Here is a 144,179-nt window from a genome sequence, read left to right as displayed (position 1 = left end):
TGTAAATTGAGTTGCATTTTAATGAGTGAAATAAGTATTTGACCCCTTCGCAAAACATGACTTAGTACTTGGTGGCAAATCAGAGGTCAGACGTTTCTTGTAGTTGGCCACCAGGTTTATACACATCTGAGGAGGGATTTTGTCCCATTCCTCTTTGCAGATCCTCTCCAAGTCATTAAGGTTTCAAGGCTGACATTTGGCAGCTCGAACCTTCAGTTCCCTCTACAGATTTTCTATGGGATTAAAGTCTGGAGACTGGCTAGGCCACTCCAGGACCTTAATGTGCTTCTTGAGCCACTCCTTTGTTGCCTTGGCCATGTTTTGGGTCATTGTCATCCTGAAATACTCATCCATGACCCACTTTCAATGCCCTGGCTGAGGGAAGGAGGTTCTCACCCAAGATTCAACAGTACGTGGCCCTGTCCATCGTCCCTTTGATGCAGTGAAGTTGTCCTGTCCCCTTAGCAGAAAAACACCCCCAAAGCAAAATGTTTGACAGTGGGGATGGTGTTCTTGGGGTCACAGGCAGCATTCCTCCTCCTCCTCCTAACATGGCAAGTTGAGTTGATGCCAAAGAGCTCAATTTTGGTCTCATCTGACCACAACCCTTTCACCCAATTCTCTCCTGAATCATTCAGATGTTCATTGGCAAGCTTCAGACTGGCCTGGACATGTGCTTTCTTGAGCAGGGGGACCTTGTGGGTGCTGCAGGATTTCAGTCCTTCACGGCGTAGTGTGTTACCAATTGTTTTCTTGGTGACTATGGTCCCAGCTGCCTTGAGATCATTGATAAGTTCCTCCCGTGTAGTTCTGGGCTGATTCCTCACTGTTCTCATGATCACTGAAACTCCACAAGGTGAGATCTTGCATGGAGCCCCAGACCGAGGGAGATTGATAGTTATTCTGTGTTTCTTCCATTTGCGAGTAATCGCACCCTTGTTACCTTCTTACCAAGCTGCCTGGCGATAGTCTTGTAGCCCATTCCAGCCTTGTGTAGATCTACAATCGTGTCCCTGACATCCTTGGACAGCTCTTTGGTCTTGGCCGTGGTGCAGAGTTTGGAATCTGATTGATTGCTTCTGTGAACATGTGTCTTTTATACAGGTAGCAAGCTGAGATTAGCACTCCCTTTAAGAGGGTGCTCCTAATCTCAGCTCATTACCTGTATAAAAGACACCTAGGAGCCAGAAATCTTGCTGATTGATAGGGGATCAAATACTTATTTCATTCATTAAAATGCAAATCAATTTATAACTTTTTGAGATGCGTTCTGGATTTTTTTTTCTTTTTTGGTTATTCTGTCTCTCACTGTTAAAATAAGCCCACCATTAAAATTATAGGCCGATCATTTCTTTGTCAGTGGGCAAATTTACAAAACCAGCAGGAGATCAAACAATTTTTCTCTCACTGAAAGGATGTGTCCCAAATGTAAATCTTACAGCAGAAAAAGGGATCAACCTTTTTCTGCATATGAACAAGTATCAAGGATTATTGCTATTCCTGCAGGGGGCACTTTACAAACAGAAAAATATCTATCCTAGTCAGAGCAAAAGACACGAGGTTCAGAGCCTCTGCTGCAGCTCATTCTGTCCCATTCTCATCCCAGATGTTTTACCAATACATGGGAATATATAGCACATCGCCTGGGCCAACTACGGTTTCATAGCCAACTATGTTCTGGAAATTAGGAAACTTCTCATAGTCGGGTTTGTCGAAGTCAACCTAGCAGGAGAGAAGAAGGCACCACTGAAGTCACTGGAAACAACACAACGATTCTCCCTGTGCTTCCCACCCCGGCTACTTCAAAGAAAATGAACTTCGTTACTAACTTTAACTAGAGATCAAAACCACCACCTTCAAGAAACTGCGCTCTACTTCCCACCAGTTACTCTTTTTGTTGATTGTGAGTGACTACACTCAGCATTTTTGTTCACTAGTTTAAGATGCAATCAGCCAATGCTGCCAAGCAAAGAAAAACACGGAACACATATATGAAAATACCAGGTATTTATAGAGCGTTGATTGGCAGGATTGTGCTATATCGATAAAAATCAAGATCTAATCTGGCCTTATTTAAGTGATCTAATAACCAAGTAAAGCATTCTTGAGATGTCTGAAATAATTGCAAACATTAAGCTCATGACAGTAGCCTGGAAGGACTATAAATCAGCACGCCTGACAGCTACTATAACTTTCTAGTAAAGTGTAAATTTGCGGGAGTTTTTTAAGCTCCGCTGATTGGGGAACCAATTTAGAAAGACCAACAGAGGGATATAATGATGCAGAGCTAACTGGAGATTAACAATTATCTCACCAGCAGATTGTTGAAATGGAAGAGATGATCTACTTAGTTGCCCTCAAATATCCTCTCCTTTACTGCAGGGTACCCTGATTACTGAGGAACCCGGATGCTGAAACAAGCATGAGAATATCAAAGCACAGCATCCACATCCATTGCATAGACTTTCTGAATGACTGGTGGAATTCTTAGATGCAAAGCTGGTGCATCAATCTCACTTGGCATTTCAAAGAGAAGGCGGTCAACATTCTCATTATTGCAGTTCCAATAAAAGAGATGGAAACACTGGTGCATGCTTGGCATCACCCCTAATTTTATTAATTCATCTTTATATGCAATTTCAAGTGACCAAGACTACGGACAAATTGTATGGAGGCTGCAGCTACTTTTCTCAGTGCTTTATTCTTGCCTAACTTTTGACTTCCGTGAATACCAGTAGGTGACTTACTGGGTGAATCTAAAGATGCCTGACTCTTCTACGAAAGGAATTAGTATCATTAATATCCTGTTGAAGACCAAGTTCTTGAAGAGGGTGGAGACAATATATCTCCAAATATTTTTGGATGAAGCAAACTGTTGGGAACTAGACCAAATCCCATCAGCCAAAAGCAATATAGCTAACAGTGAAGGATGAAGAAATGTATAATTCAACATATGGTGTGGACAGATTTCTTACTTCTGATCTAGATCCACTCTGGCTTTAACTTGTATTCCAGAAGGGGGCTGGGACTCTATGGCCTAAACCAAGGGTATCAAATGAAGGCCCATAGCCCGGATGCGTCATGCCAAAACCGCGCCCACCCCATTGCCGGCAATGGAAAAAAAGTCGCGATACGTCATGACCTGTCACTTGACGTTGCGAGTTTGACACCCCTGGCTTAAACTGTCCCTTTCAAGCAAGGTGAATAAACCAGAGGTTGGTGTCCTCATTTAGCAAGTGACCAGTAATACTCTTCCAGAATTAATTCATTTACTTTTGGGCATTACATTAAAACTATACAGTAAGACTAGGTCCCATGGGAAGCAATAGTTGTTTTATTATTATTATTATTATTATTATTATTATTATTATTATTATTGATCATCGCATAGTCAGCCAGATGTTCAGACTGGATTTGGCATTTTTGTCTACCTATCGAGTCCTTACCAAGGACCTGGGATAGGCAGATGTGGATGTTTGATGGTATTACAGATATCGTCGCAGGATGGAAGCAGTTCCTAATAAGGCCGTCTTTTGCAACTGACTAATGGCAAATTTTTCGATGCCAATGTTGTTCAAGTGGTGCTCCAGTTGTTTTGGGATTGCACCCAAGGCGCCTATTACTATTAGTACTACTATTGGTAGTACTATTGTACTATATTGTACTATATTGTACTATAGTATTACTACTATATTATTATTGTTGTTTGTTGTTTTGTTTGTTGTTGTTGTTGTTGTTATTTTGGATCATTGCACAGTCAGCCAGATGTTCAGACTGGATTTGGCATTTTGTCTAACTATTGAGTCCTTACCCAGGACCTGGGATAGGCAGATGTGGATGTTTGATGGTATTACAGATATCGTCGCAGGATGGAAGCAGTTCCTAGTAAGGCCACCTTTTGCAATTGACTAATTGCAAATTTGTCAATGCCAATGGTGTTCAAGTGGTGCTCCAGTTGTTTTGGGATTGCCCTCAAGGAGCCTATTACTATTGCTTGCTTGTTTTTGCCACAGTCTTTCTATTTCTATTTGCAGGTCTTTGTATTTTGTTATCTTCTCCAGTTCTTTCTCGTCTATTCTGCTATCTCCAGGCACTGCCACGTCCACTATCCAGACTTTTTTGTCTTTCTTATCGACAATTGTTAAGTCTGGGGTGTTATGTTGCAGGTGCTTGTCTGTTTGAATTCTGAACTCCCAGAGCAGTTTAATTTTATCATTTTCTATGACTTTCTCTATTTTATGATCCCACCAGTTTTTGCTTACAGTCAAATGATATTTTTTGCAGATCTTCCAATGCACCATTGTTGCTACTTTGTCATGCCGCTGCTTGTAGTCAGTCTGTGCAATCTTCTTGCAACAGCTTACCAGGTGGTCCACTGTTTCTTCAGCTTTTTTGCATAGGCGGCACTTACTGTCTGTTGCTGTCTTCTCAATTTTGACTTTATATGCGTTTGTCCTTAAGACTTGGTCTTGTGCAGCCAGAATTAGTCCCTTGGTCTCTTTCTTCAATTTTCCTGCTCTTAGCCATTGCCAGGTCTTATTATTATCTGCTTTCCCAGCTATTTTTTTCACGTATTGGCCATGTAGTGCTTTGTCTTCCCATGCCTCTATTCTGTTCTTCATTTGGTCTTTCTTGTAGGCCAATTTGGTCTCTCCAGTAGTCAGTAAGCCTTCCTGATATACTAATTTCAGTGCATCTTCATCCTTGTTCTTCAGATATTCTTCCAAAGCCATTTTTTCTTCTTCAACCATTTGATGTACTTGTAGCATTCCACGCCCACCTATTTGCCTTGGTAGATAAAGTCTATCAATGTCACTGAGTGGATGAAGGGCATGATTCATTGTCATTATTTTTCTGGTCTGCCTATCCATTGCTTTTAGTTCTGCTTGAGTCCAGTCCACTATTCCAGCTGTGTACCTAATGACTGGGATTGCCCAGTGTTGATTGCCTTTATGGTATTTCCTCCATTGAGTTTGGATTTTAAGATCTTCTTCACTCTCTTGATGTATTCACCTCTAATCTTTTCCTTGACTTCAGTGTGCTTGATGTTGTCAGCTTGAAGGATACCCAAGTATTTGTAGTACTCTTCCTCATCCAGACTCTTAATGTTATTTTCGTGGGGCATTTTGATTCCTTCAGTTTTCATTATTTTTCCTTGTTTGATAGTAAGTGTGGCACATTTGTCCAAGCCAAACTCCATTACAATATCTTGGCTATATATATGGACAGTGTTGAGCAGCAATTCTATTTCAGATGATGTTTTTCCATACAGCTTCAGATCATCCATGTAAAGGAGGTGGGATAGTCTAGCAGATGTTTTTGATGTTTGATAACCATGTCCTGAGTTATTCAGTATTGTTGACATAGGAAACAGTGCAATAACAAATAGTAATGGTGATAATGAATCTCCTTGAAATATTCCTCTCTTGATATTAACCTCTCCCAGCCTCTCACCATTGATCTGCAACTGTGTCTTCCATTGTGCCATCGCTCTTTGCACAAATTTTCTGATGTTTCTACTGACTCCTGTTATTTCTAGGCACTTGATTATCCAGTCATGTGGCAGAGAGTCAAATGCATTTTTGTAGTCAATCCATGCCACATTCAGGTTGGTCTTCCTTCTCTTGCAGTTTTCCAAGATCATTTTGTCTATTAGGAGTTGATCTTTTGTTCCTCTGCTATTGGGGCGGTTTCCTTTCTGCTCAGGTGGAAATAGATTGTTTTCAACTAGATGCTGTTGTACTGCATCAGCTACCACACCAGTTAGTAATTTGAAAGTTGTTGGTAAGCAGGTAATTGGCCTGTAGCTGCCTGGTGTTGCCCCTTTTGCTGGATTTTTCATTATTAGGTAGGTTTTCCCAGTTGTTAGCCACTTTTCAATTTCTTCTCCTTGTAGTATATTGTTGAACTGCTTGGCAGTGAGTGGGTGTATAACAGTTAGATGTTTCAACCAAAACCCATGTAGTTCATCTTCACCTGGTGCTGACCAATTTTTGATTTTCTTTGCTCTTTTTTCTACCATTTTTGTTGTTATTACTAGTTCTTTCATTTCAACTTCTTTTTTATTTGCATCCACCTCTTTTAACCAAGCCGCATCCTTGTTGTATTTCTTTGGGTTATCCCATATCTGCTTCCAGAACTGCACTGTTTTTTTCTTGTCGGGTACTGACTGATTCCTTGCAGTTTCTCCATTGATGGATTGGTAGAAACGTTTCTGATTGGATTGAAATTGGAGGTTCTGCCTATAATTTGCAATTCGAGCTTCATATCTACTGATTTTCCTGGCTATAGCTGTTATTTGTTGCTTTATTATTTCCAGTGCTTCCGTGATCTTCCTTGTTTCTAAGTGGTATTTCTTGATTAGGTATTCTTTGGTCTTCTTGTTCTTCAGCTTCTTTTCTTTCATCTGTTCTAGCTTGCTTGCATGTGATCTTAACTTGCTGATCTTATTTTCTAGTCTAACCTTCCATTTTTGTGGTGCACTGTTTGTTTGTTTTTCTTCTTTTTTGATTTTGCATCCCAGGTATTCTGTTATAACTGCAGCTGTGCTGTACATTAGTTGGTTTGTTTCTTGCAGTGAATTGGTTCTTATACTTGATATTGCAGTATTTGCATCTTTTAATGCTTGTGCTAGCTGTTTCTTTGGAACAAGCTTCAATGCAGGTAGCCTTATTCTGTTGTTTTTGTGCTGTTCTAGATGCTCAGTTATTCTTTGTTTCAATTCTTTTATTTCTTTAGTTAGAGAGTTTTGTTCTTCCTGAGGTAGAGGTGCCTGGTTTCCAAATGAGAACAGTTGTATATCTCTATCGGATTCTTTCACTGCCAACTCCCCCTGGTTTGCCTCTACATTCTGAATTACTTCTGGTCTTTGATTTCTTTGCCCTGGGTAAACCTTTGCAGTTTGTCCTATTCTGTTTCTGTGAATACTTTATTTCGTATTATAAATCGGCGTTGATCTGCTAGTCTCTCTTCTGTTATTTCTGATTCTAGATGTTGTTCTTTCCAGAACTGGTGTATCCTCTTCTTGTTGTACTTGATCTGTAGTAACAGATCATTATTTCTTTGTTTTCAATCACTGTGTATCTGCGATGGATAAACACCTTTTCTTCCAGTAGTTCGGCAGCTGCTGGCCCTGGTTGCTCAGCCAACAGTCCTGAGTCCTGTAACCCATTTTTCAGCAGATATCCAGGAACTCCAATATCTAGCGCGGACCTTGTTAACCCGAGCGACATCCGAGCCGGTATGGCATTCTGTAATTACGTCTCACCATATTTTTTATGGGAGAGACACTCTTTGTCTGACTCCTCTGATGAGACCTATCCAGTATGGTTGAACCTCTGGCATAGCTCTCATCTTCCTCAGAGTACACAAGCCCCACAACCACGTCAAGGTAGTGCCTCACTGGGGGTATTATTATTATTATTATTATTATTATTATTATTATTATTATTATTATTATTATCATCATCATCATCATCATCATCATCATCATCACTATTAGCTGCTGGAAAAGAAATTGTCACTGTCAGCTCCTGGTCCTCCAACAAGCAAATTTACAAAGAAATCTCTGTTAGAAGATCCAATAGTAGAACCCTACAGACAGAATGAGGGGAGTTTATCCAGCCTCACTCTTTTTAGTACCCTCCCTGTGAGTCTGTAGGAGGACTCTACAGACAATTGCAACAGAAATGAAAAAAACTAAAGAGAACTCTTTTTTAAATTCTCTACAACGCTGTCTCATGATGATAATTAAATAAGTATTAATCTCTAGTAAACAGTTTAGATTACTCTTTTATTTTATCACCAAACAGCCAGCCCTGCAGTTGTATGAGGCTAACACTTCCCAGCCTACTTAGATAAAGATTTAGTTGACTGCTTTAGTTGTCTGGATAAGGATATTCTTATGATACATTAATTTTCCATGATTGAGTTAAGTGCATCATATGATCATTTGCTATATATCTAAGAACTTCTCAGGCAGATGGTTAGAGCAGGGGTCTCCAACCTTGGCAACTTTACAATTTGTGGACTTCAACTCCCAGAATTCTGGGAGTTGGAAGTCCACAAGCCCTAAAGTTGCCAAGGTTGGAGATCCCTGGGTTAGAGAAAATACAAAGGTACGTACGAATTTTGTAATAAACCAGCTTTAAAAATTATGCTTTGTGTCTTAGGCAAAAAATATGATTTGACCAAGATGTCATCTCACCTGGCTTTGCCGGTCACATGGATGGTGCACGGGATAAGGATAAAGGCATTCAAATTGATCAGGTGAAAACAGAATACATCGTTTGTATCCTTTAATCTGAGCGAAGAAATTCTGCTGTTCATCATAGTGAGCTGGTGTCACATTTCCTGCATAAAGCAAGACCGAGACAAATTTCTGGAATTATTTTACAAAATGTGAACTTTAATTTCCAGCAGGTCTTTGTTCTACAGGTTATTGGGAATGGCTGCACAAATTTCATCCCACAACTGCAGATGTCACCAAAATGGCACCACGTCCAGGATAGTGCCACACAGCCTCCCTTTTATAGGAAGACTGTGCAATGGAGCAGCTGCTTCCCAAAAATCGACCAAAAAGGTAAAGTGATTGATCCATGATTAAGGGGGTGGAGGGAGGGGGGAGGCAGCAGAGTGGAAAGCTACCCCAAGACATGCAGGGACCCAGTAGGATGGGAAGACAGACAGATGGGGCACTGCAATGGCCATAACTTCAGGCAGGGGTTTTAAGTCCCTTTGTTCAGAGCCCTAGTTTTGAATGGTTCTAAGTCAAAAGAATATGTCAGAACCCATTTCTATTTCATTTCTATCTATCTCCTCTGATCTAAAAACAAATCTCACCTTTCCCTGGATTCTGCCATACTCCCAAGGGGGAGGGAGGATATGCCTGTGGTGTTATTGCTTTCACTTCTATTTGCTACAATGTAACCTTTTGCTTTATTGCCTGTGTCTGCTGCCTGCTACAATGTAACAATTTGCTTCCTGCGCTATGTCTCTCTCTGAACTTTATCTTCCCAAACTGTTAGCTAGAACAAGGGAGGAAATAAGGAATGTAACCGACTGCCTGGTTTATTTCTACGCTCTCAGAGGAAGGTGTGAAGAAGCCGCTGACCATCGCTGCATGAACTGGAGATGGGCCATGTTATCCCCCCTTTTCCTACAATGGACTTAACACCTGGGGATTGGCCGTCCCATACTGGACGGGCAGACTATGGGGTGGGATCTAGTTTGGGGATACCTTAACCTATCACTCTGCGCAGGAAATCTCAGCTCCTGTCTATTATGCCTGCTATCAACTACTCTTAATAAAAGTTCCTGTTGAAAGAAATTGTTTCCAAGAGTTCTGCTTTCTTAAGATGTGGGGTTGAAGTGGGTCCCTACAGACTAACTGTATGAATATCCAAGCAGCCTGGGGTCATATCTGATTATCACCACATAATTTTCAACAAAATGTGGTTCTTGTTGTTTGTCAGCTCCCAGCTTAACTTAATCAAGTCTCTGGACTCTCCCTCTTAGTCTAACTGGAACATGTTGAGAATATTGTATTAGGTAAGATTATAACTGAGAAGAAAACAATGCATCCAAATTCAGTTACCTAACACTGACATAGGGTCCATAGAAATTTCTCAACAGGTAGCACTAAAGGACTACTAAAACCAAATTACTTGTCCAAAGAGGCAGGTTGGTTACCTTCCATGCCAATCAGTAGTAAGTTGGATGTCAGCTGACCCCAGCCTCGCTTCACCTGCTGTCTGTTAATCCAATTCCAATTAAAGCCCAGGAAATCTACCACAATTTTCCTTCCAACCGTGTCATTTAAGGTCTGCTGGAGATATAACCTGTATATACCAGAAAATAATGAAAAAAAAAAAGAAATGCAAACGTGTGTGCAAAGATATATCCAACTAGCTTTTTCATTATCGGTCAATCAACTGCATAGTTCTTTCAGAAATGATAACAAAACCTAGCTTACAGAGCTGGAAAAAGAATTGTCATGAGTATTATACTACCAACAAATGACTAGTGGTCCTTGAAAAAAAAGAATGAAATCTTACGTTTCTGGGGTCCTGTATAGGTGTTATGGGTCAGAAGTCCAGACAATTCAACACAGTAATTCTTCTGGACTTCTCAGAGCTTTCAGTATCACCAACCTATAATGTGGGCAATGCAGTGTCAGGAGATAGCATTTTTTTACTTGGGAAGCCCATCTCATAACTGAAAAAAAAAATGCTGATTTTTTTTTTTTTAAAAAAAACTAAACGATGTTTACCTTCAGCAGCAGGAAAGCAACAGAGTTCTGGGCCTACACAGCAGTGTCACTGCCTCCTCCTCCTCTGCCACCACATGAGTGCAGACTATTCCTCAGAAAGGACAGAGAGAGGACAGGAAGGAACAGCATACAGCCAGAGGTCTGCTGCCTTCCAATCTGTCAAAACTGAAACATAAGAAAGGAAACAAGTTTGCTTTAACGGCTGGGTAATTTTGCCGGATTTGGAATGGCAGTGCAGAAACACCTGACAGACGAAAAGGCAATAGAAAATGCATCTGTACCTAGAGCAGGGGGTCTTCAAACCTGGCCCTTTTATGACTTGTGGACTTCAACTCCCAGAATTCCTCAGCCAGGCACGCTGGCTGAGGAATTCTGGGAGTTGAAGTCCACGAGTCATAAAAGGGCCGAGTTTGAAGACCCCTGACCTAGAACAACAAGGATCAATACATGGTGAAAAGCAACTACCAAAATAGTAAACAACACTGGGAAAACACAGTTTGATTAGGAAGATGCTTTTATGTAAGTATAAATTTCACTGTGCTCATGCAACACAATCAGGTTAAAGATGCAGCAGGTGCATTAAATCTGGTGGTTTTTTTAATTAATTTTTTATTAATAATACAAAATTAAAAACACATTGGACATAGATATGACGTCATTGGTTCCATACATCTTCCAACATTTTACAATAGTATTAGTACTCATATAGACATATAGTTCTTGAACTTTGCTCACTATTTATAATGTACTATTAACACTTTTTCCCTTATTTCTATGTATCTATTTATCTTTTAAATATACATTTGTCTATAATCTATATTTTAGTCTAGCACTATACATTTATCTTGGCTACCCTCTTATTGTCTATCCAATCATAAAATTATTCCCAGATTTTATAGTACTTGGTTTCACTTTTGTCCTTGAGTTCCCATGTAAGTCTATACAAGGGGTAGACAACCTCGGCTCTTTTATGACTCATGGACTTCAACTCCCAGAATTTTGGATAGACCAGAGGTTGCCTACCCCTGGTCTATCCATTTCAGCGCAATTGAAAATTTTCAATAATATTTCCTCTTCGGTTGGAGTATCTTTTTCTTTCCATTCTTGAGCGAAGGCTATTTGTGCCGCTGTTACTATATGCAGTAGTAAATAATTTGTGTCTTTCTTATATTTTCTTTCTATAATTCCCAATAAGAAAAATTCCGGTTTGGTTTCTATATCTATTTGCAAAATTTCTTCCAACCACTTCTTTAATAAGTTCCAAAATTTGTGTGCCTTTGGGCATTGCCACCATATGTGGTAGTAATTCCCAACGGTCTCTTCACACTTCCAGCATATCGAGGATTTCCCCTTGTTCATTCGTGCTAATCTTGTGGGAGGGAGGTGCCACCTATAAAACATCTTATAGAGGTTTTCCTTATAGGAGGTTGCTAGAGTAATTTTTAGATTTTTTTCCCCATAAACTTCGCCAAATATCCAAATCAATATTGTGCCCAAAATATTTACAACAAATTATCATCATTTGTTTCACCTGTTCCTCAATCATATCTTCCTCTAATAAATATCGATATAATTTACTTATAGTCTTGCCTTCCCTGCTAAATAAGATTTTATCTAATTTTGAAGAGTCTTGCTTTATGCCCCGTTCCTTTTTGTCTTTATTAAATTTGGATTGAATTTGAAGATACACCCACCATTCCAGATCAATTCCTCCTTCCTTTAAGGCAGTGGTTCTCAACCTTTTAATGCCGCGGCCCCATAATACAGTTCCCCATGTTGTGGTGACCCCCAACCACTTATACATCACCGGGTGCCAGGGGTGTGGCCAAAGAAAAGGGGGAAAAAATGGCGGACAGCCTTGTTTGGCGACCCCCGTGAAATGGTCGTTCGACCCCAAATGGGGTCCCAACCCACAGGTTGAGAACCACTGCTTTAAGGTATTTCTCGCTTTTAATTCTCCTTTCTCATTCAAAATATCTTTAGAGGTGACAGCACCCCCACGTTTTATCAAATTTGGATGTGTATATATTTCTAATGTAGACACCCAGTTGGGGATTTTCCTATAATTATTACTTTTTATTTTTTCCAGATATCCAATAATGCTCTCCTAATATAATGCTTCCGGAAGTGTTGCTGGACTAAATGTCTGTCTTTCCACAAAGTAGCATGCCACCCTGTCTGTAGGTCATGACCTTCTAGTGCTAATAATCTTGTATTTTTGAGATGCATCCACTCGCTTAGCCAGACCAACACCGCTGCCTGATAATACTTTGTCCAGTCTGGTAGGCCAAATCCTCCTCTTTCTCTAGCATCTTGTAATAGTTTTAATCTGATTCTCTGTCGTTTCCCTTGCCATATGAATTTTGAAATAAGTCTATCCAAATTTGTAAAAAAAATCCTTTTTAAGCCAAACTGGTATGCACTGAAATAGAAACAATATTTTCGGAAGAACATTCATTTTAATGGTGGCTATCCTACCCATTAAAGATAACTGTAGTTTCCCCCAATTTCCCAAATCAGACCTAATTTGCACCATTAATTTATCATAATTGTCTTCTTTCAGAGTGATGCATCTCGCTGTCAACTGGATTCCCAAATATCTTTTTTTTTTCGTAATCTGCATATTTATCCTTCCCTCCTTTTTTTTGCTCTTCAGTCATATTTTTAATTATCATTTTTTTTTATCCTTATTTATTTTCAGGCCTTCTACTTCTCCATAGTCCTCCACCACTTCCATCAGCCTAAGAACAGATTGTACAGGCTCTTCAATAATAAATACAAGGTCGTCCGCAAATGCCTGTACTTTAAAACTTTCTTTTCTTACTTTTAAATCTTTAATTTGTTTGTCTTCTCAAATTGTTCTATGTAAAATCTCTAATGATAAAATAAAAAGCAGTGGAGATAGCAGACAGCCTTGTCTAGTGCCTTTTTGAATTAAAAAGTTCTTTGTCATTCCCCCATTTATCACCACTCTAGCTTCTTGTCTGAAATAAATTGTTTGGAACATCTTTATAAATTTTTCCCCCAAATCCATATATTTTAATTGTTCTAGTATAAAGTCTTTTTGCGCATCAATGAATATCAAGCCATCTGTTTTTTGTTATGAGCTTCATAATATTCTATCCTGTCCAAAATAATCCTAATGTTATTCCTTACAGTATATGCCGTCCAGGAAGGAAGCCGTTTTGGTCAGTATGAATGAAGTTCTCTAAAATTTTCTTTAGTCTATCTGCCATAATTGTCATGAATATTTTATAATCTGAATTTAGTAAGGATATCGGTCTATAGTTTTTAATATAAGTCAAATCAGAATTTTCTTTGGGAATCAATGTGATTGTTGCTTCTTTCCATGATTCAGGTATCTTGGCTTTATTCAGTACATCATTGTACACCTCTAACAGCAGTGGGCTTAATATTTCCTGATGATTTTTATAGATTTCTGAAGGTAGACCATCTGGACCTGGTCTTTTGTTACTTTTTTGTTTTTTAATTGCCTCAGATATCTCCCTTACTGTTATCTCATTATTTAATACATTTTTACCTTCCTCTGAGATTCTGGGCAGGTCTGCTTTTTGAAGGTGTTGCACCATCTTGCCTTCTTCTACCTTTTCCTTATCCTCATAAAGGTTTTTAAAGAACTCATACGCTACCTTCCTCTTTTCCTCATTTTGGTAAATTAACTCTCCTTCATTATATAATTGGCTAATCTGGTTCTTTTCTTTCCGTTTCCTTAGTCTATAAGACAGCCATTTTCCCGGCTTATTTGCATTTTCAAAAAAAAATTGTTTAATGTTTTTAATTTGTTTTGTGCCATATTTTCCTTTTCAATGATATTTAGTTTATGTTTAATTATATCTATTTGATGTTTCAGTGCCCGTTTTATGGGTTCTTCCTGCAACTCCCTTTCCAGTTTACTAAGTTCTTCCTCTAAGTTTTTTTGCCGTTGTCTTTTTTGTTTGTTGTCTTTGGCCATATATGACAGGGCTTTTCAACCTTTTCACCCATTGTACCACTTTTAGGATATGGCAATATCCGAGTACCACTAGTCGCCTAGCAAGGTGTCAAAAATTTGATGACCAAAAAAAAAAGGAAAAAAGTGATAAAGTACAGGTAGTCCTCGACTTACAACAGTTCGCTTAGTGACTGTTTGAAGTTACAATGGCACTGAAAAAAGTGCCCCCCAAGCCACAGCCGAGCAAGACACCTGCCTGCTTGCCTGGCCGCGCTCTTCCTCCTGTTCGAGGTTTTCATTGTTGTGAGCATTTCTGTTGGGGATTGGCAGCAAAGGTGAGGTGGGAGGTGTTTGGTTTTAATTCCACCCATCTGCTGGGTGGTTGCAGCAGGTTTTGGTCACTTCACATTATCCTGGGACACTGTGACCATCATAAATATGAATCAGTTGCCAAGCATCTGAATATAAATCACAAGACCCTGGAGATGTTGCAACATTCCAGCTGATCGGCGCTTCTTCTGGGCTCAGCAGAAGCACCAGGATCAGCTGGAGCCCGGTGCTGATCCTGGTGCTTCCACTGAACCCTGACAACCCTGAAGCAGCGCCAATCAGCTGGAAAGCAGCACTGATCTTGGTGCTTCCGCTAAGCCCTGACAGCCCTGCAGCTCCAGCCATCTTTCGCTCAGGCTGCCACCAGTTCAGCTTATTCCCCTCCCCCACTACTTTTCTAGGATGGTCACGTACCACCTGCCAGGTGCCAATGTACCACAGGTGGTACCCGTACCACTGGTTGAAAAGTCCTGATATGATATTGCAGTACCCCTCATAAAGGCTTTTGCCGTGTCCCACAGATTCTGGTTATTCTTATTACTTTAAAAAAACAAGCTCATATGATCATCCATCTTTAATTTAAATTCATCTTGGTTAAAAATTGCTCTTTTTAGGGTCCATCTCCTTATCTTTTTTTGCCCCTTCCATTTAATTTTAATGGGATTATGGTCTGCCCACAAATTTATGTCAATATTAACTTCAATTCCCAAATTCACCTGTGTCGATGCCCAAACCATATCAATTCAAGACCAAGATTGATGTCTACCTGAACAGTAAGTATATTGTTTCCTATCTCCATTTCTTTCCCTCCAACAATCCTTTATATTTAATTCTTCCACCATCTCAAAAAATGAATTAGGTAATATCCTTCTAACCTCTTTCTTTCGTCTGTTATTTCTATAATCTAGTTCTTTGTCTACAATCGCATTAAAATCCCCAACTATACACAGATTAACACATTCTAAGTCTCTAATCATGTTATACAGTTTCTTACAAAATAGTTTTTGACCCTTGTTAGGTGCATATATTCCAACATCAGTTTTTTCCCATCCACAGTTAGTTCTATTATCAATATTCTGCCCTCCTCATCTTTATACACCTGTTTGGCCAAGATACCCTCTTTTACATACATTACAATTCCCCCTTTCTTCTGTTGCGATGAAGAGGTAAACGTCTTTCCTAACTTGGAACATTTTAACAAATATTGATGCTGCTGTTTTATGTGCGTCTGTTGCAACACTACTATATCCACATTTGTCTTATACAATTTACTAAAAAAAATATTTCCTTTTCCCTGGAGAATTTAACCCATTAATATTTAATGATAGAATTGCTAATGCCTCTTGAAAACCTCTATTTATACTTAGGGTTTGTTGCCCTCGTTTGTCTAATTTCTTTGTACTCCTTGCGTCCACCATCATTGTCTTTTCCAGTGTCCACATTCGCTTTTTCCCCGTTTTCTTTTTCCTTGATTCGGGATTCCCCCCTATTTGGTGACTGTTCTCCTGGTTCTCCTTCTTCCCTTCTTTCTCTTTCCTCTGATTCAGCCTCACTATCAATTTTTTTTCTGTAAAACTCTTCTACTTTGTCCACCGTGTCCAATCTCAACTTTCTTTCTCCCCAAAATACCATAATCCCTTCTGGAGTCAACCACCGAAAATTTACATTTTTCCTTGTTAGTTTTGCTGTAAACATTTGATAGGGTCGCCTTAGGTCTCTTACACTTTTCAGGACTTGTTTAAGCACCACAAGCTGTCTTCCTCATAGCTCTAGTGGATCTTCTCTAGTCCTATGAAGAATCTCATTGCGTGTCGATTTTTTAGCAAATCTAATATGCACTTCTCTAGGTAAATTATATCTACGTGCGTAGTTCGTGTGAATTCTATAGATTCCATCCATGTCCTTAATCATTTCTTCCTTCCCAGTTCCAATAGCTCCGCCATCATCTCCAGAAGATCTTCATTCTTTCCTTCCCACATATTCTGAAATCGTAGAAAATGGGAAGCCTTGTCTATTTCCAATTGGATTATTGTCTGTTTGAGGTCTCTATTAGCCTGAATTAGTCTTTCTTCCATCTCCTCCACTTTCCTTTCTTCTCTTCCCATTCTATCTTCCATCTCCTGTAGTTTTTGTTCATTTTTTAAAATTTGTTGCTGAAAGCGTTCAAATTTATCATCCCTCGATCTCATCTTTTCTTTCATTTCTCCCATGTCATTCCTTACTTCTATCTCTCGTTTCAAATCCTCAGGGTTCTTTAACATAGCCTCCTGTATTGCTTGTAACATCTGTTGTAGATCCTTAAATGAATTTGACCTCTCTCTCTGTAAAAGTCCTTCCGTAGATCTTTTGCCCTGCTGGACTTGGTTCCATTGTTGTAGTTTGGATTCCTTGCCTCTTTCCTGTACCAATTTTTGTCAAATTTGGGATGCTTGTCATTTTTAATACTGCTTTAAATTAACTTTTCCACTACAGTTCCTCTACAACTGTTTTATTAAGTTTCCCGTATCCAAAATTACTCTTTGAGTTTCCTCAATTTATAAGTCAATTATTAGCAAGCCCTCCGAAATAGATCTTGTTTCTCTTCAAATTTCCTCTTCTTCCTTAAATTATCACCAGTTTTTTCCCTCAGCCACTAGATGTCTCTTACTCCTTCTTATCCAAGTTAACAGTCAATCTTACTTCAACATGTCTGCGTTCTCTGATTAGTCAGCACTTTCACCCTGAACTAAATTATCAGCAATAGTAGATTTCCTCTTCCTCTTTTCCCTCACGCCACCGGTGAAAATTTACTGCGCTCAAATAGTCTGGTGTTTATTGGTGTTAGAATTGGGAAGAAAAGGTTTTTATGTGTGTGCATGAATGACTTAGCACATTGCATGAACTTATACTATATGGCCTACACTACATCACTGTTGTGTAAACACACTGAAGGAAATAAAAGTTATTCTTTTATAAAATTGTAGGAAAATAATTGTAGAAATGTAATGCCAATATACGAGACTGTCTATTTAACACAAATGTAACACTTTACGCAAATGTAGCAATGCACTGCCAAATGTGTGAGGAGGTTTGTTCAATGTTCACTGCCTAAAAATCCTTCCAGAAACAGGAACTTACACTTTGCTGGCTCAGGAATTCTGGGAGTTGAAGTCCACGAGTCATAAAAGAGCCAAGGTTGCCTATATGCAAAAAACCCATCGCACTCTGCCAAGCTGGAACCTAGCAGATGAAGCCAGAAGCAAATCCCACATTAGCCCCTTATTCCCCCCCTCTGATTATTCAGGTAACCATCAGGTGTTTATTACCTTTTTCTACCTCCCTGCTGCTTGCTTTCTTGGAGCTGTGCCACAAAATCCCCGAACTTCATCTCCTCTCTGCTGGATTTCGGTTTGAAGTTTTTCACGTTTGCCATCTTCTTCTCGTCGTAGTACAGAAACTTGTGGGTACTGGCTCGGTACACCGAGAAGTCCCCGTTCCCAATATTCTCCTGGAGGTAATCCAGGTCCCACTTCAGGGCGGGATAAACCAGATCGGTGTCGGTGAGCACCACCGGCTCCTGGAAGCAAAGACAGAGCGGAGGTCAGGCAAAGGAAGAGCCCGCCGAAGCGACGCGGCACCCCCAACACCACCCCACCCCCGGCACCAGCCTCGCGCGGCGGCTCGAGTCCCCCATCCCCGGGGCAGCGTCCTCCCGCCACCTCGTTCTCCAGCAGCTCCTCGGCGCGCGGGTCTCCGTGGCGCAGCCGGGCGATGGGCCGCGTGGCGAAGCTGTAGTGCCGGAACTGCGCCTCGCTCCACCCGCGCCGCTCCTCCGTCTCCGCCGCCGTCGAAGCCTCCGCAGTTACGGAGCGAGACGCGGATGCCTCCTCCATCGCTACCGGATATAGCGCCGCCTCCGACGCTGCCGCGCCCGGAAGCCGACGAGGCACGCATCCGGGAGTAGGCTTGGCGGGCCGGAACTTCCGGCGCGGAGTTGCCCGCTCTAGGAAATAGGACCCGGGGAATGTTCAGCGCCCCCAATCTGTAATGAGCCAACATTATTTTAAGAGAGAGAAAATACATCGAATTAAAATACGAAATAACTGTGTTAGTTAAATGACAAAAGTCAGGGCTGGCCCCTGTCAGCCGGATTCAGCAACTCAATAAGTAAATTTCTCGGTTGCTTCTGTGTGAAGCAACTTTGCAAAACTTTTATTAAAGAAAAGTCTGGGAAACTGATTAGGTATTTGCCCACATGAAAATGAAAATGTAAATACCCTCTAGGGGCCAATATCAAATGGCAGATTTCCAAGAAAAAGGAGCTGAAAGAGACCTTTCTTGAAGTCAAAAGTCTCTTCTTTGAGGAAGGCTGGCTAGGGAATCCTGGGAGCTGAACTCTACACATCTGAAAGCTGCCAAAGAACCATTTAATTCAGTGTTTCTCAACCTTGACAATTTTAAGGCATGTGGACTTCAACTCCCAGAATTCCACAGCCAGCAATGCTGACTGTGGAATTCTGGGAGTTGAAGTCCATATGCCTTAAAATTGTCAAGGTTGAGAAACACTGATTTAATTAGATTATACAGACTCCTTTTTCACAGTGGTCTCGTCTGGACATGGGATCATCAGGGGTAGGCAACTTTGGCTTTTCTAAGGACTCGTGGACTTCAACTCCCAGAATTCCTGAGCCAGCCATGCTGAGGGAAAAGGGAGAGGTTTCCAAGCTGAGCCATGCCGGCTCAGGAATTCTGGGAGTTGAAGTCCACGAGTCATAAAAGAGCCAAGGTTGTCCACCCCTGTAGTGGATTAACTTTGCCAGGATCTACATGGGGATACTACCCCTCTCCTGGTCTTAATAGCTCGGACAGCTGCTTTTAATACCATTTAATACTTTTAATCAATGTTTTTCGTGCATGTACTGTTTGTATTTAAATTGTGAGCAGCCGAGTAGGTTGCAGTGCCCTCACATACACTGGCTGAGATACATAAAATACATAAAATAAATATGCGGGGCTCCTGGGCTCTCCAGGTGGCTACGGAGGAATAAAGAGGTTCCCCAGAGCACCCGGGGAGGCGAAGAGACATGAACCCTCGGCAAAGAAGATACCCGTAAGATTCGCATCCTTCCGGCTTGAGAAGCGCAGTGGGGTCAGACCTGGCGTCTGGCGCCTCCTCACGGCGCAAACTGTTTCCGGGTGAGCCATGAAGACAGCGGCTCTCTTTCAGGGAAACTCTATGGCCGACTAGAACTCCTCCAGCCTTCAGCTTCGACCCGGCGCCCGCCCTTGACAGACGCGATGGCCGCTGTCGTTGCGCTGGGCCGCCTCCGCGCCGTCCTCCGCCCGCTCGCCTGCCCATTGACACCGGGATATGGCAGCAGCAGCCGCCTCGGTCCGTGAGTGCCTCTGCGTCCCGGGCGGGGAAAGGAGGAGACCTTGCAGGTTGGGCTCTGGGAGGGACAGACGACCCCACCACACACACATTGCGGAGGCCGCTCTGGGCAGCCCGCCTCGTAGGGCTCCGTCTGCTTCCCAAGCGTCTCGTGTGACGGGAGCATCAGGCCGCTCCTTTGCCGTAGGACGGGTAGACAACTTTGGCTCTTTTATGACTCGTGGACTTCAACTCCCAGAATTCCTGAGCCAGCAGGGCTCAGGATGGAAACCTCTCTCTTTCCCCTCAGCATGGCTGGCTCAGGAATTCTGGGAGTTGAAGTCCATGAGTCATAAAAGAGCCAAGGTGGCCTACCCCTGGGCTAAGCCTGTATTTCTCAACCTTGGCCACTCGGAGATGGGTGGACTTCAACTCCCAGAATTCATGAGCCAGCATGGGTCAGCATGGAAACCTCCTTTTCCCCTCAGCATGGCTGGCTCAGGAATTCTGGGAGTTGAAGTCCACGAGTCATAAAAGAGCCAAGGTCGCCTGCCCCTGCCCTAGGAAAGGCATCAATCTCAGCTCAAAATGTGTGTAAATAGTTCGTATTTATGACGGTTGCAGTACCCCGGGTCAGGTGACCGTTCTTTGCGACCTTCTGACAAGCAAAGTCAATGGGGAAGCCAGATTCATTTTAACAACCACGTTACTAATTTAACACCTGCAGTGATTCACTTAACACATGTGGCAAGGAAAGTCATACATTGGGACAACATTCACTTTAACAAATTTCTTAATTAGCAACATAAATTTTGAGCTTAATTGTGGTTGTAAGTTGAAGACTACCTGTACCTTGTTGGTCAGTAAAAATAAAGAGAGCCACTTTGGGGGGGGGGGGGGTTGTAAAATTTTTATTATTTTTTTCCATATAATTCAATAGTGCTTAATCAACAGCGTGTTGTCTGAGTTTATCATTCACTAATACAAATTTAATTCCTAAGTGTTTATTCTTTTCTCCAACTATTGATAAAACAAGTCCCAAGTCTGATAGTATTCTGTTTCTTCTTTTTCTTTCAACCTCATAGTCAGCCTGTCCATTTCTGCACATTCTAATATTTTTTAATTATTTGTTCTAATGGTAATTCTTCCCTTTTCCAATATTGTGCAAATATGATTCTTACCGCTGTTATCACATGTAAAATCAAATATATACTTTGTTTAGCAATCTTTTCTGGCATAATACCTAATAAAAAAAGTTCCGGTTTAAAATCTACATGTTTTCCCAACATCTTTTCTAGCCAAGTATGTATTTTTTCCAGTACCTCTTTGCTTCAACTCATGTCCACCATACATGATAATAAGTACCTGCCTTATATTTACATTTCCAACATCTATCTGACATATTTTTAAACATTTTTGCCAATCTTGCTGAATGGCAAGTGCCATCTATCAAACATTTTATATAAATTTTCTTTATAAGAAGCTGCTATTGTCAGTTTATAATTTCTTTCCCACAGATTTTGCCATTTTTCTAATTCTACATTATATCCAAAGTTCTTCACCCACATTATCTTTGTTTCTTTAACTTGTTCATCTTCCATTTTCAAATTCAATAAAAATTTATAAATTTTCTTAATTAATTTCTCATCAGAGCTTAATAATGCCTGATCAAACAAGGTCTGCTCTTTATAAAATCCATTCAGTTTGACATCTTTATCATATCTAACTTGCATTAATAAGAATGGATAACTCTCAGAAACTAAAGGTTGTTATATTTGGAGGGATATGATTTACAACTTGGTTGGCACATGGTATGGGAAAAATAAAATGCATATTTTCAGAACCGCTATATAAGAAACACATTACTATTAACATGGGGAAAGATAAAATGTAAAATATATTTGAAAATACGAGGATGGCTTTCAACAATGGAAGCATTTATACATCCAAATTTAGTTAACTGTGAGAAAATATGGACATATAGAGATATAAAGAGAGCCACTTTGGTCTAGTGCAGTGTTTCCCAAACTTGACAATTTTAAGGCATGTGGACTTCAACTCCCAGAATTCCACAGCCAGCGTTGCTGGCTGTGGAATTCTGGGAGTTGAAGTTCTCATGCCTTAAAATTGTCAAGTTTGGGAAACACTGGTTTAGTGGTTAAGGCACCACACTAGAAAGCTATTCTATTCCATTCCGTTCCATCATGAGTTCTAGTCCTGCCTTAGCCATTGAAAGCCAGTTGGCTACTTTGGGTCAATCCCACTCACCTCACAGGGTGGTTGTTGTGGGGAAAATAAGGGAAGGAAGATGTGTTGAATATATTCACCGACTTGACTTATTTGTAAAATACAGGTTATATATAAATAAGTAATCCAGACTTTATCATCTGCTCTGCACATCTTTTCTCTACACTATCTTTGAGCTATTGCTCTTTCTGCTTTTAGCTTCGGATCTGCCCAAACATCTGCTTCCAGGGGCATACCCCAAGACTCCAGAAGAGCAGGCAGCTGCTTCAAAGAAATACAACCTGACACTGGAGGACTATAAGCCATATGCAGATGATGGTTTGGGGTAGGTTGCATTTGTATATCCAAGAAACCAAATATTGTACAAAGTTAGGAACAAATGTTGTGATTTCAGGATTGTGGAGCGTTTGTCTCTATATGCCTATCATAGCCTCATAATAATAAGTGACTTCCATAGTTGGCATTCATTGGGAAATGAGTACAATCTTTAAAAATATTAATCTAGGTTAAAGGGGGATTTACATTTGGAAGGAATAGTGGAATCACCTCTGCCACGTTATTTAAATCAGAAATGTAAATGTTCACTTAGCAGTTTGTGTATTATTTCCAATGGTACATATGCCCAGTATGCTGATCTAAATCATGGAAGGTCCTGTTCCCCTCACCAAGCATTTGTAACAACAGTGTGTTAATCAGTGTGGCTTGCTTTAGAATTAAACTATTAATCAGTTCATTGAATTGTTAGTATGGCTTCCCTTAGAATTAAATTGGAGCCCGTTCTAGCCTTGTAATTTCAAAAATCAAAACGTTAAATTTTCTTGTTTCATCAAGTGATAAATATCCTGCATTTCTTTGATGAACAATTGTTTTTCTTAAAATGTTGGAACAAGATTGTATCATGCTGAATTTGCAACAAAGGGTGAAAAAATGTACTAGTTTGATAGAGGAGACATTCCTAGCAGGAATGCTTGTTTAAGTTAAATGTGTAAGATAGTCAAATGTTTGTTGGTTGTATTAATTATTTTCTCCTCCGTTTTAGAAGACTGAATTCATCCGGCAGTTACTTTGTCTAAAATAGGAATAGGCAATATGTTTGTGATCAGATCCCCATACTTAAAAATGCACAATTCAACCTGCAAGAGACAAAGGAACATGATAGTGTGATACTCTTGTCATTGCAAGGCTTAGCGATCATTTTCAGCCCTCTTGTCAAGTTTTTTACGTTTGGCAGACAGAACATTATCTTTTTGCTTATTTTAAATCACTAGTAAATTGTATTGTTATTTGTTGATTTAAGCACTGAAAAGATTTAGGAGCAACTTGGGTCCATAAAAAGCTTGCTCCTGGTCTAAAGCTTTGTTCTCATATTTTCACAGTTATGGTGACTATCCCAAACTCCCAGATCAATCCACAGAAGAAAAAAATCCTTGGTATGAATGGGATTACCCTGACATGAGGCGCAATTTTGGAGAACCAGTAAGAAGAAGAATTAATTTGGGATCTACCTATCTTTCAATTCAGTTTGTAATCCAGAATTCCATATTAAAATTAATGAATAAGGGAATATCTAAGTGCAATAATATATTTGGTAGAAAGTTTAATCCTTCCATGAGTCCAATATTGAAGCATATTTTCCATCCCTGTTTCCCCAGTATACTTTAGATCAGCATTGAAATCCCCACTTTGATTCTGGTATTGACATTATTTTTGTGTCCTGAAAAGGAATAAAATAGTTGAATAGAATAGAGCTGGAAGGGACCTTGGAGGTCTTCTAGTCCAGCCCCCCGCTCAAGCAGGAGAACCTATACCATTTCGACATGTGACTGTCTAGCCTCTTCTTAAAAATTTCCAGTGAAGGAGCACCTACGATTTCTGGAGGCAAGCTGTTCCACTGGTTACTTGTCCTCAGTGTCAGGAAATTTCTCCTTAATTCTAGGTTGCTTCTCTCTTTGTTCAGTTTCCAACCATTGTTTCTTGTCCTGCCCTCTGGTGCTTTGGTGAATAACATGAGGTTTATCTGGGTAAGGAGCATAGAATCGTTTGAGAAGTCAGGAGGCTCTAACGTGTTTCTTGTGAACCCACTTGTTTTGGGATGTGGGGAGGTCTTTCCATGCTACAAGGTATTGTGTTGTTCACCTTCTACCATGATGGGTTACGGCCTTGGGAGGGCCGCCTAGCCGTAAAGGCGAGGTTACTTCAGGTTTTAGAAGGCTGCAATGAAACACAAGGTGGACCTATCTTACGGTTTTTGGTAGCTTCAGTTCTACCCTGACAGGGTTTATAATTCGTGTGATGGGGAAAGGTCCTACAAATTTTCGGCCTAATTTCTTAGAGGGTTGTAGGGACTGGAGATATCGAGTAGATAGGTAGACTCGGTCTCCAATGTGGAAGAGCTTAGGTTCTACTCTTTTCTGCTTGTGCTTTGTAGGCTGCTCTGGCTTTGTCAAGGGCAGTGATGGCAAACCTTTTAGAGACCGAGTGCCCAAAACCTGCTCCGCCTCCCGCCCTGCCTGCTCTGCCCCTGCCTGCCCCCTCCTCCACCTGCCCACAGGCCATGCACTGCCTCAATGGCCCACCATAGCAGATCACCCAGGCAGCCCTGCAGCGCCATGGCAGCCACACCCCGCAGCATCATCTGCATGCTATGGAGCGCAAGGGCGGAGTCTTGTCCCTGCTGCCCGGCTATGTCCTCGGCTGCGCTGCTCCATGCAGGCCACGCCAGGGGGACGACTCTCCTCCAGGGGGGCTTCTGGAGAGGAAGGGGCCGCAGGGGGAGACGGGGCTGGGGCAATGGCGCGCGTGCCCACAGAGAGGCTGGCAATTCGGGTATTGGGTTAAAGTCTTGCCTGGTGGCAACTCGGAAAGGGGTGAAGCCAGTGCTAGTGTGTACACAATTGTTATAAGCAACCTCAGCAAAAGGCAAGAGGTCAGTCCAGTTATCTTATTGATAGTTAATAAAGCATCTCAAATACTGTTCTAGAACTGAGTTTGTTCGTTCTGTCCCCCCATTAGTTTGAGGATGGTCACTAGTACGCAGATCCTGATGTGTCCCCAAAAGGTCCAGAAAGGCTCTCCAGAACTTTGAAGTGAATTGGACCCTCCTATCCAAAATTATTCAACGTGGGGCCCCATGTAAGCGGTATATGTGACGAAGGAAAAGCTTTGCTAGGGTCTTAGACATGGGGATCTTCTGACATGGGATGAAGTGGACCTGCTTTGAGATTAGGTCAGTCACTCCCCAAATCACTGTATTCCCCGTGCTTTCTGGCAACTCTACGATGAAATCCATAGAGATCTCTCTCCAGGGTGCTCAAGGATCAGCCACCGATTGCAGAAGGCCCGGTGTTTTCCCTTGCCTCCATTTGGCTGTTGCTCAGGGGGGGCAGTTAGCCACGTAGCTCTCAATGTCCTCTTTTAGGGAAGGCCGTCAAAATTGTCTCTTTAAAAGGTGGAGGTTTTTTATGAATCCAAAGTACCCCACCAGTTTCGAATCATGGCAGGTTTGCATAGTTTTTAGTACAACTTCCCCTTAGCCAGGCCAGCCCCTCTCGCATCGAGCAAAAATTCTTGTGGCTCAGGAACCACTCGTCTTTCTCCAGGGCCTGCTTGAAAATGAGGGTGGTAATGTTGTCTAGTGGTTGGGCTCCTCTTGTTTACGCTGGAGCAGGGGCTTCACTGGAGCCACCAGTCATTTTGCTGGGAGCAGGGGCTTGACAATTTCTCTTTTGGAACTGTTAAGACTGGGGCAGCCTCGACAAAGCATCGGCCAGAGAAAGCAGGCAGGAACTGAAGTTTCCCACGCAAAAACATTAGGTTAAACCTGGTTGTTCAAAACCCCTCCCGACTGCCCGGTCCATAGGGAACCAATCCAAAGGTGCAAAGGTGTTGTGAGAACACCCAAGTGTCTTCCAAGGCGTTGAGTCCTTGGCGAGGCAAACTCTTCCACTCCCATTTTCAGGGAAGGTACATCAAAGCAAAGAGGAACAAAGTAAACAAAGCAAAGCTAAGCACATCACAAGAGAGCTCCAAAGGTCCCCCCTCCCATCAGAATGGCAGCATCCTGACAAGGATCTATAAGGACCTGACATGCACAAAGATATATAACAAGCCTGTAGTGCAGTATTTAATCCTGTCTCTTCCTATCTTTTTTTTTTTAACCAGTTGCATCGGAGCTTTGATTTATATGTACGGACACGGGTTGATACATCCCCGACCCCCGTTTCCTGGCATATCATGAAGAGGTATTTTTGGGGATTTATTGGACTCATGTTGTTCATGGGTTTTGTTGGTGAAATGTTTCCAGCCTACCAACCAGTGGTAAGTTCTGAATCTACATTTTTTTTTTCCCAAGAGATCTTGAATCTCTGGTTGGGGTGATCTGCAAAAGTTCCCGCCTAAAGTCTAGCGCCTCGTACAATTTAGGAAAGGGAAAACTCTCTCACCTAGTAAAAAAGCATTTTAACTACAATCTTAGAATTCCCAATTTCAGTTGTGTGTAGTTTTAAGAAGTAGGACAGGGATAGAAGATGGCATTACTTGTGGGGGGTTTTTTTCAGTTGTGAGGGGTGTCTTTGGTGGATATGAGTGCAAAAGATTTAATCCAGTCAAGAAGAGCTACTGTTGTTAAAAGGAAGAGACATAGGCAGACATTATTCAACGTAGATGTCTTCCCAATTACAAAAGAGAGAGAGAGGAGACACTTTCCAAGTGGAGCTAAAACAGCTTAGGGTTAGAAAGTTGATCCAGAAAATTCAGACCTTGGTCCCAAAAAATAAACCTCTCATGTGAATATCATTTTTAGACCAATTTTTTTACTAGCTGAATTTTTGTTCTCTTTAAGATCTGACGCGAGTTGTCCTTTGTATTTTTTTTTAACTTTATGCATAAGAGATGTGACTTTGGAATTTTTTCTTAACGTTTAATTCAAGGATATTTTCTTTACTGGCGGGGAAATAGAATCTTGGAATTACCAGTGTAAGTTTCTTTCTGTGGTAAATGGAAAGTATCCCACCTCTTTGGATGAAAAAAAAATCACTGATAGAAAGAATAATGAGTAGTTTTTTGGGATTTTTAAAAAACCTTGAATCTTGGATACAATGAGTATATTTTATACTTATTTATTGTTCTTTGCTTTAAAATTACAGTATAATCCTTGCATCATTTTAAACTTGTCCGTTCCTTCTAATGTGATGCGACAGCCCAAATTATTCCAGACCCTTCTGCCCTACAGTAGTGGCCAAAACTGTGGAAACCTTTTGGGAAAAGTGTATTTTTGAGATTGGATGGTTAATAACACCACTTTTGGCGGGGAGTAGTACCATAAAATTATATATCAATGGAAAGATAATTTAATCAAGAATGTAATGCAACAATGTTTGTTCAATTAACTGTACTGTATACTATGAAAGGTTATAGCCAAATAACCAGAAAAAGGAAGCACAACTTGCTTAGGTTATCAGGTAGCTTTCCTTCATCTGATCGTAGCCAATGAGCATGAGTGTTTAGAGAGCCAATCGGATGCCATCTTGTTTTGCCAATGAGCCAATCAGATCACAGTAGGATTCAGTTATTGATGTCATGTATTGAAGCTGAGAAGAAGACATTTGTCAGTGTGTTATGTGATTGCTATCCAGTTGGTTGGGTTTTTTGTGTTCTTTCATTTAGTGAGCTTGTAAAATGTAATAAAATTAAAGTCATGGTGCAAAAAGTTGACTGGTTGCCTAGAAAGCAATGTAAAAATAGTATTAAGTAATCAAGGCTACAGTTATAAAGAAAGTAGAAGAAAAATTGGTGGAAACTTAACCAAAGGTGGCGTTTCTACTGTACGCTTTTCCCAAAAGGTTTCCACAATTTTGGCCACTACTGTATGTAGAAAATTCATGGCATGTCTGATTTACTTACCAGTAAAACTTGCCTCAGACTTCGCTCACTCAAACAACAGCTTACAGTATGTTCACCATTCATTCCCAGCTGTCTCTTGTGGAAACAGTCCTTCTTTCCACGGGATCCAGGACACAGTATGAAATGTGTCAGGATTGTTACTGGGGACTTAAGGTCAATGCCTTCTTCATTCTCCAGCATTCTCATTGAAGTCTGTCCTGGGGTTGTTTGTAGGATCTCCTTCCTGTTGCTCAGAAATATGGGCCAGGCTAGAAAGACAGCTAGAGTTAGATTTAAAAATGTGATTTAAAACTTTATTTGACGGGTAAATAAGGCTTTAGAGATCTTGATTGAATAAAGATTAATCACATATGTGAATTTAGTAAGAAGATGTTTTTCTGTATTAATATGCTTGTTGTGGATATAACAATTATTTGGATTGGATTTAAACTTTATTGAGTGGGTTAAAAGAGCTTTTTATAGATACAGATTGATTGATAGATTACAGATTTAAAATAGAGCAGAAATGTATTTTTTGGAGTAATCTTATTATTAGGAAGGATAGCTATTTTGTAATGGAAGGAGAATAAGAGGGATTTCTGATAAAAGAAGAAATGGGATTAATAAATGAGTTACTAGATTAAAAAATAGAATACTTGTAGAAAATATAAGAATGTTATGGTTGAAATAATATGTATATTTTAGAGATAAGGATTAGGTTAAGGAAAAAGGGAAAGGAGGGACACCTGAAGTATTAATAAGATGTCTATCTAAAAGCCAAATTAGAATATGGTAATTGTAAATTAGTAACGCTTAAAAACAGGATTTGGATCTGTATAGATGAAATATTATTGATGATTGCTGTGATTGATTGAATTTTATTGAAAAATACATTAATTTGAATATATTATATTATTTGAGGGAAATAGAAAGGGCGTCTTCAATGTTTGGATGATTGATTACCCTATCACCGTGTTGTTTCTCAAGCATCTTGTTGTAAAAATTAAAAAATCAATAAAACTTGTTTTTTTTAAAAAAAAAAAAAATAAGAAATATGGGCCAGGCTGTGCTCTGTGAAAAAGGAATTTCTCCTCTATATCAAGTTTTACATCACATACTGCATTACATCAGCAGGCAATAATTGTTTATACAGAGTGTATAATGGTACCAGATTTAATTCTGGTGTGAGATTCTGTTATTAATTGATTCTTACTCTCTCCTTTCATTTCAGGGACCAAAGCAGTTTCCTTATCATAATACATATTTGGAGCACAGACCAGATCTCAATATTAAACCACTGTCAGAGAAGCACTATGAGATTTAAAGGTATCCAGAGCTGCAGAAGTTGTTTTGTTTTGTTTTGACCTCTAGTAGATCTATATTTTACCTAATTCTTATTTTAAAGATTGTCCTGGAAAAGCAATGATGTTTCTTTCCATGTATAACCTGTATCTTATTACTTTGTTCATTAAAAAAGGAGAAAAATTACAGAATGTTGAGTCATTATGCATTGGGTATGAGACGTCTGAATGGTATAAAGAAAAGAAAAATAAATGTAATTACATCTGCAAATGTATGATTTAATTGAGTCTTGCATCTGTTAATTCTTCCTAGCAGTGGGAATATATCCTTGGGCTTCACTAAATATGCAAATCAGAGGTACCGTAATTTATATTTATGAATCCTTTTGAACTTTCAATATTTCTCCATCAATATGACCTAAAATGTAATCAGACTTCCACATAAGTCCTAAAACAAAATAAAGTAGCCAATTAAACAAATGAGTCAAAAATAACAGAAGAGAAGTCAAAAACATTATACTTGTTCATTTATTCATTGAGAAAAATTATTCAGAGCTACATATTTTTAAGCACCACTGTATCTCTTGCTTCAGGTTTAAGACCATATTTACTTGAAAGAATAACCCAGTAATAATTATCTGTTGGGTAAATGTAAAATAGACTAATTCTTATTTTAGGTACTTTTTAAAAACCCATCACTTATATTGGCTATTGATTGCTTGTGCATTTTGACCAGTTTTAGGTTATGGTATAATTTAAATCAGCCTTTAGAAAAAGCATATAAATTTTTGAGACACTTTGCTCTGTATAAGCTCAGCTTGCCTTCCCAAATACCAGAACAATAATCACAGACACACACACACAAGACAAAGCATTTGAGTAGGCATATTCAAATGTCACACCTGAGACCATGGAGTTTCTGAATCAAAAGTCAAATTCTAATCCCATCCCAGATGGTTATTATATACCGATTGTATCCCTTCTATGTCTGAATTGCATGTTGAGTGGGCAGCCATTTCAATTATAATAAGTAACTGAATTAAATTACTGCCTCTTCCCTTGATGAGAAAAGCTAAAAGTTCAAGATCACCACAGCTGTTCTAAATTCACAATGGATTGTTCTGAGCTTTGTACATTGTGGTAGTACAATGGGTAGAGTCCAGTACTGCAGGCTACTTCTGCTGGCTGCCGGCTGCCAACAGTTTGGCAGTTCGATTCTCACCGGCTCAAAGATGACTCAGCCTTCCATCCTTCCGAGGTCAATAAAATGAGAACCCAGATTGTTGCAGGCAATATGCTGTAAACCGCTTAGAGAGGGCTGTAAAGCACTGTGAAATGGTATATAAGTCTAAGTGTTATTGCTAAACAACTCAAAATAGTCAGAATAGCATTGAAATGGCTCTGGTAAAGGAAGAAGATAACTCAAAACTATCCTGGTCCAGTATTGAAAGGCTGAATAATTTTTCCTCAATATTGGTCATTAAGTCGTTTGATCTCACTATCAGCGTCTAACAGACGCAGCAGTTTCACATAGATTCCCTAGAGTTTAATTGGATTAATTAAAGAGTAAACACGATGGTTTTAAAAAAAAATCAACTTAATTATTCAAGACTGTAGAATGGAAAGAAATTACAAAAGCTGTATTCTCTTGAATTTGTTAACGCTATATAAAATTATAATCAAAAGACTAAATTGAACAGGTTTGTTTAGATTGCTAATGCTTGATGTAGCCAATAAGCAGATAGTTTATGTGTCACCTGGCATTGGATGTGCCAAAATAGCTTTTGTATGGTTTGAATTAGAAATTCATAGTCTTCTGCCTTTATGGCAGAAGCTCCAAAATTAAATTCTAAGAGCACAATTTATCAGAATGAAGATTTATACAAACTAGTCTGATGAGTGAGATAGATTGGCTATAGGGCAAATCCACTTTTGGCTCTTAGGAAGGCAGTTCTGATGTGTTAGTAGAATAAATGCCCAAAATAGGCCTCCAAATTATCTGCAACTATGTAAGACAAATTGTTTTTTGTTTTCAGGTAGTCCTCAACTTACAAACAGTTCATTTAGTGACCAAAATTACAACAGCACTGAAAAAAATGACTTATTACCATTTTTCACACTTACAACCATTGTGGCATTCTGCTGGTCAGGTGATCAAAATTCAGACTCTTGCAACTGACTCATTTATGACGGTTGCAGTGTCTCCCTTTATGACAGTGGTTCTCAACCTTTTTAATGCCGCAACCCCCAACCGGTCATAAGTCAAGGACTACTCAACCGGTCGTAAGTCGAGGACTACTCAACTGGTGCAGCACTGTTTGCAGAATGGGACTTTTGGCGGGCTCAGCAGAGCAGAGACAGCCTGGACAATTCCTATTGGCTTTGGAAAGCCAATAGAATTAGACTCTATTCAAGAGAGTTTATTCTATTGGCTTTCAAAAGCCAATAGAATAAAAGGGAGTAGCACAGCTAAGGAAAAGGGGAAAAAAATGGCGGACTGTGTTGTTTGGCGACCCCCATGAAATGGTTGTTGGACCCCAAATGGGGTCCCGACCCACAGGTTGAGAACCACTGCTTTATGACAAAGTCAGCGGGAAAGCAGATTCACATGACACCTGTGTTACTAGCTTAACAACTGCAGTCATTCACTTAACAACTCTAGCAAGAAAGGTTCGTAAAAATGGGGTAAAATTCACTTAGCTATCCCAGCGACAGAAATTTTGGGTTCACTTGTGGTCAGGTCAAGGACTATCTGTATTTTAATCGTCTGCATCAGGAATATTGAATAAAATAAAACTAGGTAAATCCCTTAAAAAAATCACAAACATTATTAAGAAAAGCGCTTACAAAAGATCTCTGTGTTGTTACAGAAAATAACAAACAAAAAGGATAATAACATGAATTGGATTATCCTGCTTGGGCCCTTCCATGCAGCCAGTGGTCAGGTCATAGGCATCGTTCCTACTTGGCAATAAATGTCAAACTTGATGGATGTACCTTTTACCTTTTATTGTGCTGTTTCATTTTTTCTGTTTTCAAATAGCACAGGCCTTGTCCTGTCAAAATTCCACTCAGCTGCACTTTTGTTGTTCAGCAGAGGGCAGTATCATTCTTTTAGTATTTGTCGCTTCCTTGAGTGACAGGAAACGCTAGGGGTTGGCAGGGTTTTGTTGCTTTCAAACAAAGATAATCACACAGCCAGATAAAGAATGTAGCAGTGAAGCAGCCTCCTATTACTAATGAGAGAAAGAATATATTAATGTTAACTAATATAATTTTGTTGTTGTTAGTTGCGAAGTCATGTGCGACCCATTGCAACCCCATGGACAATGTTCCTCCAGGCCTTCCTGTCCTCTACCATCTTCCGGAGTCCATTGAAGCTCACGCCTACTGCTGCAGTGACTCCATCCAGCCATCTCATTCTCTGTCGTCCTCTTCTTCTATTGCCCTCCATCTTTCCCAGCATCAGGCTCTTCTCCAGTGAGTCCTTCCTTCTCATTAGGTGGCCAAAGTATTTGAGTTTCAACTTCAGGATCTGGCCTTCTAAAGAGCAGTTGGGGTTGATCTCCTCTAGGACTGACCGGTTTGAACGCCTTGCAGTCCAAGGGACTCGCAGGAGTCTTCTCCAGCACCATAATTCAAAGGCCTCAATTCTTTGGTGCTCAGCCTTTCTTATGGTCCAACTTTCACAGCCATATATAAATTAGTGTTTGATTAATTACAAGGTTTATTTTGAACTGGAAAAAACTGGGTCTTTAAGCAGGTGAGTGGGTAATGATGGACTGAGGAGACAGCAGAAGGGAGGAAGATCTAACTCAGTGGTTCTCAACCTGTGGGTCGGGACCCCATTTGGGGTCGAACGACCATTTCACGGGGGTCGCCAAACAACGCAGTCCGCCATTTTTTCCCCCTTTTCCTTAGCTGTTCTACTCCCTTTTATTCTATTGGCTTTTGAAAGCCAATAGAATAAACTCTCTTGAATAGAGTCTAATTCTATTGGCTTTCAAAAGCCAATAGGAATTGTCCAGGCTGTCTCTGCCCTGCTGAGCCCGCCAAAAGTCCCATTCTGCAAACGGTGCTGCACCAGTTGAGTAGTCCTCGACTTACGACCGGTTGAGTAGTCCTTGACTTACGACCGGTTGGGGGTCGCGGCATTAAAAAGGTTGAGAACCACTGATCTAACTGATAAAAGAGATTAGTGTTATGGTTCTGGCTAATGAAACACTTCAAAGAACTTCCAAGCATTTGTTTTCCTAAAAGTCATTTATTGTTTCAAAATGTGGGCACAGGCATAACGGAGGGATGCTAGGATCTAAGTTCTCTTCCTCTGAGCAGTTAAATTATCAGTATGTTCCCTCCCTAAATTAGCCGTCATATCTCACATTATCCAATTAGTGTGAAGGTCAAAGGTTTTCTTCCTCTTCCTTTCCCAGGCTTTACCCCCCAACCCCCCTTTTGCTCTGTATTAACCCCATAATTACCAGACAATTCTGCATATTGTCAAAAGCAAGAATATACAATATTTGCAGCGTTGACAATTAGATTGTTAGATTGTGTGGGACCAGGGGTCCTCAAACTTGGTCACTTTAAGACTTGTGGACTTCAGCTCCTAGTTTGAGGACCCTTGTGTTAGACTGAACAGATCTAACAGATGAGGAAGAGTCAGGCAGGCTTAGGGGATAGAAGATGGGGACGTTGGAGACAAGAAGAGAGAAGCTCAACACCTCTTGAAGTTGGATGTTTGACTAAGCTGGGAACCTGAGTTCTAGTAGTTGAATTCTGCATTCATTATTAGGCCTCAGGGATTGCAACATGTTTGTTCTTTGAATCTCACTTAAGCCCAAGGGAGAATCTTGAAATCAAATGCTTTTCTGTTTTTCCTTGCTTGGGAAAACATGATTCAACATCTCTTTTTCAAATCTGATGATCGACTCAGCTGGGAACTTTAGTTCTAAAAATAGAATGCCGTATTCGGTACAAGAGGCTCCATAGAAATGGCAAATTATATCTTTGAGTCTTCTTTAAGTCAAAGAGAGAATCTTGAAACCAAATCGTTTGCCCAGTTCTGCTTTGTAGACAACTGTTCCAAGCAAAAATAAATAAATAAATAAAGTAACAGACACGTTGAAGTATATCTCTGAAACCTCAATGGAAGTACCAAGAAAGCAGTAAGCAGAAGTGCTTTGGAGAAGTTGCTACTCCATTCTTCGGTGGAGTAGAGCTGTAGAGAAGAAAGGTGACCTTAATGGTGAGCACAGTGACCATTACCTAGGGCCTAGGCCAGTGGTGGCGAACCTATGGAATGCATGCCAGAGACGGCACTCAGAGCCCTCTCTGTGGGCACCCATGCCATTGCCCCAGCCTTGCCTCCACCCGCGACCCCCTCCTCACCAGCAGCTCCCTGGAGGAGAGTCGCCCTCGAGCGTGGCCCACATGGAGCAGCGCAGCCAAGGACATGGCAGCCAAACAGCATAGACAAGACTCTGCCCTCACACCCCAACACGCACAGTTGATGCTGCGGGGGGTGGGCAGAGGGCGTGGCTGCCATGGCGCTGGTGGGCTGCCTGGGCGATCGGCGGGCCCTGGAGGCGGTGAGTGGCCCTGCGGGCAAGCAGGGTAGGGTGGAATGGGGGCAGGGCAGGGGGTGGAGCGGGGCGGGGCCAGTTTTTGGGCACTCGGTCTCTAAAAGGTTCGCCATCACTGACCTAGGGCCTAGGCAAAAAGGGCTGAAGCATTTAAGTCCAGAACTGTCATGGCCCCATCGGAGCCCGGTTCAGAGGAGGAGTTGGAACCAGGACCATCCGATGTGGATAGTATGTCTCTCTTGGCAGGTTTGTAGAGGCCAGGAGCTGAGGACGATCCTGTCCCAGGCCCTTTAGGCATTGGGGAGGTGGTCAACCAGACACAGAGCTGCCTGCCCTCGCAGACACAGGGGAGGCAGCAGATGCCTCTGTGAGGAACACCTGCCTCCACCACTCGATCCAAGAGCACAGAGAGCAGAGTGTAGGCAAGCCCAGAGAAGGGCTGCAAGGCTACTTGGGAGAAGGTCATCCCACCCTTCCTCACAAGGAACACCTGGAGTGGATTGACATAAGGAGAAGCTGTGGGGAGTTAGTCTTTGCCAGGAACAATTGTTTGTTTTGGCTTACACTCCCCTGGTTTTGGCTCGTGCCTGGCCTTGCCAACTGCTTCTCGCCTTTTGCTTTGCCTAGCCGTGAGGATACACCTTCTGCCTTTTTGTTGTTGTTGTTGTTCCTTGCCCTTGCCTTGAGAACTACTTTTTGCCTTTTGCCTTGCCTTGCCTTGAGGACTGCCTTTTACCTTGTCTTTGCACTGAGGACTGCCTTTTCTGCCTTGACTTTGCCTTGTGGATTACAGTTTGCCTCATGGCCTCAGCCGGGTGGACTTGACTCGGGACCCTGGACCTTGCCCTGTGAGCGTGTTCCTATTCTGTGAACTTTCTTTGTTATGTACAGGCTGTTGTTTGAGGGACTGAGGGTGGCTACCTTCAGGGTAGCGTGGGGTGGATCCTTACTGGTTGTTGGAAGATTTACTTAGAGCAATAAAGAACTCTGTAGAGGCCTGCCTTGCCTTGACATTCTGGATCATAACCAGAACGTTAGGATATAACGTGGCTAAGGCAGACACCCTCCCAACCCCACAGCCTCCAGGCACCAAGACAGGATCTCCAAAACATCACTTAGTTGGCTCAGGTTGAAGATACTCATCGGCATACTGCCAGTTTACTTCCGCCATCACATGTACGTTTTAAACATGAGGAGAAAGTAAAGAATCCTGTAGCATCCTGCAAAGCAAGGGCTGAGAGTAGAACTTTTTCCCCTGTGGTCAACACTGACTGGAATCAGCCCCAGAAGAAGGAAGAGAACAACACAACACAACACAACACAACCCTTAGTGTTGATCCAGAAGGATACCATGGTCAATGGCACTGAAAGCAGCTGAGAAGACAAGATAGATGCAATATCCCATTCCTGACAGAGATCAACCAAAAGCGTGACAAATGCTGTTTTGGTTCATATCCTAATTCCAGATTGGACGTGGTTCAGATAATTCCCTTCAGTCAGAATTCTCAGAAACTGTTGCACTTTTATTTTTTATCTGCCCCAATCTGGCCCATTTCCTAAAGAGGCATAGCAGAAACTGGGCATTTTCACAAAGCTTGAAATCTGCCACCCAATGCCAAATAAATCGTCAGTACAGAAATTCTGTAAATTCTTTCCTTTCACTTCAGGGCAAAACTGATCAAACATCACTTTTGCCAGAGGGCTGAAGGCGTGCTTGCTTATAACAAAGTCCAGAACGAGTGTAAGCTACTGAAGCTAAATGTGCCCTCCGCTGAGCTCATGTTGGCCTCAATTGTGACAAATCAGCACTAATGTTCTCTGTTCCCATAATGAAGGGAATAGCGTATAAGTCAGTGGTGGCGAACCTATGGCACGGGTGCCAGAGGCGGCACTCAGAGCCCTCTCTGTGGGCACGCGCGCCGTCGCCCCAGTCCTAGGCCTTCAGCTGGGTTTTATAAAACCTTTTCGCTTTAGGCCTCCGCCACCATGTGCAAAAAAAAAAAAAAGGTTCAATCAATCAGTCAATTTCAACCTCTCACGGGAAAAAAAAGATTTTGCAAAGTTGGAATTGATTGATTGAACTTTTTAGTCCCACCCAATCTGCCGTTACCACTGCAGCCATGCCCAGCCAATGGGCCACGCCCAGCCAATGGGCCACACCCACCCGGCACTCGACGATGCATAAGTGGGTTTTGGGTTGCAGTTTGGGCACTCGGTCTCTAAAAGGTTCGCCATCACTGGTATAGGTAAAAGAAGATGAGAGTTGGGAATTGGTGATTGGATATGGAAAAGAGATTAACGAGGACAGTGACAGAAAAAGGGAGATTGTTTAAGTCAGGTCCCCAGCCCCCAGTCTGTGGACCGGTACTGGGTTGCGGCATGCCAGCAAGCGGTCCGCACAAACAAGCAAAGCCCCATATGTGGGATGCAGGCAGCACACAAAACCACGCATTCTCCGGTCCATGGAAAAACCTTTCTCCACGGAATGGGTCCCTGGTGCCCAAAAGGTTGGGGACCTCTGATTTAAGCAATCAACAAGGAAACAAGAGTTTACCCGGGAAAATAACCAGGAAGGGCACCTAAGAAAAACACTCTCATTTCCCTGGAAATCAGCAGCCACTCAGTGCTAAACACCCATTGCTAACACAACTGCCAACTTTGGAGAAGCTCTAATCATGTCTTCCCATGATGTCGTGTCTACATGGATTGGCATGACAGTTGGGAATGTTTGTGAGGACACTGAGCAGGCCTTCCTGGCAATTTTTTTCAAAAAGAGCCAAAGTTTAGATCTAGGTAGGTCACCGGTGCAGTAAAGACAAGTTTGAACCCAAATTGCAGATTTCTCCATAGCTATAAATCCAAGCTCACAGCCAAATGTTTAACAAAAAAAAAAAAAAAAACTCTGCCAGGTTGATTCTTAGGGCCTTTGTCTCCATTACACATAAAGGTTCCTCTTAACAATTCCTCCTCATAATTCTCAAATTGCTGAAATAGGGAGTGAGTGATTGGCCTCACTGTAGCCTATAAGCCCCCTCCTTTGGTGATTGATAGATACCAACACATTTTATAATATTTTTATGTGCTCCTAACCTAGCTCTATTCAATCTGGACATGTGTCCTGAAAAGGGTGTGTGTATGTGTGGATAGATGATAGATTAGGTCAGTGATGGCGAACCTTTTAGACACCGGGTGCCCAAACTGCAACACAAAACCCACTTATGTATCATCAGGTGCCGGGGGGGGGGGCATGGCCCATTGGGTGGGCGTGGCCCATGGGGTGGGCGTGGCTGTGGTGGTAACGGCAGATTGGGTGGGACTAAAAAGTTTAATCAATCAATTTCAACTTTGTGAGATCTTTTTTTTCCCACTAGAAGTTGAAATTGATTGATTGATTGATTGAAACTTTTTTTTTTTGCACATGGCAGCAGAGGCTTAAAGCGAAAAAGTTTTATAAAACCTAACTGAAGGCCTAAGACTGGGACGACGGCACGTATGCCCACAGAGAGGGCTCTGCGTGCCACTTGTGGCATGCATGCCATAGGTTCGCCACCACGGGATTAGATAGATTAGGTAGATGATGAGAAAGAGAGATGATAAATAGATGATAGATAGATGATAGTTTGAGATTCCACTGAGAAGTTAATACCAATTAAAGATAGCAAAGGAGCATGTTTCAGTTATAGAACTGTACTAGCCAGGATTGCTAATCCTGCTTTCAGCCTCCCTCCTGCCTTGCTTCGAATTGCCAGACTTGAATTAACCCCAAATCCATCCCATTTTAAATCAGATGTGGTCCCAGTCTCCTGTTACAAAAGGATATCACATTTTGAAAAGTGTTCAAAAAAAAGGATTGGTCTTTTGAGTATCCTACCCAGCCTGCAATTTACTCCATGATAGCAAAGGAGAATGAATAGGCATTTGAAAAGAGTCAATTGCCTGCTTTGAGATAGATGTTAATAAGGAGTTTTGGCTAAAGAATGTGGCCTCTGTGCAGGAATGTGAGCCCACTATAAGTGGGTGACTTGTCTTAAATGTGTATTTGTCCTCTGCGTCCTGGCATCCAGATAGAAGGATTAGTGTTCCCAAATGGCTTATAAATTGTTCCTATGTCAGCTGATGCTTGTGCTTCGTTTGTGCTGCAGCAATGAAAATCAGACAAAAGCCAGTGCAGGGAAAACTTAATTGATCTTTTTTTTTCCCCTTCAGTTTCACTGTGTGGCAGTATCACAGGTTATAGTTATAATTTTGGGGTTTAGGAGCCCTTCGGTAACGGTTTTAGTTATGCTGCGATCTACTCTTGTAGATTATTCTTTTAAGATTAAAAAATATTGTATTCTTGAGAATAATTCTGTTCTTGGAGAGTCTATATTGCAATATATTTTCTGTTGGTCACTAGTGAAGATTACTGAACGGTATTCTTCAGGACTATAAGGACTGATCTGCAGGGGGAGAGGAGGAGGAGAAGGAATAATGAGGCTTCTGAGAAATACAAATGTTGCAAACTGTGCATAATTCTTGGCTTTCTCCTAAAAACAAGGGTACGACAGTTTGGGCAAGAAAGGCATTGAAAGAAATGCTTGATGCTGGCAACCTCTGCTCTCAATTTCCTGCCTCTACGCAAGATCCCAAACTCCCCACCCCTTTGCAGAAATTTGCATTCTTCCAATACCTGCCTATAAGCAGGTGCATGTTCACACCTTTCCAAGCTCCTTTTACATATATGTATTACATCTCCGTTCCCAATCAAATGGATACTTCCAAGTCCTCAGACAGACCCTGTGATCAATAAGGCTCCAGAAATCAATTCCCACCAATGGGGAAAGAGCCATACAATGCCCAGCCCGGAGTGACTCTACCCTACTCTCACACTGAAGTAATGCTGCTAACTAACAACTACAAGCCCATGGACCTCCCTTCTGCTAGTCATAGTGGACTCTCATAGTGGGTAGCCCAAGGGTGGTGTGGATGTCTCTGCCTCCATTAAGCCAGCTGGGGATGTGAGCCTATCCTCACACTCAAGGGCGTCTGAAAATAAGACGATGTCTTCAGAGTAGATTGAAGCTTTTCAGCCGGATAAAGGCAGAAGGGGCTGGTTGTTCAACCATTTGGGTTTGTAAAGGCACTTGCTCTGGGCACAATACTTGCACTAACTTCTATTGAGGGAACAGTGTGAGTTCCTGCAAAGTCCTTTCCCAAAGTGTCTTTGAAGCAAGAGCCCATTGAAAGAAAGAAAGCCCCGAAGAGGGGATTAGTTTATTCAGCAGCTGTGAATTTCAGTGGGAGGTTGATGAACTCCCAAGGCTTTGTTTAATTCCTTCCCCCTTATAAATGGCCCTGCTGGAGTGAGAGACCCACAGGACTAAACAAGGAAGAATCCAAACAGCAGGACGCTGTGTACTTGCCACAAGGACTTTTCCCAAACACTTTTGGAAAAGGTGTTGTTGTGAAGAAAGGCCGGACGGGATTAGCATGAGAAATGGACTTTCCATCAACTCCACTGAGGGGAGGGGAAAGACTCTTGGTTTTTTCTCTCTCTCTCTTTCTCTGTCTTGCCCCTCAAAGCCAGCTAAAGACGGTTTGATTGGGAGCAGCTGGTTCTGTGTTGCTGGGTATGAGCATGGCCACCTGGGGAGGCCAACGTAAATATTTCTCCTCAGAGGAATCCACCTTCATCAAGAGATGAATACGTGGAAACAACCAATATGGGAGCACAATGGCCCGCCGCCTTGGCCACTGGGAAAGTTGTTGCTCCAGGCGACCCTGGGCTGGCCCCAGCCTGCTGCGAAGGTCAACCTGGGGTGCAGCTATTCTGCTCCAGTTGGTGCATGAGGGGAGAGGGAAAGGGCTGCCCCCCTCCCCCCCCCAGCATCTCATCCCTCTGGCATCAGCCTGGAGGGGACAGGTTGCCCCTTACCAGAAGATGGCACTGCAGTGAATGGGCCCCAAGGCCACAATGGTGTGGAAAGGAATGCTGGCCTTGAAAAGAGGCCACACTTGTGGGGGCCGGCGGGCGGGAGGTGGCGGCTCAGCTCTCCTGCTTTCAGAAAAGGGAGTTGCTGTCATATTCCTTTTGCCTCCCTTTGCCCAGCTAGGAACTGGTCTTAAGAAAGGGGAAAGGGAGACGCAGGATTTCAGGAGAGGAACATGTAAGAAATGGATCTTCTGCTTGGGGCACCGTTGGGCTTTTGAGAACTCAGGAATGGGGGGAAAGAGGAAGCGCTAGCTTGGAATGAGAAGCGCACGGCACAACGGTAAAATGTAGCCGTGGCTGGGTCTAATAGTTGGAGCCTTTATCTGTTCATATTGTTCATATTAGTAAGTTGGAAGGGACCTTGGAGGTCATCTAGTCCAACCCCCTGCTCGGGCAGGAAACCCTACACCATTTCGGACAAGTGGCTGTCCAGTCTCTTCTTAAAAACTTCCAGTGTTGGAGCATTTACTGCTTCTGGAGGCAAGCTGTTCCACTGATTAATTGTTCTCACTGTCAGGAAGTTTCTTCTTAGTTCTAGGTTGCTTCTCTCCTTGATTAGTTTCTACCCGTTGCTTCTTGTCCTGCCTTCAGGTGCTTTGGAAAATAGCTTAATTCCCTCTTCTTTATGGCAGCCCCTGAGATATTGGAATACTGCTATCATGTCCCCCCTTGTCCTTCTCTTCGTTAAACTAGACATACCCAATTCTCGCAACCGTTCCTTATATGTTTTAGCCTCCAGTCCCCTAATCATCTTTGTTGCTCTTCTCTGTACTCTTTCTAGAGTCTCAACATCTTTTTTACATCGTGGTGACCAAAACTGGATGCAGTATTCCAAGTGTGGCCTTATCAAGGCATTGAAGAGTGGTATTAATACTTCACGTGATCTTGATTCTATCCCTCTGTTAATGCAGCCCAGCACTGTGTTGGCCTTTTTGGCAGCTGCAGCACACTGCTGGCTCATATTTAGGTGATTGTCTACTAGGACTCCGAGGTCCCTCTCACAGTTACTACTATTGAGCATGGTGCCACTTATGCTGTACTTGTGCATTTGGTTTTTCTTGCCTAAATGTAGAACCTTGCTTTTTTCACCATTGAATTTCATTTTGTTAGTTAGTGCCCAGTGTTCAAGTCTGTCCAGATCCTTCTGTATCTTAAGCCTGTCTTCTGGAGTGTTGGCTATTCCTGCCAGCTTGGTGTCGTCTGCAAATTTGATGAGTTCCCCATCTATCCCTTCATCCAAATCGTTGATGAAGATGTTGAAGAGTACTGGGCCCAGAACAGAGCCCTGGGGCACCCCACTACACACTTCCCTCCATATAGATGCAGTTCCATTGAGGACCATTCGCTGAGTACGGCCGGTCAGCCAGCTATGGATCCATCTGGTGGTGGTTCTGTCTAACCCACATTTTTCTATCTTGTCAAGTAGTAGGTTGTGATCTACTTTATCAAATGCCTTACTGAATCCAAGTAAATTATGTCCACAGCATTCCTCTGATCCACTAATTTTGTCACTTGGTCAAAGAATGCAATAAGATTTGTCTGGCATGATCTATTTTTGACAAACCCGTGTTGGCTTTTAGTAATGACTTTGTTTGCCTCTAGGTGTTCGTTGATTCGTCTATTGCCATTTCACTTTTTTTCAGATGGACTTGCTCCTTAAGACCTGTTCGCTGGCAAGATGAAGCATTGCTAAGCCAGGACTTTTCCCCACATAGGTGGAAAGACACAGGTAGCAACCACCCCTCTCTGCAGTTGAACATCTGGGTGGAACCGTATCATAGCATATTACATGCCTGTTGTTTTTCTGCTAACCAGAACTCTAGAACAGGGGACCTCAAACTTGGCCACTTTAAGACTTATAGACTTCAATTCCCAGAATTCCTCAGCCAGCATGCCTGGCTGAGGGATTCTGGGAGTTGAAGTCCACAAGTCATAAAAGGGCCAAGTTGGAAGACCCCTGCTCTAGAATATGGATCTCTCAGGCCATAACTCCAAATTAGACTTCTCGCTGAAAAGAGTTCATGTGGAAGAAAAGAGCTCTCATGATCTTCCCATCACAAGATCCTCAACTTGAAAGGATCCCTGGATGCCAGACCCTGCTGGCTTTCCCTTCATACAAATGTTGGGTGCTAGACCTCAAGGCAACTTTCAGAACTCTACCACTACATTCATTAAGATATACAGGTAATCCTCAACTTCCAACCACAGTTGGGACCAGAATTTCTATCGCTAAACCAGGTGGTTGTTAAGTGAATCACAGTTGATTTTACCACCATTTTCCCATGGCTGTTAAATGAATCATTCCAGTTGTTAAGTGGATCATGCAGTCATAATGGAATTCTAGCTTCCGGTATTGATTTTGCTTGTTGGAAGCTGGCAGGGAAGATCCCAAATGGTGATCATATGATCCTGGAATGCTGTGGCTATTGCAAATACATACTGATTGCCAAATGCCCAAATTTTGATCACAGGGCCACGAAAATGCTGCAACAGTTGCAAATTCAAGGACCAGTCGCAAGAGACTTTTGTCATTGTAACTTCAACTCGTTACTAAATGAATGGTTGTAAGTCAAGGACCATCTGTATGAGGATAGGTGGAGCATGTCACCTACAGCCAAAATAAGATTTTAATTGGAGCACCTAGAACAGTGACGGCGAACCTTTTAGAGACCGAGTACCCAAAACCCGCCCCCATCCCCAGCCTGCCCCCATTCCATCCCCACCCCGCCCACAGGCCTGCCGCAAGGCCACTCACCGCCTCCACAGCCTGCCGCAGATCGCCATGGTGGCCCAGCAGCACCATGATGGCCACGACCTCCGCCTGCGCCCCATAGCATCAACTGTGCATGACGGGGCGTGAGGGCGGAGTCTTGTCCCCGCTGCCCGGCTGCCATGTCGTTGGCTATGCTGCTCCACACGGACCGCGCTCGGCGGCGACTCTCCTCCAGGAGGGCTGCTGGTTAGGAGGGGGTCACGGGGGAGGCGGGGCTGGGGCAATGACGCGCGTGCCCACATAGAGGGCTCTGAATGCCACCTCTGGCACACGTGCCATAGGTTCACCACCACTGACCTAGAAACACCAAGGTAATTCTATAGTCTGCAGTTTTGCCCCCCAGGCATCAAGTCAGTCTGACTTCACCTGCTCTTGCTGTAGCTCCCTAATTAACTTCAAGGAGAAAAAGACTTTCAAAATTGGTGGATCATCCCAAAGCCAATATTTTTTTCAGGTTGGAACCACAGAAACGATTGAGTTTACTGATCCTTAAACTATCAATTTTCTGCTCACTGAAAGAATCCACGTTAAAGCATTAAAGCCTCCAGTTAAACATATCCAGAAAAGAGAAGCCTACTAAATATCTCGGGGGGTGGGGGTGGGGGGCTCTCTGCATGGGTCACGCAAAACAAGAGCTTCAGTTGCACCATCCCAGCTACCACCCTGGGTTTTTTGCCAAAATAAACTTTTTTGAAGTCAAACCCTGCAGACAGTCCTGTGTATGAGTCATTGATACTGATGTTTTACAATTAGGAAGAGGTTTTTTTAATAAGATTTTATTAATTTTTTCCATACATTCAGTAATAATTTTTCAACCAATGTGCTGTCTGAGCTTAGATACGCTAATATATATTTAATTCCTAATCCTTTATTCTTTCCTCTAGCCATCCGTAAAATAAGTCCCAAGTTTGATAATATTCTGTTTCTTCTTTTTCTTTCCGTTTCATAGTCAATCTGTCCATCTCTGCGCATTCTAGTATTTTTTTTAATTATTCCTTCATCTAGTGGTATCCCTTTATTTTTCCAATATTGCGCAAATATTATTCTTGCCGCTGTTGTGACGTGTAAAATCAAATATAGGCTTTGTTTGTTTAGTCTTTTCTGGCATTATACCTAATAAAAAAAAGTTCAGGTTTAAAATCTACATATTCTCCAGACACCTTTTCTAACCAAGTATGTATCTTTTTCCAATAATTTTTTACTTTATCACATGTCCACCAAACATGATAATACGTGCCTGACTTATGTAGAGCTTCAGTCGCACCATCCCACCCTGGCTTGCTTTTTTTTGCCATACCCTGCAGACAGTCCTGTGTATGAGTCACTGATAGTGATGTTTTACAATTAGGAAGAGTTTGATTGTTGCAGGATCCAGTCTGCGTTGGTCACCAGGACCAGAGGTTTAGACGTCCAAGCTTTTGCTTTCATTTGTGAGTTTTATTGTTATTCATCAATCATAATCCATTAGCATCCTGTAACTGTTCTATTATTTTGAGTTCTGGGATATTACAAGAACATCTTTTTGTTGTTGTTGTTGTTCATATTCTCCCTACAGTTGCCTTTTCTCAGTGTTCCCTTACTCTCACCCTCATTGTCTCCCTTTGCAACCAGTTAGTCAGAAACTTTTTTGAAGTCAAATACCCAGAATGAGACAAAGCAGAATCTGATCGATGCAGAGTGGTGTGGAATTATTATTTCTCTGACCTGGGGGAAAAACATCTTGGTGCAGCATAAAGTTATATCTGCCTTTTTTGCAGTGATTGTCCAGATTTTTTTTTTAAGCTTAGATCTGGAAGCCTTAGCATGTGCGCGATTTCTATGTGACTAGCTTGTCAAGATCAGCATCAATACTGTTCTGAAATGTATAGTATAGTCTCATATGAAGGAGCCCTCTTGGTCTGAGAAATTTTAGGTCTGAGAAGCAGAAAGGATGGAGCAGGAATGAATATTACCAACTGAAGGATGGTCACATTCTCAGAAATCTCTGATGCCAGCTATGGCCACATGAATTTGTCCACTAGGCTTTAGATTGAGGGCTGAAAGTATTGACTTCGCTCTTATTTCATATCATGACAATCTTGTATAATAGGATTTGAACACTTTGAAAATAATTTAGAAGTATTTCAGTTCCTCCTTGAATAACAGTAACTCCTCAGCTACCCACTAAAGCTGTCAGTCAATCTGCCACTAATGTTAAGCCTTGACTGATTATATTTAATGCAATTCTTAAAGCAGCCACACCCCTACACTATCTCAGATCAGTGCAGAAGTCTGAAAACCAACAGACTGCTTTAATGAATAGCTGAGATGTGCTGTACTCACTCTGACACAAGGTCCAATGAATTTCCTCTGAGTGATTTTCACAGCATGCTGACTCAAATGTCAATCATGCCCAGGAGAAGCAGTTGGTTGTCCCTCATTTTTGAGAGGTTAGAGCAGGGGTAGGCAACCTTGGCTCTTTTATGACTCGTGGACTTCAACTCCCAGAATTCCTGAGCCAGCCATGCTGAGGGGAAGCGAGAGGTTTCCAAGCTGAGCCTTGCTGGTTCAGGTATTCTGGGAGTTGAAGTCCACGAGTCATGAAGGGGCCATAGTTCCCCCATGCTGGCTCAGGAATTCTGGGAGTTGAGGTCCCCAAGTCATAAAAGAGGCAAGGTGGCCTACCCTTGGTCTAGATGATAGGAAACTTGGCTCTTTTATGACTGGTGGACTTCAACTCCCAGAATTCCTGAGCCAGCCATGCTGAGAGGAAAGGGAGAGGTTTCCAAGCTCAGCCATGCTGGCTCAGGAATTCTGGGAGTTGAAGTCCACGCGTCATAAAAGAGCCAAGGTGGCCTAACCCTAGGTTTGAGAGACCAAATTCTGGAAGCCTTTTTCCATCATTGGGCCAGTATTCCGAAAAATGGCTTCCATGGGAAAGCCTCATGGAAGTTGCCACCCAGTTGCCTGAACCACAAGATGGGCGGTAAACAAATTACATACATTGTATTGATAAAATAAAATTGTAACAAACTTGATAAGTAAATAAAAAATAAATAAACTTATTCACATTCTGAAAAGTGCAGAAAGCAGAATTTTCCCAGAAGGCATTTGAATCATAGTACCAAGTGCCGTCTGAGATGCCGGTTTCTGTATTTTTGATTGCAAGCATTCATTTGTTTGTTATATTTCCATATATTATGAGGCACTAAATGTCTGCTTATGATTGCAACAGAATATAAATGTGAGGAATAAATGAATATTACACTCTACAATAGTAGTAGGAACTTTACCTTGTCATTTATCAGAAGACAAAATCCATCAAGATTGAGCCTTACACGTTAAAGAAGGCCCAAGAAGATCAGCTATTCCAGACCTAAACAATAAGGAAAAATTAGGCCTTTCCCACTAGGCTTAGTAGTATCTTCATAGCATCATCCAGACATCATTAAAGTGATAAGAAGCCTGTCCTTTTAGCACAGTGGTTCTCAACCTTTTTAATGCCACAACCCCCAACTGGTCGTAAGTCGAGGACTACTCAACCGGTCGTAAGTCGAGGACTACTCAACTGGTGCAGCACTGTTTGCAGAATGGGACTTTTGGCGGGCTCAGCAGGGCAGAGACAGCCTGGACAATTCCTATTGGCTTTTGAAAGCCAATAGAATTAGACTCTATTCAAGAGAGTCTATTCTATTGGCTTTCAAAAGCCAATAGAATAAAAGGGAGTAGCACAGCTAAGGAAAAGGGGGGAAAAAATGGCGGACTGCGTTGTTTGGCGACCCCTGTGAAATGGTCATTCGACCCCAAATGGAGTCCCGACCCACAGGTTGAGAACCACTGTTTTAGCACAACAGTGCTTGGATGACTGTAGAACAGGGGTGTCAAACTGCCGGCCCACCGGCCAGATGCATCATAGCGAAACCACACCCATTCCATTGCCATCAATGGAAAAAAAGTCGCGCTACATCGCAACACGTCACGCAACGTTGCGAGTTGACACCCCTGCTGTAGAAGATGTTCTCTACAATTTTCTAATGCAGAAATGTAGCAGAAGGTTGAGGAGAAAGATACGAGTCCAAAATGATTGTGGTCAAATGAGTTGTCAGCTTTCCTACCGGACGCTTGCAGGAAAAGGAAAACACAGGAACACCTTCGTCCAACAAATTCCAGTTTACTTGAGGTAAAGCGATGACGTTCACAAGGACCTTAGCAATCAGGTTCTATGCTTTACAAAGTTTGCGCTGGGAGCAACTGCCTCCCAGCTCTGTTTAAATACACTCTTGTACTTACTACCCCACCCTTCACCAATTACGACCCCACCCTTCACCAATTAATCTTCAGCCACAAACCCGTTACACCCCTGCCTAACCAACTACAACCCCGCCCTCTCGTCTCCCAACCAGCACCCGGCAGCAATCAGAGAAACCTCAACCACGTCTGTTGACTGTTAACCATAATTGCCGGCTACCGCCCATCAGCTGTTCACAGGCTCGCTGCTCGTCAGCTGTTCAGCGGCTCGTCTTTCTGTGCAAGAGCGGCAGCGTATTTGCGCATGTGCGGCGTCTAATGGTGTCCAGAATCGTTCCTTTGCTACTCCAGCATTCAGAACAGTCGCCGGAGGATCCGCGGCTCACTCTTCCTTCCAGAACGGTGGCTGCTTAGATCCTGTGCTGGTTCTCCTCTTCCGTCACCAGGCTGCCCCCCCCCTTTTTTGTGTGTGTGTTGAGCCCAGGAGGGCTTGACATAAGTATCTTGAAATTCAAATTTCCTTCCTGTGGTGAAATGTATCAACCAGTGGGATGATTTCTCTCACAAAGTGGTCTGTTCCCTTTCAATGAAGGTATGGGGTTTGGACTAGGTATTTCCTGGGGTCCCTTCCATCTCTATGAATCATGATTTGTCATTTGGTTTTATTTAATATCAACTACATTTTCTGCTTATTTATTTATTTATTTATGGGACTTATATACCACTTTAAGTGCAAGCACTCTCTAAGCGGTGTACACCAGTAAGCAATGTATATATATATTTACATTGCCCCCAACAATCTGGGTCCTCATTTTACCTACCCCGGAAGGATGGAAGGCTGAGTCAACCTTGAGCCGGTGAGATTTGAACCGCTGACCTGCTGAACACAGTCAGCTAAAGTGGCCTGCAGTACTACACTCTAACTGCTGCGCCACCTCGGCTCAATTCTATGCCAGAAACATATGATTTTGATATAATTATAGTAGAGTTTTGGGTTAAAACTGATGCAAGAGGTAAAAAAAAGGATGCACAATAGAGGAAGCAAAGTCAAATGTCTTAAGACAACAGTCAACAATCATAGTTTTAAAGAATGAACATGGTTACACAATTCATCAACCTGATTTACAAAAAAAAAAATGGAGGAATCAAATATAAACTCAAATACAGTAATCCCAGAAGAAATGGGTGAACAAATCAAGTACTTCAAAGAATTTCCCAAGATAAAATCAGGGGGATGTCTAAATCAACTCAAGTTCATTTCTTCCAATAAATATAAATTCAAACAATACCTGGAATATACTGAAAATATAGAAGATGGACAAAAATATTTTAAGGTAACAGATTGGAAGTATCTGAGACTTAAATACTATCTTGATGCTTGAATATAATATTTTCAAAGTGCACAGATAAATTTCCTAGACTGCAAAGCTAACAACTGCAATAACATTTATAAAAGACAGGGAAAACACTACAAAGTTCAGAAATTCACCATTTTAAATGCAACCATTGGCTTTTTCTAGAATAGAGATTTTGAAAAATTTAACCATAAACTGGAAAATATTTGTAATAGCCTCTATGCATACCATAGAAATTGAAGGTCAAGTTCTCAGGGTCTATTTGCTTTTTTTTTTATGTTGCATTGTTTGGAGAAGAAATGCCTGCTGCTTGAAGATTCAACCTCTTAATCAACACTCTGCCTTTATTCAAAGACAAATACACAACGGCAAATATGTATTGCTTTCACTAGATCCTTGGGCAGTCATTTTTAATGAAGGGCAGATGACAATATCTATCACATTCTTTTTTCTGTTTTTTTTCTTTTTGTGCAAAATTTCCTTTATTGAACTTATAGAAGAAGAGTACAAATATCAGTAACAATACATTAAAACTGCTACAAAATAGCATCCACTAATATCATGAATTGAGAGGTAGAAAGGATATAATATACTAGAAAGAGGGGAGAGAAAGGCAGCTTGCAAATATGTAACATTAACCCGAGAAAAATCGTACCAATGTGCTTGGATATACTGTATCAAAAAAACAAAAAAACAATCAGTTCAATTTGTCAAAGAACATCTCACAATGATCTGGTGTTGTAAATCAGGTTGAGTATACACAGGTCAAGGTGACAGCTGTGAGGATATAGTCATATCTATTTTTATGTCTGTCACACATGCAAATACACATTAAAAAAATAAGAATTTGATTGGGCTGTCACTGTTCCCATCTTTGATTTATTTCACCCTATCCTAGGAGTACTCATGAAATCAGAGAGAGGTATCCTTCCAATCTTGTATAAAAACTTCATAGTTACTCTGTCTGCATGAAGTATGTCTGACACTTGATACATACAGTTAGATAAATGATCTTGAAATCAAGCAAAACTGAGTAACAGTGCTCTCTGCTCAGGTATCATAAGAAATGGGGTTCTTACTTTTAATTTACTTATCCAGGAATATTCCTTAGGAAAGTAAAAAAAAAAAAAAAGCTATATGACTTTTTAAAGACATCATAGACACCCAACCTGCCTTGCAGAAATTCCAGCCATACCCATGTTGATGTGTCACTTCATGAAGAGCACAGAATAATGCTTTGCTATTTCAAAAACCTTAAAAACCCTGGCCTTTGGCTGAATTTCAGGACATTTTTATGAATATCAAACCTTGGCAGGCCACATAGAAATACACATGGAGATTTATCTTGTGACATTATTCATTTCTCTATGTAGAAGGGGGGGGTGTCTCCCAGGAATTCTGCCCTCTTTCTCTCTTGAGAAAACAAAAACGAACCCCAAAGTAGGTGAATTTATTGGTCACCTGTGCCTGCCCCCCCCCCTTACTCCCTCCTTCCCTCTGTCAAGCAGAATGCGGGAGGCACGGCTGGACCACAGTGAGGTTTCTAGGCTGAATTAGTCCCATGGACCAATACTTCCGATTCTTCATCCTTCCTATCCCTGATCTATTCTAAGAATGACTTCCCTTTCTACAAGCCCTGGCCTTTGGGGCTATAGCCAGACCATTCAGACAGAAAAGTCTTGACTACAGTGTGTTCAGGAGAGCTGTGAGGTTTGCAGAAGTAATAAAAATAAGAAAGCGCAAACAGAAGTGGGTGTGAAGATGCTTTGGCCATGGAACGCTGACCAGTTTTAAAAGAGAAAATGAAAAACCAGAGGAGACGGGGCAGAGCAGCAGAACTACTTTGCTATGAAACGATTTTTTGTTGGACTGACATTTTAAATTATTTATTGTTGTTGTTGTTGTTATTATTGATCATCGTACAGTCAGCCAGATGTTCAGACTGGATTTGGCATTTTGTCTACCTATCGAGTCCTTACCAAGGACCTGGGATAGGCAGATGTGGATGTTTGATATTATTACAGATATCGTCGCAGGATGGAAGTAGTTCCTAGTAAGGCTGCCATTTGCAATTGACTAATGGCGAATTTGTCAATGCCAGTGGTGTTCAAGTGGTGCTCCAGTTGTTTTGGGATTGCACCCAAGGCACCTATTACTATTGATTCTACCCTTGCTTTTTATTATTATTATTATTATTATTATTATTATTATTATTATTATTATTATTATTATTCACACTGTTCAGGCTGGGTTTGGCATTTTTGTCTGCCTATCGAGTCCTTACCAAGGATAGGCAGATCTGGATATTTCATGGTGTTACAGATATCATTGCAGGCTGGAAGCTGTTCCCTATAAAGCCGCCTTTTGCAATTGACTAATGGCGAATTTGTCACTGCCAATGGTTTTCAAGTGATGTTTTGGGATTGCACCCAAGGCACCTATGACTATTGGTACTACCCTTGCTTGCCTTTGCCACAGTCATTCTATTTCTACTTGTAGGTCTTTGTATTTTGTTATCTTCCCTAGTTCTATCATCATCATCATTATTCCCAGGAGATCAAGAGAGGACTTGTGGACTTTTTCAACCATATTTTATTTCTCGTTAAAGTTTCTTCCAGTGAATTTTAAGATGAAAAAAAGGATTTGAACTTGGTTTATTTCAAGCATGTTCTGCACTTTACCATCTACTATATCGGCATGTGTATTTTTTTTTAAAGGACTATGGAAATAATATAATGAATCTTTCATCTAAGGCTCAAAATTGGAACTGTACTATACAAACTACTTGCAGGTATATTTGTTGTGTTCTAGTTTAGCAGACTTCAGAAGCTCCCCATTTCCTTCAATCAGAGCATAACCTCTGTTGTTCTTCAATACTCAAGAGCAAGGGCCTTCAAACTTGGCCCTTTTATGACTTGTGGACTTCAACTCCCAGAATTGCTCAGCCAGGCCAAGCAAAGCCCTTTCTACTGCTCCTTATTTTCAGCCATTCAACAAGCATAGCAGAGAGAGGGCAGACAAAGGTGATTCCCTCTCCTTTGCTGACAAAGCACTAAATTTGACCACTCCTCAACTGTCACTCAAATACTCAGTCCTCAGTCAAGGCTGTATAGATAGAGGACCCAAGACTGGTCAACTCTAGAAAGAGTACAGAGAAGAGCAACTAAGAGGATCAGGGGACTGGAGGCTAAAACATAAAAGGAATGGTTGCTGGAATTGGGTAAGTCTAGTTTAACAAAGAGAAGGACAAGGGGGGACATGATAGCAGTGTTCCAATATCTCAGGGGCTGCCACAAAGAAGAGGGAGTCAAGCTATTTTCCAAGGCACCTGAAGGCAGGACGAGAAGCAATGGATGGAAACTGATCAAGGAGAGAAGCAACCTAGAACTAAGGAGAAACTTCCTGACAGAACCATTAACCAGTGGAACAACCTGCCTCCAGAAGCAGTGAATGCACCAACACTGGAAGTTTTTAAGAAGAGACTGGACAGCCATCTGTCCGAAATGGTGTAGGGTTCCTGCCTGAGCAGGGGGTTGGACTCGATGACCTCCAAGGTCCCTTCCAACTTTATTATTATTATTATTAATATTATTAACTTATGTTGTGCTTGAGACAGAAATCTCTCTTCATTTCGAGCATGACACAGCCATTGGCAACTTATTTGGCTCCGCTTGATTCAGTTTGTAGTCTCAATTCCTCAGTCTCCCAGCTCCTTGTTTTCTTTCCCTGCCACCCTTTTTAAACAGACTTGAATGAGGAACACAGAAGTACAGGCATCTGCAGCATATAGGTAAGATAAAGAACAAATCCTAATATATTCCTTTTATGTCCCACTGTGTTCCTCCCACTAGAGGCCTTTCATGCTTCAGAGGTGGAAGGCTGAACATAGCAAATTTATCAGCACCTTAATGTTTTAAAAAAAAAGCATCACTTAACTTTCAATTTATTTACTGGTTAAGTCCTAAGCTCTTAATTATAACATGCTTAAAAACTGCTCTGCCTAATTTTCTTGGGAAAATTAACAAGGAAAATTGAAATAGACAGTGTTCTGTCTCAACCTACAGAAAATTCCCAGTGTATCACCACAAATTTGGATAACTGATCCACAGTACAGGTAGAGTGTAAAGATCTGTCATCCGTGGTTGTAGTTATTTTATGAGTCCAGCAAAGAAAATACAACTCACAAGAGCAAATAATAATGTTAACTGTGCAATAAAACTTCAAAGTGCTTAGTTTTTTTTATATCTTAATTTTCTATGCCATGGAAGGGGGAAGATTCTGGAAGTGATTAAGAAAGAAGTTTTCATGGTGAGGATTTCATTCTGAAACAGTGGGATTGGACATAGAATATCAATCTAGATGTCCAGTTTTCCAGTAAAAGGTCTGATTTAAGATTGGGGTTCAACGTAGAGAGTAAGACCCCCATGCTGTTTACAAGCCAGTATAGATGCCAGTAATGTTCCAACACAGCACTTAAATGAAATAAGTATGTACATCAGGGGTGTCAAACTGCCGGCCTGTGGGCTGGTTTCATCATATCGTTGCCGCGCCCACCCCCATTGCTGGCAATGGTGAAAAAGCTCCGATACATTGCGTGATGCCACATGATGTCACGAGTTTGACATGTCTGACGTACATGGTTCACCTCAAATATGGCCAGTGATAATTCACATCTTTTAAATCAACAACACACTATTGTTTACAATACTTGCTCTCAGTTTCACGACTGCAAAGTGTATTCTTAATACTGGTATTTACAGCGTAATGCTAGGAAGATTGTTCCTACGAAGAAGCCAAGAATTAGCTGAGAATTCTCAGGAAAATCCAAGCAAATCACTAGCTCATGTTCAAGGTATCCTGAAGAAGCATGAGAGACGGAGTCATGGGATCACTAAATCAGAATATTTGAGACAGCAGCTGATTAAGAAGGTCAAATGGCACCTTGACATTTTCCAGCTAGAGTCTCTAAAACCCTTATTTACACTGCACTGCACTGTTGATGATCAAAGAGAAGCCCCCCCCCCCAAAAAAAAGCCTAGAATCTCTACCAGGAAGGAATAATTTTTTCAAGTAAAATTCTTTGAGTTCTTATCATAGGGAATATACACCAAATCTTAGCTAAAAAATGAAAATTGCAGCATGTTTTGCCATTTATTTGGGTGGAATTCTGTTCAGCCAATTTCCCCTCTATTAATTTATTTGGCAAATGTCCTGTTAGTTTTTCCTCATTCTGTTCTTTCCTCATTTTCCAGTGACCTGAAACAAAAGCACTTTAAGTGGAACTTCTGGTAGTCCCAACACAGTCTCAGTAATGTAGTAGTATCTTCCTCCTATTGTGACATTGTTTGGGACAGCCCTCGTCACACGAGTTTGTTGTATCTTTTTGCAAGTGGATCTGCATCTGCTAATAATTAGCAACATGGGGGGCATCATTGCAAGATGATGAGTATATTTTCACATTCGGAGCTCAGCCTCTTTCATACAGGTGTACAAAAGGGGCAGGGTTTGGATCATGATACTGCAGCTGCCTTCTTGCAGATGTTAACCCCACCCATCCTCCACCACAGATGCTACTGGTAGTAATCAAAAGTCAGAGGATCAAGTATAGTTACTGCTTCTGTGAAAGCAACTTCTATCTTTCACTGAGGGAAGATACTGTATTTTCACGCAATCTATCTAATCTGGTTCTTGAATACTGAGCTGACACAAAATTTGAAAGATAATGTGACCATATGGGCTGGATTCATGGAAGCTAACCCATGAAACAATTTCAAGATGATTCTGGCCAATTTAGCAGCTATGTAGATCATCTGCTATGTCTTTATTAAATCTGGTAAAGTATGTTGTGTGAACTCAACCAAATGGAATCTGAGTATAGTGTTTGCTCCTCTCATAAATATTCTCTGTAAAGAGAAGGGAGGGAGGGAGGGAGGTTCAAAGACTTGGAAGGATTACAAATAGAAGACATGGTTATCTGTCTTCTTAAGTTCAGTAACTACTGGAACCATCAAATGAGCAACAAATGTGTAACAAATTTCAATCCATCACATGGAAAGGTTCTGAGTAGATTTTGTCTGAAATTAGGACACAGTATATGTCACAAATATTTTTTCTTCTAAAAATATGGCAAATTTTCCTTAAAATTATATTCCATTTTGGCAGCCTTTTCCTTCCCTTTCCCTCCTAACATAGGCTAGCGTATTATTTATAAATAGGATAATTTCATAATTCAGCAACACTTTCTCTCCTAACGTGCCTCTTACCCCAGTCAGGTATCCCAAATAAAAATTATTTAATTTACTCTAGAGCTCTAAGATGCCAAAACAAAACTCTATGCAAGAAGGGAAACTGTTTTAAAGTATCAGATTTGGATTTGTAGATCTGAGAATATTTCTGACTGTAAGCACGACGTGACATTCCAGTCCAGTAGGAAGCATCAAAACTTGAGAGGTTAAACCAGGATACATGGCTGGATTCCCTTTCTGTAACAATGGTTGTAGGTGGGAATAACTACTTTGTGTGTTGGCCTTTTCAAACTTGGTCAACAAATCTGCAACAGATGGAAATTTGATATTAACACAGAAAGCCTTTGAAAATATATTACTCTAGGGCAGTGGTTCTCAACCTGTGGGTCGGGACCCCATTTGGGGTTGAACCACCATTTCACGGGGGTCGCCAAACAACTCAGTCCTCCATTTTTTTCCCCCTTTTCCTTAGCTGTGCTACTCCTTTTTATTCTATTGGCTTTTGAAAGCAATAGAATAGACTCTCTTGAATAGAGTCTAATTCTATTGGCTTTCAAAAGCCAATAGGAATTGTCCAGGCTATCTCTGCCCTGCTGAGCCCGCCAAAAGTCCCATTCTGCAAACGGTGCTGCACCAGTTGAGTAGTCCTCGACTTACAACCGGTTGAGTAGTCCTCGACTTACGACCGGTTGAGCAGTCCTCGACTTACGACCGGTTGGGGGTCGCGGCATTAAAAAGGTTGAGAACCACTGCTCTAGGGTTTTTTTAATTCTTTTCTGTCATTGTCCAATTGTTGGAGACTTTCTTGGCAAGACTTTTCAGAAGTGGTTTGCTCCTTCCGAGGGTTGAGAGAAAAAAATTCACCCGAGATCATCCAACTGTTGACTCAGACAAGACTAGAACTCATGGCCTCTTGGTTTCCAGCGTGATGTCTTCACCACTATATCAAACTGGCTCTCTAGTTTAGCTAGCTGTCAACAGGACAGCTCAAGAACCCCTGCCAACAATTCAAAATACCCTACTTTCATTCTTCGATATGGTGATTAAAAAAAACCAAACTCATTCCGTAACAGTCTGTCACCTTGGGGCTACGTTCATCTTTTCTGGAACATCTGCAAACGTCTTCCGGTGGGTTCTCCAAAGTGGGATTAAAGACTAGATAGGCGAAGGCTTCCTTTTCATAGATAGATCTAAACATGGAAAACAAAGCAGAAGTGAATAAAATATGAGATGTTGTGAAGGAGCAAAGGATGCTGAGTCGGCACTAAGGCTGCTTCCTCCGGAGCTTCCGTGGGGGCACGTTGCCCCCGTGCTGCTCTCCCTTCTCCTTGCGTACACAGTGATACTTGGTGACACGTTTGCGGCACTGCTCACAGCGAACTGCGCAACACCAGTGGAATTTGCAGTTGCAGCTCGACACCATTTCTGCTCGCTGTTCCTCCACAGCCAACCCACAGTCTCCACACAGGCGCTGGCAGCTCTGTTTCTCCCACTTACTCAGGGCCTTGCCTCTCTTCAGACACTCCCGGCCTTCCGTGCCTAAGAGGCCCAAAGTCTTGTTCTCCAAGCAGTAGTCAGGAGAGTCTTCCAAGTGGACAAGCTCCTTTTTGGAGATTGAGCTGAAGGTTTCCACTATGGCGCCTCGACTTGCAGCGCTGTTGGCCACCCCTTTCAGTATGTCTACTTTCAATCCTTTGTGGTATTTCTCCTTCAGGTATGTCCCCACTTCTCGAAACTCGGGGAGTTGCAGCCAGCAGGTCTGGGTGGTGCAGCTGCCCGAAACCCCATGGCACTTGCAGGTTCTCTTCATCGTCCCTTTCACTGCCTAGAGATTAAGGCAACAACAGAGTAGAGGTCAAGCAACAAAACTAAGGAACAAGAACGTCTTATTTCAGTTCAACATAGAAAACTAATTGAGATTTTGCCTAAAATCTGTCTTAACATCTGGCTACAAGAAAATGTTTGGCATTCCTTCGAGAAAGATATTTCAGGATTTTGTACAATGTTACCAGCAAATTACTTTCTCTCTCCAGATTAAAATAATGTGTCAATGCTGTGACAATGGATGTTCCCTCTCTGACAACTGAGGGAAATTGCCGCCATTTTTCTCTGCTTTCAGCTTGCTTTTTCTTCTGTTTAGGAATGAGATGCAGAAGGGGGGATGGGGTGAATACTCAAGCTCAGTTAGCCATAATAATAATGCAGCTCCATGGGAACTCAAGGACACAAACTGATAACGTTTTGATGGGCTGAGGAGCTGGAGAGGGAGCCCGGCGCTTCAGGCAAATTGGAGAATGTGATTTATGACTGCTTCATGAGGGTGGGATTTGCAACGTTACTTTGTATCTGGGGGAAGGGAATTTAGTTTTGGGTTCAACTATGTAGTGCCGATACTTTGTTTCCTGAATAAAATGTTTCTTTAAGAAAGAATTTTGCCTTGAGGTTCTTTTGACGGGTTTCATCTGCCGGAACCATGACATAATGAAGGATTGGATGCAGTGATTAGTTTCCAAAGCTATTATTTGGATTCACCAAGTACTTATTCCTTCCTATTATGTCAACTCTAGAAAAAATAACCAGTTTGATGGTAGGAAGTGATAGGCATGCTCGTTATTGCAAATGGTATTTTACTATATGCATAAAAATACTGTTAAAAAAGTAATAATGATAAATGACTCAGACTTTTTGGCTTTCCCCTGTTTTGCAGTTGAGTGATGGTATACAGTTTGAAAAGTGCATGATGAATGGAGCATAAATCATGGCAGCAAAATGGGGACCAGGCTCATACCGAGTTTGCCTGGCCCTGCTGTAAATAACAAATAAAAGCCTGAGCTCTAGAAGTGGTCCATTAGCCGTATCCAATAGTTTGTTTCTCAGGTTTTCTTCCCTTCTGAATGGAGCTTCAGTCCTTCCATGCTACACGCTCCCAGATCATCTCCAAGCTATGTTACTATGAAGTAGGTTTTGTTGGACAATTCTGTGTTTCATCTTATTTCTTAAAAATAGTCATTTTCTGAATGTCTGTTTTATATTCTCTATATTGAAGCCCTTTTCTTGCACATTTGAAGATATTTCAATCATTAATAGTTGAGCACCTGCACACACCACTGAGGTTGTCGGTGGTGAGTGGAGTAGTGAGAAACAAGAATTCAAGGGGGATCCAGCACTGTTTCACATGGAAAGAGCACCTGCCATTTCTTTCTCCCGCATGTTTCCGAAAGCAGCAGGGAAACTGCTATAACTCTGGTTAGCCGGGCAACAGCCCATCCCAGGTACCAGGTTAAGGGCTCTGAGAATGGCATAGTGTGGACAAGGATGACACCACATCACACCATCACTTGTAGGATCTCTGAGATCAATGCATGCAAGGAGGCAAGCTGTTCTGAAGAACATTGTACATTGTAAACAAAATAACATAAGAGGGTCAAGCTGCAGGTTGGAAGGAAGAACCATTTCGTGACACTTAATGACAGGATCGGCCCTGTGGCAAAGAAAGAGAGAAAAGTAAACCACAACTTGCTGCTTAGTAAGCTAGAAAAAGGTGGGATAGACAACATCACCACCGGATGGATTTGTAGCTGGCTGACAAACCATACTCATCAAGTAGTCCACACGGAGAGAAGTACGCAGTGCGGTACCACAAGGCTCCGTCTTAGGCCCAGCACTCTTCAATATCTTCATAAATGACTTAGATGAGGGAATAGATGGGAAACTCATCAAATTTGCAGATGACATTAAACTGACAGCAATAGCCAGCACCCCAGAAGACAAGCTCAGGATCCAAAAAGATCTTGACAAATTTGAAAAATCGGCCCTATCCAACAAAATTAATTTGAATGTGGAGAAAAGCAAAGTTTTACATTTAGGCAGGAAAAATCAAAGGTATAAGTACAGATTAGGCGAGATCTGGCTCAAAAACAGTAACTGTGAGAGGGACCTTGGAGCCCTAGTGAACAATCACTTAAATATGAGCCAGCAGTGTGCAGCAGCAGCAGCCAAAAAAACCTAATACAATCCTGGGCTGTATAAACAGAGGCATAGAATCAAGATCATGGGAAGTATTAGTACCGCTTTATAAAACCCTAGTAAAACCACACCTGGAATACTGCAACCAATTTTGGTCACCATACTACAAAAAAGATATTGAGACTTTGGAAAAAGTTCAGAGAAGAGCAACTAAAATGATCAAAGGCCTGGAGACTAAAATGTACAAAGAACATCTGCAGGACTTAGATTTGGCTAGTCTAAAGAAAAGAGGAAACAGGTGACATGATAGCAGCATTCTAGTATTTGAGGGGATGCCACAAAGAAGAAGGGGTCAGATTATTCTCCAAAGCACCAGAGGGCAGAAAAAGAAACAATGGTTGGAAACTGACCAAAGAGAGAAGCAACCTGGAATTAAGGAGAAATTTTCTAACAGTGAGGACAATCAACCAGTGGAACAGCTTGCCTCCAAAAATTGTGGGTGCTCCATCACTGGAGGTTTTTAAGAAGAGACTGGACAGTCACTTGTCTGAAATGGTATGGACTAGAAGACCCCCAAGGTCCCTTCCAGCTCTATTCTATTCTAAGCAGGAAGTTGTAGGGAAGAGAAAGAGAAATGTGTCCTCCTGTACAATATATTTGAGAAATCTGGTTCAAGCATTGCAACAGTTCAGACATTGATTGACTTTTCTGCTGGGTGACCTCGAACTTGATAAGAAAAAGATTTCTCACTCTTATATTAGGATGAGTAACTCCCCTTTCATGACTGGCAGAGCTAGAAATCATGCTTCAATCAGCACAATCCAAGAATTTCCAAAGCCAAGTGTCAACTTGCCCCAATCTACATCCTAACATTATTCACAGGTATCTTGCCTTCCTGCATGGAATGGACATTCAGAATAACATTGGAATTATCAGCTTTACAAAGTAGACCAGACAGGAAACACGAACAGATTGGCTAAAATTATTTTATTGTAAAACTATATTAACAGAATCTTGCAAGTACAATTCTGCTATTGTTAGACTTTATAGACCGATAACTTAGGGGAGGGTCTGTTCTGAGCCCCTTGTTTCCCCCCCCCCCCCCGTAGCTGCAGGCTGTGCTCTCACTTACCTGACTCTTCAGCTTGGCAAGATCATTCCCACATACAGGAGCACCCCAAACTTTTTTAGCTTTTCCTTCAATTCTAGCAACTGAAATTCCCCGATAACACAGAACGGAGGGTTATTTCAGCGGCCAAATGCTTCATTAAAAATTTACCCATAGCGGACACCGGAAGACTCTGACACTCCCTCGCTTCTCCTGACTTTTCTCCTTGCAGTATATGGGGATGAGATTACCTTTCGGCCAGCTTCATTGTTATGCAGATTCATTGCTGCTCTGGCATCCTGCCCTGTCTCAAGGGCATCCACAAACTGCTTGGAAATGGCTTCCCCGAAGCCCACATTGTCACTGCAGCCTCCCCACAGCCATCCTTGGCCTCCTGCAGAGACAAAGGTGTCACCCGACTGTTAGATGGGGTACATCAGTGGGTGGGCTAAGAACAGCATCAGATCTGGCTGAAGCCCAGAGTTCAAGGCAAGGAATTCGGAATACATGTTCATTCTTCTGGACCCAGTCCCCTCCGTGCCAAGTTTTGGCTTATCCTGAATCACTGTTCTGCTAAGAGTACTAAGTCACATGTAAGAAAAACGGGCTATGTCAGTGATGGCGAACCTTTTAGAGACTGAGTGCCCAAACTGCAACCCAAAACCCACTTATTTATCGCCGGGTGCCAGGTGGGTGTGGCCCACTGGATGGATGTGGCTGTGGTGGTCATGGCAGATTGGGTGGGTGTGGCCAATGTGGATGTGATCACCTCGATGTTGCTTGTGGGAAGGGACGTCTATGGGGGCCAGGCAGGGTTGGGGGAGATCCAGGGGGTCTCTGGCAGGTGGGGCGATGGGCAGGAGGCTCATCCTGCGGGGTGAGGCAAGGCAAGGGAAGGCGGGGGTGCCATTGTCACAGGGAAAGGTGAGACAGGGGCTGGGACAGCTGCTGCCTGACACCATCAGCCCCTGCACACACAGGCCAGCAAGCGCATGGGTGCTGGGATGCATCCGGCCATGTGGGACCTCGGCCAGTTAGCGGGCGGCTGGTTGAAGAGGGATGGTTGTCATCTCCGGGGCATGGCGCATGTGCCCACAGAGAGGGCTCTGAGTGTCACCTCTGGCACGTGTGCTATAGGTTCGCCACCACTGGGCTATGTCTTCATCTTCCATTTACACAAAATGTCACAGTAGGGAGGGGAATCATCCTGGCAAAGAGGCCTCCCCTTTTTTTCCCCCAAAGTGTGAGATATTATTTTTAGTTATTTAGTTAGTCCAGCAATAAATTGGCACCCTGTCATAGCATGCAAACTGTGGCATGTCTGCTCCATTCCAGTTTGCTCCCTTTTTCTTCTTACCTGGATGTCTGATCTAAACAACTAAAAAACAAAATGCAGCGCAACGCTGAAACTATGCTTTCTTGGTACAGAAGATTTTAATTTTAAGGGATGAATCCGTGAAACAGTTCTACTAACTTATTTTAGCCAGCAAAGGATCTTATTGTAACCAGACTAACAATAATATTCCAGAGATTGTAAAAAATTTGCATGGAATCATCAGGTCTTTTAATTTCCTACACCTTTATGAAACTATTTCTTTTTTACTTTTCTTCTCATTTCTCATCCAGGAGAAGCATTAACAGTTTTCCTTCCTCACTGTCTACCAAATCTTGAATTTGACTATTTATACCTCCTGGCTCATTTTTCATTTCCCAATGTCTGAAATTTTACCCGAGAAATTTAAGTCTGCATGAAAACTAAGAAAGGTAGCTCCGAAACCTTCACACTACTTTCAGTGAAATTTGGCCCATTTGTTCTCTTCCTCCTCCTCTGCATATTTCCTTTTGTGAGAAAACAAAAGGATGCTGCCATTTATGCTTTTTCCATGCCAATCAATAGGAAAATCAGTTTTAAGAACATCTCCTGATCCAAGCAACCATCTGATAATTTTATTGCCCTACATTGGGAAATACCTTGTGTAATCAAGCCGATAGATAGCAGAAGAAAGGTTCAACTTTAGTACATAAAAAAAAAAAGAATTAGGATTACTGGGCATTAGCCCAGAAAGTGGGGGGGGGGAAATACTTGGATAAGATACCTGCATAGCTATATAAATATCACCTGCTTTCAGATTCCTGACCTGAGAAAAGCTATAAATAGATCTATGCAAATAGGAGACATTTTGCCCGCACATATTTTTTTAAAGGCTTTTGAGTTTGTTTGAAATACATCACTGTTCTCTTTCCTCTATTTTTTAGAATGAAGTTTAGCATGGCAAGAGGCCAGTGGAGAAAAGCTGTTCATAGAGAAGGAATGTGCTGTTGAGGTTACTTCTTACCAAACTGTCCATTGCGAGAATCATCACATCCACAATTGTCAAAGTCCCCAAGGCTGCAGTTTCGTGTCAATGTGTACATGACCCCAGCTGAGCTGATTGCATGGACAAAAGCTGTTTCTCGGTTAGCTGTGAAATAATTACACAACAACTTAGCCAAAGAAACTGCAGCTTAGGAGAAAACAGTAGAATCTATGACTTTTTTTTAGCCCGGTAAATCTATAACAGTGATGGCAAACCTTTTAGAGACCGAGTGCCCAAACTGCAACCCAAAACCCACTTATGTATCGTCGGGTGCTGGGTGGGCGTGGCCCATTGGGTGGGCGTGGCTGCAGTGGTAACAGCAGACTGGGTGGGACCAAAGAGTTCAATCAATCAATTCCAACTTTGCGAGATTTTTTTTCCCCGCACGTTGAAATTGATTGATTGATTGAACTTTTTTTTTTTGCACATGGCGGTGGAGGCCTAAAGTGAACAGGTTTTATAAAACCCAGCTGAAGGCCTAGGACTGAGGCGACGCGTGCATGCCCATAGAGAGGGCTCTGTGTACCACCTGTGGCACGCGTGCCATAGGTTCGCCACCACTGATCTATAAGATACTTTTGTTTTTAATTGAAAGTCCACTCCAGGATTCCTTTGACAGAGAGGAAAGTGATTTTCAGTGAAATATATTGTTAAATATATAAAACTGTGAGGGGAGTGGCATATTAATAGTTGTTTACACTAATTTTTTTAAAAAATAACTAGCTCCCATTAATGCAGGGGCCTTCAACCTTGGCCCTTTTATGACTTGTGGACTTCAACTCCCAGAATTCCTCAGCCAGCGTGCCTGGCTGAGAGATTCTGGGAGTTGAAGTCCACAAGTCATAAAAGGGCCAAGGTTGAAGACCCCTGCATTAATGCACATGAGCTGCTTTCATGCAGCTCATTAAAGAACTATTGAAGAAAATGTTTTAAGTATATTTTTGGCATGTTGTCTTATCATGCACAATTTTGTCCCGAAAAAAGAAGTAGTAGCTTACCATTCCTAAATTATCAGTGGCCACATTAAGTGTCGTTCATATGTAATTGGTTTTCCCAGTTTGTTAAAAGAAAAAGGAGATATCAGCAGCTTTAGATCAGAAGACAACAGGTGAAAAAAGTTGCTGGCCGGTCCTTCCCTGACAAATGGTGGTAGCTTATGGAAAGCTGATAGGAGTGGTCAAGAAAGTTCTCAATGGGCCTTACCCTCTGGAGTAGTAGAACTATGCAGAATGTAACCAATGCTTATTAGTAATTCTGTAATTCTGTAATTACAGTGCTTCCTTCAGTCAAGTGCTTGTTCAGTCCAATATTTACTTTGAATGGAATTAATGTTACAGAATAACAAAATTGGAAGGATCCTTGGAGATCTTCTAGTCTAACCCCCTGCTCAAGTAGGAGACCTTACACCAGGGGTGCCCAACCCCCAGTCTGTGGACTGGCACCGGTCCACATAAACAAGCAAAGCCCCATCCGTGAGATGCAGAGAGCACACAAAACCACGCACCCTCCAGTCCATGAAAAAAACCTCTCTCCACGGAACCGGTCCCTGGTGCCCAAAAAGTTGGGGACCTCTGCCTTATAGCATTTCAGATAAATGGCTGCCCAATCTCTTATTAAAAGCCTCCATTATTTACCCATGTAATAGGACTGTAGTATTATTATTTATCCTTTACTCCCCATCTAGTATTATGATGATGACTACAATTGTTCTGTTGCTTTGCACATGCACTCAGAGCTTTTGCACCAGAGACAAATTCCTTGTGTGTCTAAGTACATTTGACCAAATATTCAGTTCAGTTCAATTCAAGTGATGGAGCACCCACAACTTCTGAAGGAAAGCCTTTGCACTTAATTGTCTTCACTGTTAGGAAAGTTCTCCTTATCTCTAGGTTGGTTCTCTCCTTGATTAGTTTCCATCCGTTGCTTCTTGTCCTACCTTCGGATGCTTTGGAAAATAGGTTGACACCCCCCCCCCTTCTCTGTGGCAGCCCTTCAAATAGTGGAACACTGCTATCATGTCATCCCTAGTCCTTCTTTTCACTGGACTAGACAGATCCAATTCCTGCAACTGTTCTTCATGTTTTAGCCTCCAGCCCTTGTTGCTCTTCTCTGTACTCTTTCTAGAGCCTCAACATCTAGGCGAGCAAAACTGGATGCAGTATTCCAAGTGGGGTCTTACCAAGGCGTTGCAAAGTGGTACTAACACTTTATGTTATCTTGATTCTGTCCCTCTGTTTATATAGCCTAGGACTACATTGGCTTTTTTTTTCTTTTTTCTTTGGTAACTGCAGCACACTGCTGATTCATACTTCACTAGTTAAAAGAGGTTTTAATACTGAGAAAGAATAAACATCTCTATCTGTGTCATATAACAAATGGCTATGTTTACTACTATCCTCTTATCTGCTGAGTCTCCAAGCTCAACATGCTTCACTTACTTACAGTAAACCGTATTTACCATTTTGAGGCCAGGTCACCTGCTTAGGTAGGAGCTTTTGAAGTTCTTTGTAATCCCATGTTGGTTTTTTTTTTTAAATCCAGAATAGTTTACTACCATCAGCAACCTCCATGTTTTCTCCTGTCCCCAGACTGCTCATGAACACATCTGAAAAAACTAATCTCATTTCCTAAAGGATCTCACTCCAATCTTTTCTCCAGTCTGAGGACTGTCCACTTATTTCTGCCTTAGTCTTCTTGTTTTCTAACTAGTAGACAAATTGTTGTGGCTATGGACGATAGCAATATCTTCTTGGGATAGGATTACCTGCAATTTAAAAGAAGCACACACCTGCAGGACATTAGAATATCAGGCAACAACTTATTCCATAAGGAACTCTTATTTATCCGATTCCAGCAGAGAAATATAATACATATAGAAATACAATATAATTGGTACATAGCTAATGGAAGCAGCCCCCCCCCCCCATCATTTTTCTTACCACTGCGAAGGCCTCCATGGCTGGAGAGTTGCAAAGCTCTCTCAGGACAGTTCCAACGATCCCAAGCAAACTGGAACTTGCATTCCTCAATACCACTCTGGGCACCAGCTGCAACACTGCTGGAGTAGATGAGGTACGCCTGCAAGGGGAGGAGGTCAGAACAGAGAAGGAGCTTCGAGGTAAATTGGTGAAATCATCAACCTTCCTATTTTTCCAAAACAATTTTTAGGCAAAACGCAGGGAGTGGGACGAGGAGTTCCCATCTTCTCGAAGGAAATTAACAGTAATGAATTTTTAAAAAATAACAACTGACCAAAATGTATTTAAAAGATGTCAATATTTAACCAAATATCTCACTGAGGAGCCGGAATTTTACAATCTTTAACAGTACAGTATTGACTCTGAAGAATTTCCCGGCCAAACATGCTGCTAGGAAGATGCAATGAAGGGAAAAATCAGGAACCTGTGGCTTTGTGAAGCTAGAGATCTAAACTGGGGTACAGATACCAATCAAAGCATATTAGAACTGATATGAAAGAAGTAGGCTGCCAAATAAAAACCGTCTGATAGTCCAAAGTAATTCAGCCAGTAAACATCACATAGTGGAAACACTGGGCTCCCACCAGCAACCTACAGTAACTGGTGATTTTGAACAAATCCCGCGTACATTAATCAAAATAATTTACACTGAATTATCTGGAGCACTAATTATTGTGGCAAGGCGTATATTTTGTAGGAAAAGTTTTACTATAAAGAAGTTGAGGTTCTCCTGCTTGATCAGGGAGTTGGACTAGAAGACCTCCAAGACTCTGCTATTCTATTATTAAGGTGACCAACTTTTTTACAATGAAAAGGACACAAATAAATTGAAGAAAAAATATCATAAATAAAAGAAACATTTTATTCATTGCAACAATAATACAGACAACTTGCATGTGCAAAGTTTGCCAGCCGGATGTTTTGGCGCACTCAGCAGCAATTCCTATTGGCTTTCGAAAGCCAATAGTGGGAGTAGCACAGCTCATGCAAAAGTTGAAAACAAAAACCATCAAAAAAGGTGCTGGAACGCCATTCTGAGCATTCTATGAGGGAAAAAAAAGCCCTGCAGATTAGTCTTCAAATATTGAAAAGGAGGACATGAAGGAAGACACTTTTTGAGGGAGGACAGAACTTACAAAAGGAGGACTGTCCTCCCTAAAGGAGGATGGCTAGTCACCTTACTATTATTATTCTGTTAAATTAACACTCTTAGTAGCCAGATTCTGGGATGTGTATAACATGTGTCAGTTGAGAGTGTCAGTATTACTGTTTACAAGCCAATTTTCCTGCTGCCACTGAAGAATTAATGGCACAGACCGGTCCACAATTTAATTAAATAATCACACGGGGTTCTCTTCTTTGGAGCAAGAATTCAAAAAAGCAAAAAAAAAAAAGTTTTCTTGTGTTTGCAAGTCAAATTTAGCCTGCAGCCACGCTCCTGACCTTTATCAAATCTGGGAAGGAGGAAAGAAACGAGGTCCAGATGATTTGTGCTTCTTGAAATTAGGAATGGAGATCAAAGGGAATGGACTTACCTTGGGACCAGTCATCAGGAAATTATTCACTGACCTGGAAAGGAGAAAAGGCTTCATCAATGGAGAGCAGCAAAGGGAATGTCTGGAATTCCACTGCACTGTCCCAGTTCACCCCCCTGGCGGAGATCTCCCTCCCTCACCTCATCACACATGACAATTGCATCCCATTAGCTAAGGCTTGTATGGACTAATCTCCCTGTCCTGGTCTACAGCCTGATCAAATTTTGAGAAATGAAAGTCTTGAGTTTTTAAAAATTTTCATTTTTTTTTTTTTTTGAAAGCAGGCCTGGATTTACAATAATTGAATGACTCTCTCTCAGCCGAATCTACCTCACAGGCTCGTTGTTTATGAGGTAAATTGGAGGAGTGCTAGGTATGGTAACGCACAACACAGAAAAGTCACAGCTGTGTAACTATTATTTGATTCAGTCTTTTTTAACAACAACAACAACAACAAAAAGTGACCAGAAAATTAAGAAAAACAGGATGAGAAAACCGATAGGCAAGTTGCAATTCATAGATACATAGCTAAGGGACAGTTCTTTACTTCAAATGTTTAAATCTCCAGGACCAAATAAATCACATGCATACAGAAAGAACAAGCTTGCACAATGGCAAGAAAGAATTTTTGTGCCTTCTAATAAAATTGTGTATTTCATTGAGTCCCTAAGTGAACAGTGCCCTTCCTGCAAAATTTGCAACCAGTCATTTGTCAGTCTATAAATTCTAACAAAAGTGACTAAAACAACATTACTATCACAAACGCCTACTGTTATTAAGTACTGGGACAATGTAGTAGAAATAAGATGTAACATAAAATATAGTCTGTTGTAAATATTAATAAATATCTGGAAAAGAAAACCACTCCATAGAATCAATCGATGTCACATAAAAAATAGCAACAACAACTTAACATTGCTAGCTCAGAAATCCTAGCTGATATAGAAAAGTATGGACCTACTTCAGGCTGTAGCAGACTAGCCTGGCCAGTGCTGTCCTTTGTATCTGGAAAGAATACTCCATGTGGCATAAGATGACCAGGACTGGTGACTCTTCCCCCTTGAACTCAAAAGTGGTTTGTGAAAGTCTTAATTAAAAAAAAGCTGGATGGGTAGAGGTCAATAATTACGAGCCCATCAGTTGACAGCCACGGTCCCTAGAATGTAGCAGCTTTGAATTTAAGAGAAGTAAATGAATTTTACAGAAAACTTCCTGATAATAAGAGTCATGCAACAGTGGGACTAGATCAGGGGTCTTCAAACTTGATCCTTTTATGACTTGTGGACTTCAACTGCCAGAATTCCTCAGGCAGGCACGCTGGCTGAGAAATTCTGGGAGTTGAAGTCCACAAGTCATAAAAGGGCCAAGTTTGAAGACCCCTGCCTTAGGAGATAGCATGAACCCAGTCAGGGCTTTTTTTGTCATAGAAAGCCCAGAACGGAGTTCCGGTACCTTTTTGGGATGGAACCTTGTAGGGTAGGCCAGGCGGGTTGTATGACATGTGTGAGTTCCGGCATTCTTTTTTTTCTTTCTTTTTTTTACAAAAAAAGCACTGAACCCAGTGGAGCTGAAAAGAACTTTCTCTGGTTTACTTGGGGCATGAGGAAGCAGAGTCCTGCTCTTCCATGTGTTTGAAGGGGATTCCTGTATTCTTCTGTTGCAGAGGAGATTGTCAAGAACAGGTGGCAATTACCAAAAATAGGTATGGATTGTAAAGGGCAAGTTTTGCCAAGCGAATTTTATCTCATTTGAAAAAAAAAACTATGGGAATTATATATGTATAAGGTGACCAACCGTCCTCCTTTAGGGAGGACAGTCCTCCTTTTGTAAGTTCTGTCCTTCCTCAAAAAGTGTCCTCCTTCATGTCCTCCTTTTCGATATTTGAAGACTAATCTGCAGGGCTTTTTTTTCCCTCATAGAACACTCAGAACAGCGTTCTGGCACCTTTTTGATGTTTTTTTTTCCAACTTTTGCATGAGCTGTGCTACTCCCACTATCTGCTTTCAAAAGCCAATAGGAATTGCTGCTGAGCACGCCAAAACACCCGGCTGGCAAACTTTGCACATGCAAGTTGTCTGTATTATTGTTGCAATGAATAAAATGTTTCTTTTATTTACGATATTTTTCTTCAATTTATTTGTGTCCTCCTTTTCATTGTAAAAAAGTTGGTCACCTTATATGTGTATTATATACCCTAATTGAAATATCCCACTAATTAAGTGGACACAAACTAGATCAAAAATTGTATCCCAAGCGTGCCATCAGCTCACTGAAGAAATATGACAATGACCATTCCTACGTCGTTTACTCTTCAATTTTTTCATTAGTGTTTTAAATGAAAAAGCTGGAGGCAATGCTTACGGAAGTGCAATTGTACATAATTGGTGGTCCCGATAACACCCCAGGAGACAGGTTTAAAATGAAATGCAATCTTGATAGGTTGGGAAAAGAGGATTAAAGTAACAGAACGAAACTTAAGGTGGGGGGGAGAGAAAGATAAAGAATGAGGTGGTTGAAAACCACACTTGCTATTAATATTTTTTAAAAATAAATGAAAAACTTTATTTTGGAATTGTAGTTGATTGAAAACTGAATATGAGCCAGCAAAAAATATACAGCTACCAAAGAAGAAAATGCCAATTTAGACTTCATCAACAAAAAAGTAATTCCAAATTCGGCGAAGTAATCATTCTACTCTTGTGCTTTTCTTGCTTTTGGACATCATACTTTAAGAGGGGTTCAGAGAAAATAGAAAAAGTTTGGAGAAGGATAATAAAAATGATCTGGTGGGGGGCTAAAAACTAAGCCCTATGGAGGAACACCTGGCCATATTTAGTTTTGAGAAAGGATTGGTGAATCTTCTTTAAATTACGGGAACATGTCCCATAGAAGGAGATCAAGACCCGCTGTCTTCTTTCAAGCTGGATTTAAAGTATAAAAAGCAGATTCTGATTTAAGTTTCCTTACTGTAAGAGCAATTCAACAGAGGAATCAATTATCCACAGAAGCAGTGGCCACCCCTTCCCTGGATGTGCTCAAGTAGGGGCTAGACAGCCTTCTGTTTGAGGCACTTTAATTTAAATTCCTGCAAAGAATGGGAGAAGGGGGTGTTGGACTCCATGGCTTTCATGACTCCTTGCTATGCTAGGGTTTTATGATTAAATAATTAATCATTTACCCACATGCTAACATCTAATTTATTCCAGAATTTTTTTTGCGGGGAGAGCTTTTTGTTGGCAATACCAGATAACAATTCAAGGAAGACACTCATTCTGGCTAAACACTTTTTAAGGAGCAACATTTAACCTCTTAAGCAATACTGCCTTGGTGTACATTGTACGTAAAATTTATTGTGGTAACACAGACAAAAATCACAAGTATCATGGCTGGAAATTGTATGGTTGAAGAACATATGCCAAGACTATTATATAAATTCCTATGATTATTATCCTATTTTTAAATGATTCTCAGGATTTACTGATTTTATTCGACTATACCAGGTATTTCTGTTTTAAAAATAGGAAAAGTTTCATTCTTTCTCTCTCTCTCTGCCAAAAGGCTACACATTTCATTGATTTGGTCAAACATTTTTTTTTAAAAAAAATAGCACATTTGCCCACTGATTAATTTGATGAGGTATAGTTTCATAGATGCATTATCTATAAGATTATGTTAGGAAAGCACTTGGAGAATTCATTTAAGGTCTACCTTTTTCATAAAGGTTTTGTTTAATGATACATTTATTAAAGAGATACCATTTGCATTTTGTTGATACTTTTCCTAGTTTGATTTTGTTGAATATATCTTTATATATATTGTGATATAACAATTGTAGCTATATTATACCAGTTGTATTATATCCTTCAATCACAAAGAAGAAAAACTATAAAATAATATTATAATGCTAAAAAGCCTTCAACTTTTGGCAGGCCATATTTTTGGAGAAAACCTATGATATGTTTCTTCTGATTTCTTGCTGTTTACATTCCTTCAGAACAGAGAGAAGTGGCATTGTTCTCCTATCAGCTAAGCTACAGAAATCTAACTCTCTGCCTGTCTGAATAAATTTCAGTTTAGTAAAGTGTTGAAGGGTATGTTTCAGTCATGAATTAACCTGAGCACTGACACAAGTTGAATCAAATTCTTTCATATCATTCATAATCTCAAGAATTTATTTGAGAAGCATTCATAGAGGTTAATGACGATGGGAGAGGGAAGATTGCAACCATCAACCAAACAAAATCAAATTAGTTAACAAACAACCAATAAAATCTGCATTAACCAAATCAAATCTTTTTTTAACAAAAGGTCAATGTTATTATTCTAAAGAGGTAATTGAGATCACAAGCATGAGTAGATAGACACTGGGGTTACTCATGATCTTACTTTATAGTTGTATAACATTTTCCATTTGGCTGATATCCACATAATAAGGAAGGCATTAAATTAATTAATTTTTAAATTAAATTAAATTACATGGTAGCTCCTTTCTGGTGTGGCAATGTAGCTACAGTCCATGCAGTAAATCTCCAAATAGAGTCATTCCATTCTATTTGTTAAGGTAACAAAGATTGGAGAATTAACCTGTAATCTAGATGGGATTTATCAGGATGGATCCCAGTACAAATGAATGGGTGAGTCAGACTGTATTGCTCTAATTAGTTGGGTTGCCCAACCTTCCCACACATAAACAGACAGAGAGACAGACATACCCCCCCCCCCCGACTACCACCACAAAATGTTAGGTTGTTTAAGTACTGCTATGAAACATTATTCTGCCATAAAAAGCCTGCATCATATGTGATCAGAAAGAAGGAGCTATCAGCTATAGACAAGGCATACAGGACCGCCAATGAAAACATTTCTAAAACCCATCCTGTTAGTAGGATGGAGACTCAGACATCCAAGTATCACAAAATGGATATGTTCGTCATTTTGGAGTGGCAGACTAAGTACATATTTCTTCACAGATTGCAACCCATTCCTGAAAAATCTGGCCACTATTCATTACCATTGTCTAACCAGGTTCAGTGCAAATCTCATCTTTCAATAAGCTTGGGTATTTTGGAAGATGTGCAGGGGTGGTAACTGCCTGGCTAATGGGATAAGGAAACACATCAAATGTCAGCTGGAGATGTCATCTCCTTGCAATTTAAACTCCCTCATGAAGTGGCATTAAGCACAAGCTCTTGATTTCAAGACTGGACCAGGAGACACTCCTGAAAGAACAACAGACTTGGATGTCAGGAACAAAAAACAGGCACAAACTGCTGTGCTGCAACTGCCAAAAATGCCAATGCAGTCCTTAGCTGCATCAACAGAGGGATACTATCAAGATCGTGTGAAGTGATGGTACTGCTTTATACTGCACTGCTAAGACCACCCATGGAATAGTGCTTCCAGTTTTGGTCACCTCAATACAAAAAAAGATGCTGAGGTTCTAGGAAGACTGCAGAGAAGAGCAACAAAAGTCTGAAGACTAAATCGTATGATGAATGGTGGCAGGAACTAAATATATCTAGTCTAATGAAGAGAAAGGCTAGGGATGATATCAGTGGTGGGATTCAAATATGTGAACAACCAGTTCTCTGTGTGGACGCCGCTTCCGGAAATCCATTCTGGGCCTGGGCAACAAAAAATTGGTTACCGGTTCTGCCGAAGTGGTGCAAACTGGCTGAATCCCACCACTGGGTGATATGATAATTTTCTCCCAGTATTTGACGGGCTGTCGCAGAGAAAAGGGGACTGATTTATTCTCCAAAGCACTTAGGGCAGGGCAAGAAATAATGGGTAGAATATTATTAAAGAGAGATCCAACCTATAATTAATGAAAAATTTCCTAACAGTGAGAATTATTCATCAGTGGAATGGCTTGCCTCTAGAAATTGTGGGTGGTCCTTCACTGGAGATTTTCAAGAAGATGTTACCGGTAGACAACCATTTGTCTAGAATTATATAGTGTTTCCTGTTCGAGCGGGGGATTGGACTAGGAAACCTCCAAAGTTCCTTGCAATCCTCTATGTTCTAAGTTCTAAGAATGGGGAAGAGTCCTGCATTTTTTTCCTCACGAGAAAAACATGAGCAGTTCAAGTATACTTTGCTGTTTTGCAGCAAAGACTGCAGCAGCAGAATTTTCCCAAATATTAGCATTCACCTTCTTACTGAGTTTCCAAAGCATAAGGTGCAGGTGTAAACACAAGGTTTTTAAGTATTCCACACCTGAGGGATTTCCTTCAATACTATTGGTCAGGGAGGTCCTGCCCAACAAATAGATGAGATCCAGAATGGCCCTCTTTAGTATTGTTGGCAGTTTAGGGAGTCAAGGAATAAATGGATGCCTTTAGCCTTATAAAGATTTAACATCTGACTTCTCCAAATAAAAAACCTCTTTCCCTCCCTTCCAGAGGATAGCCCTCAACCTTTATTTATTCATTTATTAAAATGTATACATGATCCTAAGCAAAGACACACCATTATTTAAACTCCAAATACACAATCCATCAAAAGAATTCATAATAAATATAATAAAATCACACACAAGCCAGTGTGAGAGACAATGCTCCCAATATATTGCCTTCCCAACATGTAAAGCTTAAAGCAAGAACCGTATCTTAATTAAGTTCAGAAACATTAAAAGAGAGGGTCTGCCTGGCTTTGATGGGACGAGCTGGAGCAGCCATGGAAATGGAGTATATTCATCCTTTGATCAAGTGGGGAAGGGTCTTCGGCTTGCCTTTTCAGCTCACGTGTGGCCAATAAGTAGCTTCTACATCAGTGTTTCTCAACCTTGACAATTTTAAGGCATGTGGAATTCTGGGAGTTAAAGTCCACATGCTTTAAAATTGTCAAGGTTGAGAAACACTGTTCTACATGGTGGAGCTGATCCTACAACGATGAAGGACCTGAGCCACGAAGAACTTTATAGGAATTACCAGCACCTTGAACTGGACCACAAATCAAGTCAATGCAGACCCCCTCCCCCGGCATATGTCTTCTGGAAGGCAGCTGCATTTTGCTCCAGCTTTAACTTCCATGTTTTCTTCAAGGACAACACTGTATAGAGTAAATTACAGTGCTCCTTCTATGGGATAATAAAAACAAAAGTCACTGTTACTAGGGTGGTCCTTAAGCTGATAAAGGTTGTGCATCTGTGTATGGTGGATCCTCTTGTACTTGCATGAATTTCTCCTGACCTGTGGATTGAGCTTAAAATTTATAGTTGCTGCTTATTTCTCTTGTTATAATTTGCAAAATCTTTTGTATGCTTTTATATTTAATACGTGGTGAAATCACTGTTAAATTAAGTGGTCAAAAATGTTTAGTATTTAACCATCACCAACTTGATGGCATATAATCAATCAATCAAAATAGGTGACAGCTTGGCAATATAATCTGTAATGAATTGATCTCTCCCAATGGAAAGACAGTTAAACCTCAAAAGGATGGACAGCAAACAATATCAAGTGATAGGAAGGGAGAATCAAGGACTTCTGTCAATGAACTTATTTTACTTATGATAAGCGCAGTGTTACATATTTATAAGAACTTACACATGTGAATAATTGCCCAATTAAAGGTAATATGTTGCTTATTATTTTTTATTGTGATTCTTTATTTTTCGACATTCTTTCCAGAAAAATGTTTCAATAAAAATATTCAAATAAAATGCTTTTATCCTCCGTTAATACTTTTAGTAACAAAGTTATGAAAAAAAACATTTTAAAAATCAATTGAATTAACTCTCTGCTTACTTGGAATGGATCCAGTTTATCTGGATCGGTCTTCTAAGAACGATAAGTGGAAACTTATGAAAAGCAAACCAGACATTTTGAGATTAAGAAATGCAATGAAATTTCAGAAACCTATCTCTTATGATGCCTGATCTTCCCTCTACAATACAATTATTAATCTAACAAGCTGAAATTTCAATGACTTTTTACAACATCATTCACTAAAGTGTTTGTCCAAATTGGGTAATGTCATACATGGGGAAGAAATTAAATAAACCTACAGCTTGGTGAATGCTACAGCTTGGAAACCTTGCAGTATAGAAGTTATCCAGGTTAGCGAACGGTTCATCTTGAAAGCGAGAAGTCATGTTTCAAAGTAATTCTCTTGAGTTTCCCTGATTTATCAAAATATTGACCTCAGTAAAGGGCTCATGATGAATGGCATCAAAGAACAAAGGCACTTAATTCTGCACAATTGTTCCTATCGGCCTGTCTATAGAGTAAAGCAAAAAAACTCTGATTACTCACCAAGGGTGGCTGAGATGGAAGAGGGACACAAGGAACAAAATGCCTGGATAACAACCAATCCAAAACATAATCTGTCTTCCAAAAACAAAACAAGGAAAAGAAAGTTTGTGAAAGCAAAACATAAAATTTGGAGTATTAAATGATTGGCAGAAGGAGAAACAAACTCAAAGAAATGTAAAATGAGATTCTAGCTTCTGCTCCTTGAGGATGGAGAAGTTAAAAGACCTAAACTATGCTGGAGGACAATCAGTCCTGAAGTGGAAGCAAAAGGGATTGGAGAAATGGAGCCACTGAAAGTTGTAAGAAGAGATTATCTTCTTAATTAAAGATTTCCCCCCCCCCTTCTAAGTCTTTCAGCCAATCACAACTCAAGTGCCAAGAGAGAGACTGAACTGATCAAAAGAACACCCCAGGTCCCTCAAAGACAAATGGGCCAACAAAGGGATGGGGGGGGGAGTCAAGAGAGAGAAAGAAAGAGAGAGGGGGTGAGGAGAAAGAAAGAAAGAAAGAGAGAGAGAGAGAGAGAGAGAGAGAGAGAGAGAGAGAGAGAGAGAGAGAAAGAAAGAAAGAAAGAAAGAAAGAAAGAAAGAAAGAAAGAAAGAAAGAAAGAAAGAAAGAAAGAAAGAAAGAATCATCAATAGTGGAATAGACAACATCACCACCAGATGGATTTGTAGCTGGCTGACAAACCATACTAAGCGAGTAGTCCTCAATGGCACTACATCCATGTGGAGAGAAGTAAGCTGTGAGATACCACAAGGCTCCATCTTAGGCCCAGCACTCTTCAACATCTTCATCAATGACTCAAATGAGGGAATAGAAGGAGAACTCATCAAATTTGCAGATAACACTAAACTGGCAGGAATAGTCAACACTCCAGAAGACAAGTTCAGGATTCAAAAAGATCTTGACAAGCTGGAACCATGGGCCCTATCCAACAAAATGAGTTTTAATGTGGAGAAAAGCAAAGTTTTACATTTAGGCAGGAAAAGATATAAGTACAGATTAGGTGGGCTCAAAAACAATAACTGTGAGAAGGACCTTGAACTCCTAGTGGATGATCACTTGACTATGAGCCAGCAATGTGCAGCAGCAGCCAAAAAAGCTAATACAATCCTGGGTTGTATAAACAGAGGCATAGAATCAAGATCACACGAAGTATTAGCACCACTTTATAAAACCCTAGTAAGACCACACATGGAATACTGCAGCCAATTTTGGTCACCATATCACAAAAAAGATGTTGAGAGTTTGGAAAAAATTCAGAGAAGAGCAACTAAAATGATCAAAGGCCTGGAACTAAAACATATGAAGAATAGCTGCAGGACTTGGGTTTGGGTAATCTAAAGAAAAGAAGAAATAGGGGAGACATAATAGCAGTATTCCAGTATTTGAGAGGCTGCCACAAAGAAGAGGGGATCAAATTATTCTCCAAAGCACCAGAAGGCAGGACAAGAAACAATGGTTGGAAACTGATCAAAGAGAGAAGCAACCTAGAATTAAGGAGAAACTTCCTAACAGTGAGGAGAATTAACCAGTGGAACGGCTTGCCTTCAGAAATCATGGGCACTCCATCACTGGAGGTTTTTAAGAAGAGGCTAGAAAATCACCTGTCTGAGATGGTATAGGTTCACCTGCTTGAGGGGGGGGGGGCGCTGGACTAGAATACCTCCAAGGTCCCTTCCAGCTCTATTCTATTCTATTCTATTAAGGTGACCAACTTTTTTACAATGAAAAGGAGGACACAAATAAATTGAAGAAAAAAAATATCGTAAATAAAATAAACATTTTATTCATTGCAACAATAATACAGACAACTTGCATGTGCAAAGTTTGCCAGCCGGGTGTTTTGGTGCGCTCAGCAGCAATTCCCATTGGCTTTCGAAAGCCAATAGTGGGAGTAGCACAGCTCATGCAAAAGTTGAAAAAAAAAACCCATCAAAAAAAGGTGCCGGAACGCTGTTCTGAGCGTTCTATGAGGGGAAAAAAAGCCCTGCAGATTAGTCTTCAAATATCGAAAAGGAGGACATGTAGGAGGACACTTTTTGAGGGAGGACAGAGCTTACAAAAGGAGGACTGTCCTCCCTAAAGGAGGACGGTTGGTCACCTTAATTCTATTCTGTTCTGTTCTGTTCTACTATAATCTGAATATGATAAATGTGCTTACTGTGACTACATCTACATTATTTAGGTCACAGAACCTGTTAATTAAAAAAGAATAACCCCCGTCCACAAAATGGTGACCATGGCTTTTTATTACAGGAGAACAAGCTCCACCACTCCTGCTGCGTCTTAGAAAAATTGATATGGATTTCCCTGGTGGGTTCAAATGAAGATTTTGTTTTGTTTTACCATTTGTCTCTCAGGAACACCATTAAGTTCTTGTGGCACTCTAGAGTAGAGTTCTAAAGCGACCATTTGAAAACCCTAACCTAGAAGATAGACTGATGTGGTTATACTTCACAAGGACAAGTATTAATGTGTTTGGCTTGACAAACTTGGTTAGCAGGGCTTTAAAATAAATCTTCACAAAAGAGTAGAGATAGGATTTGGGGAAACAGACTATGCCAAGCAAGAATTTCCATTGCTGATACTTTTCACCACTATGGCACAGAGGTAGGCACAAAAAAATCCCATTATCATATGGGAGAGAACGTAAGCAGCCCCACTGAGAGGAAATAAGGACCTCAGAACCAGACTGTACAAATTAGGAGTGTAGTTGCAATGAGGTCAGTGGTGGGATTCAGCCAGTTCGCACCACTTCGGCAGAACCAGTAGCTAATTTTTTGTTGCCCAGGCCCTGAATGGACTTCCGGAAGCGGCATCCACACAGAGAACCGGTTGTTCACCTATTTGAATCCCACCACTGAATGAGGTCTCTTAAACCACTCCAAAAAGAAAAAAAAGAAAACATTATATTGATTTGTCTATGTATTATTGCTCAGAATGTGAGAAATTTTTTTAAAAAAGTGTTTATGCTCTTACAACAGAAAGGAAACTATAATTTATAACATACTGGGATGGCTCCCAGGATTGAATATAGCAATTGAAGGATGCCATTTGTTCAAAGCAACAGAAAGTGTGTGTGTGTGTGGAGGGGGGGGGTGATGGGTAATTGTGTTGAATGCTGACAGTACTCATTCCTACTCAGAAATCCAAATGAATTAACAGCAATGCAATCGAGAGTGTCTGAGTTAAAATAAATGGAGGGGGGAAATAAAACTGCAGTGTGGTTGGTGTAAATTACACCCTGCCCAGCCATGAAGAAGATAAGGGTGATGCTTTTCAGAAGCAAATTGAAATCTTTTGAAGAGGTGTGAAATCACAGTGTTTGGAGACTTTAATTACCCTAACTCAGGGGTCTTCAAACTCGGCCCTTTTATGACTTGTGGACTTCAACTCCCAGAATTCCTCAGCCAGGCGTGCCTGGATGAGGAATTCTGGGAGTTGAAGTCCACAAGTCATAAAAGGGTCAAGTTTGAAGACCCCTGCCCTAACTTCTCTTCTGGGATAAGTGTTGCCAAGCATGGTCCTTCCAGGAAATTCCTGCTTGTCTTGTTGACAACTTTCTCATTTCAGATGATACAAGATGATACAAGTGGGTCGACTTTCTTGACTGAATGCTAATAAATAGAGAAGACCCAAGTTCAAAATGAAAATAGCAGGAACATTGGAGAAAAATGATGATGTGATGTTGGAATTCTTAATTGTAAGAGAATCTAAAATTGAGAATATCAGACTAATCTATTGAGCTTCAAATATTCTAGTAAGCTCAGAGTAATGATAAATACAAAACCACAACAAGCAATGCTAATCGACAAGGGACTCACTGAGTAGGGTAGGAGTTTCTAAAACAGGAGGTATTAATGATGCAAATGTTAACAATTCCAGGGAGCAGGAAAAATAGAGGACAGCAGAAGATGGAACTTCAGAAAAATCTTAGTGAAGATCTAAAGAGGAAATATACAATTTTATTTATTGATTGGATTTTTATCCTGCGTTTATTACTTTATAAGTAACTCAAGGTAGTGAACATACCTAATACTCTTTCCTTCCTCCTCCTAATTTTCCCAAAACAACAACCTGTGTAATGGATTGAGTTGAGAAAGAATGACTGGTCCAGAATTACCCAGACTGCTTTCATAGTTAAGATGGGACTAGAACTCAACATCTCCTGGTTACCAGCCTGGTGCCTTAACCCCTACATTAGTGGTGGCAAATCTATGGCACGTGTGCCATAGGCGGCACTCAGAGCCCTCTCTGTGGGCACGCGCGCCGTTGTCCCAGTCCTAGGCCTTCAGCTGGGTTTTATAAAACCTTTTCACTTTAGGCCTCCACCGCCGTGTGCAAAAAAAAAAAAAAAGGTTCAATCAGTAATTTCAACTTCTCGTGGGGAAAAATAGATCTTGCAAAGTTGGAATTGATTGATTGAACTTTTTAGTCCCACCCAGTCTGCCATTACCACCACAGCCACGCCCACCCAATGGGCCATACCCACCCAATGGGCCACACCCACCCAGCACTCGACGATGCATAAGTGGGTTTTGGGTTGCAGTTAGGGCACTCGGTCTCTAAAAGGTTTGCCATCACCGCCCTACACCAACCGGCTCTCAATGAGGAAATACAGAACCATAGAACTGATATTAGGAAAGCAAATGATCAAAATAAGAAGAGGTTAATAAAGGTTGTTTAAAAATGATTTTAAAAACCAAGTGATGTTCAAAATAAGGAATAAGGAAAGAAGCAGAAAAGCAGTAAGAAGGCCAAATGCAACTAGGAATCAAGAAAAGGTACTCAATTCCTACTTGTGTTCCACAAGGATATTGTGAAAGACAAATTGAAGGGGCAGGATGGAAACTTAAGACTTGATAGAAACACAACCAGCAAATACTTTTTTAATTTGAATAGGGTGAAATCTTCAGGTCCATTTAAATTGCATATTAGAATACTGACCAAAACTATATATATTATCTTGAAGAAATCCTGAAGAACAGGTAGAGACAAAGGAATGGAGGGCAAATGTTGCTCCTGTCTTAAAAAATATAAAAACTGTGGGGAACTATAGACCAGTCAGTTGAGTCCTATAAAAATATTAATTTTTTAATTAACATTAATTTAATCAAGCTCCAAACAGTGACCTTAGATTAAGGAAGCAAAAACTACACCATAAGGGATAATGATAATTTGAGGTTTGTAGGACATCTTGAAAGCTAAAGCAGGGATTTTCCACAATAACTCATTTATAAGTTAATTAACACAGAGACTCTTTGAATGATATAGTAATAATAATAATAATAATAATAATAATAATAATAATAATAATAATAATAATAAAGTTGGAAGGGAAATTCTTCTTCTCGGGTTTCTTTCTGCCCTGGCTAAATTGCCATTTATGAAATAAATTGGGAACTGATGGAGACATGATTAAGTCTGCTCTCTATTCCCTTCCCAGCTTTCCCCCACAATCTATCACAAATTCATGAGGAAAGTGTGGAGCAGATAATACAATTTTCACTGTATTGTCTAGCCCTAGCACTGGTGATATTACCTAGTTAGGGTAACAAAACGTCTGCAAGAAAACAAGCAGTCTCAGAGAGCACCAAGGACTCCTCAATACAGTTTTCAGACTGTAATCACTTTAAAAACATAATCATTATCAGACATTAACAAAGCTTTATCGAGAATAAATATTTCTGGATAATTTTATCTCATTTTGATCAACCAACTTCCCTGATAGATTGTGGGAATGCTGAAGTGTAATATACCTTCACTTCAATAAAGTATTTAACAGAATCCCTTATCACATGCTGATTAGCAAGCGGGTTATGTGTGAGCTTCTGGCAAGAACTCACAGTGAACTAAGCATCTCTAGGAAGCAGAGACAGCATTGCAGTGAGATTAACCGCCAGGCCGAATTTTCTGGGTAGTCAATCCACTCCAGATAAAGGAGCAATCAGGAGATAGCCAACATACTCTGGACAGCTGCTTCTCATAAGTAAACTGCAGGAACTGAGGTATCTGCAGCCAACTTGTAAGTTGAGCAGTTGGTAATCAAGGGGTACCCACCAAAATCATAGCTGCAATGTAGCCTTATGGACACAACATTCTGCTGAACCTCCTTTCTTAATCATTTTTGAAAATCATTTATTAATTGCTTTCCAAGTATTAAGAATTTTCTGATTGACACCTTTGATAAGAGGCACTGGTTGAGTTTCCTTTAATCAACGAAAGAAGTTTTAGAGCAGTGTTTCTCAATCTTGACAATTTTAAGGCATGTGGACTTCAACTCCCAGAATTCCACAGCCAGCATTGCTGGCTGTGGAATTCTGGGAGTTGAAGTCCACATGCCTTAAAATTGTCAAGGTTGAGAAACACTGTTTTAGAGATAAGTTTTAAGGACATTTAAAAAAAATTTTTTTTACTAAGCAGCAAAAAGGTGATAGAAGCATTAATTCTGGAAAGTTGTGAATGGATTAGAAGTCCAGATGGATTTGAAATAAAATTTTGAAACTGATTGTGGGAATCCTTCCTGTGAGAAAATTATATTGTTTTGAATTCCTGAAAGAAATAAAAATCCTGATAGGATGGGAAATTGAACACTGGACATTAAAGAGAACCAGAATATTCCTAGACATTTGTAAGTCATGGATCTAGAAGTTAATCTCAAAAGTGTCTGCCATTAGAGATAAATGGCTTTTAAGAGATGTTGTGGAAAAGAAGTAGGTTTTGCCAGAAGGGATTGGGACCAATCTAAAAATGGTTTTGAAAATGATAGGCTGCAAGAATGATATGGAAAAAGATGCTACTACATTGGATATTGAAATAAAATTGGGTATGTCTTAATAATTGAAAGGAATGTGCAACTGGCAAACCAACTGAGTGACTTGAATACATTTCTTATATTGGATCTACAAAAGAGATCTGTTAAAGTTCTGAAAAAAATTGTGAGAAGGCACAAAGAAAAAATAAAAGGAAAACAAGTCCTGGGATGTTTATCTGAAGGGATGAAAGATCAAGAATGTTAAAAATAAAAAGGAGGAATATAAAATGGGTTTGTCTGATCATGGCTAAAGTAAATATGTTGTTACTTCTGACAACCCTTAATCAACTTTTGTTGATCCAGACTGAATGATAAGGCTTTAAAAATCTGTTTATAGATAAGAAATGAAATATGGGAGGAAGAGACTTTTTTTGTATTTTAAGAGGTGATGAATTGTTCAAATTGTTTATACTTCTTGGGACTAAGGGGAAAGTCATTTCTTTATCTTTTTCTTTTCCTTTCCTCTGTTATATTTTTTTCTTTTTCTTCTTTTTAATTTTTCTACCCATATTGTTTTTGCAGTTTTTATCTTTTCCTTTATTATTTTATCTTTTGTATTAGCTTTTATCTGTTTAGCCTTAATGTTGAATAATAAAATTATTACAATAGATATCCAGTTGGTTATGCATGTGTGGATGACCTGATAATAAAGAAGATACAAAGCTGGCTCAAGGAATACTCATCAATGGCTGCTTATCAAATTGGAAAGAAGTATTGAGTGAGGTGCTGCAAAGACCAGTTCTGGGTTCTCTATTCTTCATTATTCTTATGAATGGTTTAAATGAAGACATGGTTGCAATGCAGATCAGATTTGCAGAAGATACAACAATGTTCTATGGCAGTGGTGGCGAACCTATGGCACGCGTGCCAGAGGCGGCACTCGGAGCCCTCTCTGTGGACACACGTGCCATCGCCCCAGTCCCGCCTCCCCCTGTGGCCCCCCTCCTCACCAGCAGCCTCCCTGGAGGAGAATCGCCCCCAGGTGCGGCTCATAGGGAGCAGCAAAGCCAAGGACATAGCCGGGAAGCAGGGACACAACTCCACCCTCGCACCTCATAGCGTGCAGATGATGCTGCGGAGTGTGGCCGGAGGGAGTGGCTGCCATAGTGCTGCATTGCTGCCTGGGTGATCTGCTGTGGGCCATGGAGGCGGTGCTTGTCCCTGAAGGTGGGCGGGGCAGGGTGGGGGTGGAGCAGGCAGGGTGGGAGGCGGAGCGGGGGCGGGGTTTTGGAGCACTCGGTCTCTAAAAGGTTCACCATCACTGTTCTATGGGACAGCTAATACCCGAAAACATAAAAATAAAATTGGAAGCTAATTTGTTAAGGTACAGAATGCAATTAATAGAGACCAATTCAAAGTTCTTAAGAGAGTTATGGTAATAAGCAGAATATCTCAGGACCAAAATGTCAGGTAAGTGAACAACTAATACATGCCTCTCTTCCTGGCTGAACAGCACAAGCTGAAAACGCCTGTCCAACACGGGAAAACAGGATGCAAATGTTTTGGATTTAAACTGCTGTATCAGAGGGGACTTCACTGTCATGTTGGCCAAAGGTCATCAGAAATTAAAGTGATTTATCCCAGTACACAAAAGAGACATTCTCTGACTTTTCTGTGCCAAGTGTCAGGAGAACCTCCTGCAAAGCTTGAGTCAGGGAGTCTAGAGATTTACTAGGAAACAAAGTCAGATGGGACGATGAGAGACACCTCACTGGGTAAAAGTAGATGTATTCCCTCGACCATAATGGAGCCTGCCCATCAAGGTTATAAGTCATGACTGTCATAAAGTGAGTCACCCACATGACTGACCTGATTTTATCACCTTTTTTGTAATGGTCATTAAGTGGACTAAGTGGTCATTAAGCAAACAGATGGTTTGCTATGCACCTGTTTTACAGAAAATTAACAAACTATGATGTAATAATAATAATAATAATAATAATAATAATAAAAGTTGGAAGGGACCTTGGAAGTCATCTAGTCCAACCCCCTGCTCAGGCAGGAACCCCTATACCATTTCAGACAAATGGCTGTCCAGTCTCTTCTTAAAAACTTCCAGTATTGGAGCATTCACCGCTTCTGGAGGCAGGTTGTTCCACTGGTTAATTGTTCTAACTGTCAGGAAGTTTCTCCTTAGTTCTAGGTTGCTTCTCTCCTTGATTAGTTTCCATCCGTTACTTCTCGTCCTGCCTTCAGGCGCCTTGGAGAATAGCTTGACTGCCTCTTCTTTGGGGCAACCCCTGAGATACTGGAACACTGCTATCATGTCCCCCCTCTTCCTTCTCTTCATTAAACTAGACATACCCAATTCCAGCAGCCGTTCCTTGGGGTGAGCCCATATTATGACGTGGCTGGAAAAGCAGCCAACGCAATTTCAGGCTACATCAACAGAATAAAAATGTCCCCAATCGGTGAAGTAATAATAATTCTGTTTTCATCAGATCCAGCCCCAAGTACTTCAAAGCTCATCTTAAAAAGAGAAGCAGGAAGAGCTTCAGAGAAGGCCACAAAGTCAACCAGGGAGCAACAAATGAGGGAGAGAGACTGAAGGACAAAATGGTCAAAAGTCAAACTGGTAGTCAAAGCTGCACGATAAGAGCTCTGCTTTTTTGATGCATTACAAAGGGAGAGGTCTGCCGTCCTATCGTTTTGAACCTCCCCCCCCGCCCACCATTTGCCCACTGCTGGTGATACAAGAAAATTTAATAGGATATCATATAAATGTAAGGTGACCAACTTTTTTACAATGAAAGGGAGGACACAAATAAATTGAAGAAAAAAATATTGTAAATAAAAGAAACATTTTATTCATTGCAACAATAATACAGACAACTTGCACGTGCTTTGGTGCGCTCAGCAGCAATTCCTGTTGGCTTTCGAAAGCCAATAGCGGGAGTAGCACAGCCCATGCAAAAACTGAAAAAAAAAAACATCAAAAAAAGGTGCCAAAACGCCGTTCTGAGCATTCTATGAGGGAAAAAAAAGCCCTGCAGATTAGTCTTCAAATATCGAAAAGGAGGACATGTAGGAGGACACTTTTCGAGGGAGGACAAAACTTACAAAAGGAGGACTGTCCTACCTAAAGGAGGACAGTTGGTCACCTTAATGTTGAAGTCTATTCCGTAGGTTAAGAATTGTAGATTCTGGTTAAATGCTGGGGGGGGAACCCTTCCTAGAGCAGGGGTCTGCAACCTTGACAATTTAAGATTTGTGGACTTCAGCTCCCAGAATTCCTCAGCCAGCTATGCTTTCATTTGGATCCCTGCATGAAGCGGGTGGGGCGGGGGGTCAGACTTGATGGCCTCAGTGGAACCTCCAACTCTATGATTCTAACACACTTGGTAGGAATTAATTGGCACATCAGCAGATTACTTATACATAGCATTGAAAATTGTAACCTCATTTTAAATAGTCACATTTCTTTTCTTTCACCACTTCCTTTTTTAAAAAAAGACCTCTCCTAATGAAGGATTCTTAAAAGACTGGAAATCCTAACGTCGAAACCCTTTGTAACTCTAATGTGTTTAATAAGTGTAATAGCATTCTTAAAATGTTTAAATCTATGTAAATAGATTTCAGCTCTAAAATCTACCTCTCTCTGATAGTTTTCTATCAATGTACCCAAAGAAAAATAATGACATATTCATTTCAGGACCACACAATTAACTAGGAGCGCCCTCTGGTGGCCAAGCATCAACCAAGGAGAATATTCCATTTTTTCCAGTAAAGGGAAACTGTAAGATGCTTGCGACTTCTATTAAAGCTAAATTGAGGTAAATTAAGTTTAAGAACTGTCAGGAAAAAAAATAAAGTTGAAAAATATAAGTGCCAAAGAGATCAAAAATTTTTTAGATCCTTGGTGATATCAAAACCTCACCCAACAAGCAATAAAAACATTCTGGGCCTTCCTTCAGTTTAAAAGCTCAGAATTTTATTTTCCAGTCAGCACTAAGGGCCAGGATGATGAGGATGATGAGGATGAGGATGATGACGAGGATGATGAGGATGTGGAGGATGACGATTTGTCCCCTTTTGCTTTTTAGGTCAGCACCTGAACCATAACACCAGAGTGTCTAACACAGGCTCATAATAGCTACCACAGGATTTTTTTTTTAATTTAGACACATTCTATGGCTATAATATTAACTATAAAATGATCAGATTCCACAGAATCTGACTACCATAAAGTTCTCCCAGGAATCATTGTTGCTCCATTCCTGTGCTTGGAGTCAAAACATGAGTGGAGAAGAAAACTTTACTAGTTCTTATTAAGATGTGCTAGGTTCATTGTCTTCTCCTCCATCCAATCAGAAAGGACTAGAACAGGGGTCTTCAAACTTGGCCCTTTTATGACTTGTGGACTTCAACTCCCAGATTTGAATGCTCCCATTGATGCTGGCTGAGGAATTCTGGGAGTTGAAGTCCACAAGTCATAAAAGGGCCAAGTTTGAAGACCCCTGTTCTAATTTCTCTTCTGGGATAAGTGTTGCCAAGCATGGCCCTTCCAGGAAATTCCTGCTTGTCTTGTTGACAACTTTCTCATTCAGACGGTACAAGATGGTACAACAGGGTCAACTTTCTTGACTTAATGCTAATAAATAGGGAAGACCCAAGTTCCAAATGAAAATAGCAGGAACACTGGAGAAAAATGATGATGTGATGCTGGAATTCTTAATTTTAAGAGAATCTAAAAGATAAGGGTGATGCTTTTCAGAAGCAAATTGAAATCTTTTGAAGAGGTGTGAAATCACAGTGTTTGGAGACTTTAATTACCCTAACTCTGGGAGTTGAAGTCCACAAGTCATAAAAGGGCCAAGCTTGAAGACCCCTGGACTAGAACCTAACTACAATCACTCCTGGCTTTTAGGAACACTAACCTAGAGCGAAAGCTCCTAGTGACCCAATATCCAGCATAGCAAGAGACTAGAAGTGGGAATTGGCAGAAATTACAAATCTCTATCTCTCTAATGGACTGCTTGATGCCCGCCATCATATCTTCCTCAACCCATTATTGTAGAGAGTTTACCATATAAATTGTAAATGTCTATGCCTACCAGCTGTCCAAAGATTTTGGAAGCATTTTGGGGGCCGATCAAACTTTCAGTTTCCCTATTCCACCATCCCATAGTGCAGTGGTTCTCAACCTGTGGGTCGGGACCCCATTTGGGATCGAATGACCATTTCACGGGGGTCGCCAAACAACGCAGTCCGCCATTTTTTTCCCCTTTTCCTTAGCTGTGCTACTCCCTTTTATTCTATTGGCTTTCAAAAGCCAATAGGAATTGTCCAGGCTGTCTCTGCCCTACTGAGCCCGCCAAAAGTCCCATTCTGCAAACGGTGCTGCACTAGTTGAGTAGTCCTCGACTTACGACCAGTTGAGTAGTCCTCGACTTACGACCGGTTGGGGGTCGCGGCATTAAAAAGGTTGAGAACCACTGCCATAGTGTCACATCAAGATCAAACACAGGGACGGCATCCTTTTTTCTCTAGAACTAATCCAGTGGTGGGATTCAAATAGGTGAATAACCAGTTCTCTATGTGGATGCTGCTTCCAGAAGTCCATTCTCGGCCTGGGCAACAAAAAATTAGCTACCGGTTCTGCCGAAGTGGTGCGAACCGGCTGAATCCCACCACTGAATTACTCTCATTTTGCCCCAGCTTGGTAGTAATGTTCCTTTTTCACTGTTTTCTTGCTCTGTAGGGCAAGCAGTCCATATCTGTAATTCAAGGAGGCAAAGAATTAATAAGATGACTAAATCAAATAGTCTTCTTCATTAGTATGGTTTAACGATTATGTGGCTATTTACGTCAAGTTTCGTTGCATTTGCATTTATTAGTAACTACGAGAAAATATTCCACCGGCAAATTTAATGAAACTTTATCTTTTAGATGATTTAGAGCAGGGGTCACCTATCCCTGGGCTGTGGCCCACCACTGCGCCCTGAGCTGTGCAGAACCACACCGCGAAGGCGGCAGGCACGCGGGCAGGCACACGCATTCCCACTTGCGTGAGCAGTGGGCAAACACTTGTGCTCCATTGGTGTGAGTGGTGGGTGGGCGTGCCTGCTGCTCATGCAAATGGAGCTGAGCTCCTACGCATTTCCTGACTGCTCGCGTGGAACCATTCCCTCACCCCTCACCTCCCCCATCAGTCCGCAAAGCTAGAAAGGTTGGGGAAATCTGATTTAGAGGGGTAAAAATAGTCTGATTTTGGGGAAGGTTACTTAGCAGGCTTGGGAGTACAGCCTGACTCCTCGTTGGTGATTTTCCTGCCTAACTAAAGGAAGCTTTGAACTCTTCAATATATGCGTCGATGTGACCTTTGTGTTTTTATTCAGCAATTTACCATTTCTTCTTCCAAAGAGTTGTTTGATTTTTAACCACCTTCGAGATTGTTTCTGAGTTGTTTTAGAACAGTGGTTCTCAACCTTTTTAATGCCGTGACCCCCCAACCGGTCATAAGTCGAGGACTACTCAACCAGTCGTAAGTCGAGGACTACTCAACTGGTGCAGCACCGTTTGCAGAATGGGACTTTTGGCGGGCTCAGCAGGGCAGAGACAGCCTGGACAATTCCTATTGGCTTTTGAAAGCCAATAGAATTAGACTCTATTCGAGAGAGTCTATTCTATTGGCTTTCAAAAGCCAATAGAATAAAAGGGAGTAGCACAGCTAAGGAAAAGGGGAAAAAAATGGCAGACTGTGTTGTTTGGCGACCCCTGTGAAATGGTCGTTCAACCCCAAATGGGGTCCCAACCCACAGGTTGAGAACTACTGGTTTAGAACTTCCTGTGCAAAGATCAGCCCTGCCAGGGAGACTTGGTGCACCAAATCAGAACAGGTAGACCTTGTCCCAAGGCAGAAACTGATCCGCTGTGCTTGAGAGTTGCCTACTGGTGCCTTTCTTCCAGGGCTAAATGGATCGAGAGGTCCCACCGTGAGGAACAGAACATACTTTCTCTTTTGGTCCAAAGTATCATCCCAGAGTGGAATGCAGTGATTCAGGATGTCCTTTCATTTTACTCAGATGAGATGTTTTTGGTTCACCTTGCCTCCAATTCAAAATCCTCCCCAGACTTTTTCCTCCAAAATAGTTCAGGAGCTCAAGAGTGTTGGAAAGGGTATTCAATGGTGTCACACATGTAAAAGAAGTAAGAGTTTAATATGAAAGTACTTGATTGTGTAGTGCAGTGATGGCGAACCTATGGCACGAGTGCCAGAGGCAGCACTCGGAGCCCTCTCTGTGGGCACACGTGCCGTTGCCCCACCTTCCCTCCCCCTGTGACCCCCTAATCATCATCAGCCCCTCTGGAGGAGAGTCACCCCCGAGCATGGCCCACACGGAGTAGTGCAGCCAAGGACATGGCAGCCAGACAGAGTAGACAAGACTCTGCCCTCACACCCCATCGTGCACAGTTAATGCTGCGGGGCGCGGGCAGAGGGCGTGGCCATCATGGCACTGCTGGGTGATCTGCAGCAGGCCCTGGAAGCGGTGAGTGGCCCTGCGGGCAGGCGGGGTAGGGGCGGAGCAGGGGTGGAGTGGGGGCGGGGCCAGTTTTTGGGCACTCGGTCTCTAAAAGCTTCGCCATCACTGGTGTAGTGCCTTCGTGGTGAGGAACAGAACAGAGCTTATAAAACAAACGAGTTGACAAATCCACCCTCAGGTTGGAGTCAAGCAGATAATCAGTCCTTGATAAAGAAAAAGAGAAAAACTATTGGTATATGTGTGGGTGTCTAATTGCTGGCACTGCAATCACACTACACAGTCTCCCAGACACTCTGAAGTATAACTGTGTGCACGGACATTCTTGATTCCAGATATGAAATATACAGACTACACAATAACAGAGTTGAAAGGGATATTGGAGGTCTTCAAGTCTAACCCAAGCAGGAGACCCTTTACAATTTCAGGCCAATCTCTTCTTGAAGATCTTCCAGTGATGGAGCACCCACAACTTCTGGAGGCAAGCTGTTCCACCAGTTAATTGTTCCCACAATGAAGAAATTTCTCCTTAGTTCTATTCTTTAATAATCTTACATGGCTTACTTCTTGTCCTGCCCTCAGGTGCTTTGGAGAATAGTTTGATCCCTTCTTCTCTGTGACAGCCCTTCAAGTGCTAGAAAACTGCTATCATGTCACCTCTACTAGTTCTTCTCTTTGTTAGACTAGACATACCATACTTTCCGGTGTATAAGACGACTTTTGCAAGCGTTAAAATCGGCGCCGAAGTCGGGGGTCATCTTATATGCTGAGTTGTCTTATACGCCGGAAATAACGGTAGTTTCCGGCGTATAAGATGACTTTCTAGGCATGCGACTCGACACCGAAGTCGGGGGTCGTCTTATACGGCAGGTCGCCTTATACGCCGGAATATACGGTACCTAGTTTCTTTAACCATTCTTCGTATGGTTTAGCCTCCAAACCCTTTATCGTCTTTGTTGTTCTTCTCAGCACGCTTTCCAGGGTCTTAACATCTTTTTTTGTATCAAGATGACCAGAATTACAGGCAGTATTCCAAGTGTGGCCTCATTAATGCAGTATAAAGTGGCATTATCATTTCTTGTGACCTTGATGCTGTCCCTCTGTTAATGCAACCTAGGATTGCACTGGCTCTTTTGGCAATTGAGCAGGCTGCTGATCACTACTTAAGTAGTGGTCCACTAGGATAGCTAGATCCCTCTCACAGTTGCTACTGCTGAGCCAGGTTCCATCTATCTGTGCATTTGTTTTTTCTTGCCTATATATAGGACCTTCTTTTTCTAACTACTGAATTGCATTTTGTTGGACAGGGCTTACTTTTCAAGTTAGTCAAGATCCTTCTGAATCTTGAGTCTATCTTCTAAAAAGTATTAGTTATTCTCCCCAGCTTAGTGTCACCTGCAAATTTGATGAGTACCTCTTCTATCCCTTCAATTGCTGACCAAAACATCTAGAGAAGAGAGTCTTTAACAGATAGTCTTCCATTTTCAACCACAATTAGGATCAGAACTTTCATTATTAAGCAAGATTGTTGTTAAATGAGTTGCACCTCATTTTTTTTCCCTCTGGTTATTAAGAGAATCTCAGAACTTTAAGCAAATCAGCTTTCTCCATTGACTTTGCTGGTTGGTAGCCAGCTAGGAAGATCACAAGTGGCAACCACAGAATCCTGGGACACCACAACCATCATAATACAGGCTGTCTGTCAAGCACCCAGGTTTTGGTCATGTGGTCATGGGCATGCTGCGAAGGTCCTAAGTGCAAAGACCAGCGTTTTTTTCAGCAGTACTGTAACTTTTAACATATTAATAAATAAAAGAAGTTAAAATGCACTCTTTGGAAGCAAGTAAATTGAGTGCCAGCTAACATGCTAATTTTCCAGTCTTGGGAGTCTCAAAATGAAAGAAGTGGATCCAGAGATTAGAAAAATTATTTCTTGCTGTGGATATAGAGTACAATGTGAAAGCAAGATACCATCCTGTACTACACAAAGGAACAAGTATACAACATGACATTTCTACAACAGACAAGGGAGATCACCACCAGGCCGAGGAGCACAATGGAGTATCTTTCAGCAAAGGAAACATTCTTTACATATTGATTTGAAATATCTAATTTCTACAAGGACAAGCCTAGCAAGGACAAGGAGAATACGTGGGTGAATGTTCAGTGCTTTTGAGAAAACCCAAAACTCTGTGTGAATTCAGAAACACTTGAGGAAAAACTGAATGTCAATATGCCACAAGCTACCTCTGCCCTTATTATTGGACATACATTCCAAAGGATGCCTGGCTGAGGAATTCTGGGAGTTGAAGTCCATGAGTCATAAAAGGGCTGAGTTTGAAGACCCCTGCTGTAGAAGACTATTCTTTCAGGGGCAGACCTGCCCAGATATAAGAATGATTTGTCAGAAATGTGGCAAGCTGAACTATTTTGCAACAAAATAGATGACACTGCACTTTAATCCACAAAGCTATTTCATCAGCATAAAACCACGCAATACTGATCTATTAATATCAACCAGACTGAAGCTTGATCTACAACTCCCAGAATTTCTTGGCACGCTTTGTCCCAAGCCTCTCTCCTCCCCACTTGGGTCCGTGTTTCTCAGAATTTAAGTCCAATAATAAGGGCAGAGGTAGCTTGTGGCATGTTGACATTCAGTTTTTCCTCAGTGTTTCTGAATTCACACAGAGTTTTGGGTTTTCTCAAAAGCACTGAACATTCATTCACCCACGTATTCTCCTTGCCCTTGCTAGACTCGTCCTTGTAGAAATTACATATTTCAAATCAATATGTAAAGAATGTTTCCTTTGCTGAAAGATACTCCATTGTGCTCCTCGGCCGGGTGGTGATCACCCTTGTCTGTTGTAGAAATGTCATGTTGTGTACTTGTTCCTTTGTGTAGTACAGGATGGTATCTTGCTTTCACATTGTACTCTATATCCACAGCAAGAAATAATGTTTCTAATCTCTGGATCCACTTCCTTCATTTTGAGACTCCCAAGGCTGGAAAATTAGCATGTTAGCTGGCACTCAATTTACTTGCTTCCAAAGAGTGCATCTTAACTTATGAGTTTTCATTTATTAATATGTTAAAAGTTACAGCACTGCTGAAAAAAACCGCTGGTCTTTGCACTTCGGATTTTCGCAGCATATAACCCGTGATCACATGACCAAACTTGAGTGCTTGATAGACAGCAAGTATTATGATGGTTGTGGTGTCCCGGATTTCTGTGGTTGCCACTTGTGGTCTTCCTAGCTGGCTTCCAATCAGCAAAGTCAATGGAGAAAGCTGATTTGCTTAAAGTTCTGAGATTCTCTTAATAACCAGAGGGGGTAAAAAATGAGATGGAACTCATTTAACACCAACCTTGCTTAATAATAAAAGTTCTGATCCTAATTGTGGTTGAAAGTGGAGGACTACCTGTTAAAGACTCTCTTCTCTGGATGACAGTGCACCTTAATCCACAAAGCTATTCCATCAGCATAAAACCATGCAATCCTGATCTATTAATATCAACCAGATTGAAGCTTGATCTACAGCAGGGGTCTTCAAACTTGGCCCTTTTAAGACTTGTGGACTTCAACTCCCAGAATTCCTCAGCCAGCAACACTGGCTGAGGAATTCTGGGAGTTGAAGTCCACAAGTCATAAAAGGGCCATGTTTCATGACCCCTGGTCTACAGGATGGCACGAGCCAACATCAGGCTCCCATTGCAGCCAACTGGATGAATGATCATAGTAAAGATTCAGTGTTTTCACCTCTGAAGAAGTTTCTCTGATCTCTCATAACAAAGGCCATTCCTGGGTAGGATCAAGATCATGGATATCAGAGCCACATGGAATATAATATAATGGATGGATGCATGGTATGAGGACTCCTGCCTGGGGCAGAGGGTTGAACTACTAGAAGATATCCAGGTCTCTTCTAACTCTATGATCCTATGACATGCTGATCAAACCTCACTTCTTTCAACATATCCAAAAGAAAAGTTAGGGTCATCTTCTTCTTCTTCCTCCTTCTCCTTCTCCTTCTCCTTCTCCTCCTCCTCCTCCTCCTCCTCCTCCTCCTCAACATCTTTTCTTTTGTGATGTGTAAATCTCTTGGTAACATCTTACCATCCTTCCCACTAAGAGATACACTGACTGTCATCCTTGAAGAAATATCTCAATAGCAATGAAGACACCCCACCCCCAATGGTCCTAACCAGATATCCAGAGGACAGAATTGTTTATTCTGGTATCATCTGAAGCAAATACAGCCAGTACCAGACAAACATCGTCGCTGCTTTTCTTGCTTCCTCCATTCTGATCTTCATGAGCCAGACAGCATTAGTGTCTCACTGGAACAAGTGAGACCGGAGGCTAGAAACACTATTCATTGTTACAGAATACAGAGAGATGAAAATGATTAACAACAGACCAAGGAGCACTGGAGATGGAGAGTCAAGGCCATGGTTTTCCCAGTTGCAATGTATGGCTGTGAAAGTTGGACCATAAGAAAGGCTGAGCGCAAAAGAATTGAGGCCTTTGAACTATGGTGCGGGAGAAGACTCCTGCGAGTCCCTTGGACTGCAAGGCGTTCAAACTGGTCAGTCCTAGAGGAGATCAACCCCGACTGCTCTTTAGAAGGCTAGATCCTGAAGTTGAAACTCAAATACTTTGGCCACCTAATGAGAAGGAAGGACTCACTGGAAAAGAACCTAATGCTGGGAAAGATGGAGGGCAATAGAAGAAGGGACGACAGAGAATGAGGTGGCTGGATGGCGTCACTGAAGCAGTAGGCGTGAGCTTAAATGGACTCCAGAAGATGGTAGAGGACAGAAAGGCCTGGAGGAACGTTGTCCATGGGGTCGCAATGGGTCGGACACGACTTCACAACTAACAACAACAAAGGAGCACTGGCTAAATGTTTTTTCCTAAAGAAAAGGTATTGACCCTAGTAATTATAGGCCCAGTAGTCTTATCGACCTTGTAGCAAAAATATATTCTAGGTTCCTTTTGAATAGAATTGAAATCTGGGTATTGATTAGAAATATATAAATTCCACCAGCCATGAATGCACGGATGAGTTTCATGTGCATTTGAGAAACCGAATGAAGGCAAATATGTGTGCGCCAGGATAATATTGCAATCCAAACCACCTAAAGCACTGTGTGAGTTCAGGAACATGGAGAAAGATGTGCAAGGTGTGACAATACTACAGGATTGCCTCTGCCATTATCCTTGGAGGTAGAGACTAAGAGATCCAGACCTCTCAGGACAAGACACAGACGATGAAAGTGCAACACTCTATACCAGGGGTGTCAAACTCAATTTCATTGAGGGCTGCATCAGCATTGCGGTTGCCCTCAGGGGGCCGGGTGGGTGTGGCCAGGGTGAGTGTGGCCTACTGGGTGGGCATGGATAGAGTAGGTGTGGCCTACTGGATGGACATGGCCAGCTCTACATCGTTCACGTCAAGGAGGCCTGTGGGGGCCTGGGCAGGAGTGGGACAGATCTGAGGGTCTCTGGCAGAAGGGGGTGGGACCGGGGCAAGCGCCAAGGCATGGTCCATTTCTTCATTCCTCACAAAGGGTGACACCTCCCTAGCATGCACCCAGGGGGCGGGGCCGACGCGGCAGGGGCTAGTTCCTTGCTGTTTCTAGACGGCCTTGTGGACCTAAGACTGAATGCGTTTCAGCATAGATGGCCACCACAAAATTGTACATTGGCTCCCGGCCAGCCTGGGCCAGGGCCAAGGCAGCAGGGGCTGTTCCCTCACAGTTTCCAGGATGGCTTCAAGGGCCACATGAAACCACCTCACGGGCTGCATCTGGCCCCCGGGCCTTGTGTTTGACATATCTGTTCTATACCAGCTAAAAGAATCCCATTCCACCTGCAAGAAACAAAAATCTATTTCAAAAATCTATTTCAAGTTGCATCATGCTGAAAAAAAAAGGAAAAGCAGCTGATACTTGTGTACTTTGTTCATGAGCATCCTGCCTGTCTACTCAGAGGAATGATCTATCAGAAATGTGCCAAGCTGAAGTATTTTACAACAATCTGTATTTCTCAGTGCACTTAATCCAGAAAGCTGTTACACCAGCATAAAACAACACAATATTGGCCCATTAGTGTCAGCAGGATTGAAACATGATCCAGAGAATGGATCAAGCCAAGGTCAGGCTCTCCCACTGCAGCAAATTTGAAGAATGAACCAAGTAAGTAAGATATACATCAACCTTGTGGTTTCAGTGTTTTACCATCAAAGAAGTGGCTAGTCACAAGGGTCTCATAACTAGGACCGTTTGTCTGCAGTAGAGCCTATATTAGAGCTACATACAATATAATATTATGGACAATAGACTGACATGCTGATCAAACGCCACTCACCACTAAGATACAAAGAACAGAAAGAGGCCACAGTTGCATAGTAATCAGTTGCTCTAGCACAGGGGTCGGCAACCTTGGCTCTTTTATGACTCGTGGACTTCAACTCCCAGAATTCCTGAGCCAGCCACGCTGAGGGGAAAGGGAGAAGTTTCCAAGCTGAGCCATGCTGGCTCAGGAATTCTGGGAGTTGAAGTCCACGAGTCATAAAAGGTTACCTACCCCTGCTCTAGCTGATTAAAACATGTAATTTGAAAGCCTTTTGATTTACTGAAGCCAGGATGGGAGCTGGTGGTTAAACCCATCTGACATATGAAAAATTGCAGCCTGAGGTGAATCATAATAAGGTTGGAAGGCACCTTGGAGAGCATATACTCCAATTCTGAGTCCAGTGCAAGAACTACTATGACAGCGTTCTTGACAACCAGGTTCTGTTTAAACAGAATGCATTAATTCATAGACTAGGGGTAGCCAAACTCTTCAACTATTCAGCTCATCAGCCCCTTCATGGATTTTCAGATTGTTCATTGACCCCCTAAATCAGGGGTAGGCAACCTTGGCTCTTTTATGACTCGTGGACTTCAACTCCCAGAATTCCTGAGCCAGCCATGCTGAGGGGAAAGGGAGAGTTTCCAAGCTGAGCCATGCTGGCTCAGGAATTCTGGGAGTTGAAGTCCACGAGTCATAAAAGAGCCAAGGTTGCCTACCCCTGCCCTAAATATTTATTGTATAAAATCATGTAATAAGTATTACTTTAACTAATAGTATTATGAACAACTGCAATTATAACTAAACAAGGCCAGTAACACTACACTGCTAGAGAGAAGTCAAGCTGCTCTCACTGGAGGCTGACCATACAACCCTGAGTAACAGTATCTCACCACTAAGTAACTCATCTGCAGGGAGGAACTGCCTGGAGCTCTACAGACACCCCAAAAGATTCATTGACCCCCAACTGACCTTCCATAATTTATTGACCACCTATTGACCCCCAGACACTTACTAAGCCACAAATTTAAGTAAGAGCCAAAAATGGGATAGTTATCCTTAATAATCTGTTAACGGATAATTTTAAAAATTTTTGAAAACAGACAATTTGTCAAAAAAGCATTGGTTATTCTTTGTCTGGATCAGGGGCAGGCAACCTCGGCTCTTTTATGACTCGTAGACTTCAACTCCCAGAATTCCTGAGCCAGCATGGCTCAGCTTGGAAACCTCTCCCTTTCCCCTCAGCATGGCTGGCTCAGGAATTCTGGGAGTTGAAGTCCACGAGTCATAGAAGAGCCAAGGTTGCCTACCCCTGGTCTGGATCAAATGCATTAGCTATCTTTGAAAAGTTTTAATGTCTGAATCATGGATTTTTCCAGAGACCAAAACAATAACTGAAGTCCATATATCTGTGAGCAATTCTGGTTTTATATTCTCCATGATTTACTTACATGATTTATTTAAAAGCAGTCCAACTCCCTGAGAACTCTGGTGCACTTACTCTCTTTAATTCCCTACATTTCATCTGCATCTTTGGCATTAATAATGTTACAGTCTTCATTGAAAGAGTCCTGGGCTCGTTGCATTGTACTTCCACCTTCTACTTACTATTATCTGTTTAATTTGATTCCAGTGTTATCCATTTTTCTTAGAAATAAGAGGAATGCCTTGTGATCTGGGAATTATATCATCGGTCACCTTAACCTAAAGTCTGAACCACATCTACTTGGTTGGTCGTGATCTACAGATACCTGATCTGCTACAAAGAAATAATCTGCTACTACCTTCTAGACCTGACACTCCTGATTTTTTTTTTTTGCCACCATAGACAAATAGGAGTCTTCTCCTACAGTCTAAAAGATCCATATCCCTTCATCATATGGAGCTCAAAAATACCACCCCCAAAAAATCTATTCTATTCTATTCTATTCTATTCTATTCTATTCTATTCTATTCTATTCTAAATATCCGTAGCTTGTTCCAAAGACGGGTATCAAGTCAGATTTTGGCACGCTAATTACAATAATAGCTTGAACCACCAGGGGGCAGCTCTTGCCAATACAATTGTCTGCAAACCCTATAGGAGCGCCCTTGTTTTATATAAGGCATGAAAGAAAGTGGAAGCGGTAGGTCGGACAACAAAATGCCTTGGCCTGTTTGAAACAATTTAACTGTAATTTCTCCAGGCAAGCCTAGAACCACAGATCCAACCATTCCTCAATCTTCTGCTGCAGAAATGCAGATCTACTTTGACAGTGCACAACCGTGGTGCTGCTCTGCAAGTGGGGGTGGGAGGGAGGGGGGGGTTAAGGCGAGAGGAGCAGGGGAAACCAACTTACAACCCCGTGCAATTCACTGGCACCTAAGGATGGCAGAGGAGTAGTAAGTCTCACGTCAGTTCTTTCCTCCCATTCAGGGCCAGGAAGAAAATGCATTTGGAGCTGGCATTGTTTTTACTATTTTGACATCATTTCTGGGCATTGTTCAGAAAAATGAAGTTTTGATTTTAGGTTTTGACGATTGGAATGATGTTGTTATTATATAAATGGCTTGAAACGTTGTGAAATGTAAAGCAAAAGTTACTTTTCTGCATTTTACTGCATTGAAAATGTCAGGAGTTATCTCTCTCTCTGTATCTATCTATCTATCTATCTATCTATCTATCTCTCTCTCTCTCTCTGTATCTATCTATCTATCTATCTATCTATCTATCTCTGTATCTATCTATCTATCTATCTCTCTCTCTGAACTTTTTTCTTTGTCACGCTTAGTTCTCTAATTTTTTTCTGCATTTTAATTTGATAATGAAATTTAATTCAAAAAATTATTTAAAAAGATGTGACTTCTTCAGCAGGCTTGAAAAAATCCCATGCAAATAGAGACCCTCCATGAGGGATGTTGATCCATTCTGCCCCCCAGTTTTATTTATTATGAATTGTATTAATAGTTATTTTAAAGTTGTTTTGTTCGTTTTATTGTAGGTTACCCAAAGTCATATTCGTGATATTGGAAACTATATAAATTTGATAGAGACAGATTGAGATATGATAGAGAAAACAAGATAGAAATGGAGATGACAGAGATGAGATAGAGAGGTATCATCCCGGGGGGGGGGGGGGGAAAGTGTCTTGAAGATAAGAAACAAGGCAGGGAAGCCAGGAGAGAACAACTTCTGGAATTTTCATCCTCTTGAAAGTAGCTCAGCTGTGGGTCACATGACCAGGAAATAATATGGCCTTGGAATTAAGCAGTTGGCAGCATTGGAGGTTACTTCCCATCCACATCTCCCAGGGATTTAGTGGGATTTATTCTGAAGTGCCTTTCTGCATAACCTCCAGACACATCCAGTCTTTTTAAAAACCCAGTCTGTCTTTGGTCATCTTCTTTAGGTGCAACAATTTTGCTCCCATTTTGTTTAGTGTGGTAAAATTACCTTGCTGACAAACATAGACTGGACTCCTTCAGTTAATCCCTTTCCAATTTTCTGGTGGGCTGGAAAAGATAAAAAGGAATCCCTTGCAGACATCATACCTGTAATCAGCTATTAAAGTTTCTACAGAAAGCTGCAGCTGTCAAAATATCCTGTGTTTATTCAACAGCAAAAGAGGATGTTTTTGAGTATTCAGTCAAGTGATAAAACGGTACAGGAATTTTACAACTAACAGAATCCTGAACTAAGCACAGATATTATTTCATAATTCCTAAGAAGGCGTCATTTCAGCTGTCACCCCTGCGTGGAAGCTTTCAAAAGTAAAGATGTAGCTAAATATGGATGAAGTCCATGGTGTGGTTGACCATGAGATCTTCTTTCCTGCCCTCTTCCACACACACACCCCATCCCCCCTCTTCTTAGCCATTGTTCTGAATTTTCTTTTTACTTTATTAAATCTGTGCTTGGGGCACCATATCGCTAAGGGAAATAAAATCTGAATCCAGGGACTGTTCAGCCATTGCAAGAGCTCTCGGTCTGCCCTCATTCAGAAGGATCCGCACAGATCGGCACATCCACTTTTGATGGATCGATTGTGTGTCATCAAGTTATTTTTGACTCCTAGCAACCATGCAGACAGGTTTTCTCCCTGACAATCTGTCCCAGCCATGGTCTTTCAACATTGCACCCATGGCCACTTGTAACCCTGTTTTCTTTAAAATCTTTAAAATCTCCAAGAGGCAGGTGAATTCCTAAGCAAGGAAATCATCTTAACACGGGGAGTTGCGAAGGGAGGCCATTTTTCACAGGGGTGGAGGGGTCTCTGCAGGGTTTAAAGCAGGGATCTTCAAACTTGGCCCTTTTATGACTTGTGGACTTCAACTCCCAGAATGCCTCAGCCAGCAACTAGGCCCTTTTATGACTTGTGGACTTCAACTCCCAGAATTCCTCAGCCAGCTTTGCTAAATTCCCAGCGTTCCTGGCTGAGGAATTCTGGGAGTTGAAGTCCACAAGTCATAAAAGGGCCAAGTTTGAAGACCCCTCGTTTAAAGCGATCTGCCAGACAGGCTCAGCTTGGCATTCGTTTCAGTGGCAAGCTCTGAAACCAGTTTTTTTTTTAAAAAAAAAAAAAAAAAACCCGCATCTGAACCCAAACAAAGGAATTTTCCTTCGCTCTGGCTAACTGTACACCATTTGTCAGGCGAGCTCAACGTGTTCGAGCATGAAGCGCAACCTCGAGAAGCACCCCCGGCCTCCCATGGCAACCGCAGCAGCCTTTCTAACCAATCAAAACGCCATAAATTAAGTGGGCAGGGCTGCCCCTCCACCCTCTCAGGAGGTTACTGCCGGTCAGAGCTGACTGCTCGCATTCATAACAGCCTGCAACTTCTGACCGCAGCGCAGCCAATCGGCAGGCTGCCTTTCTTGTCTGACTCCGGCTCCACCAATGGGTGACGAGCTCTCTGATCCATTCTCACTGGCGAGTTACTCACCGCTCGGGGGATGGGGCGGGGGGAGGGGTTTAAGAGTCATAAAGGGAAAGGTAATAATAGCAGAATGACAGCTGAATTAACTGCGCCTATCAATCCGTGTCTGCATATGTGTGCCTATGAGAGAAAATGCATGTATATACCGGACACATGCCATAGAAACAACAACGGGCGTTGTCTCCAAATCTATAGAGCCAGTAAAGAATGAATGGCGGCTGCTTACAAAACAACAGAGCTTGGAGGTCTCTTCCACAAGCTACAGCTTGCTCAGGAGTTTGATGTTGGGCCAAACTTTGAGGCTTTGATTCAAAGCTTGCTTGGCCTGGGAAATGGTTGGACCGCCCTAGTGCCCTGCCCCAGGGATAGGCAGAGGTGGCAGGACCGTTCCTGTTTGCCTTTAGCAGCTTTACTTGAAATGTTAAGAAGGGACTCTGCAAATTTAATTTTTGTGGTGCTATTAATTGATCTTTCAATAGCCAGGTGACCAGTTGTCCTCCTTTAGGGAGGACAATCCTTCTTTTGTACTCATTTAAATAATAATGAATAGGCATGTAAGCAGAATTGCAATATAAAATGTTATTGTTACAAATGCATTTATCATGCATTTATCATATTCTAGTGTATTCTGTATTGTTGCAATGAATAAAATGTTTGATTTATGATATTTTTTTTTCTTCAATTTGTGTCCTCCTCATTGTAAAAAAGTGGGTCACCTTATGAACAGCTTTGTGCCCTGTCCAAAATCTCTCCACTGTCTGAGCTTCTGCCTCTCTTCCGGTGTGTGCCACCCACTCTCCAAAGGAAGCTTTAGTTAACCCAACTTACATTTGGAAAATCTGTGGGTGGTTATTTCAGACTACGGTTAACTAACGAAATCCTGCCACGCCCATGATCATGGCATTTTAAAAACTTTTATTGATCAGATATCTCAGAAACCAGATTGGGTCAAACCAGGGTCATCCTAATTGTTGCTCTCATCTTCCTAGTTACAGGCCATCCTGACTCTTATGAATAGCAAGCTTTATGCCAGGTACCTCTTTTGGAGGCTCTTAAATTATATGAAACTGCACTGAAGAGTACGACAAGGGCAAGGTGGGACCAGTCCTGTTAAATCAATTCTATGCAATTTCAAAGCAGCTCCTGACTCCATACACAGGGGTTCCCAACCGGGAGTGCGAGATGATATTCCAGGGGGTGTGAAAACTTGGGTTTTCAAAATTATAGTGTATATGCATAATTCGTTGCCGTTATTTTGAACTTTTGTAAGGGGTACGAGAATATATCAGAAGCGTTCTAGGGGCGGGGTATAGAAAAAGGTTGGGAGCCGCTGCCATAACATAAAGCTAAAAGTCATTAGATCACAATGTCTAGGTTGGAAGCTAAGCAGGATTGGCCTTGTTTAGTGTTTGGATGGAAGACCATCAAAAAAGACCACAGCTAAAGGCTCGAGAGAGAAGTTGAACAAAGTGTTCTAGAAGCAGACCGTGATGGTTACTCTCCTATTGCTGCAAGAAAACAAAATGCATGGTCGTTTCCCTAAATCTCTGACAATTGATTTTATCTTAATCTCTGTTTATAGTTCCTCTATAACTGCTAATCCATATAATGTGGGATAATATCTGTCCTGATTAATTGGTGTCTGATTGAATACAGAGAAATGTGAAGCAAAGAATCCTCATTGCATCCTCATTGGTAAAATGCTGCTATTCTAGCTAGGAAAACAACAGCAACATTGCTACACACTCAAGAGTTCATCCACACTAACTTTTTATCCCAGCCGAAGGCACCCACTTATCCTTGGCCAATGGCATGCCTACGTGACTTCAATTCGGTTTCATTATCAGCCCACTGGTAAGGCAGCCTGACCATCGCTTTACAGGATCTGGTGTGGAAGTGGTGTTTGCCAGGCTACACCAGGGCATTCAACACAGATAATTTAGGGTGCATGGAGGAGGTGGCTTGAGATGATGCCATCGGGGTCAGGGATCTGCTTAGCTCCAATTAGTCCAGCAAGTCTGCTATGGAATCAGCCATTCTTTTCTGGGCTTTAGAGATTTTAGGATGATGTTCCTGGAGCATATAAGCAATACCTCAGCACTTATCCTCTATGATGGTTGAGGGTGACTTTTCCTGCAGTTAGTGACATTTGAATTTGAATCACTGCTCATTATCCTCACCACACCATGTAGTGCAGCATATGAAGGACAGCATTATAGCATTGTACTGTTCCAGTTGCAAAGTAAGAGCAGGCTGAAGGACGGGGAGGGGGGTTAGCAAACTTGAAAGCAACAGGAATCCCTCATGGTTCTCGGACAGCAAGGTACCTAGGTGTGCAAGCTCTTTCTGAGATGAAGAGAGCCCTTAAGCTATAATCAAGTTAAGCAACACCCAAGATACCATGTTTGCCAACGGCTTCTACCTCACAATTTGTGGAAATGAAATTGAGCAATTGCATTTCAGGGTTCACTAACCTGGAAGTCTTAAATTGAATTTGTCATATTTAAGGCTTAAATAAGTGTCACAACTATCCTCAGCTTCTTTCATTCTAGAACAGTGGTTCTCAACCTGTGGGTCGGGACCCCATTTGGGGTCGAACGACCATTTCATGGGGGTCACCAAACAATGCAGTCCTCCATTTTTTCCCCCTTTTCCTTAGCTGTGCTATTCCCTTTTATTCTATTGGCTTTTGAAAGCCAATAGAATAGACTCTCTTGAATAGAGTCTAATTCTATTGGCTTTCCAAAGCCAATAGGAATTGTCCAGGCTGTCTCTGCCCTGCTGAGCCTGCCAAAAGTCCCATTCTGCAAACAGTGCTGCACCAGTTGAGTAGTCCTCGACTTACAACTGGTTGAGTAGTCCTCGACTTACGACCGTTGGGGGTCGCGGCATTAAAAAGGTTGAGAACCACTGTTCTAGAAACAAACATCCCACAGGGGCAATTCTGAAGGTATGTGAAGATCAGGCTTCAGCTTAACAATTCTGCGGCTCTCAGATCTGCTTAAATTCCATTTGAACAACCTAAATTTCTTCAAACAGCTTTTCTGTGATGCAAGGCATGTACCCAACACAGCCCTGGGTCTGAAACAGGCTTAATCAAATTAAGAGTTACATTATTTTCAAAATCATTTGAAAAATTTCTTAAGTATCTTATCCAATGTCAGATCAGAGCCATACTCTATCACAGCAGGAATTGCACTTAAAGGAGCTAGGACAGGGGTAGGCAACCTTAGCTCTTTTATGACTCGTGGACTTCAACTCCCAGAATTCCTGGGCCAGCCATGCTAAGGGGAAAGGGAGAGGTTTCCAAGCTGAGCCATGCTGGCTCAGGAATTCTAGGAGTTGAATTCCACGAGTCATAAAAGAGCCAAGGTTGCCTACCCCTGAGCTAGGAGAACAAACAATGATTTTCTACTTTTATTACAGTTCATTCAAAGCTCAACACCCAAATCCTCTTCCTGTTGGCCAGCCAAGCATAAGAGATTTGGGAGATCTAGATTGGACGAGCTTTCTTTTTTGAGGGCAAAGAAGTACTGTAAATCTTATTTTACATTACCATTTTTCATCATTGAATTTCCCTGCCATCATTTCTTTACTGGGAACTTCTGCCTGCTTGTGCTCCTTCTTATATATTCTAAAGCCTTCTTGTACTATGTAACGTATGTACTGTGCATCTTCTTCCTTGGTGAACCAGGATGTTACTGTCTGTCATTTTCTACTTAATTCAGGTGATCAAGGCCCTCTCTGAATCTTGATATGCTGGTTATGTTTACCCAAATGGCTTTCAGGATCTGGTTCTCCCTTTGGGCTAATTTCCACAAATCTGAAATGCAGGGAAACCAGCTCTAATCCTGTCTTAGGTATGGAAGCCAATGGGGTGACCTTGGGATAATCACTTTCTCTCAGGCCAAACCATCTGATAGGGTGGTGATTGTGTGGAAGTAGGGAACAGTGTGTACACCACTTTAAGTCGATCAATAAATGAGATAAAAATCAAATAACTAAATATCCACTTCCTCTTCTAGCATTCCAAACCGCACATTCCCTTTGGGCTTGCTAGTTTGTAATACAGCGTAATAAGAGTGTGCAGGTGTACGCAAATTCTCAGACCAAAATGTTTTGATTGGGAATGACAATATTCATCAATTTTGAGGGAAATTTTCTGAGTCTTTTCAAGCCCTCCCTTCTCCAAGTAACCTAGTAGTGTTGAAACAACATCAACTTTTTGCTGTGACTTCCCTCAGCAACCCCTGGGAAAACAAGGCCCTTCCTATGAACAATGGTGGCCTCCCCCCACCCTGTCATTGTATCCTGACTCCTACTCTGTTCTCATTGTCCTTATGAGAATCATTGGAATCAGTCAGATACTCCTAATGAATTTTATACTTAGGGTTAGCCAATTTAGAAGCCATCCACTACTCTCCGTCTACTACGGTGAGGCAGAGGTTGCCTCAGACCCTGGTCATTGTGAAATTAGATCACACACGGGATCAGAATATCGGGATCTTGATATTTCCATGTGGCCAATTCCATATGATTGGATACTACGAAGTAGCTTACAGCATGTGGGTGGGTTTTCTGCTCATTTCCCTGCAGTGTGTACTACTACTTTTGTTGGTTTAAGGCAAGGGTGTCAAACTCGCCGCATCACGTGATGTGTCGCGATGTATCGCAACTTTTTTCCCCTTGCCAGAGCTGGGATGGGTGTGGCTTCCACATAACACATTCAGCCCACGAGCCAGCAGTTCGACACCCCTGGTTTAAGGCACAGAAGACAAATGTTAGTTCATATTCTACTTCCAGAGAAGGGAACCCACTTTATTGCTCTTCAGGTATCTGTATGTAAACATATAACCTAATAACTCTCCCAAATTCTTTTCTTAAGTAATAACATTCCCATTTTCTTCTGTCCCCTGTACATAGGATTTAGTTTCTAGTCCCCTATTCATAATCATTCCTGTTCGCTGTATCTATTCTAAGTTGATCTTAAAATGTGGTGTCCAGAACTTGGGATATTATTCAAAGTGGGGCTGGCCAAATGCAATTCTCTCCCCAGTTTGAGACGGTACCTCTGAGGAGAGTTCTTGAAGTGCAATTGTTGAGCCAACTATGAATCCACTTAATTATTATATCATCTAATCCACACCTAACTAGTTTGCCAAGCTGCTCTGAATGCTTAGTATGGTAAAGGAGAGGCCTATTCACATTCCAAAAGCTTTTTATTCCACCCTACCCTTAATACTTGCTGAGATCAGCAGCCCAAATTCACGTAAGACAAAACTCAAATTAAGAAAACACAGGGGATCCTGAACCAAAATGTGGGGTGTTGTGATGTTATTGAAAAGTGGGCGTCTATGTAAGTAAAAGGGAAGTTGATATGAACAGAATTCCTACAGAAAAATGGTAGTATTAATATGAAAACGTGTGAGGAGCGGGGCCAATCACATCCAGCCTCAGAGGTTACATCAGAATGGTGCATCTCTTGAAAGAGGAGGTCAGAGCTTGTTGGGGGATGGAAACACTCCTTCTGCAAACAGCTACATCTATACACGTGAAAGTTTTGAGGGTGACATTATTTCAGTGACATCAGGCAGAACCTACTATAATGGTGTGTGGGAAAGACCTTGAGAATCTGGAGGAAGACCATAAGAGGCAGCTGAGTCCACAGGTGGAAGAAAAACATGGGAACCCTTTCGGAAGGGACTCTACCTAATTTTCCAGAGACGAGAAAGAGAGAAATACTTTCAGTCTTACAAGATCCCATTAATGTAACCTTATAATAAAGGAGGCTTTGTTCATATCGGGTGCTTCTTGTCTGGCATCTATCCATATGCTGTGTGTGAATGCCTGGGAGAATTCCTCTTCCAACTTTCTCCATTTGAAAGAAATCAAGTTCAAAGCTTTCTAACAAGAGTGTAATATATTCCCCCCCCCTTTTTTTTTGCTAACTTAAACCTATTTATTCTTTTCCTGTATTCACACTACTTAACGGAATAGATCTACTTTTGGGATTGGAACTACACGCTAAACCATAAACCTCCCTAATGGACCAGGTTCACACAACATGCCCAGCCACAAGAAAGCCTAATTAGATTCAGCATGTTATATAAATCCACATGCTAAGTCTTTAAATTATTTGGATGCAGTGGCTGGTGTAAAACCAATCTCAGTCACTCCCTTTAGGAACATTAAATGTCTCTTTGTCTCTGAACTCTCTCAATATCTAGAAGGAGGATTTTCACAAACATTTTTTAATCTGATTGCTATCACTTTGTGGAGTGATTCCTAAGGCTGTCTTTTCCAGCCTTGTTATCACTCAGATATCAGAGCATTCTTTGCAACTAACATGCCTATTAGAGAATGCTGGGAATTTAGGACTGACCAAGGTAGCCCTAAGGCAGGGGTCTTCAAACTTGGCCCTTTTATGACTTATGGACTTCAACTTCAGCCAGCCATGCTGGCTGAGGAATTCTGGGAGTTAAAGTCCACAAATATAAAAGGGCCAAGTTTGAAGACCCCTGGACTAAGGTCTTAACATCCAAATTTAAAGCAAGCTAGAAAATGAAACAGATAGATGGCATTTCTTTAAATGAAAGATAATTGAAAACATTTTCAGCCACAGTGGGTATGGGGTGGAGAAATTTTGATTTTCCCCGGTTATTTTATGGTTGGTTGAGTAAGCAGAGTTGCACTTCAGATCTGTGGTGTTGCAGAATAAATCTTCCTCCAGATTCTCTTTTACTCTGCAATCTTAGGCAAATGAACTTGAGTGACACATGAACTCAGGACTGCCAATTGCCCAACTCTGATGTATGTATTTATTGTAGACTTTGAGGTTGGCACCACACCCCTAGTAAAGGACCTGAACTAGAATAATTTAGTCTGGATTAGTTTCTCATGTTCCAGGCAGTGATTACACAATGCAAATTAAAAGCATTTAAAATAGCTCACTTTCCCCTGAAGCCTTCCGTAATATTGAATGAGGAAGGTTCCCAATTAAATCAAGAACTCAGATTCATTAAAAAAAAAAAACAGTGGACTCACCTGGCCTAGTTAGTTAACTAGCTACACAAGAGACCTTTAAGCCCTGAAATGGGTATTTTGGGGAAATTGTTTTTGAATTGGCTGAACTAGAGTAAGGAGACTGGTTGGGGAAAACAGCCCAGGAAATTTGAGACAATTCTTTTGTAGTTCACTCCTGTTCTCTGGTCTTTCTGTGGTGCAGTATTTTGGATTTAAAAAAGGTGTCTCTCAGAATTGGGTATGTCTAGTTTAATGAAGAGAAGGACAAGGGGGGACATGATAGCAGTATTCCAATATCTCAGGGGCTGCCATAAAGAAGAGGGAATTAAGCTATTTTCCAAAGCACCTGAAGGCAGGACAAGAAGCAACGGGTGGAAACTCATCAAGGAGAGAAGCAACCTAGAACTAAGGAGAAAATTCCTGACAGTGAGAACAATTAATCAGTGGAACAGCTTGCCTCCAGAAGCAGTAAATGCTCCAACACTGGAAGTTTTTAAGAAGAGACTGGACAGCCATTTGTCCGAAATAGCGTAGGGTTTCCTGCCCGAGCAGGGGGTTGGACTAGATGACCTCCAAGGTCCCTTCCAACTTTACTACTATTACTATTACTATTACTATGTGGGGTGCTCCCATAGCTATACTCTTAAAATCAAATTTCCAGAGAAATAGAAATCTCTCCTTTAAAGAAAAGGTTACTCCTAAGAGGTCCACTGAGTAGAAATCAAACATGGGGGATTGTAAGGTGGATTTACAGAAAGTCTGAAGAACTTGTAAATCAACTATTTTATTATAAGCAAAAACATAACTTCAAGTCTCATATTAGAAGAAGTTATTTTTCAGCACATAAAATATGGAAGCATTAGAAATGGAAAAGCAGAGATCCTATACCCAAACTTCAGGAGCTTTGGAGCATAGTCAAGTCACATTAACTTTCACACCAACTATTTAGGTTTTCTGCTTTTTCAGTTTAAAAGGAGGAGGGCAATAAACTTGGTCGCTCCTTGCTTTCTGGTGTTTTGCTGTTGCCATCTTATTGCCAGCAAGTATTAACAAAGTAATATTAAATTAATACTAATGAATACTACAAATTGTTAATTATATTAGATTAGAAGGAAAATATGCAAGCCAACTTTGTCCCAAATAGTAAGCAGAAATACAGTGATGTAGATATCGGACCTGAAGCCATGGAAAAGTTAAATCACATATCCTTTACAAGTTAGGGCAGGGAGAAAAGCTGATCTAGCAGTTTAAGTTGTAGCCTTACCAAAGGGAGAAGGCCCTACTCCAGTTGCTGGGCCTTGCTCTCTCTTCATACCACACACCATCCCAAACCAACCAACACGATTTCCAGTATTATCAATCAAAAGCCATTGAAGAGCAATTCCTTCATTCTTTCCATGATGGATTTTCCACGATTAAAAAAACAAGCAAAGAAGCCAAACGAAAGCCGAGAAGAAAATTTCAATACCCCCCCCCCCGATGCTTTGAGGAAAGAGCAAGGAAATCTTATGGACGTAGTCTCCTCTAGAAGCATCCAGCAAGAGATAGAGAGGCTGATGAACCAAAATGTTCTGGGCTAAGCACAAACCTCAGCAAATAAGGCTAGTTTTTGCAAGTGATGAGAGCCAAAAACTGAATCAAATCCATGAAAAGCCCCCTATATGCACAACTGAATGTAGGTGAATAATCCATATAAATATTTCTTGAAAGATACTTCAGAAATAATTTATATAGATGAAAATAAAAAATTGTAAATAATTCAGTATTCCTATGCATGTTTCTTTTTTTTTAGAAAAAACAATCCTGAAAAGTATCAACCCAAATCTATAACGCACATCCCAAAAGTTGTCCAAGAGTTAGGAAGACAAAAAAAAAGGTAGTTACCAGGCCTGTTTAATTTCAAACATCTTATGGCAAATTCACCATGTGCCATCAGATGAACCTTTTGGGACCTCTTTGTCCATTTGTCCAAAGCCATCTAAGATGATGATTTTTACTGATCTCAAGTTCCTACAAGTGTTGTCTGCACCTCTGCTTGTCTAACAGCATCTAACCAAACCATTGCCTTTAAATTCAGTATAAACCCCTAAACCAAGATTCAGAAAACCCATTGAATTTAGCTAAGTAAGAGACTTTACTGATTTTATTTAGAATCTTTGCTATATGTCAGCATTCTCAACCTTTTTAACATTTAAAGATTTGTGGACGTCTACTCCCAGACTCACTGGAGAAGAGCCTGATGCTGGGAAAGATGGAGGGCAATAGAAGAAGGGGACGACAGAGAATGAGGTGTCTGGATGGAGTCACTGGAGCAGTAGGCATGAGCTTAAATGGACTCTAGAACAGTGGTTCTCAACCTTTTTAATGCCGCAACCCCCAACCGGTCGTAAGTCGAGGACTACTCAACCAGTCGTAAGTTGAGGACTACTCAACTGGTACAGCACCGTTTGCAGAATGGGACTTTTGGCGGGCTCAGCAGGGCAGAGACAGCCTGGACAATTCCTATTGGCTTTGAAAGCCAATAGAATTAGACTCTATTCAAGAGAGTCTATTCTATTGGCTTTCAAAAGCCAATAGAATAAAAGGGAGTAGCACAGCTAAGGAAAAGGGGGAAAAAATGGCGGACTACATTGTTTGGCGACCCCCGTGAAATGGTCATTCGACCCCAAATGGGGTCCCGACCCACAGGTTGAGAACCACTGCTCTAGAAGATCGAAGAGGACAGGAAGGCCTGGAGGAACGTTGTCCATGTGGTCGCGATAGGTTGGACACGACTTCGCAACTAACAACAACAACAACTCCCAGAATTTCCAACAAGCATCTTAAAATGAGAAAGACTGTTATATATAATCACTGCTTTTCTTTGTCCCTGTTTTCTGTTGCTTTGCTAGTGGGAAAAAAAAGGGAAATTCTCACTAAATCTTTCTCATTTTCAAGTCTACAGGCTGCATAACTTAGTTTACAAAGTTTTTTCTACACTCTTTATTTCTGAACAAAAAATATCCAAGTACATTGTTTCCCTTTCCTCAACTGGTTTTTCTAGCTAGGAGAAAGAACCAAGAGCGCCAAGATCATTCAGGAAGTCATGTCAGCCTGATAATAACATCCTGCTGAGAACCTTAATAGTTGTGTTCACTTTTGTAGACATACAGTAATTACAGGTATAAGTTCAATAAATTCTTGTAGAACTCACAGTGCAGAAAATGGAGAAGTATTTTCAGTCACGAGTGTCTGAGAGTCTAGCTTTCCAAATACCAGAAGAATGAAGTCTACAGGTTTTTCTATTATTTCCTTGTGTTGCTGAAGTGCTTAAGGAAGTACAGCCAAGCTTTAGCTAACTGCTTATTGTAGTATATGTACCCTTGCTTTCAATTTAGGCAAAATATTCACCTTAGTGCCAAATCTCCTTATCTTTCCTGATGAATCTTAACCAAGAGTTTTCAGATCAGCCTAAATATTTAGAGGATTCCTGATGGGTCAGAGCAATTGTCCATTTAATCCTGCTTTCCACGGCCCAGCCAGCTATTTTGAGGAGATAGAGTAACAGGAAATGGTGATAGACTATCCCTTCTTGCTCTGTTGTTTGACTTCTTTGTAGTATATTTATTCTCATGACTAATGTAAGTACGAAAAAGAAAGGAAAGAAGTCAACTGGAAAGCTAAAGTAAAAGAAAATAGAAAAGAAAAAAAGCTAAAATGCTTCTTTACAAAAGTTGTAAGTAGACTTATAAGCTTGCCTCTTATTCTACGGATACAACATGACTCTCTTTTTTCTACAATCACTTCTATCTAATCATCAGATTATAAATCGTAAGTTCATTTATTGCTGACTGGAAACCCCTTATAGATTTTTTACATGAAACAGGGGGGAAAAAGTAGACCTTTCTCTGATCAAAGAAGTCAATTTGTCCATCTCAGCAAGTTCCATCATTTTCGCCAGCCATTCCTCCATCTTTCCATATTTTTGTATATAATAATCTCACTGCAGTTGTCATGTGCAAAAACAAGGCAAAATAGGTGGAGGAAGGAATACTGGTATGTCTGTCACCTTGAGCTGTCTATGAAAAAGATACTGCAAATACTGTATAAAAATAATGTAAATTTCAATCCTTTCAGCCACATATTTTTCTATTGTTCCATCCTATATCATATAGCCAAAATTTTTTAGTTCTTTATCATAAATTCTTTCACTGGTAATTCTGCTTCAAATTTCAATAAAAGCATGTACATTTTAATAATCACATGTTCACCATTTGTACACAACTCTATTTCAAACTCAGCCACACAATGTTCAAAACCATAAATTCTTTGGTCTATTTTTAAATCTAATAATTGTAGATAAGAGAACCACTGTGTCAGAACCTATATATTATTTATGGGGAACTCTTTTCTATTTCTTTCATTACTCTGGGTTCTGTCATAATCCTGAATGGGAGGGGGGAAGACGCTGTGGACTGTCTCTTTGTTTCTATCGCTTCTATCATATTTGCTCTTTGAACTGTCTCTCCCTTGATGTTACCTTGGGGTGAGAAAGGAATGTGCCTCTGGCCATCTGGCTTATCTCCCGTTTCAGAAGGGATCAGCTCCTTTCCCCACAGCGGGCTTAACATCTGAGGATTGGCCCATTCAAACTGACTAGGTAAACTACTGGGGTGGGCTTTGCTTGGGACTCTTTTAACCTATTGATCTGAGCGGGAAACCCTCAGATCCTGCCTATCATGCCTGCTATCAGCTTCTCCTAATAAAAGTTCCATTTGGAAGAAACTGTTACAAGTTCTGCTTTCTTAGGATGAGGTTTTGAAGTGGGCCCTGACACACTGATTACTATGTCCCTCTGCCATCAATTGTTCTCTTGAATTTATCTTGTATTTCGTTTCACAGAATTCTACATGTCACAATAATAAAGCCATATATTTTTTTTGCTTATTATATTTCTCAACTATAAAATGCTTCTTGGCTGAGAACCACAGAGGTGTTTTTGAACACAACCCAAGTTTATTCCATATTCTCAATATGGCACATATAATAATTTTAAAAATCCACATTAATCTTGACTTTGTTGTATCACAAATATCCATGCCACCCAAAGCTTAGGTTGTATCCTCTTCACTCCAAACAAGTTCATCCAAACCAAACAGCAAAATACAACTTCAAAATGGGTAAAGTTAATTGGGTAAACTCAATCATCCTCATTCCTTTGCACTTTGTATCACTATATTTTCCCTCCTTCCAGACAAATTTAGACACATCCTTCTGCCATAGTTTAATCCTTTGTCTCTCACAGAGTTTTTGTTATATCTCCATTAATAATAATTTGTGCTTCCTGTGAAGTGTAAACAATCTTATTCATTTTAAGTTCAAAATCTTCCAGAACCCTGAACAAGAAAGCCCAGTTCAAATGGTCAAAACCTTTTCTGCATCTGCTCCGAATATTCTAAATTATTGAACACATTTCTAAGGTTATCCCTTGAGGTAAACACGCACGTTGATCCTCATGAATAAATCCTGGCAAAATTATTTTCAGTCTATCAGCTAAAATAGTTACAAATAACTTGCTGTCATTATTCAATAATAATATTGACCTATAATTTCTTGTTAAAGTCACATTTTCCCCTTCTTTAGGTATTAGTGGTTTGTTGCTCTTTCCAACTCTCTGGCATCTTTCATCCTTGTAAGGAAAGTTCATTATGTTTTATACATTTATAATCCATTTGGTACAAGGACCTTTCCTAGTTTAATCTTTTTATAGCTTCAGAAACGTCAGTGTTTGCCTCTGATCCTTTGTAATCTTCGATAAATTGTTTTCTTTGGATATTCATTTATTTTTCTCTAATGAGATGCCACTTCTTTTATATAAATTTGAGTAATATTAATGGATTTTTTTTTTTTTTTTGTACAGCTGCATAGTACAGTATCTCCCTCTGGTCATTGTGAATAGCTTTTTCTTTTCTCTTTCTGTATTTTGTTAGCCACTTCCACGGTTTGCTTATCAGTTCAGTTTTTTGCCTTATATAATTCATTTTTATTTCCATTGTTCTTACTTTTAACATGGTTAATTGCCATTACAGAAGTCTGATTTATTGAGAAACAGCTTCTCTGGAGATTTTAGTTCCACTTTTCTATTTCATTCAAAATAGCTTCTGTTTTCATTTCTTTTTACAGTAAGTTCATTGTTATGTTATATAAAATAACCTCCAATAAAAAAGCTTTACCTGCATCCCAAACCTATTCTTAAATCAGTACCTTTACCTTAATTATTTTTTTAAAAAATGTTTTTTTTTTACAACCTCCACTATTGCTTCTACTAGTGCAACCAGATCAATAGAGATCAGCGGACACAGTTTTTCCGGATGAGATCTTGGGCTTACATTCTGACAGCTTCTCCTTTTGAGTAGATTACAGGAACGGAGGTTTTAGTTGTTGGCTCATGACGGATTTCAACTACAGCCGTAATTGTAGCCAATTGTACAGTGTCTCATTTCTTAACCACTTTGGGATATAATTAATTTAAAGCTAAAGAGCGACTTTCTAAGCAGCAAGATAAGATTCCATTTGGTGAGTGAGAATTCTTTCCAGATTACAAAGAAATAAAGAAGTAAAAAAATATTGTAAGAACTTATATTTTTGGTAAAAAGCTTAATAAGGAGTCGATGTAAGAAAGTTTAAAACAAAGAAAGGGGACATTTATTTTGAAAGATTATTTTTGGGTGAAAGTGCTTTTGAACAAATTGGAATTAAATTAGACAAATGAACCAGACCTTCATGGGAATGTTTTTTGTTTATTGTTAACAAGTGCAGACAATTGGCGAATTTTACAAAACAAAAAGATAAAGGTAATATGAGCCAGGCTGTGATGCTGATTGTAACTATGATGATATTGATTGTGATGCTGACTGTAACTATGAGTGCCATTAGAGATGAAAATATTAAAGGCACAGGAAGACAAAAGAGAAAGAAAAGAAGAACCTTGCCTTTTCGTTTCCCCTTGTTTAAGACACTTTCCTTTTTGGATTATAATATTATAATGACAACCAGAAAAGTGGTGAGAATGGAGGGGAGGAGAGCGTTGCCACAGCTACCTATGGGGAAAAGAATTACAGCAGATTTGGTTCAGAAAATGGACCAGGAATTGAGAAATAAATTAGCTGAATCACTTGATACTAAACTAACTAAATCACTTGAGAACAGAAATGACCTACTACTATATATATCAGCAAGCATGCAACATACAATTCATTCTTTTGCACATTAAAAAAAAACTTCAGCTACAAAAAAAAAACCTCCTTTAGTGCATACATCTTTTTAAATCTTTGAGCATGTTCTTAATCAGATACACTTCACTGCTATAGAGTGATCAGCATCTTTACATGATTCCCCCATCTTGCCATCTCAAGAATCCTGCAGACAGGTCTTGTTAAGGACAAGCAGCAATGACAGGCAGATATGGAGGAAGGGAGCTCCAATTGCCTAGCACCAACTAAAAATATCAACCACTACTACGAGACTGATCTGTAAAATTACGCATGTCTCCTATAAAATGATCTTTATCTTCTGCCTTCCCATTTCAGTATATACATTTTCTCATAGTTTTCAAAACTGCTAACTAGAAGTCCAACTTCTGTTTTTCTACCAGAAAAAGAAGAGAGCTTCAACAGCACCAGAGCTAAGGGGAAGGTAAATGACTATAAGCCAGTCATGAGTTGTTACTCATTCTAAGAAAGAAGGTTTCTACTTTGGTACCAATCCGTCCTTTTAATCCTCCTAAATCCTCTTCCAACCGAGAACTCAGAATTGGGATGTTTTATCAGTTGCTAAGGAGAGAGACAGAAAACAGAGAAGAAAGAAAGAAACTTTTGCAGAGAAGGAGTGGAAAAGACATAGAAAAGCAGCCTCCAAGGTCGGTTGGGGGTAGGGGGGAAGGTTGTTTCAAAAGACAATACTGGAATGAGTTAGTTACCCATTTAGCATCCTGAACACATTGCTTGGTAGTTACGTGGCTGTGCAAAGCATTTGAAAGGGGGCTTTGCAAAATGATTCACCCTCAAAGCATGAAGTAGCTATCATGTCCAGACAGACAGTTTAGTTTGGCTGTTCTGAGGGACAAACTTGACTGTTCGCATTTTATGTATGCACAGAAAGCCCATCTCATTCGACTGTCAGCCAGGCAAAGCAGCTAGGTATACACACACCTGAGCACAAGAACCAGGAAAAGCCTTCAAAACAGCAGCACCTGGCCTTTCAGAGGGGATACAGCTGCTTTAATGTTTCAACTTGTGCCAATGCACTTTGCGAAGCCCCCTCCCGTTTCATGCTTTGCACAGTCCTAAATGGCTAGTAAACAGATCATATATACGGCTAGGTTGTTGGAAAAAAGGAGAAAAGAGAGGTCAGGGAAACCAGTTTTTCAGCTAGTCTTCTGGCTTCCATCACCAGTCCGAATTTTTCGGGCCAAGATCGTCTCCTTGGTCACTTTCTTGCAGTCACTGGCCAATCCAAGAAAGCACATAAGATCAATAAAACTAGTAGTGACATTCCACCGCCAGCCATATTCACTTGTTGAGTAATCAAAGGGGAAAGTATGATGGTAATTATGGAAGCCTTCCCCTAAAAAGAGAGAGATAAACAAGAAGAAAATTTTATATTATTTATTCATAACATTTACTAGCCCCTCTTCATTATAAAATGCTGCTAAAGCCAGTGTGTGTGTGTGTGTTACATGGTTTACATAAACCATATAAAAGAAAAGCAAAACAAAAGATGACAACAACCCCACTACCAACTCATCCAAAACCCTGGGTGGGGCAAGGAAGATGGCGGTTTGTGTGAAGAGCTTACACCTCTGAACAGGGAGGGAGTTTTTGCAATTTGGAAAATATTTCTCTTGTTTTCCTCGCAAGGAAGCAAACCCAAGGCAAGCACCACCAAGAGGGCAGTGTTGAGATGGGAGCGAAGGGTTTTCTGATCTCCTTGTCACCATCTTGTGGCCTTCCTGAGATTTGCACCAGTAATCTGGTAGCCCTTTCCAGTTCAGCGCTGGGTTTTACAGATCAGTTCAAGGACTTTATGCTTGACTTGGTAGCATATTCAAATTCCCTATTCTTCACTGTTTAGTAGTGGATACCCTTCTATTGCTGCATCTATTGTTGCCTTACTGCCACCATTAACTTTAACTAACTTTAATTAAGCATTAACGCAGGTTTAAACAGCTCATATTTTATGCATACAGTAGCACCACAGCGCTAACTGGGTTAGACATGATTCATTTTCAGTCAGTTTTAAGTGGTGATTTACTATTGGAATAATGATTAGAACAGTGGTGGCGAACCTATGGCACAGGTGCCAGAGGCGGCACTCAGAGCTTTAGGCCTCTGCCGCTGTGTACAAAAAAAAAAAGGTTCAATCAGTCAATTTTAACTTCTCACAGGAAAAAAAAAGATCTTGCAAAGTTGGAATTGATTGAACTTTTTAGTCCCACCCAGTCTGCTGTTACCGCCACAGTCACACCCACCCAATGGGCCATGCCCACCCACTGAGCCACACCCATCCTGCACTTGACGATGCATAAGTGGGTTTTGGGTTGCAGTTTGGGCACTTGGTCTCTAAAAGGTTCGCCATGACTGGATGAGAACATAGAATCATAGGGCTGGAAGAGACCATCCTGGCCAAATGGTTAGTCCAGTCTATTCTTGAAACCTCCCGTGATTGAGCACCCACAACTCCAGGAGGCAAGCTGTTCCACTGGTTAATTGTTCTGTCAGAAAAGTTCTCCTTATTTCTAGATTGGATTGTTCTTTAGCAATCTTCCACCCATTACTTCTTGTCCTGCCCTTGTTGAAAGCAAGACTTCCATTGCTAGATTTACATGTTCACAACAAAACTTTGATAGGAAATCTATATTTCTTTTTTTAAAAAAAATACAACTTTAGGAAACCTCTAGCCCAGAGGTAGGCCACCTTGGCTCTTTTATGACTCGTGGACTTCAACTTCCAGAATTCCTGAGCCAGCCATGCTGAGGGGAAAGGGAGAGGTTTCCAAGCTGAGCCATGCTGGCTCAGGAATTCTGGGAGTTGAAGTCCACGAGTCATAAAGCGGCCTAGGCCTAGGCCAGAGGTAGGCAACCTTGGCTCTTTTATGACTCATGGACTTCAACTCCCAGAATTCCTGAGCCAGCCATGCTGAGGGGAAAGGGAGAGGTTTCCAAGCTGAGCCATGCTGGCTCAGGAATTCTGGGAGTTGAAGTCCACGAATCATAAAAGAGCCAAGGTTGCCCATAAAACTTCCTTTCCTCTGTTTCCGGGGAAAAACTCCCCATTCCCCAACCTCAGATAAGTAACTGATGGTGGGGCAGGGAAGTGCTGTTATCTGACAGCTTTCTAAAAGCCTCTATTTCAGTGTTTCTCAACCTTGACAATTTTAAGGCATGTGGACTTCAACTCCCAGAATTCCACAGCCAGCAATGCTGGCTGTGGAATTCTGGGAGTTGAAGTCCACATGCCTTAAAATTGTCAAGGTTGAGAAACACTGCTCTATTTCTATCCGTGGAGGCTGTTTTACAACCAAATTCCCCCAGTGGTTGCTGGGCCTGGATGTTACCGAGAAAAAAGGAGCTATGTCTACCTTCTTTGAAAAACATCTCACATCACCCAAGGATCATGGTGCCACTAAAGACTGCTGGAAGGCCAGTTGCTGCACACCAGAAGGGAATTTTCAAAGGGGATGAGGGAGAGTAAAAGAGCTCTTGTTACGTTACCATCCCTGCTCTTCCCAATGCTTGAGAAAAAAAAAAAATCCTGTCCAATATTTTATTTTGGGTGGGGCAAAACCAATGTCTTAAATCTAGATAAGCTTTTGAAGACTCTCCTTTTAACTTTTAAAACAACCTGAACTTGAATGGGACCCATTTTTCTCGTTTCTTGCTGGAACAGACTTAAACTACTTAAACCACTCATTTGACCAGAGAAGCCAACTTGCTTGACTTCTCTCTGTCTTTTCCAAGGACGTGGAGTCCCGTGGCCTAGGCAAAATGCTGAACAGGAATGACTTGAAAAGGCTGTAAACAGAACAGCTGATCTTCTCCAAATTGTCATCCACCCATCCTTCATATTAAAACAGGACTTTAATATATCCTCCACTGGAAGGATTCAGTTCTTTATTTCTAAGAACTGGGTGGGGGGAAACAAAATCTTTCTCTTGGTTCCTCTGGAAAAAGACTCTGCAGGTGAAAATTAGCCCTTGGTCACAATGGAGGGTCTCTTAAAAGCTGCCGCTGCATGAGGAGAGAGGCTGAACTATCCAAGCAAGCAGGGAAAGAAAGGATTAGGTCAGTGGTGGCGAACCTATGGCACGCGTGCCAGAGGCGGCACTCAAACCCCTCTCTGTGGGCACACGCGCCATGCCCCGGAGATGGCAACCATCCAACCAGCCACCCACTAACTCGCCGAGATCCCACATGGCCGGATGCATCACAGCACCCATGTGCTCACTGGCCTCTGTGTGCAGGGGCCGATGGTGTCAGGCAGCGGCCGCCCCGGCCCCTGCCTCACCTTGCCCTGTGACAATGGCACCCCTTCCTCGCCTTGTCTCACCTCACCCAGCAGGATGAGCCTCTTGCCCACCGCCCCACCTGCCAGAGACCCCCTGGATCTCCCACAACCCTGCCCGGCCCCCACAGATGTCCCTCCCCACGAGCAACATTGAGGTGATCACGCCCACCTCGGCCACACCCACCCAATCAGCCATGACCACCACAGCCACACCCACCCAGTGGGCCACGCCCACCTGACACCCGGCGATAAATAAGTGGGTTTTGGATTGCAGTTTGGGCACTCGGTCTTTAAAAGGTTCGCCATCACTGGATTAGGTCTTTTTCTATCCCTTCTAGAGTGGTCATGATCTGCATTGGGTCCCTGATGGAGAATCAATGAAAAACCAGAGTTGAAGCACATCATCTACCCTCAACCTGGCAGGCTTCTTACACCTTACATACCCAAAGCTCCAAAAACCACAAAGTGATTTTCCCTGGGGTTGATGTGACGATCATACGGCCGATTGCCATACATGTGAGCCATGCTGTTCACCAACCAGCTGGCATTGAGGGTTGCAGTGTAGCGACAAATGGTCATCAGGAAGCTGATGAGAAAGCTTTCTCCCCAAAAATACCAAGGAACCCAGGAAGGAAGCAAGAAGCACATGAGGACCACTGAGGTCTTGTAATACCTGAGAAGGAAAAAAATGATGCATTAATATACCAAACTGTGAAGCAACATGGAAATCATAGCAGTGCTTTAATTTCTACGTTTTCAGTTAAGAAACTATTTGTGATACTGCTCTGGAGGGCAAAAATCAGACTCTAGTACAGTGGTGGCGAACCTATGGCACGTGTGCCAGAGGTGGCGCTCGGAGCCCTCTCTGTGGGCACACGTGCCGTTGCCCCAGCCTTGCCTCCCCCCATGACTCCCTCCTCACCAGCAGCCCCTCTGGAGGAGAGTCGCCCCCGAGTGTGGCCCATGCGGAGCAGCACAGTGAAGGACATGGCAGGCAGGCAGCGTAGACAAGACTCTGTCCTCACACCCCATCACACACAGTTGATGCTGCGGGGCGCAGGCAGAGGGCATGGCTGCCATGGCGCTGCTGGGCTGCATGGGTGAGTGGCCCTGCGGGCAGCCAGAGCAGGGGATGGGGTGGGGGCGGGGCCAGTTTTCGGGCACTCAGTCTCTAAAAGGTTCGCCATCACTGCTCTAGTAGCACCTTTTCCAATTAACAAATTTTATTAAAAGGCATAAACTTTCGTGCTACCAGATTTCTGATTTTTTGCCACTCTGTTGTAACACAGCTATCCTCTTCAAGACTAGTAAGTTTCATTCAAAAATGTTCAAAATTATGATTGTAAAAAAATCTGTCCTTTGACTCATGGAGTTGAATGCTGTCATGATAATTATTGAACATCCTGGAAAACATAGGTTCAATTTTTGGGTGGATTACTTTCTGAATTGATAAATTATCTTGATGCATATACAATTCTGATACGAAATGGAAGATAATATGCAGCAAATAAAAAGAAGAATAATTCAACAGAAGAATATAACCAAGCAATAAATATTTGTGCTCAGTTATCAATTCAACAGCAGACAGCAATTGCAGCAGATGATGAAAAGAATTCAGCTGACATTATAATTTAGTCAATGCCAACCACTTTTCCTAGATCCCTTTCGTTTTCCAGGCCTGCAATAACCCCTTGCTCACCTCCTCTGGAACATCACAACTTGATCAGCTTTCAGGTCAGACAAGTCCAGCTTCTGTCCTTTTTCAATGACATCAGGATGTTTGCGGACCAACAACCAGCCAATATGAGCAAAGAAAAAGCCCCGTTTTGCGTTGTGGGGATCTGCATCCGTCTCAGAGAACTTGTGGTGCACACGGTGATCTCTGGCCCACTCAAAAATATCATTCTAGATGAAGCACAAAGAGAATAACTTGAACAAAGAGAATAACTTGAACAATGTTTAAAAGTGGACCTCTCTTAAGATTTACTCCCTGCCTATCTCTAGGGAACAGGGAAGAAGGAAAAAATATTTTATTAATCCTTTACTCTAGTCCAGGGGTCTTCAAACTTGGCCCTTTTATGAATCATGGACTTCAACTCCCAGAATTCCTCAGCCAGCGTGCCTGGTTGAGGAATTCTGGGAGTGGAAGTCCATGACTCATAAAAGGGCCAAGTTTGAAGACCCCTGCTCTAGGGCAAGCAAAAAGTATCTTGCTTTTTAATTTTAATTTTTAACTTTTTATTCTATTTTAATTGTTTTGTTTTTAACTTTTTAGCTTTTGCTGTATAGGAAGCTGCCCAGAGCCATTGTATAGTGAGATGGGCGACACAGAAATCCAATAAATAATACCCCTTTGACTAAATCACAGGATGATGTTGGCTACCTGAGAGTTGGCATTTGGCCAGAAGTATTTGGCAACCATGTTTTGTCTACACATTCAGACAAAGGGTTTTGGAGATTGGCACGAATTTTGACGGAATGTAAATGATAGCTTATAGCTATCCCTAAGCCTTAAATTAATTAAAAACTGAGCAAGTAAAACAAAATGCAAACTGGAAACTTGTTTATAACAATATAGGACAGGGGCCTTCAAACTTGGCCCTTTTATGACTGGTGGATTTCAACTCCCAGAATTCCTCAGCCAGCAAGTTGAAGTCCATAAGTCATAAAAGGGCCAAGTTTGAAGACCCCTGCTCTAGGGTAAGCAAAAAGTATCTTGCTTTTTAATTTTAATTTTTAACTTTTTATTCTATTTTAATTGTTTTTTTTTTAACTTTTTAGCTTTTCCTGTATAGGAAGCTGCCCAGAGCCATTGTATATAGTGAGATGGGTGACACAGAAATCCAATAAATAATACCCCTTTGACTAAATCACAGGATGATGTTGGCTACCTGAGAGTTGGCATTTGGCCAGAAGTATTTGGCAGCCATGTTTTGTCCACACATTCAGATAAAGGGTTTTGGAGATTGGCACAAATTTTGACGGAATGTAAATGATAGCTTATAGCTAGCCCTAAGCCTTAACTTAATTAAAAACTGAGCAAGTAAAACAAAATGCAAACTGGAAACTTGTTTATAACAATATAGGACAGGGGCCTTCAAACTTGGCCCTTTATGACTGGTGGATTTCAACTTGTGGAGTTGAAATCCACAAGTCATAAAAGGGCCAAGTTTGAAGACCCCCGATATAGGAGGAAGCTTTCATGTTCTGCATGAGATGCCAAGTTTTATATAGAATCCCAGACCCAAATCGCAGGTGGTCTACCGTACTTCCTACCTGGAAAGCCATGGAGTTGACTACGGTCAAGAATATTCTAAGAGGTAAAGTAGCTTTGTAAGACCGGTGACTCCAAAGCCGATGTGCTCCAGCTGTAACGCCAAGACCAGCCAAGGTGAAGCACAAAAGAGCTGTAGAAGAGAAAGGGGGAAGAGGAGGGAAAAAATGTCAAGAGGATATAACTGATATCTTAGTATAACTCAGGTATTGCTTTCATCACCCCAAAAAGACCCAATTTAAAAAAAAAAACTGCCTTTAAGTTTTAAAAAAAGCTATAAATTAGATGGAAGAGGGATTTCTGTTCAGTTAATGCAACTTGTCAACTATCCCCTCTAGTGCACAGTTGTCTACATTCTTTCTAGATTCACTTTCACAACAAAAGATTTTTATATTCATTGTGTAGGAAATGGATCCTGTCTTCTATTGTGAAGTATCACAGATGTTCAGACATAAGTCCATTATCTATGGAACTCTTAAGAGTCTGAATTGTATGATTATCATGAACTATATGACTTAAGTGTTGCTTTGATACCACAAGTGATTAATTATCCGATTCCAAATCACTTTTCATTAGATCAGCGGTTCTCAACCTGTGGGTCGCGACCCTTTTTGGGGTTGAATGACCGTTTCACAGGGATGGCCTAAGACCATCGGAAAACACATATTTCCGATGGCCTTAGGAACCGAGACACCGCTCCGCATCCGTCTCCGCATGGCCTCCTCCGCCATTTGCAGAGAGAGAGAGAGAGACAGAGAGGCACTTTCGCTTCCCTTCTCTCTCTCTCAGGCGGACTTACCTCCTGCAGGGCTCCTGAATGGTCCTGTGCCCGGGTGCCCCACCCCCTGGGAGAAGCGCGGCCAGGGCCTCGTGGCCTTGGAGCCGCCTGGGGAAGCCCCGGGATCCCTGTTGTGAGCGGCCGCTGGAGGCTCCGCTGAGCGGGCCAGCCCTCCCGCAAGCCGTGGCCCAAGGGAGACCAGCCCCTGCGATCCCCAGCCAGCCCGACCATTGGACCCACTGGCCAGGAAGGCGCGCCGGAGTCCAGGCTGCTGGGAAGGGAAGGAGATTCGGCAAAGGTAGAAGAGGAGAGGGCCTGGGGCCCAGCGCTGGCGGCGGCTTCCTTACCATCCTCTTCCTCCTCCCCTTCTTCCTCCTACTGCCCCCAAGGCGGTTCGGGCAGGCGCCGGGGCAAGAGGGGTTCCTGAGGGGAGAAGCCAGGCTGGATGAGGGGCTGGCGGGCTGCACGGAACCAGCCCCCACCGCAGGTCTATCAGATGGGTGGAGGGCGAGGCCGGGCAGTAGGGGGGGCCGCGGCAGCAGTTTTCTCGCCCTTCTCCTCTCCTTCTTCCTCCTGCTGCCCCCAAGACGGCTTGGGTGGGCACCGGAAGGAAGAGGGGTGCCTGGGGGGGAGCAGCCAGGCTGGCGGGCTGCATGGTACCAGCTCCCACCACGGTTCCATTGATGGACGGAGGACCAGGCCGGGCAGCGTGGGGATGGCGGTGACCCCTGATGCAGCGGCAGCCGCCACTGCCGCTGTCCTCACACTGCCCGGCCTGGTCCTCTGTCCATCAATGGAGCCGTGGTAAGGGCTGGTGCCGTGCAGCCCGCCAGCCCCTCCGTCAGCCTGGCTGCTCCCCCCCAGGCACCCCTCTTCCTCCCAGCTCCTGCCCGAGCCGCTTTGGGGGCAGCAGGAGGAGGGAGAGGAGAAAGGTGAGAAAACCGCTGCCACCGCTGCCGGCTGAGCTGAGCTGCGGCGCCAAGCCGGTCTCCATGCCTCCAGGTTGCCCGGCCGCGCTCCACACTGCCTGGGAGTCTCCCCCACGTTGCCCAGCCCACCTCCCTTGCCGTCGAAGGCCGCCTCGGCCCTCTGGCACTTGGCGCGGCTGAGGGGCTGCCGGCCAGGAGCGGCTCCTTCCCGGCTTGCCAGGCTCCGGGCCTCAGAAGCGGCCAGAGGGCGGGGAAGAGGGTGAGGCGGCGGCAATGCCCGCATGTGCATCGGAGGCCAGCCGGCCAGGCTGGGAGGGGAGATGCAGCGCCTTCTGAGCAGGAGCTGGCGCTCCAGCCGCACCCCTCTCGCGTGCGATGGGCTGCGCAGCGTGGAAAGGGGCTCCCATGACCCCGCCACTTCGATGGTGCTCAGGAGGCTGGAAGGCGGCCAGGTCCCAGGGGGGCGGCTGGGAGAGGGCAAGAGGTGCCGGGATAAGGATGGGGGGCTCCAGGTTGGCGGGTGTGAGAGGGCGACCGGCGGCTTTGAGGCACAAGGATCCTCCGCACGACTTCCGAGGCCCCGGAGGTGCCGCCGCTTGGCTCTCCACCAGGCTCTCTGCCAGAGCCTCCCCCCTCCCCGGGCAATTGTGCGGAGCTGCTTGTGCATCCTTGGCAGCGCCTCCCCCCTTCAATCTCCTTCCTTCTCTTCCTTTCCCCTTCAATCTTCCTTCCTTCCATCTCTATCCCTTCCCCTTCAATCTCTCTCTCTCTCCTTCCTTCCTTCCTTCCTTCTTCAATCTCCTTTCTTCTCCATCTCCTTCCCCTTCAATCTTCCTTCCTTCCTTCCATCTCCATCCCTTCCCCTTCAATCTCTCTCTCCTTCTTTCCTTCTTTCCTTCCCCCTTCAATCTCCTTCGTTCTCCATCTCCTTCCTTTCCCCTTCAATCTTCCTTCCTTGCTTCCCCTTCCCTCCCCCCCAACATTTTTGAGCAAGGAAGAGTAAGCTTCTCCATCGAGCATGGCTATATTGTTCTTGTGATTAATCACTATGCTTTAATTATGTTCAATTCGTAACAATGAAAATACACCCTGCATATCAGATATTTACATTACGATTCATAACAGTGGCAAAATTACAGTAGCAAAATTATGAAATAGCAACAAAAATAATTTTATGGTTGGGGGTCACCACAATACGAGGAAGTGTATTAAGGGGTCGCGGCATTAGAAAGGTTGAGAACCACTGCATTAGATTATCATGCCAGCTCCTGCAAAGTAAGCACTCGTGCCAAAGACAAAATTACAAAACATTAACCCTAGTAATTCCTTAAGAGGCTTCAGATTTTACTCTTGCATAAATCACTTTAATCCAGTCAGGTGGCTTTGGGGTGGTAGGTTTTTGTCTTGTTTTGTTTGTTTGTTTTGGCTAACAAGGCATCCTACCTATTCAAGTCAGCAGAAAGTATCTGGATCCTGACAACTTTACTGCATCTCTTTACTCACTAGGCTTGACCTGGAACTTTTTGGAGTAATCCTGCAAAAGCTAAGATGCAGACAGGGTAGAATCTAATTCACCATCCAATGTCTTTCTTTCAAATAAATACTGTAAACCTAAATCAGGGGTCTTCAAACTTGGCCCTTTTATGACTTGTGGACTTCAACTCCCAGAATTCCTCAGCCAGGCATGCTGGCTGAGGAATTCTGGGAGTTGAGGTCCACAAGTCATAAAAGGGCCAAGTTTGAAGGCCCCTGAATGAATGCTACCTTAGGAACTGAGGGACTGGGGCAAAGCCTTCTTTCACACCTCACAGTTCTGGTGTAAGTGGTCTTTTAACATTCTTAGAAAAATTGCTAATAGTTCATAAATAGGAAATGCTGGGAACAGAATTCTAGATAACCTCCATCTTGCTACTCAAACAAAAGGCAGATGCCAGTCAAGAAAGCCTTCATTTGACATTACTACTTTTCAGAATCATTGAGCAAATGGACATGCAAATCTGAGCACTGTATTTCAGCTGCATCTATTTGTTATGACTTTGAACATCCCGTTAATCTCACTGGTCTGAAAATAAGCAAAAAGATTTGGCCCAGAAAAAAAAAAAGAAACAGGCCATATTATAATCGGCAACAACTCCGGTGTTCCTTTCTTGTACAACTTCCCAAGGTTATAAGTTTTTCCAGCCTCACAGGATTGGGTAAATATTGAAACATGCAAATTAGTTAATTTAGAAATGCTTAACTGGCAATCTTTCTAATTACAACTGAATACTGAATAAAATAATGTGGGATTTTAAAAGCAAAAAAATCCAAAGCTTCCTGTTGTTGCTGAAAGAAGCCATTGACGCAACAAACTGAAAGCACCTATTATTCGGAAGTTTTTGCAAGACTTTATTTCAACCTCTCCCACAAAAAAACAGTTGTGAAGAATGAATAAATTTGGAAAAGAAGGAGTCGTCAGCAGTTCTCAGAATACATCTATACAAATAAACGAAACAGATTGATTTAGCAAGATGCAGTTCAATGGGGACACACGTAAGGTTAGGCATAAACTTATGCATCAAAAACCAAATGCATTTGTATAGAATAGATGGTACCAGACTCAACAGTAGTAACTCTGAGACAGATCTAAATGTCCTACTGGCCCATTGGTGGGATTCAGCCCGTTCTCACCACTTCGGCAGAACCGGTAGCTAATTTTTTGTTGCCCAGGCCCAGAATGGACTTCCAGAAGCGACATCCACACAGAGAACCAGTTGTTCACATATTTGAATCCCACCACTGTACTGGCCCCTCACTTAAATATGAACCAGCAATGTACTGCAGTTGCCAAAACAGCCAGTGAAATCCTAGGCTGAATCAACAGAAGGAGAGCATCAAGATCACGAGAAATGAGAGTACCGACTTATACTGCACTAGTGAGGCCACGCTTAGAATACTGCATCCAGTTCTAGTCACCATGACACAAAAGGATGTTGAAACCCTGGAAAGTGTAGAGCAGTGGTTCTCAACCTGTGGGTCGGGACCCCATTTGGGGTCGAATGACCATTTCACGGGGGTCGCCAAACAAGGCTGTCCGCCATTTTTTTCCCCTTTTCTTTGGCCACGCCCCTGGCACCCGGTGATGTATAAGTGGTTGGGGGTCACCACAACATGGGGAACTGTATTATGGGGTCGCGGCATTAGAAAGGTTGAGAACCACTGGTGTAGAGAAAAGCAACAAAGATGATAAAGGATCTAGGGGCTAAATCACGGTTGAACGGTTCGGGGGGGGGGTAAGAATGTCTAGCCCAGGGCTAGGCAACCTCAGCTCTTTTATGACTCGTGGTCTTCAACTCCCAGAATTCCTGAGCCAGCCGTGCTGAGGGAAAAGGGAGAGGTTTCCAAGCTGAGCCATGCTGGCTCAAGAATTCTGGGAGTTGAAGTCCACGAGTCAGAAAAAAGCCAAGGTTGTCTACCCGTGGTCTAGCCTATTAAAGAGAAAGATTAGGGGCGGGGGCGATAACTGTCTTCCAGTACTTGAGGAGCTATCAGAGAGAAGAAGGGATTGACTTATTCTCTGAAACAGCAGAGGTCAGAACAAGAAGTAATGGGAGAAAACGTGTTAAAGCAGTGGTTCTCAACCTGCGGGTCAGGACCCCATTTGGGGTCGAACGACCATTTCACGGGGGTCGCCAAACAAGGCTGTCCGCCATTTTTCCCCCCTTTTCTTTGACCATGCCCCTGGCACCCGGTGATGTATAAGTGGTTGAGGGTCACCACAACATGGGGAACTGTATTATGGGGTCGCGGCATTAGAAAGGTTGAGAACCACTGTGTTAAAGAGAGACCCAACCTGGGAGACGTTTTCTGACCGAACAATGAATCAATGGAACAGCTTGCCTCCCCGAGTTGTGGATACTCCATCACTGGAGGCTTTCAAAAACAGACTGGGCAACCATTGGACCAGGATAGTATAAGGTCTCCTGCCTTGAGTAGGGGTTTGGACTAGTAGATCTCCGAGGTCCTTCCAGCCTTATGATTTTATGTTCCGTGTTCTAGTTCTGCAAGTCCTAGGAAGCAAATAACCCTAAAGCTAGATGTTTATAAAGGTTGTCTAGCTAAGGTAACTGTCCAGTTAACATTCAACAGGCAGCACAAAGCACATTGCCTTTTTTATTTATAAGAAAATGCGTATTCCACTTTTGTCAGGAAATCATTCAAAATGATTTACAGTTATCTTAAATGATAAAAAAATATAACCAAAGTATTAAAATAAAAGCAACAGAAGAAAAAGCAATCTAAAGAAAATAAACCATGAACATTTTTAATTTTATTGGGCACTGCCTGACTCTGGGCAACTCGCAATGGAACGAACAATAATATATAACATGATTAATTAAAAACTAAAGAACAAGAAAAGTAAACAACAAAACCAAGATGGCGAGGTAGTCAACAACATACAACTATCTATGGCTGTTAAAAGCATTCATTGTGGGCCGGGGAAGTAGATGTTTTACATATCATATGGTGGGTTATAATTAAAAAAATCATATAACATTATAATTTGAGATGATTTGTCAAGTCACGGTGCTAAAATCACTGTAACAAAGGGGCCATTTATACATCTGGGGCTGAGAGAAAGTGTAGAAAACTAGGCTATCTTCAAATCCCATTGGCCCTTTAGGATTATCATCAAGAAAATACCTAATAATTAGATGAGAGATACTCCAAAGCAAAATAGTAGGTGGCCAGATTTTCCATTTCAAAACAAAGATTCTCTGACTATATTACCCTTCCATTACTTTATTATTCTCAAAGACAAAGGCAAACTGCATATGGATGTGAGTAATATGGAGACACACCTGAACTGATGACAGCCATTTTGGTTGCTTTTCAAAGCTCTTCCGGGAAAAGAGATTATGCTTGCCATTATCTCCAGCAGTGATTGCATAGGATATTCCCAGAGCTAGTTTCCTAGAGTGTTCTCAGATTCACTCTTGATAAACTGAAACTATACCACTGGGATATCTTCTATCTTCCCAAAAGAAACATTTAATGAGACAATCTATATGATGGCACTCTGAACATGAACCAGATGTCACCCTTGCGGTACATCTTCTCAGGGAAATGACTTAGAACTGGCATCTTGTTCAGAACAAAAGGTCTTTTGTAAGTACTCAACTTGTTTCCATTAGAGGAAAAAAGCAGTGCCACATAAATAAATGAATAGGAAATAAAAAGAGGAACATTTGGTTGGGCTATCATTCCCAAACCTTGCCTATGTCTTAGAAGGCAACCTTTAAGTAGAAAATGGTTGCCTTAAATTCCATTCTGAGCATATTGGCCATGATTCCCTCCCAGTAATCCATATTGAACTTTCAAATATTCTCCAGATCTTGTGGTATGTTTTCACAGTCAAACTCTTTGTACTTTGCATCAACTACAGTGTAGTGAAATGGTCAGCTATTGTAGTGGAAGAAGAGGTAATGGATGCTCAGTTGGGAGTGCTAGCTCCAGTGACTATACATCCTTTATTATAAAGGGCAACCCTTTAGTCAGCAAGCTGTCCTTTAGATTTTGCTCTTGAATTGTAGGCCCAGTTATAAAACACATTTTTTATCCTTGTGAACCTCCTTCAGATTTGCCACTTTTTCAGGTTTGTCCTTTTATTTTTTCCATGAAATATGGTCATTATAGTCTTAAACCCAGATGAAGACATCAGAAAGAATGGAACAGAGGATCAGCCACATTTTTTTAGGGGCAAGAGGGAGGGAAGCATAGATATTCTGGAAATGTAGATAAAGTCTCAGGAGAAGTCTATAGATCAGGGGTTCTCAACCTTGGCAACTTTAAGACTTGTGGACTTCAACTCCCAGAATTCCTCAGCCAGCAAAGCAAAGCAATTCTGGGAGTTGAAGTCCACAAGTCTTAAAGTTGCCAAGGTTGAGAACCCCTGCTATAGATACTACCGTATGTTTGCACAGGGCACAACCAACAGGAGAGTAAAAGACTCTGTTTGGAATACTGAGCTGAGGTCTACAAACTAAAGCAAAGATACAATGGTGGAACCTTTGCTCAAGATCTCCCTCTTCTTCCAGTGGGCAAGGGCCATTCCTTCCATTCCAGGGGTCTTCAAACTTGGCCCTTTTGGAACTTGTGGACTTCAACTCCCAGAATTCCTCAGCCAGCGTGGCTGAGGAATTCTGGGAGCTGAAGTCCACAAGTCATAAAAGGGCCAAGTTTGAAGACCCCTGTTCCAATCCATCCTTTCTCTTTTATTTTGTTTCTCCTCTCAATGTGTCTGTCTTCCTATTCCATACACACATTGAAAACATAACATGCTTTGTCCCTGTCCTTGTAATGCCTGCCAGCCTCTGCATTACACTCCTGTTCTGATGTTGCCTTCTTTCTGCCAGGTGAGTTCAATGCTCTCTAGTTCGCCACTCCCCCCTCCCTCTGATCTCGTTCCTTGTTAAGACACCCCCAAATGCAGCCTCTTCCACTTTCAGCACCTTCTAAGTTACTTCCATTTCTCTGTGAATTTTTTCAATATAGTTTCCTTCTCCCAATCTTTACTTTTACCAAGTAATGGAAAATTCCAGCTTTGGCCACTTACGAGGGGGGACATGATAGCAATGTTCCAATATCTCAGGGGCTCCCACAAAGAAGAGGGAGTCAAGCTATTCTCCAAGGCGCCTGAAGGCAGGACGAGAAGCAAAGGATGGAAACTAACCAAGCAGAGAAGCAACCTAGAACTAAGGAGAAACTTCCTGACAGAACAATTAACCAGTGGAACAACCTGCCTCCAGAAGCGGTGAATGCTCCAACACTGCAAGATTTTAAGAAGAGACTGGACAGCCATTTGTCTGAAATGGTATAAGGTTTCCTGCCTGAGCAGGGGGTTGGACTCGATGACCTCCAAGGTCCCTTCCAACATTATTATTATTATTATTATTATTATTAAGTTTCTGGATCCATGTGGCTCTCAGAAGGAAGTCAAGAATAGGATTGCCAAACTGTTGGTCGTCTGGATTGCCTCTTGATCAGAAATGTTCAGGTTTCAAATATTCAAACCACAGAGTCATTTTCCATGGATACAGTTATGACTATGAGTCTCTGCTGACGGTTTTTAATGCATGTCAACAAAGCTCAGACTTGGAGCAGCCAAAGGGGGCGGGGAGAGAAAAAACAGCCTTAACTGAATGTTCAATTGTTCTTGCCAGTGATAAAAATTATAAAGGTGAAAACAGATAGGCTGTGATGTGGCTTTGTCTATCTATCTAGCCCTGTATTTAGAATGTTACATGGAGTCAAAGAAAGTTGTAATTAAGATATTCTATACCACTGTGACTCTTTTAATTTCTACTTCTCAAGTAAATTCATTTCTGAGTTTGAATTGGCTTTTGTGCAAATTGTTCAAACACTTGGCTAGATGGAATTTCTGGAGTTGCTTCATGTGCTATTCACTCCTATCCAATGCACCCCCACCACTCTCCACGTACTTTGATCTTGAGAGGACATAATGAAAAAGTGGGGGTGGGGGCTCAAAAAGCCCTGGAGATTTTCTTCAACTCCATCTCAAGTGGCTTATACCTCTTCCATCTGGAGTGGCTTTCATCAGGAGATGCTCTTATACCCCTTCTCCTTCTGCTTTTAGACAAAGAGCCAACACATTCCCTCCTTAGCTATCCTCTTTTAAATTTGAATAAATTAATCTGTACTACTGGTTATTTTTACTATTTGCCTGTTGATTATATGGCATGTTAAGCTGCTAGATATAAAATGAAAAATGTATGTATTATTACCATCTTCATATGTAGTTATGCACTTATTTATATAAATATTTGTATGCCACCTACACTCCAGACTCTTGGGAGACTGCACATCTCACTAGTGGTAAACACCATAAACACAAACACACTTGCATTTTAGACAACCTCCAAACAACATTAAGTCGTTTAAAAACTGCCCTCTGAAAACATGGAGCACAAAACTCTGAGTGGAGAAGCACATCATAGACAGCAAATCTTTTCTGTCTTATTACACTTTCCCTCAACCATCACAACTTTATAAAACTTGGACAAAACACTTCTCCATTGAGACATTTTAGGGAGCAGATTTTCAAAAATTATTCCTAAAAGGCAAAGCACAAACATATAAATATTTTACTCTCTGACCATCTTCTGAAGAACTTAGGAATGATTTATCATCTGGGAAACAGTATTTCATTCATCATTTAACTACCTTTGTTATCCTAGGAAAAATGCTGGATATTTCCCAGAATTATCCCCGAGTATTCTATTCTGAAGTGCCTGATTTCTCTCTGTGAATCCTAAAGGAAATATGAATTAAATCACTGGATCCATCCGCTTGGTTGTTGACTATGCTTAGGGCCCTCCAGATGTTGATAACATTATCTCAAGGAGTATGGGGAAACAGTAGTCTATGCTATGATCCATATTGATCAGCAGACATTATTCAAGGTCCCATTCTTAAATACTACATAGCAGACCTAGTTCTCTTGCACAGAGCAAAATCCAATGACATTCTAAAGCACTGAGTATTTCTTACAAAGTTGTATATGTTTTTGAACTCAGAGCATTCATGTAGCTGCCTAGAACAGTGTGTTTCTGAATTCAGATGGATGTGACTGGGTATTGGGGAGACGTTCAAAGCTCAGACGAGAGGAAAGTAACTAACTGAAAACAGCAGAAGCCTATGGAGCAAAGACAATAAGTTGACCCAAATAACTATTTTTAGACAACAATTTGTCCAGGATTGGACAACTCCTGCCTTGGGTTGGGGAATGGACTAGACCAGGGGTAGGCAACCTTGGCTGTTTTATGACTCGTGGACTTCAACTCCCAGAATTCCTGAGCCAGCATAGCTTGTCTAAAAGCATAGCTGGCTCAGGAATTCTGGGAGTTGAAGTCCACGAGTCATAAAAGAGCAAGGTTGCCTACCCCTGGACTAGACCTCCAAGCTCCCTTAGAGGCCTGTGATTCTGTGACTCTCCTTTCCAAGGTAAACTTTGGGCAGTTTTGGCTTACCCCACGCCAAAGTGAGTAGCTTTGCAGAAGGTATGAACCAGATGGCATACACAGCAGTCAGATGGAGAAGAGACATGAGAATAATGTTCCTCCAGACGTATCTTAGTGCAGGCTTAGGACCCTCTTTCTCACGATAAGTCGTGTCAAAAATGTCATCTTTCATCTCTCGTTCTGACCCCATTTGCTCAAAGGTGGGATGGATTTTTTCTGAATGAGCTACAGCATTCTGGGTAATGTGAGTAAAGGCAGGCATGGTAGAAAGGTCTGCAGCAACCTGGCAAATAAAGAAAACAAAGTTACATACAAAGTCCCGTGTTGACCAAAACCCAATAACAATAACATATATATATATATATATATATATATATATATATATATATATATATATATATATATATATATATATCGTTCCTATGCATTTCACTTATTTGGTACATACATACATACATACATACATACATACATACATACATACATATATATAGACACTAGACAATAAGATGGTGGCATATACATTTATATAATTAATTAATTATACGCACTAGAACAGGGGTCTTCAAACTCAGCCCTTTTATGACTCATGGACTTCAACTCGCAGAATTCCTCAGCCAGTGTGCCTGGCTGAGGAATTCTAGAAGTTCAAGTCCATGAGTCATAAAAGCGCTGAGTTTGAAAACCCCTGCACTAGAAGGCAGAATGCAAGTTTTCAAATGACAATATAGGTCTTCAGGTGATGTACGCAGAATGGGTATACAGCATAAATCTGTAGCAGCTAAATATCCAAAGGCAATCTGAATGTGAAACACAATATTTTAAGTCCAGGTTTGCTTCTTAACAGGCATAACACAAATCCAATCTAAGGCATAAAGAAACTGAAGAAGCAGATCCCATTGAAATCAATGCAATTTTCTTCTGGGTCACATTGTAGTTTTATTTATTAAAGTTGTGTGCAAAGAAATTCAAATGGTATATCCTCAGTAATATACATCGGCCTCCTTCTAATTTAAGTAGGTGTATTACTGGTTGGCCAGTTGTATTTACTAGGCTTAGTTGATATTCACAAGTTGAGCTGGGTCTGGGTTTATAAAATGATAAAAACATGGCTGGGAACTACCGTGATTTTCAGGAAGAGCAGCACTAAGATGGATGGACTTATAAAGCAGTGATGGTTGTATAATTGGAAGATCTGAAGGGCTATGATGCAAACAGATCATCCTGGCGAAAGTCTATGTATTTGCTAACAGCGGATATCAACTTGATGGCACTTAATTAGAATCAAGCCAGATAAGAAAGGAGAAAAACAAGCCAAAGAACATCCCAGAGGTGCTTTTTCCAAAAGGCAACTGGACTTTGTTTTTTTCTTTGAAAACATTTTGTTTCAACAAGCTTCTTCAGTTCTAACCTTTTCAATGGAAAAAGTTGCCTTTTGGAAAAAGCACCTTTTCGACAACCATGATGTGGATGACTGAGAATTTCCATAGACATTAAGTCAAAGAAAATACTAACAGATTCCACAAATGTGCTTATGAAGTCACTAGGTGTTGAACACAAGATGTCCTCTTTTATCACCTGACTAGAGAAACCTCAGTATACTGTACTTCTTTATTATTTTTATTCTTATCCTTGATACCTCACTCCAAAACAGACAAGAGTGGGGGGGGGGGTTGAAAAAAAATAATTAACTTGCTTGTGAACAGCTGACCCTGGAAGAATGCTGCCATAAGCCACTCAGAGTCATTGAGATTGAAAATGGATGAATGAATATGAGAAATAATATCTCTTCTCACATAATTGTTAGGTATTGAGATGAGATGCAGAAATTACTATTGGTCTTATTGGTCCTATCAAGCAGAAAAGGGATGTTAGATTGCATTAAGGACACTCCCCAAACTGGCTGGAAGAAAACAAAAACAAGCATTAATCTCTCAGCTTTAAGTTAAAAATATAGTTAAAACTATTTCCATCCAAAGGAAGAATCAGAATTCTTTGCAGGTGGAAAATCAGAAAGGTTGTATTTAGGTTGGTTTTATTTTAACAACACCGAAGAAAATAAGCTGGGTTGACAAGATCAGAAATGAGGAGGTGATAAGCCGCCTGGGAAAACCAAGGGAAATCATCAAAACAATTAAAAAACAAAAATTAGAATATTTCGGACATGTGATGCAACACCCAGAAAAATACGGCATACTCCATTTAATCCTCCAGGGAAAGATTGAAGGCAAATGAGGTCCTGGCAGAAGAAGAACATCATGGCTTCAAAATCTAAGGGATTGGTTTGGACAAAACTCAGCAGCACTTTTTCGTGCAGCTGCTGATAAAAACAGGATCGCCAACATGATCGCCAACGTCCGATAACGGATATGGCACAAGAAGGAGGAGAAAATGTAAGATATTATATGTAAAGGGAAATTAAATTTGAATTAATCAGGACTACAATCCTTTAAACCAGTGCTTTTCAAACTTAGCAACTTTAAGATATAGGGACTTCAATTCCCAGAATTCCTCAGCCAGCATGCTGGGAGTTGAGGTCCGCACATCTTAAAATTGCCAGTTTTAAACGCTCCAGCCTACACATTTATCTGGAGGGAAGCCCCATGGAATTCAATAGGTCTTATGATTATATATATACGATTGTACTATTGTACTGAATAGGATAGAAACTTTATTGATTTAGTCATTTGACCATATCAAAAATATAAAACTAATACACTAAATTATGTTCAATGCTTTTGGAAACAGCGTTCATCTTTAAGAGATAGTGAAGTGCTGTTATTCAGAAAGGATGAGTAATGCTATGTAATTACAGTTCAAAAATTAAGACTGGATCCTTTTTTGCCCTGAGGCCTCCTTCAGCTCAGGAAAGCTGGTGCCAGTGCTGGGCATGGCCAAAAAAAGTCTACCAGGCCTACCAGGTGAACAGGCTGCTCTCCCCTCTCAGAAAATGTAACAGGACTAGGCCAAAGCCTCAAAAGGCCAGGCAAAAAGGTTAGGCAGCAGTTCAGGGGACACAGTTGTTAGGCTGTGGATATGAGCAACATTGGCACCCCTTTACTTTTGCCTGCTTCTCTTTGGCCCAGGAATGTCAACCAGAAGGAACTTAGCTTCTCAAGTTTGACTTAGAATTCATGGGTTCTCAACCTTGGCAACTTTAAGACGTGTGGACTTCAATTCCCAGAATTCCTCAGCTGGCTGAGGAATTCTGGGAATTGAAGTCCACACGTCTTAAAGTTGCCAAGGTTGAGAACCCCTGACTTAGATTTAAATGATGGTTAATTCACAGGGTCTTACTTTAATTATAAGAAAGATTCTAGTCTAAGATAATGGGGGGGGGTGTTTCCTCAGCCATTAAAAACTGCAGTGAAGCTGCTAAGTACATTTGGAGAGGAGGCTTCTAGCCTATCAACTCAATTAGACACAACCGGCGGCTTCTCCGGTAACAAAATGGAAGAGCTGGTGGGGAAACGAGATTTAAACGAGTGACACCTGAACCCCTCAACAGCCTTGTAGCTACCACGGCACAAGGCAAGTCTTTTGAGAATGTTGTGGGTGTGGAATTCTCTCTGCTGGGTGCGGGGCTGGCGACCTCGGAGTGCTTCCCAGCTGCGCCATTTCAGAAATCCAAGGTGGCTGGTTCCCTCTTTGCAAACTGCCGGGGCATAGGTGGGAAAAATAGGGAGACTGAGCCGCTGTCTGAACCCCCTGCTGGTAGTAAAACGCTATGATAAAGCGCAGGGTGATGCGCCATGAAAGCCCCGACCCCAGGAGCATCCTCGCGGGGCAGCCCTCCCCTCAAGGGCGGGGGGCTCATTGCTTGCAGCTTCCCAAAAAAGAGGTCCAGTGCTTGCCTATCCCCCACCCCACCCTCCCGCCAGCCCACCCCCCCCCGCGCGCGCACGCACTCCCCCTCCCAGCAATAGCGTCAGATCGGCCCGGGGGAGCCCCCTCCCCACTGCGGCGTGGATTCACCTCCGGGGAGCCAGGCGCCTTTTCCCGGCCACTGCGAAAGCAAAGCCCAGTTGGTAAAGGATGCTCGCTAGGGGAGGGGGTCTCAAAGGGACACACACACACACACACACACACACACACACACACACACACACACGCGGCCTGCGGGGGAGTCGGGGGGCGCTGTTTTCTGGAAGGCTCCAGGACGCGCAAGGGCATCCTGTGGTGCAGTCCCACTCCTCCTCCTCCTCCTCCGGGCTGGGCGCGGAGAGAGGGGGCTCCCTCGCCGGCTAAGCTCCGAAGGGAAGGCATACCTCCTCCTGCAAAAACTGCGACGGCGCAGGTGAAGCTCCTTCGCCCGGAACGGCAGCGACACGGGCGGCTTTTTCAGCTCGCCCTTCGGGTCCTCGGATGCTCGCTCTGGAACCTGCGCTTAACACTCTTCCTCCGCCAAGCCCTCGCTCGGGAATTTAAACTGCCGGCCACGACCTGCAGTAACCCGCTGCTGGCTGGCTGCTCTCCCGCGACCTTGGCTAGAAGGGGCGGCGGAGTGGAAGGCGCGCGTGCCGGGCGAGCGCTTGCCGGGGGCTGCTAGCCGGTGACGCTGCAGCGGGGCGGAGGGTGAGGCGGAGGGCGGCGATTGGCTGGCGCAACTTTGGTGCCACCGGTGCCTCCTCGGCATTGGCTGCCCGCAATCTGCTGTTGGACGGCTGTGCGGTCCCCGACTCTTCTCCGCGCTTCTGCCCTGCGGCTCAGCTGCCGGCTGCCCAGCCACGCCTCTCCGGCGACCGGGGTGAACGGGAGGCGGTGGAAGGCGCGCGAAGGCTCCTTCCGCTCGGTGTCCGGAGAGGGGCCGTGGCTGAAGCCCCTGCTCTGCCTTCCCCGAGCACTTTCCCCGGGGGCATTTGTTGCAGCCACCCGGCCTTTGCTGGAATCCCGGGGAAGGGGGGGCGGCGCCCGAGCCAGGTGCGCTCCCCCGAGTTTAGAATTAGAATTAGGAATAGAATAGAATAGAATATGGAATTAGAATTGAATTGAATTGAATAGGAAGGGACCTTGGAGGTCATCTACTCCAACCCCACGCCGAAGCAGGAGACCCTACACCAGTGATGGTGAACCTTTTAGAGACCGAGTGCCCCCAAACCGCCTCCTCCCTGCCCATCCCCATGTCTCCTGCCCACATGGCCACCCACCACCTTTCAAAAGCCAATAGAATAAAAGGGAGTAGCACAGCTAAGGAAAAGGGGGGGAAAATGGCGGACTGCATTGTTTGGCGACCCCTGTGAAATGGTCATTTGACCCCAAATGGGGTCCCAACCCACAGGTTGAGAACCACTGTTCTAGCTGGTCCCCGAGTCCTGCAGCCATTTCTGTGCCATTGTAACAATAAGGAGACTGCTTTTGGGGTCACTCCACAATGGTTGGGGGGGGGGAACTAGAAGTAGGGAATGGCCAGGGACTATGCTGGGTTATGTTAAGAGTGCAGAATCACCTCTACTTTTGATCTTGGGACATCCAATGCCAGATCTTATCTTCTGAGGATTCCTGTTTTTCCCACCAAAGGCCGGGAGGGAGGTGGAAATATCATTTGGTGTGCATGTGGTGTTTGCATAAGAACATTTGTGACACTTTCAGACTGACCAGAGATTGTAAGTATTTCGTTATAAGCTCAGCTTATTTACACAGGCTTTTGCCCATGGGAAGCAAATTCTTCAATGAGTCATATCAGCAGCACCTGATGTGCTCAATTGTAGGCAAATATATAGAAATATCTATCTATATCCCATCATTTCAATATTTTCAGATCTTTTAGAGTTCCTTCTCTTCCTCCTTTCCTAAGGCCCTATTCTGATTTCCATCTTAGGGATTCTGAGCAGTTCCTCTCTTGCAGCTTCTTAAAAATAGTTAAATTAAAACTATTGGCATTTCCCTTCCAGAGGAATAGTTGGAGTCCCCCCCCCATTTCTACCTCTGGATATGTATCATTTGTCAGGCCAAGTAACTACCATTATGTGTAAAATGTAAGTGCACCCCATGTGAATGTTTATCAGATGTGGACATACCAATATTTTATCTTCATTCAAACAGTTTATAAAGATGATGTAACTCAACTACAAAATTCTGAAAAATTGACTTTTCGATCATTTATTGGATACAAATTAACAGATATGCCATTTCTTCTGACTTGCCTAGCTGACAACTTTGTCGATGATAGAGGAGGGAACTGCAGGGTCAGCTATACTGGACTTAATTCTTACTAATAGGGATGGAATGGTTGGGGGAGTAGAAGTTATAGGAACTTTGGAGGAGTGTGGCCACGTGAATTCGTGATAGTGCAGCCACAGACCAGTGTTTTAGACTTTTAAGAGAGCTGACTCAAACAAAGTAGGAGAGAGAGACTAGGAAGGATTCCGTGGATCAAAATTCTAGAGAGAAAAACAAGATAATTGGGAAACTGAAAAATGAAATAATACTGTCCACCCTCCCCCACAAAAAAACCCCACAGAGTAAGAAAAATAAGAGATGAAACCAGCATGATTGAACAAAGAACTCTCTGACAAGCTGAGGGACAAAAAAGACAAGTATAAATAATGGAAAGAAGGGCATATAACAGAATACCAGCAAATAGCCCAAATCTGCAAGGAGGGAGTCAGGAAGGCTATGGCTCAGAATAAACTAAGACTGGGAACAAATGCAAAAAAAAAAAAAAAAAAAAAAACCAGAAAAAGTTTCAATATGTAAAGAACAAGAAGAAAGTCAAGGAAATGATAGGTCCACTAATGGGAGAAAGTGGCAGGCAGCAGGAAGCAAGCATATCTGCTTAACTCTTTTGCATCTGAATTTATGCAAAAGGAAGAAATAGCCCAACCTATCAAAACCAGCATTGTGGTGGTAGAACAGGAGTGCAAGTCAAAATGGGCAAGGAATCGATAAGAAAATACCTATTCGTCTTGGATGAGTACAAATTGCTGGGACTAGATGGTTTATATCCCAGCAGATGTGATCTTGGAACCACTGAATGACATCAGTGGAGCATGGGGGAAATGGCCAGAGGACCGGGAAAGAGCTGATGTAGTGCCAATCTTCAAAAGGAGAAAAAAAGTGAATTCAGGAAACTACTGACCAATCAGCTTGATGTCAATATCTGGGGAAATCATGGGAAAGATTCAAGCAGCAGATTTGTGAGCACTTAGAAACAATAAGAGGATTCCTAGAAGCCAGGATGAGTTTGTTAAAAGCAGATCATGGCAAACAAATCTTTATCTTCTTCTAAGATAAAATGACTCAACTAATAGATCAAGGAAACACTGGGGATATGGTATATTTAGACTTCAGTAAGGCATTAGATAAAGTAGACCACAGCAGGCTTCTTGGTAAGAGAGAACAATGTGGGATAGGCAGTAACGCCACCAGAAGGATTTGCATTCACCATGTAGTTCTTTATTATTTATTTATTTATTTATTTATTATAGTATTTATATGCCGCCCAATCCCAAAGGACTCAGGGCGGCGTACAAGTTAAAACAATGATAAAACAATAAAATAAAACAGTCATACCGCGAGTCCGATCATATCCCGGCCCCCCGGGGACATCAGCCCCAGGCCTGCCGGAACAGGAGGGTTTTAACGGCCTTCTTAAAGGCCGGCAGGGTGGGAGTAGTTCGAACCTTGGGGGGAAGTTGATTCCACCAGGTCGGAGCCATCACAGAAAAGGCCCTTCCCCGAGGGCCCGCCAGCCGACATTGTCTGGCCGACGGGACCTGAAGGAGGCCCAATCTATGGGACCTCACCGGTCTCTGGGAACTGTGCGGCAGAATGCGGTCCTGTAAGTAACCTGGCCCTATGCCATGAAGGGCTTTAAAGGTGATAACCAACACCTTGAATTGCGTCCGGAGACCCACAGGTAGCCAGTGCAGCTCGCGGAGGATAGGTGACACGTGGGCGTACCTTGGCGCGCCCACAATCGCTCTCGCGGCCGCGTTCTGAACCAACTGCAGCCTCTGAACGCTCTTCAAGGGTAGCCCCATGTAGAGCGCATTACAGTAATCCAGTCTTGAGGTGACAAGGGCATGAGTGACTGTGAGTAAAGCCTCCCGGTCCAAATAAGGCCGCAACTGGTGCACTAGGCAAACCTGTGCAAAGGTCCCCCTGGCCACAGCCGATAGATGTTGTTCCAGATTTAGCTGTGAGTCCAGGAGGACACCCAAGTTGCGTGCCTGCACTGAGGGAGGTAAATTTGCCCCCCCCCAGGACTAAAGATGGACCATCCAGTTGGCCTTTGGGAGGCAAGACCCAGAGCCACTCGGTCTTGTCAGGGTTGAGTCTAAGCCTGTTCACCCCCATCCAGACCCTCACATCTTCCAGGCACCAGGCACATCACGTCGACTGCTTCACTGAAAGGACACGGGGTGGAGATATACAATTGGGTATCATCCGCGTACTGATGATACCTCACCCCGTGTTGCCGAATGATCTCACCCAGCGGTTCTCAATGGAATTACATCTCTGAAGGGACGCATGCAGTGGGGTACCTCAAGGTTGTATCTCCAGTACTCTTCAACATCTTCATTAACAATCTAGATGAGGGGATAAAAGGCAAAATCATTAAATTTGCAGACGACACCAAGCTGAGGGGAACTGTTAATATTTCTGGAAGATAGACTCAAGATTCAGAAAGATCTTGACAATCTAGAGCAATGGTTCTCAACCTTTTTAATGCCTCGACCCCCAACCTGTCGTAAGTTGAGGACTAAACTGGTGCAGCACCGTTTGCAGAATGGGACTTTTGGCGGGCTCAGCAGGGCAGAGACAGCCTGGACAATTTCTATTGGCTTTTGAAAGCCAATAGAATTAGACTATTCAAGAGAGTCTATTCTATTGGCTTTCAAAAGCCAATGGAATAAAAGGGAGTAGCACAGCTAAGGAAAAGGGGGGAAAATGGCAGACTGCATTGTTTGGCGACCCCCGTGAAATGGTTGTTCGACTCCAAATGGGGTCCCGACCCACAGGTTGAGAACCACTGATCTAGAGCAATGGGCCTTATCCAATAAGATGCAGTTCAGTGGTGAGAAAAGTAAGATATTTAGGCAGGAAAAGCCAAACGCACAGGTATAGAATAGGCAATACTTGGCTCAACAGTAGTAACTGTGAGAGGAACTAAGTGTCCTAGTAAACCATTACTTAAAAATATGAGCCAGCAGTGTGCTTCAGCTGCCAAAAAAGCAAATGCAGTCCTAGGTTGCATCAACAGAAGGATAGTATTTATTTATTTATTTATGAGACTTATATACCGCTTTAAGTGCAAGCACTCTCTAAGCGGTGTACACCAGTAAGCAATGTATATATATTTACATTGCCCCCAACAATCTGGGTCCTCATTTTACCTACCCCGGAAGGATGGAAGGCTGAGTCAACCTTGAGCCGGTGAGATTTGAACCGCTGACCTGCTGAACACAGTCAGCTAAAGTGGCCTGCAGTACTGCACTCTAAGTGCTGCGCCACCTCGGCTCAGGTATCAGCACCAGGTGAAGTCATAGTACCGCTCTATGCTGCAGTAGTGATGCCACACTTGGAATACTGCATCCAGGTCCAGTTGCCATGATACAAAAAAAAATGATGCTGTGACAGTAGAAAAAGGGCAGAGAAGATCAACCAAAATGATAAGAGGTCTGGAGGCTAGGTGTATTAGCAGATGACATGGTAGCAGTCTTCCAGTACTTGAGGGGCAATCACAGAGAAAGGTTGACTTATTCCCCAAAGCACCTGAGGGCAGTATAAGAAGTCAGGGGAGAAGCTTGTTAAAGAGAGACCCTACCTGAAACTAAGGCAAGCAGAACTCCTGACAGTGAGAAAAATCAGTGGAACAGCTTGTTTCCTGGAGTCGTGGGTGCTGGAGGTTTCCAAGAAAAGTTGTAACAACTATTTTTCTGAAATGGCATGAGGACTCTTGCTTTGGACAGAGGGTTGGACTAGAAGACCTCCAATGGGGTCTAGGACAGTGATGGCGAACCTTTTAGAGACCGAGTGCCCAAACTGCAACCCAAAACCTACTTATGTATCGCAAAGTGCCAACAGGGCAATTTAATCTGAATACTGAGGTTTTAGTTTAGAAAAAACAACTCATACATTAACATCTTTTGTCTTAAAAGAAAAACCCAATGACAAAGCTTTCAATGATACAAACAACTTTTTACTGAAAGGTAAAAGTTTCCATTTGGCATGCTTTTGAACAATTAACGTGATTTTTTTGCTGTTGTATGCATGCTGATAATTTGTCTAACCTTAGCTTATACTTTGTAAGTTTGAGAGCAACACATGCAGCACTTGGGTCTTCTGTTAGTCTGTTTCTAGTGTCAGATTTGATATAATTCAAAGCTGAAAACAGCACGCTC

General features: G+C 42.0%; 4 protein-coding genes across 4 annotated transcripts in view; 1 reads left to right on the top strand and 3 right to left on the bottom strand.

Annotated features, from left to right (window-relative positions):
* The window catches only part of HIF1AN (hypoxia inducible factor 1 subunit alpha inhibitor), a 27,637-nt gene extending 9,157 nt beyond the window's left edge, over positions 1–18,480 (bottom strand). The window contains exons 1-5 of the mRNA XM_039345635.1: positions 18,251–18,480; positions 17,858–18,108; positions 9,691–9,839; positions 8,207–8,352; positions 1,616–1,722 (exon numbers count right to left, since the gene is read on the bottom strand). Coding sequence (XP_039201569.1) covers positions 1,616–1,722; positions 8,207–8,352; positions 9,691–9,839; positions 17,858–18,108; positions 18,251–18,424 — 827 coding nt within the window. The 5' untranslated portion in view covers positions 18,425–18,480. The remainder of the gene's footprint in view (positions 1–1,615; positions 1,723–8,206; positions 8,353–9,690; positions 9,840–17,857; positions 18,109–18,250) is intronic.
* Positions 18,481–19,739: 1,259 nt separating this feature from the next.
* NDUFB8 (NADH:ubiquinone oxidoreductase subunit B8) lies at positions 19,740–29,605 on the top strand. The gene is made up of 5 exons (XM_039345636.1): positions 19,740–19,923; positions 22,348–22,474; positions 23,526–23,625; positions 26,311–26,466; positions 29,261–29,605. The coding sequence occupies exons 1-5, from the start codon at positions 19,830–19,832 to the stop codon at positions 29,351–29,353; spliced, it is 570 nt and encodes a 189-aa protein (XP_039201570.1). The 5' UTR covers positions 19,740–19,829; the 3' UTR covers positions 29,354–29,605.
* Positions 29,606–56,164: 26,559 nt separating this feature from the next.
* Positions 56,165–114,910, bottom strand: WNT8B (Wnt family member 8B). The gene is made up of 6 exons (XM_039345634.1): positions 111,483–114,910; positions 67,431–67,464; positions 65,857–65,995; positions 62,897–63,022; positions 60,812–60,954; positions 56,165–57,311 (listed from the first exon to the last, which is right to left on the bottom strand). Exons 2-6 carry the CDS (start codon positions 67,443–67,445, stop codon positions 56,751–56,753), a joined length of 984 nt encoding a protein of 327 aa, XP_039201568.1. The 5' UTR covers positions 67,446–67,464; positions 111,483–114,910; the 3' UTR covers positions 56,165–56,750.
* A 138-nt stretch (positions 114,911–115,048) lies between these two features.
* Positions 115,049–138,454, bottom strand: SCD (stearoyl-CoA desaturase). The gene is made up of 6 exons (XM_039345633.1): positions 138,102–138,454; positions 133,843–134,116; positions 123,109–123,239; positions 121,532–121,737; positions 120,276–120,505; positions 115,049–116,893 (listed from the first exon to the last, which is right to left on the bottom strand). The coding sequence occupies exons 2-6, from the start codon at positions 134,093–134,095 to the stop codon at positions 116,694–116,696; spliced, it is 1,020 nt and encodes a 339-aa protein (XP_039201567.1). The 5' UTR covers positions 134,096–134,116; positions 138,102–138,454; the 3' UTR covers positions 115,049–116,693.
* Positions 138,455–144,179: the final 5,725 nt, after the last annotated feature.

The sequence above is a fragment of the Crotalus tigris genome, unplaced genomic scaffold (assembly GCF_016545835.1).
Source record: "Crotalus tigris isolate CLP2741 ecotype Arizona unplaced genomic scaffold, ASM1654583v1 scf7180000017968.19369539983:2297261, whole genome shotgun sequence".
NCBI lineage: Eukaryota > Metazoa > Chordata > Lepidosauria > Squamata > Viperidae > Crotalus > Crotalus tigris.
Note: the sequence above shows the minus strand (reverse complement) of the source record. Positions and strands in the feature narration are given on the sequence as shown.

What these genes read in the sequence shown, in the direction of transcription:
- WNT8B (XM_039345634.1), bottom strand. An exon ending in CCATGGAGGCCTTCGCAGTG is followed by an intron (nt 63,023 to 65,856) that starts GTAAGAAAAATG and finishes ATTATTTCACAG; the next exon opens with CTAACCGAGAAACAGCTTTT. An exon ending in ACAATGAAGCTGGCCGAAAG is followed by an intron (nt 57,312 to 60,811) that starts GTAATCTCATCC and finishes CTTAATCTCTAG; the next exon opens with GCAGTGAAAGGGACGATGAA.
- SCD (XM_039345633.1), bottom strand. Translation starts at nt 134,095, where the DNA reads ATGCCTGCCTTTACTCACATTACCCAGAATGCTGTAGCTCATTCAGAA. An exon ending in TCAACTCCATGGCTTTCCAG is followed by an intron (nt 121,738 to 123,108) that starts GTAGGAAGTACG and finishes TGCTTCATCTAG; the next exon opens with AATGATATTTTTGAGTGGGC. An exon ending in TGTGGTTTTTGGAGCTTTGG is followed by an intron (nt 116,894 to 120,275) that starts GTATGTAAGGTG and finishes CTCTCTTTTTAG; the next exon opens with GGGAAGGCTTCCATAATTAC.
- NDUFB8 (XM_039345636.1), top strand. Translation starts at nt 19,830, where the DNA reads ATGGCCGCTGTCGTTGCGCTGGGCCGCCTCCGCGCCGTCCTCCGCCCG. An exon ending in TGGCAGCAGCAGCCGCCTCG is followed by an intron (nt 19,924 to 22,347) that starts GTCCGTGAGTGC and finishes TTCTGCTTTTAG; the next exon opens with CTTCGGATCTGCCCAAACAT. An exon ending in TATGCAGATGATGGTTTGGG is followed by an intron (nt 22,475 to 23,525) that starts GTAGGTTGCATT and finishes ATATTTTCACAG; the next exon opens with TTATGGTGACTATCCCAAAC.